The 144,179-nt window shown below is 38.4% G+C and overlaps 7 protein-coding genes across 16 annotated transcripts in view; 3 read left to right on the top strand and 4 right to left on the bottom strand.

Moving 5' to 3' along the window:
• Nucleotides 1–6,747: 6,747 nt before the first annotated feature.
• Nucleotides 6,748–7,128, top strand: LOC104595095 (auxin-induced protein 6B-like). Its single transcript, XM_010255680.2, has one exon. The coding sequence runs from the start codon at nucleotides 6,748–6,750 to the stop codon at nucleotides 7,126–7,128; it is 381 nt and encodes a 126-aa protein (XP_010253982.1).
• Nucleotides 7,129–10,479: 3,351 nt separating this feature from the next.
• On the bottom strand, nucleotides 10,480–14,621 carry LOC104595094 (thylakoid lumenal 15.0 kDa protein 2, chloroplastic-like). 2 transcript variants are annotated; one of them, XM_010255677.3, is made up of 6 exons: nucleotides 14,141–14,621; nucleotides 13,207–13,310; nucleotides 11,306–11,399; nucleotides 11,121–11,189; nucleotides 10,930–11,039; nucleotides 10,480–10,819 (listed from the first exon to the last, which is right to left on the bottom strand). In XM_010255677.3, the coding sequence occupies exons 1-6, from the start codon at nucleotides 14,346–14,348 to the stop codon at nucleotides 10,727–10,729; spliced, it is 678 nt and encodes a 225-aa protein (XP_010253979.1). In that variant the 5' UTR covers nucleotides 14,349–14,621; the 3' UTR covers nucleotides 10,480–10,726. The 2 variants fall into 2 exon arrangements, with proteins under 2 accessions (XP_010253979.1, XP_010253980.1); XM_010255678.3 differs by having other exon boundaries at nucleotides 11,306–11,396; nucleotides 14,141–14,615.
• Nucleotides 14,622–31,709: 17,088 nt separating this feature from the next.
• Nucleotides 31,710–32,546, bottom strand: LOC104595093 (protein SMALL AUXIN UP-REGULATED RNA 54-like). The gene has a single exon (XM_010255676.3). The coding sequence runs from the start codon at nucleotides 32,344–32,346 to the stop codon at nucleotides 31,912–31,914; it is 435 nt and encodes a 144-aa protein (XP_010253978.1). The 5' UTR covers nucleotides 32,347–32,546; the 3' UTR covers nucleotides 31,710–31,911.
• A 29,931-nt stretch (nucleotides 32,547–62,477) lies between these two features.
• LOC104595418 (auxin-responsive protein SAUR23-like) lies at nucleotides 62,478–62,807 on the bottom strand. The gene has a single exon (XM_010256150.1). The coding sequence runs from the start codon at nucleotides 62,805–62,807 to the stop codon at nucleotides 62,478–62,480; it is 330 nt and encodes a 109-aa protein (XP_010254452.1).
• A 5,034-nt stretch (nucleotides 62,808–67,841) lies between these two features.
• LOC104595092 (ras-related protein RABF1-like) lies at nucleotides 67,842–113,154 on the bottom strand. Of its 3 annotated transcripts, XM_010255674.3 has the most exons (8): nucleotides 112,749–113,154; nucleotides 112,354–112,433; nucleotides 100,775–100,858; nucleotides 100,327–100,421; nucleotides 99,642–99,747; nucleotides 69,014–69,103; nucleotides 68,777–68,863; nucleotides 67,842–68,131 (listed from the first exon to the last, which is right to left on the bottom strand). In XM_010255674.3, the coding sequence occupies exons 1-8, from the start codon at nucleotides 112,771–112,773 to the stop codon at nucleotides 68,093–68,095; spliced, it is 606 nt and encodes a 201-aa protein (XP_010253976.1). In that variant the 5' UTR covers nucleotides 112,774–113,154; the 3' UTR covers nucleotides 67,842–68,092. The 3 variants fall into 3 exon arrangements, with proteins under 3 accessions (XP_010253976.1, XP_088754455.1, XP_088754454.1); XM_088898329.1 differs by lacking the exon at nucleotides 69,014–69,103 and having other exon boundaries at nucleotides 112,749–113,125; XM_088898328.1 differs by lacking the exon at nucleotides 100,775–100,858 and having other exon boundaries at nucleotides 112,749–112,911.
• Nucleotides 113,155–118,840: 5,686 nt separating this feature from the next.
• On the top strand, nucleotides 118,841–140,571 carry LOC104595091 (phosphoglycerate kinase, cytosolic-like). 7 transcript variants are annotated; one of them, XM_010255673.3, is made up of 13 exons: nucleotides 120,345–120,762; nucleotides 120,866–120,906; nucleotides 121,430–121,700; nucleotides 122,026–122,363; nucleotides 123,468–123,753; nucleotides 124,273–124,340; nucleotides 125,675–125,926; nucleotides 127,070–127,145; nucleotides 131,458–131,534; nucleotides 131,607–131,656; nucleotides 138,375–138,459; nucleotides 139,547–139,645; nucleotides 140,013–140,365. In XM_010255673.3, exons 1-13 carry the CDS (start codon nucleotides 120,597–120,599, stop codon nucleotides 140,229–140,231), a joined length of 2,028 nt encoding a protein of 675 aa, XP_010253975.1. In that variant the 5' UTR covers nucleotides 120,345–120,596; the 3' UTR covers nucleotides 140,232–140,365. The 7 variants fall into 7 exon arrangements, with proteins under 7 accessions (XP_088755046.1, XP_010253975.1, XP_019052974.1 ...); XM_088898920.1 differs by lacking the exons at nucleotides 120,345–120,762; nucleotides 120,866–120,906 and adding an exon at nucleotides 118,841–119,425; XM_019197429.2 differs by lacking the exon at nucleotides 139,547–139,645 and having other exon boundaries at nucleotides 140,013–140,571.
• Nucleotides 140,572–143,254: 2,683 nt separating this feature from the next.
• LOC104595090 (TSL-kinase interacting protein 1-like) overlaps nucleotides 143,255–144,179 on the top strand; it is a 16,238-nt gene continuing 15,313 nt past the window's right edge. The window contains exon 1 of the mRNA XM_010255670.3: nucleotides 143,255–143,485. The gene's annotated coding sequence lies outside the window, so the exon portion shown is untranslated. The remainder of the gene's footprint in view (nucleotides 143,486–144,179) is intronic.

Raw genomic sequence — 144,179 nt, 5'->3', positions numbered from 1 at the left:
ATTAAGCCAATATCTGATCCATTGATATAAGATAAGAACATATGTGTCAATGGATCAAATTTGATTTGAAACCGATCTAAATCAAAATGAATTTGAACAGATTGAACAGTCCAGACATTGAATTGGACCAATCCAAATTGATCCAAAACATTCATTAGATTAGATTGGACCTGATCCATGTAAACACACTAATGTTTTAAACCAAACACACTGGATGCATGCAATGCTTTAATTTTACTTTCAAACACTGGTGTGTGTTTATCGAGGGGACGTCTCTGGATTATGCAATTAATGACCACGGTTGCACAGGAAATCTAATTGCAAACAGAAGGCACTAACTAGCCTATGAAAGAAAAGCTGGCCGGTCATGATGAGGAAATAACTTTTAATTGCTCTTTTAAAAACTAGGTACTTGGGTACACCTGCTCATTTTTGTTAAAACTTCTGAATGTTGCATTTTTAACCCCTATTTAGGAATAATTATTTATTCAAATAAGTACTTATTTTAAGTGGTGGAATGATACAATAAGTAGAAAATAAGTACTTATTTATATATAGTTTTAAAATAAGTTTTTATTTTTAAAATAATCACTTAAAAATTAATAAGCCAGAATTGGGTGACTTTTTTTAAGTGGGAAGACTGTACCCAATGTTTTGTTCATTTTCCAGGGATTACCCCATCAAAGAAGATTTCTATTCACTTCTTTCTTCTCTAGTGAAGACCCAAACTAGCAGCGACGATCGAGAATCCTTCCATAGAACCATTGCCACCGCCTTCTCTCTTCTTCTTCTTCTTCTTCTTCTTCCATCATAACTAAGTCTTTCCCAAACCATCACTACCTCTCTCTTTCTGTTGTTTATTTATTTATTTATTTCTCTCTCTCCTTTCTTTCTTTCTCTCATTCCCTCCTCTCTTCCACACTCCACTTCTGCAGTGAATATGGAAACAAACTCAATTATGGGATAAGTAGTTATTTATTTATAATTTGTCTTTGTGTTTATACAATATATGGATATGTTAAGTTAGGGCTAGAATTGTTATTTCTGCAAATATATGTACATATGAGATAGGTGATTCACCAAACGCTAGCTGCAACACAATTAACTATTAGTACATATTTGTGCTGTAGTGTTTGGTGAATTGTTTATCCTATAAGTATTTATCTTTATGAAACTGACAATTATACCTGTAACTTAACATAGGCATATATTTGATATTTATGAATATTATATTGACACACTGATAAAAACGGTTCAAAACTCAATATCATAATAGACATCACCAACTGACTAGGGTCAATTGCGTGTTGGATCTGAAAAACCAAAGCAAAATAGAGCATTAGAATCAAAAAATCAAGGGAAGATAGAAAGAGATTGGACAAATAATGAAAATGGAACAAACAAAATGAAAAAAAAATGGAGCTAAACAGTAGGGTTTCATGAACCTGATGATGAGATTCCACATTAATAGTTGCCACCACTGCAAGTTAATGTTGGATGGAGAGAAAACAATAGAGTTTTATCGGCTTTTTGAAGATGGGGGCAGTCCCTGAAAAATAAACAGAAATATAGGGGACAGTCTTGTCCCAAAATAAGTGTTTATTGGATAAACACTTAAATTAAACCAGCACCAAACTCTGACTTATTGTGAATTTATTTGCCAAATATGAATAAATATTTATTTTTCACTTATTAGGTGGTCTTAATACTTAAAATAAGTACTTATTTAAGTGTTCTCAAACAGGAACTTAACAGGCATCCACCTTAAAAAAGAGAAAATACCTAGTTTACAAGAGGATAAATAAGGAGCCAAGTAAATTGGGTGATGAAAGCCATGGATAGGGTTTGAGTAAACTTATAGGCAACTTTATCCTTGCGTCATTGGCTGGTTAGCTATTCAACCAAGACAGTGCCAGACAGACCAAACAAGCATATATCTTGCATTACGTCGGTGATGAGAGGGACCTCACTGATCATTCATGACCCATTTGCTGATCACTTATCAAGCGTACAAGTTTGGTTTCCAGTACGTACAAGTAGAAATAAGTACGTTTGCTTGGTAAATTTACCTAACCTGTAGCTTATAGAAGGAAATAAATGAAGAGGAGTTTAAATTAATGATCAGGTTGGTGTTTACCAAGATCATTTCAGGTAATCCACCAAGCTGCCAGTAACTAGTTGTAGTTTCATCCAGTGAGTGATGGGGCTTACTGTTTCTCTTTCTCACCCATGGTTCATGAATATTGCATATTGATGGTGAGAGCAGAGAGTTTGACATTAAAATCGATCAAGATGCCAAAAGTAGCAGATCTCTACATATGCTTAACAATCTTTTGATGGTTAAAACTTAAAAAGACAAGTATATCTATCAACGATGTAAACAAGTCAATAGCCCAGACAAGTTCTGCCCAACTCTTTGCAGGCTTGATTCATACTCATATATATAGCTAATTAAAAGGTGTATTTGGTTCGTAGTGGAAAATGGAATGGAAATCCTATAATCAGAATGGGAATGATCTATTCCTATAGTCTGTTTTTCAGATAAAAATGGGAATGGGAATTGGAATTAACAAGAATGGGTTTTCGTTCTCAATGGAGGGGCAAGGAAAGACCATTCCTTCAAATGGGGGAATGAGATTCCGATTCCAATCAACCAAAGTGGAATCAGAATAGCCCATTCTGATTCTGATTCCAGACCCCTATTCGCGTGAACCAAATGGGGCCTAATTTCTCAGACTTAACTCTTCTTCTGTACATAATATTTTGATATTAGGATCATTAATTGAAGTTCATATTTACAGGTCACTAAGGGCAGTTCAGTGCAAGATGTATGCAGCCTTGCTCTGCATATACAAAGAGGATGTTTCCAAGATTTGAACCCTAGTCACCTAGGTCACAATAAAACAGCCCCAGTATTACACCAAGGCTCATTCATCTAGAGGCCCAATAATTAATATGTATTCATTAGAAGTGGAGACGAACTGAACCTTTCACAAGCTATTGGAGTTTATGAGCTTTTGAATTGAGCCAAATTCAAGCTGAATTTTCTAGCTCGAATCGAATTCAAACCAAGTTTGAATAACTAAATATTTGGCTCAGCTCGAATTCACCTCTAATATTCATCCAGATAAGTAAAAACTTGAGAGAGAGAGAGACATTTCGCTTGGCTCGTATTAGCTGAGCAAGCTAGCTTTCTCATTTACAGTCATGCATCGTGCGGGAAGAAAGGCACAGATGTTGTCAATAGTCATGTTAGGTTAGGCATTTAATTTCTTTGTTTTTTTTATAAGTTAGTTCAGGTTAGGCAAACACCGTGTTTTGTAGACCCAGTCCACTCTAATACAAACAACAGAAATGACTCATCAAGAGATTACGGTAAAAGGCATAGATGTTGTACCACATATAGATATAGATATAGATATATCTGCATATAATGACCCCAAAAAGCATGGTTTTTAAAGATGAACCAGTGATCGAACCGATTAGGGGTCCGGTTATCAGTTCGAACGGTCCGATTGTTCAACTTGAACGATCGGCCCATTCTGACAAAAAATAAAAAATTAAAAAAATTAGAAAACAATTAAAACCGTTCGAACGATTTGAATGATTAACCGGCCGATTCAGTGGTTTGCTGACCAAAATCAACAGTTTTGAAGAAAAACAGAATTCCCAGTTTTTTCAGTCCAGTCCAACTCGATTTTGAAAACCATGCCAGGGCCACCCCACAAGCTACACTCATATATCTCTCTGGTCCCTATCCATGCTCCAATATATAACATGTCATCACCAAGAGCACCCTGATCAATCATTCAATTCTGAGCTTCAGAACAGCTCCAGAAATCAGTTTGAGATGGGCAAGATTAATATTCCTAGGGAGAAAAGGAAGCATGGCCATGATGCTAATTAGGCATCTCAAGGAAAAGCTACATAGAGGCCTCACACTTGCAGCTAGAAGCATGGGGAGCGATAACAACATGGAGTTCAATGAAGTAGAGAGAGTTTCCACAACTCTGGCATCGGATGTGAAGGAAGGACACTTGGCAGTTTTCGCGGTTAAGGGTGGCGAGCACGAGAGGTTCATCGTCGGTCGAACTGGGTCATCTCACTAATCCCGACTTGTTGTTGTTGTTGAGGGATGCTGAAGAATTCGGTTTAAAGCAACAAGGAACTCTTCTCATCCCCTGTCGACCCCAAGATCTTCAGAGGGTTCTAGGAGGCGGCACTAAGCACAGCAATATCACTGCTGCTTGCACCGATGATGTGTGGACTACTACTACTGCTTCCAAGATGCCCCTGATGATCGACTGCTTCTAATTATAACTCTAAAACCACAATTATACTGTAAGAATGTTCAATGCATCAAACATTGAGAAAGTGACAAGTCTATAAGCGATTGTAATTTATACATGTCTAACGCTTATAATTCTCTTTATCTATCTAATAGCATCTCTCCAATTGATTTCTCTTGGAGATAAGCTGTGTATAGAAGTTACATGTATGTGTGTAATTGAACAATACAAGAATGAACAAGGGAGAAAATTTCTAAGAAACTATACTCTGTTTGTTTCTTCCTGACCCCTCTACGTACCGGAAAGCTAAGCTCGACCCACATATTGCTTGGTTCTGAAGATCTCTACAAACAAATTATACACAAATACAAGCTTTAGTTGGTTGTAGCATGTTATGTGATGCCATCACTTTACATGTTTTAATTGATTGGCTTTCAAAAAAAAAATTGCAGAATTTGTGTTCCACTTGGAATGGCTCAATGCATCTTATTTATTGCAAATTACTGTTAATTAAATAATACTAATCTAGAAATATTATTTTCTTTTAAGTCATTTTTTATTTGAGACTTGAGAATGAATTAATGGGTTAATTTCTTTCCCCTTGTTAGTGCTAAGAAAAACATGAAAGGATGAACAATTCTGCCAGGTAATATTTAGGCTGACAACATGATTATTGATTAACATTAACCCTTCTTAAGTGGAAAGGCATTCTGCAGCTGGTTGTTTTCAAGACTTGTAAATTTCAAAGATTTATCAATAGATTGTCTCACTCCCACAGAGCTGGATTTGATATTTTATCTATGCTATCGGCACTGTTAGATCCATCGTGCAAGCCAACTACGTACCAGTATTAACTACACAAGTGCATATTGGTATCCCAATTTCAAAATGTGCTATTGCAATACCTTAATTACTGAAAACGATTCATTAATCACAAGGGCCATTAACAGTAGAAGAAACAAGAAAAAGAATATGGCAAAATTGTTCTCCGATTACTACCTCCAGCGACGGTCTTCTCTAGATATGAGAATGTAAAGAGATGAGCAGAAGCAACATCCATAGAGACTTTGTATAGGAGATAAGGAAAATAGTTAGGATAAAGTGACTTCAATATGGTTAATGGGTTGAAAATGGAATAAATTAGAAAATTAAATGACACCCAAAAGTCATTTTTCTCCTTTTACATGACTAAACTGATAAATTTTGGGAATTCAGTTATTATAATGGCACATTTTGAAATTTGGGTACTAAAATGAAACTAACGCCAAAGTATAAGATACTTATCTACAATTTATCCTTCTTGCATATTAAATTGAAAACACGCACAGAATAATCAGTTTTCCAGGCTTAATTTGGCCGCTGGGCTGTTAACATTTTATTGGGCCGTCCAAAGAAACCCAAATTTTAACTACAAGTCTACAAAACACAACCATGGTAAGGCTAGCTAATAGCTAAGCTGTTCAGTCTCCACAGATCTGAGGATTGATTATAGTATAGGAGCCAAACTTGCAGAAAGATTTGTACTATCGTCTGCCCATTTGTAATGCAACCGTATTGATCGAGAAGGACGTTACCTTATGTATGGCACACTAGCTCACTACATAACATTAATTAGTATGTTGGAGTTGGATTGCTCATCTCGCCTGCCAAACAAGAAAAATATCAGTCCGGATCTCTTACACATCAGTACTGCAATAACAATAAATTGATAAGGGATGGTTCCTCACTCATCACTGCATGAATGGATGATGAGAACTTCTCGACTTAACAATATCTGGAGAGAGAGAGAGAGAGATGGATAAGCAGGCTGACTGTGTGGCCCAGCCCATCTGAGACTTGACGGGGCTTCCAGAGGATTCAGTCCAGGCCCCGACATGACCGTCTGTTGCCACCCCATATATCTTTGGGCTTGTCATTGTCTTACTTCCCTCATGGATAGCATGCATTATACCCTGATTGCTGAGACAGATTACCTATAACCCACTGCAGGATAAGGGATGGACTTTCCAAAGTTAAGGACTTACAGTTTACCATGCATGAATGAGGGATCAGAAAGGGCGGAACAAATGGACCCTTTTATAGCCTTTAACTACGGCTCTACATCGATCCTAAGGTTTCTGGGTCATTTAGATCTCTTTTATGCCAAGGACATTTCACCACCACCCGGCTGCAATATGGATATGGATCCAGAGAAGAAAAGATGTGGAAGGATAGGCCGAACCTGAACCTTCATATATTGCAGAGCGCAATGACCCCACCACAAATTAAAGACCCAGAAAAATGACTAATCAAAGCCTGGCCTGATCAGTGCAGCACATGCAACGTTAACGACGACCCCACACGTATTGCTTTCTTATCACCTTCATATTAATTACTATATAAGAAGAATTCACACTTCTATTGATAATCAAAGAATGAAGCAATCATAAGCGTTATTAGAAATCACTTTTCTTCTGAGATGGGCAAGCACAGTAAGAGAGGGAGTGAGAAGAAAGGAGGGATGGAGATGGTCAAGCTTATGCTGCAAAAGCTGCAAAAGGGCTTCTCACCATCTGCTAGGAGATTCGAATGCAACAACTACAGATCAGAGTTTGATGAAGAAGAAGTCAGAGACACTACAATGCTGCCAGTGCCAGCAGATGTGAAGGAAGGTCATTTTGCAGTTTTTGCTGTCAAGGGTGCGGAGCAGAAAAGATTCATCATTGAATTGAGTTACCTGACTAACCCTGAATTCTTGAGCTTGTTAACTCTGGCAGAAGAAGAATTCGGGTTCAAACAACAGGGAGCCCTTGTTGTCCCTTGTCGGCCGGATGATCTCGACAGGATTCTAGGATTCTAGGAGGGAGGACAACGGAGAGAACTGCTACCAACGCTACTACTGTCTATTGATCTGTGGGGCTGCTTTTAAGACCCCATTGATCGAATGTAGCTAAGAGCAGTTACGTAGTATATGGATGTTTAAGGCATTGTTGATTCATGATTGAGAACTGCACCCAGGCCAGCATCTCCATTTCCATTGTCGCGGAACTAGTATAAGTTTATAATTCTTTGTTCTTTTACAAATTTATTTGTAAAGCAATAAATTACAATAAGAAACAAGATTCATCATCATCTTAAGTCTTGTCCGGCCCCAACTATATAGAATCGGCTACATATATGAATCCTGTTTCTTCATTTCATTGTGTTCTGTTCAATGCCTTATCCATCGTCAAATTATGAGCACTTAAATCCAATGGGCGATCATCTAGATAGTCCATGTGTTTAATCCCTCCTTTTCTCTTTTCTTTTTGGATGAAATGTATGATAATGTTCTATGAATTCAGTCCCCTTCCCTCGTCTGTTCAGGCCTATACCAGTACCACACTTTAATTCCCTAATCTAAAAACTGTAAGCATAAAAAAAATGATAATAAAAGTCTTATTTTGGACCGGGGGGAGTGTGACCCTTTGGAACCTAAAGTCTTATATTGCCTCGTGCAAAATTCCTGGGTATTTGGCCTTCTATTTTCCTTTTTTTTTTTCTCCTTTTGGGGGGGGGGGGGGGCGTCATTAAATTTTACATGTTACAAACATTACAAACAGGGTAGGCTGTAATCGGATTCATCTGCATCGTCATTCACATCTGATTATCATATCAGATTTCAGATGGGATTCGGGACTCGGATTTTAATCGAATCAAATAGGATTAAAACCACATCCATTATGATTAGTAATCGAATGCAAGTTCTAACATTCAAACATAGAATAATCGGATTTGGGGTCAGAATCGGATATCACACCTTCAGAGTTTATTAACAGCCTACTACAAGGCAGGGTGCACGTAACGTGAAGTTCAGTGAACTTTACCACAAAGAACCTAGAGTTACACAGGTTTGATCTCACTTCCATGTACAGAGGGACGTTAACTGACCATCTCATCGGGATGGTTATATAAAGCGTTTGTTGATGATAATAAGTGCACTCTAAGTAATTCCATTGGCAGTTTTCCATCCACTCAAAAGTTCTTATCTGTGTTTGACATCATAGGAAATACGATTTTTTATCTTTTTTATTTCCAGATAGAACAAAGAGAAGTGGCAGATTAAATTTATTTGGTAAACTTGGGAGTGTTCTTATCCATATAGGTAGGCAAATTTAAGGGCATATTCGCTTTTAAACAAGTGTGGATCCCACAGCATACCAACTTTTTCTAGGGTACATCTTCCAGGTGTGGGGGAAAATACTAAAACACCAATTGACAAAATTACTCCTTGTAAGAAAACAATATATGGGTAAAAATGATAAACTAATTTATTGGGTAAATTTCATGATTAAAAGAACACCGGTAAATGTATTTACCTTGGAATGTATTGCCTTAGAGATAATGAGCTTTTTCTTTTATGGTAATTTACAAGGAGATAGAGAGTTTTTACTGCCTTTTTTTGGTTCAAAATGCTCAAGTGCCAAATTGTTAACTGCTTAATGACAATTGGGGTGGAGAGAGAGAGAGAGAGAGAAAGAGCAATCAAGGGTATGAAAAGGGGTGTTTCATCAAAAACTGAAAAACCAAATTGAAAAATCCAATTAACCAACCTGATCAATTTGGTTTTTTTGAAAAACAGAAGCACCAATTTAGTTTTTGATTAACATAGAAAAAAAACAGTGGTTAACCAAACTGATATGTATTATATTGATAATTATCTATTTATAGTATATATATTATAAACAAACAAACAAGCAAACAAAAAAGGCTTGAAACATTGAGCCCAACTATATATTTTTCTATCTTCATTTCATTGTGGAAAAAAGCTCCAACCCCTTAATCTAAAAATAATGCCATCGATTAGTTCGTTTTTTCTTTCGCATGTTTTTTTCTTTTTTGATTTTTTTAGTACTAACTACCTTGTTAGGAGTAATAACATATTTCATATAGGCAGACTCTAGATATGACACAGATGGCTCCTTATAGCTATAGGGGCTTTGCAGTTTATTTATTTTTTTTTTTTTTTATTTACATACCCTGTTACCCCAAATTCAAAACATTGTCGGGAAGACAAATGATCACAAGCATGCAGTTTATTAAAAAAAGGAAAAAAATACAAGTATTAAATATCTTTAATCCTTCATCTCTTTTTAAGAAAAGCCAGTCAGATTTCTTTTCCCTTCCTTTTATTGACAATGAAATATTGCATCCAATAAGATACTCCATTACTGCTATTAGTCTTGTTGCAAATAGAAACTGTTTAAAAGAGAATAATGCAAAATATCTTGAGAACTATTTTGCACAGTAAAGTAGTTACAATTTGAAACAATACATGAAAACCGATGACAACCTACTTTGAGAATGAGCATACAAACAAATAGAATAATAGATTTGAAGTAAAAAAGCACCTTTTAATTACTTTGTTAACAGTAATACCTCTGAAATTTTAATTTATTGGTTATTATCGACAAAAAATAAGTTTTGCTGGTTGACATAATTTGTGGCAACCTAGAGGATATTGGTTTTCCAAAGATAATAGAAATGCTTTCTGAAATCTTATTATAACAGGTTATTTATTACCAGGAAATAAAATTAAAGGGGAGAGATAAGAGGGCTTGTCTCTCTCCCACTTTCTCTTGTACACTTTCTTTTAAATTCAATGAAGTTAACAGTTATTCATCAAAAAATAAATAAAATTAACATTTTTAAAATCCAGGGTGCATAAACTCTCTTGCAACAAAAAGGAGAGGTAATAGCAGAAGTCCTTGAATTCTCAAGGAAACAGAAAACCTTTTTGATAAAGGGGGAAAGAAGATAACTGCTCTGGAATCAAAAGTCCTTGAGCCATCTCAACTCTGTACCATGCTCATGAACCAATCGATTTAATTGTCAACCCAACTGGATGTTTACCCATCCAAGAAAGAAGTTCTAACTTTTAAATTATCTTTCACCATTTTAAGTTTCAAATCTCAATTGAGTGATTCAATCTTGATCAAACAATTGACCAGTCCAAAGGAACCAGCAAGTCAATCTAATCAGATTTTTATTAACCAGTCACAAGAAGAAAACTTACTGGACTCATGAACGCCTAGACTTTGAAACTATTATAATGTCTTCTACGAAACTGATTGGACAGAATTGATGATATAGACATTTCAATTAGTCCACATGCCTGTCAATCTTAAAGCATTGACAGGATAGTGAAATTCAGTAATCTCAACAGCCTAACTTTATGTCAAAAATACAATTTTCTTTTCTCAAACATACTAAGTTACATAACCTTACAGTTTCAGAAGGAAGAAAGTGAAATCATCATCAAATATAGAAAATATATCATCTCATTTTACAATCTATAATACATAATAATACAAGCCAAAAGAACCTCGCTATCATATAAAACTATTTTCAGAAAAAATGTACAAGATTGGTCACAGTAGCCATTCTGGAATAGAATTCATTTTACTACTGTGGTTCTACTACTTTACCTCTGAACAGTTACTTGGGCCCACAGGCTCTCTCAAGCAATTTGATATTGCCATGACAGCGGCTTCAATAGATGCATCTTCCCCCTGTTTCAATCTCTGGATAATGTGATGTTGCATCTTGATAAAAAAACGTAGAAGAAATCATTGGCCCTAATGACAAAAAATATTTCATAACAGCATGAGCAAAAGTTCACCTTCTCTTTCCAATAAAACATGTTCCCATATTTCCCTGCCAGACGGCTCCAGAAGCTACGTGGTATGTCTAAATCAACTGAAGCCCCAACATTGAAATTCAATATATTGCCTGATCACAAATACATTATATATGAACCATACATGGAATAAGGCTTAACCTAAAAATGGAAATGTATTTCAACTCATTTACCAAAGGTGGGGTCAGCAACAAAGACAATTGTTCTATCATCCACTTGCCAAAAATCTCTAATTGCTAACCCTGTAAAAGAATGAGAATCTCATGAAATATTCACATGTAGAAGAAACAGACCAGGCAAATGCATGCACAAATTATGTAAGATCATATCATATGATGCTTCAATCCTCAACTCTTACCTGGTGTGTCAGGGTAATTTTGTGCCAAAATTCTCAGCTTGAATCCTGTATCTCTTTCAAGATCAGCTATCTCCTGTGTAAGCCTTTTCTCCTGCTAGTGATCCAACCAGCATCAGCACATTTCCCTCATCCATTCCTATTACACTATAATAAAATCTTATTGCATTTACTGTTAGAACCAATATTTTAAGACACAACCCGGAGGCTGAACCATTTTTCCTCCAGGTGGATGGGTCATTGGTTCAACAGTTGTGGTCAACAGGTTAACCAGTCACGACAGTAAAAAGTTCCAAAATAAAATGAAATAACACATTCAAAATGGGTCTTTGACCAAGTCAAAAGTTTTTTATGATGTGGCATGCTAGATATTGACCTGTATGGAAGCTTGAAACTGTGGCAGGTCACCAGTAAAACACTGGTGAGAATAGATATATGTTCCTTTCAGATATTACATGACAATTGATGAGCATAAATTCTGAATCAAAAGTTATCACAGATCATACCCAACTGATCAAAGTGCATTCGCAGATGAAATTTTAAGGAACTGGGAACTTTGTGCAGAATGAGTTGTGGTCAAACATATGCAAGGTTTTAAGATTTTTTGGACAGTTTGAATAGAAGAATCAGAAATTTTTTGAAGGTCTAGAAGTCTTTGTACTGTAACAAGTAATTTCTTAAAGGTTTGGACTTTGGTGGTGGATGCTTTTAGTGATCGTTTTCTTTTTTTTTTTTTTTTTTTTTGATCAGCAGTGCTTTTAGTGATCTTAATAATAGAAACTATAGCAAACAGCATCAAGTCTTGGTTGTATAAGGTGCTAAACACATTTTTTCGTTAGAATTTAGAAAGAATGGCATCCTTGTTTTTTGGTAATAAAACGATTCATTAAGAACGAAGCAGAAGAAACACAACAAAACACAGAGACAACCAACAATGACACACCACAACACAGACCATAGGAAAGAAAAGACCCTATTAACCACGAAACAGAAGAAACACAACAAAACACAGAGACAACCAACAAGGACACACCATAACACAGACCAAAGGAAAGAAAAGACCCTATTAACCTACACCCAATGCACGATCCACAGAATATAAAACTGACCTCTACAAACAAGACAGAAAAACAAAGGCATCTGTGGCAGATATAAAATTGCCATATGAAACTTCTTTGCTTCAGATTGCCATGATCTTGAAGGATAAACACATATTAATCTGTAAAAGTAGACTGAGTTCAATAATTTCATTAAAACGTAACAGATTAGAAGGACAGTATGCTGAACCCAAATAGTTGCGACTTTTAGGTATCACAGTTTGCTAATATGAGGTTTATGGTATTGCAGTTTGATTGTGTAGAGACTGCCACAAAACCTGGAAAATAGTGGACTTTTATGTATATTTCCCCAATTTCTAGCAGAACATAGTTTCCATTTGGGGAGATGAGCTACTAAAATTATTTCTACTGATCTTGGGAAGTGTGGAAAACCAGTTTCCTTTCCACTCCCAAAATACTTTGATCACTTATTCAGTTTGAAATCAAAAGATTCTATCATATTCGGATATAAATTGATAACCAAACACCATTATTTTTCACTTTGTAAATAAACAGAAAAATAATCCTAATAGAGGCTATTTTTGCATTTTGACTTTATTTGTTTATGTGATGGTAAAATCATTTTAAGTTTTTTCTTATATAAAACATAGGACTTCCTTTTATAATATTTATACAAATCTTTGCATCACAATTCAAGTTTCTCTAGAAAAAAAAAAAAAGAGACTTCATGATACTCAAAGACTAATGCCTCAAGGCACCTCATGCATATGAAGAAGGTCTTAGTGTCTACTCCGCCTTTTAGGGCATTGCTTCCCTGTAATCCATTGCCATTGATGTCTACCATACCTGGCCAGCAGACAGGAATCCAGCCACATCTATAACAGGGCTAAACTCTTTAGGAAGCAATTCTGGCTTGTTAACCCCGACTTTCGCCTCCACACTTCCAACTCCTACAAAGTTTTGTTTGCTTTCTTTTAAATCTCCAGTCTGGATCAAGAAAAAAAGAAATCTCCAACATATCGAACAACTTGAAGGAAATTAAGTCCCAATAAAGAAAATGTTAATTCCTATTGGCAATTTGAAGGAATAACAGAATAGGCTTCAAAAAAAAAAAAAGAATAGAGTAAAATGTAAAATGTGACAAGAACCTACTCTTAACACTGAACATTCCGATGCTTGTGTGAAGAAAAGTCATGGAAGAATATGAAATAGCATCCCCTCAACAGCACAAGGGACAAAGAAAGGGAATATGATTTTAGAGTCTTTGAAAAACAGAGATCGAAATTCCCACCAATAAAAGAGATAGTCCATGGGTATTATTCCGACAAATGGTGCACACAGCAATTGAAGCAATCCTGACAAGCCAGTATGGTGACATAACAAACTTCCGTTAACAATGAAAGAAATGGTCACACATCTTCAACGAAATGTCCCATCAAAATCCAACACAAGATTAATATTATGAAAGAGGAAGGAGACCAAACCACAAGGTCCACAACCCCTTCATCAGTGAAATGCAAATTCCGGCATCGATTGAACTTATATTACATCAAGAAATGCACCGCATTAATTAAGTTCGGAAATTCATTTAAGTTCAATGAGAAGAAGGATAGCTGCAGATTCCAGAGCAATGACGCGCTTAAATGTTCGAGTTAAGAAAGACCCTCTTTCTAAAAAATAAAAAAGAAACCAGATAAACCCGATCAAAAGGGACGAAAACCAAACAAAACCGAAAGTGGTCAACCCTAAGTCCTAACCAATCTCTAACGGAAACACTTACCAGTGAGCGACAAGGCTAGTGCAAGAGCACCTGAGAGCGCGAAATTTAGAGATTTGGAATGAAAATCAGCAACCCATTTCTTTAAAGCAGGTGCATTTGTCGGCGAAGAGAGAGAAGACGAAATCGTCATCGGTCTTGCAACCAGAGCTAGCGAGGAGGCTCTAGTTTGAAGAAGAGGGAGGGATGAAGGAAAGAGGGCAAACGCCATCTCATCAACTTCCAGTTCCAGTACCGCGACACCCGATGGAGAATAGGAAATGCGGATTTACGCCTGCGGATGAATTTTTCGATTTTCTAAGGCTTGTTCGTATTCCATACGGTTCCACAGCAAAACAGTTAAAGATCAGTCATCGCAGCCACACATGAGATGTTTCGAATGCACGGAAGTAGTGTGTTGTGAGTAGATGTAGGTAGAATTCTTATGGACTGGAGATCCGTAGCGTGTGTGTTTAAAAACCGAACCGATGACCGATCTCGGCCTGGTTTTCTTTTCAGGTGGCGGCAGGTCACTAATTGGACCATTCCGTTAGTAAGACTAAGACCAAGACCCTTTACAATGGGGTCAATTATAATTACGGAATTACCCCCTCAGGTAGCCCAACCCCCAACAAGGCACCTGAACTTTCACTCTGCAATAAATACTCCTTTTATTAAAGTTTCGTCAATTATTCATTTTTTAAATTCTGAAATTACTCTTTTATTATTGATTTGAATTATTTATGCTTTGACTAATTTTTTTAAATATTATATTGAAGTTTTCTCGATTGCTCTAATGGATTTTTGTAGATTTTTGGATAAATTTAATATTCAAATGAAATGATAGAGGTTTTTTTATGATAGAAATAAAGACAACATGATGAAATAAAACAAAAATTTAAAGAAACTTGTATGTAAGTGAAATAATTCTTGTTATTTTAGCTGGTTTCATTTGGGAAAAATAGAGGTATATTTGAGTCAACTACGGTTTATGGGAAAAGGGCAAGAAAAAGAAAATTAAGGAATGTTTAGGTGGATATTTGGTAATTCAATGCATTCCGTCATCTAATTTAACAGTCAAGAAATATTTGTGATAAAAGGTAAAGTTCAAGGGGTCTTTGTCGTAAATGAAAGTTCAGGGGGCAATTGTCACTAACCCCATAGTAGAGGGTTCCTTGTCACAAATGAAATTTCAAGGGGTAATTTGTCATTGACCCCATAGTATAAAGGGGTCTTTGTAATTTACCTTTTTTTACCAAATCTATTGACAAACAAGGGTGTCCACTATATGGTCTAGACCACAAAACTACACCGAACTAACTCGTAATTGGCAGTTTGGTCTAATTTGGCCTTAAAATGGTTTGATTTGGTCTAAGAATTCCTCAAACTGTAATTTTTTTCTTTGGTTTGGTTTTTTAAATTTTAGAAACCAAACAAAATCGTAAACCGAATTAAACCAAATTATTAATAATATAATTAGTAATGTATATAATATATATAATACATATGTGTATTCATTTAACATTTCATACATTATTATTGTTTTGTTTCAATTTTTAACTTGCAATTTTATGCCCAAGGTGTTTATGTTTGAGAAAGTGCGATTGTAATTTATATAAAAGCAATATTGAAAATTCTTAACATTTCAATTCGATATCTGAATTATATTTGTTATTTATGTAGGTATGTATACATGTAATTTGGGCTTTCTAGTTGGGTTAAGCCCAATAAAATGTCCCAAAAAGTATTAGAAACCGGACCAAACTGTACTATTATGGTTTGATCTAATTTGGTTCCTATACTAAAATGGTTTGGTTTGGTTTGAGAATTTCTCAAATTCTAATTAGAGGTGTAAATTGGGTCGTGCCGTCCGCAGCCTGTCATGACTCGACCTGGCACGATGGTCCGATTCGTGCTGGGCCTGGGGTTCTAGGTCCACGGGCCGACATGGCATGGTGTCATACCGCCTATGGCCCATGTGCCGGCATGACCCAATGTACAGCACGGCTCGTGGACCTGTAGCTATATAGGGGGGGTTTTATAGAAATACCCCCCAACAACTATAAACAGCTATATAGGGGGTATTTATGTATTTTGGTTTTGGGAGGGGGGAGAAAGAATGACACAAATGCCCCCCAAGAACTATATAACAGATAGCTTGGGGGGCATTTTGGGTAAAGTGATAAGTAATTTACAATGACCAAAATACCCCTCCCAACAACTAGTTTTTAAGGTATTTTGGGCAATTGAATTATTTTCAATTCCTATAAATAGCCCTATCATCCACCATTCTCATCACACCAATTCAACAATTCCTATAAATAGCCCTATCCTCCACCATTTTCAATTCCTACAATGATCAAAGTCAAGAATAATAGGAGAAAATCATGAAGTCAATATTTTTTGTATACTCAATAGTTGTATAGCATTTTTTTTTCAAATTATTGTAAATTTTGTTTTAATTTATTTGATATTTTTTAAAAAACATAATTTTTTATTTTTAATTTGTAACTATATTGTAATTTTATGTTTTATTAATTTATTCCAATTTTCATATTTCATTCATCCAACAATTGCATGCTTTGTATCATTCAAATTTAAATGAAATAAAATTCTTATTTTGCTTCCAATTTGTTTTTCACTTTGAGTCTTTGTCTTTTTGACTTCTTATTTGGTTAAGTATTTTTTTTTCATTTCTTTGTTAGATTTCTTATTTTTTCAAATAGTCCCCAAAGGAAAGTTAAATATTTTAGTTTTACTTAGCAAAAAAATAAAAAAAAAATCAAAAATGTCAAAAAAACAGTTTGACCTGGTTCGGCCCATACCCAAGACCTGGCCTAGGCCCACACGGGCTTGGGTCGTGGATCATGCCGAGCTGACCCCCTAAATTATCCCTGGGAGAGGCGGCATGGCCCAAAACGACCCGATACAGTCTAGTAGGACCCATTTTACACCTCTAATTATAATTTAGTAGTTTGGTTTGAGATATTCTCCAAACCAAATTGTGAAGACCCCTATCAACAAATAGGTCAATCTTTGTCTCACGGTCATAGTACAAGGGGGTCTTTGTCGCAAAACAAAGTACAGGGGGGTCTTGGTCATAGACCCTATAATACGGGGGGGTCTTTGTAATTTACCCAAAAAAAGTTTAGAGACATAATTTTCACTGCCTTCAAAGTACATGATGGTTTTTATATTTTACCCTCTTTTTCTTATTTCTTTCACTTTATTTTCTTTTCTTAGATAAAGGCAAATTTGCATTATCTAACATTTATGTAAGATAATATGCACATGTCTGCAAATAAGTATTAACTATACATAATAATATAAGGGCATATCAAGGTTTTTAAAACCGATTCGGAGAACGAACTGGTCAGGGGTCTGGTTCCTGGGTTGAACGGTCCAACTATTCAAATCGAACAATTAGCCCGTTCTAAAAAAAATTAAAAAAATTAAAAATTTTAAAAAATGGTCAAAACTATTGAACGGTTCAAACGGTTCAACTGCCTGGGTTAGCAATTTGCTGACCAAATCAACGTTTTTTAGAAAAATCTGATTTTGGGGAAAAACGAAACCGATCACCTGACCGATTCCCAATTTTTTCGATCTAATCCGATCCGGTTTTAAAAAAAAAGTGGGGCATATACTATACACACATGCAAATAATCTAAAGCAAGACAAATATCCACTTTATATAATATAATATAAATGATCAGGGTTTAAACTATAAACCCACCTTACAAAGATCGTCCTCAAAGCTCTTTAGCCTTATAAGCTACCAAACCAGCGGCCATATTACCTTGTCTTTTAACGTGACATAAATCTAACATAACTAATTGAAGTAGCCCCGTGTTAACACTAAGATTCAGCTTAACCTTTTCTGACTATGATACACAATAAGGCTATCCACCATGGTTTTCGAAGTGTTATTAATCCGGATGGTTGGACTGTTTGATCCAAAAATTGTTCAGACAACTGATACCATTTTATCCTGAACCATTTTTTTGCCAAAAACAATAGACTTGGTCAGCAACCTGCTGACCCAGACGCTCAAACCATGGACCCATTCAACTTAGACAATGTTTTTTTGGCTGTTTTTAATTTTTTAAATTGTAACTGGTGAATGACCCCGTACTAAGTACGGGGAAGTTAATTTTATATATATATATATATAAATATTAATGATTTTTATTACCATTTTTTAGTATTGTTTATAAACTACCGTTTTTTAAGACACTCATACAGTCTACGAGTCTACATAAATTGACCCTTATATGTCAAACCCGTAAAATTATACGGGTCATTAAATTCAACTTGCACCATTTATTACTTTAATTTAACCATTATTATTATTATTAATTTATTTTAGTATTTAATTTAAATTTTTGTTATATAGTAATAATATTAAATAAATTTGTAATTATTTAAATATTTACTTAAAATAATTTTTCCAACTGACTATAATTATTATATAATAGATTTGTTAATTCATATTTTGCATTTAAGAATAAACATTAATGATTTGGCTTAACAATTTTAATGACGGTTAATAAATATTGATTCTTATTTAAGGTTTAATTATTGTATTTGGTAATTATTATGGGGCATGCTTTGAATAAACATTAATGATAATTGATGACTGTTATTTCATTTTTTATTATTTACTTAATTAAGTACTTGGTGTTTGTTATTATTATTAATTATTTCTACAAATAATTGATTGCTATTATTATTTACTTAACTCAGTAATTTTCAGCAAGTAATTATTTGATTTAATTTGAATTATTCCATTTTTTAAATATTTATAATAGACATTTAGGGTAGTCTATTTATTTGATTTAAGAGACTTACCATGTTTTATCCAGACAATGACCCCATACTAAGTAAGGGGAAATTACAGTACCATTTAATTTGAAATTTACTATTTAACAATAAAAAATCAATGTCCTATTGAGCAACCCACCTCCAAAAAAGTATCAATAACTTTGAAATCATTAATCTATTTATAAAATAGTAAAATTAGATGGATGTTTACAACAATGTCACCAATACGGCTTAATATTTAGGGACATATGAGTGGATAAAGAGCATTTAAATGATATCCAATCAAAGAGGCAAAGAATGAAGAAAATCATTCAATAAGCTGTTAAGAAAAACAATCCATGCCAAACAACATTTGCAGATGCATCCATACTCTCAAGTAAGAGATGAAAAATATATGACTACAATCAAATCATCATGTATGGATACAATCAACTGATAATATAATCAGGACTCCAAAGCCCATCCAACAAAGGAAACATGAAAGAAAGAAGAATAATGGGACCATCCTAAGTATGGAAGTCACCTCCAAGTTAGGTGACAGTGATTCTTTTGGTCGATCATGATTACGGATTTTAAGTCTAAGCTTCTCACAGTGCATGTAGACTGGCTAGAATTGGGAGATAGAAATAGGAAACGTAGGTTGAAATTATAATTTTGGGTATGTTGATGTGTCAAGTTCAAGTCAATTAGAATACTCATAGTCTTTTACTTTATTCATTTAGTAGCAATTTGAATATTTTTTTGTTCCATGTCTTTATTGCAAAATATAGATTAATAATATGTTATTATTACTATTATTTACTAATAATATATTCTTACTAAATCTGTATTGATTTTGAAATCAGTACTATTAAATTATTATTATTATGAAATAATTAATTTGTTATAATTATTATTTTTAGTTAATTCCTGAAATAATAATTGCTTTTATAATTCTTTTAGTTTAATAATAATGGATAATTGAAAGTTTATAATTTAACTTTAACCAAATAAATATTTATTGAAGAATAATAATAGTATTAATTGTAATTATTTATAATAATAATAATAATAATAATGTAAATAAGTAACACTAATTACATATTTATAACATAATTAATATGAATTGATATAAATATACAATGATTTTATCCTGATTAATAATTAACATTATTAAAATACTTATTAACTATCATTAATTAATTAGCATTCCGACGTAATAATTATCATTGTTATAATTAAGGAATTAATTATCAGTAAGTAATTATAATCAGTAATTAAATTTTATCAGAAATCATTATTATTAGTAATAATTAATTATAATTATTGATAATAATAATAATATATAATTATATTAATTAGTATAAGTATTAATTATAATTATTGATAATAATAATAATATAATTAATTATTTCATATAATTAATTGAATTATAATCTCTGATAGTAATTCTAATATAAATAATTTACATTAAATATTTATTTTTAAAATAATTAATATGAGTTAATATAAATATAAAATGATTATTTTCGAATTATTAATTACCATTATGAAAATATTTATTAATAGAAATATTATCAAAATAAATTATTAGTAATTAGTTAATATCAGTAATTAAGTATTAGCAGTAATTATTATAAGAAATTATTATCAGTAATTAATTATTATCAATGAGTTACTATTATTAGTAATTAATAGCTGAAAATTAATTAAATTTTGCTATTAACTTCTTTTAATAATAATCAGTATTATTAATAGATTAATAATATATTAATAATTATGAAATCAGGAATAATAATAAGTATATTATTATTATTATTATTTTTATTAACTAATAATATATTCTTATTATGTGTGTATTGATTTTAAAATCAGTAATATTAAAATATTATTATTATTATTACTACTACTACTATTATTATTATTATTATTATTTTATTTTTCTTCTTAAGTAATTAATTTGTTATAAATACAATTTTTAGTTAATTCATAAAATAGTATTTGCTTTTATAATTCTTTAAGTTTAACAATTTTGAATAATAGAAAGTTTTATAATTTAACTTTCACTAAATGAAGTATTCATTGGAGAATAATAATAGAATTAATTATAACAATAGTATTAATTATAATTACTTGTAATAATAATAATGTAAACAAGTAAAATTAATTATATATTTATAAAATATTTAATATGAATTAATATTAATATAAAATGATTATATCCCAATTAATAATTAACATTATTAAAATACATATTAATTAACATTCCAAAGTAATAATTATCATCATTAGTATTAGTAATAATTAATTATAATTATTGATAATAATAATATAATAATTATATTAACTAATATAATATTATTAATTATAATTACTTATAATAATATAATTAATTATTTCATATAAGTTTATGAATTATAATTTCTGATGATAATTATAATATAAATAAATAACATTAAATATTTATTTTCAAAATAATTAATATGAGTTAATATAAATATAAAATGATTGTTTCCAAATTATTAATTACCATTTGAAAATATTTATTAATTATCATTAATTAATCATCATTTCGAATTATTAATGATCAATATTGTGAGTAATAAATTATCAGTAATTAGGTATTAGCAGTAATTATTATAAGAAATAATTTTTAGTAATTAATTATTATTAGTAATTAATAGCTGGAGTTAATTAATTAAAAGTAGTTAACAGTAATTATTATTAGTAATTAATAGTTGTAGTTAATTAATTAGAAGTAGTTAACAGTAATTATTATTAGTAATCAATAACTCGAATTAATTAATTAGTTTAATAAGTAACATTAATTAATATCACAGTTTTATTTTTTTTTAGGAAAGGATTGAAAGTGGGAGCTTCCCACCTCTCACAACTCCGCATGGTGGTAGACTCCACTCTCCATGTTAGTGGGCTCTTTTCTTGAACTACCACTAATCAGAATTTGACACATGTCTACTGGGCTCTATTCTTGAACTACTACTAATCAGAATTTGACACGTGTCCATTTTATTTAAATGTTTGAAATGACAGGTGTTTGAATGTAAATGAATCACGTGTTTGACTATAGAAAGCTTTGACCTGAAATCATTACTTTGATATATATCAAACCACTAAGCCAGAAACCGATGGTCAAAACGATTCTCCAATTCTAATGGTTTCTAAAACATTGATATTCATTTATCCACCGCTATATCCACGATTCCTAGCCACAACTCACAGGTAATCCTTTTCAAATACTTTTATTAATCTCAGACTAAATTTCCGCCACCCCTTAATTTTCTTAGCAAAAAAGAACCACCTGCACCCATAAGAAAAACACCCAAATCAAACCTAAATATATAGCCATAAGAATCTCTCCCATATAAAAATATATTTCTAACAAAAGCTAATGGGCTTATAGTCCTTAATCCGGAAGCTTTGCAGTAATTTTATGCAAATAATTGAAAGGCTATTGAGCTTATAGTCCTTAATCCAAAGGATTATAGACTATTAGACTCAACCTTGTATTCCCAAGTAAAGAAACTTACAGTCCTCTAGTTTAATGATTTAACCCATTCAATCCGGACAATTGAACTGATGAGCAATCATCCGAATAAAAAAAAAAATGGTCAACCTCCAATTCAGGTTTTAAAACATTGCAAAAAATAAAAAATAAAAATTACAACCATGCTCGTTTGAAGCTGATCTTGGTTCCCATTTATCTCCATGGTTGGATCCATTAAAAAGTGGGTCCCGAGCTGCACGAGCAGTGGCCCTAGACGGATGGATTCAAGCTGTTGCAGATAACCATTCTTCACCATTGGATCTTGTAACGAAGACCATGCTGAGACTGAGATGGGATCTTGTTCGGGTTATGGTTGAGTTAGCTCTAGACGCTATGTGGTGCCTACATGGCCACCTCATCTTCTCGGCCACATAGTACGATGTCATATCTGTAGCCCACCTTATCTCCTCAGGCATGTCAACATCGCGTCATCTCCGTGGCCTTATTCTACCTTTCTAGCCACAACGACTCCACGTCATGTGGATAAGCACGACCAAGACAAGAGAGTGGATGGGGACAACTTTGTTGGGGATTAAGTCTTATCCTGAATACCTCGGCGGTTAACCTCATTTCGATAACCCCAGAAGCCTCATCCGATCAGGACACGGATCTTCGGCTATAAAAAGATACCTCCCACTCAAGGTAAAGTATTCAACTTCTAACTCTCATATTGTTACTCTGCTTGGACCAACACTACTCTCTGCTTGCTCGGCCTGATCACTTATTGCCTTCTACTGACTTGAGCATTGGAGTACCTACCTAGGGATAACTCCTTGGGCCTCTGAACTTTTCATGGTTTCAGATTTCATTGCGCGGCCATGTCCTTCCACTTCGGCTCCACCCAGTTGACGAAGACTATCTGAGTGTGACATCGGTTCTTGCACTACCTCAGATCGAGCAACATCATATCTATTGTGAATAACAACGTATGAACCAGGGTTAATTACATAGTCAATTTGGATTTAGATGTAGTGTGAAACTAGTATAGGAAACACTAGTATATTTAAATTCTCGATGAAATAGTGAAAGGATGGGGCTCATCAGGGTGTAGGGACAGGCTCATACCATATCAAGACCCAATAATTAAATGACTAAAATAATTTAGGATGTGTTTGATTGCAATGCAAATTTATTTGCATTAGTACAAATGTATGGAAGTGCAAATGTAAAAAATACAAATTCTTGTTTAATTTTGTTTTGGATTTTATTTTATTCTGTTTCATATCTTAATTTACAAACAAAACAAGCTAAAATTTGAAACAAAAATGGGTTACAATTTACACTCAAATCATTTGCACTGCTATGGCGTTATATCAGTACAAATTTATTTGCATTGCAACCAATCACAGCCTTATAATAGCGAAAGGGTTTGATGCTGATAAAAGATATTCTGATTTTAACTTTTATAGCCTGAAAGACATGAAGCCAAATGCAAGTATATATATATATTGACATATTGTACATTAATTAGGAGTACCTTGGAAAGGGTTTGATGCTGATTCTTGATCAGGTTAATAATCTTTAAAATGGGATCCACATCCACATCCAGTAAGAGCATGTTTGGCATCGTTGTCGTTACTCCACAAAATGGTGCCACATCAAAAAAAATTGTGCTCCAAATAACAGTCATTTGTTTGGAATGGTTTTTCTATAGAAAACAGTGTTTCAAGTCACATCTTTGAAATTGGAAAGGCATGGCTTAGAGTAACGTTAAATTTGGCGTTTCTTGGAATTGCAACTCGTTGCTGCCAACAGGGCAGTGATATAGCAGCTATGTGGCATAGATAATGAGTAGCAGTGCAGAAAACGTTTCCTCGAGCATTACACCAAACAGAAAAAATTATTATTACTCCAAGAAACATCTTACCTAACACCAACAACGATTCCAAACAAAAAAAATGCACTGTATTTCCGACCCACACATCTGCACCTACAGCATCGATCTCAAACATATACAATGGTGGGAGTCCTTTTCTAATTAATATAGCTAGGCAGATGGAAAGTACTGGTGGAATCCTCATACTATTTATGGGCCTAATTAAAGGGAAAGTAGCAAGAATCAGGACCTGATCACCAAATCTGTGCTTGTGGTTGGGCCGGGTATGAAGGTGGACTGTCCATTTAATCTTAATTAATTGTCTTATATATGTCATGCACCAATTTGGCATGCAGAGCTGCAAACGGATTAGATCGAATTAGGAATTAATAAATGAAACTAAAAATGATAAAAATATTATAGGTAGTGGGTTCTAGCTACCTAAGGTGGGCCCGCCCTATACAGACATCCTTTAAGCTATATTTGCTCAAATATGATGTGAATCAGTACTTTTTTGAACTGTATGCTTCATCCTTTTTAGATAGTTTTCTATATCACCTCAAAACATTTGAACCAGCCTAGCTTAAAGAATCTTTTATATATATATATATATATATATATATATATATATATATATATATATATATATATATATATATATATATTAATATTAATATGAAATGGGTGTTCTTTGCATCCAGGAAATAGAATTTACTTGTGCGAATAGATTTTACGTGAAAGCAATTCAGATCCATGACAGTATTTCCCTTTAATTACAGTCAATACCGATTATAAATAATTATTATTATTATAAATAACAGTAATTACAGATTATTACAGTAATTTAATAAATATATAATTAGTGATTATAATTAATAATTACTGTTATTATAAATATTGTTAATAATTAGATATTTACTTTAATTTTACTTTAAATTAAAATTAAAAATATTGTTATTAAAAAATACTGTTAATAAATTTAGTAACCCGGTTTTAATAATTATTGATTATTATAGTAATTTAATAAATATATAATTAGTGATTATAATTAATAATTACTTTTATTATAAATATTGTTAATAAATAGATATTTACTTTAATTTTACTTTAAACAAAAATTATAAATACTGTTAATAAGTTTAGTAATTATTGTTATGTTAAAAGAATTAAAAATGTTATTAAAAGTATTGTTATTGATTATTTAATAAAATATTATAATTACTGACTATTACTGATAAATACTGTTAATTTAATTTAATTTTCGTAATTATTAATTTAATGAATATTTTTAATAAATCCTATTCATAAATTTAATAATTATTGTTATATTAAAAATAACTAAATAATATTATTAAAACTATCATTAATGATTATTTAATTAAATAGCATAATTACTTACTATTATTGATAAATGTTGTTAATAACGTTTTGACAACAGACGGTTCGACCGTTTGGTTCGAACAGATGGCATGTTCTGACAACAAAAATTACGGAACCGTTCTGGCCACTGGTTTTCGGGTTGACTGCTCAATCATCCAGTTTGAACGGGTAGTCCGTTCTAACAACGAAATTTATAGGCAAAAAAGTTGAGTTTGTGTAAGTAGTATCATACCTGTTATGTCATTCGAACATGTGACTCGTACAACCCGAAAACGGAACCGTTCTGGCCACCAGTTTTTGGGTCGACAGTTCGGTCATTCGATTCGAGCAAACGACCCGTTCTGACAACAAAAAATTATAAGCAAAAATTTATGAAACTGTTCAGGCCACCGGTTTTCGGGTCGATGGTTCGACCGTCTAGTTCAAACAGACGACCCATTCTGACAACAAAAATTACAAGCAAAAAATTGAGTGTGTGAGGTCCATTGAGCAGTATCATACATGTTATGTCATTCGAACGTGTGACTCATACGACCCAAAAAGGGAACTGTTCTGGCCATTGGTTTTCGGGTCGACGGTTCGACCATCCGTTTCGAACGGATGGCCCATTTCGACAACAAAAGTTATAAAAATAAAAAATGACCAAAAACCATTGAACCGATCAATGGGTTGATGGTTCAACTGCTCGAATCAATGGGTCATCGACCGAATAAACGGTTTTTGGCCAGGGACCGAGATTGGGGAAAAACGAAACTAGTTGCAAGGACAGTTCCCAATAAAAGACAAAAAAATGGATGACCCATTTTGACAACAAAAAGCACAAGCAAAAAATTGAGTGTGTGAGGTCCATTAAGCAAAACCATACATGTTATGTCATTCGAGTGTGTTACTAATATGACCTGAAAATGGAATCGTTCTGGCCATCGATTTTCGGGTCAATAGCTCAACTGTTCGGTTCGAACGGATGGCCCATTCTGACAATAAAAATAAAAAAATAAAAAAATGACCAAAAACCATTGAACGGGTCAATGGTTCGACCGCTCGAGTCAATGGGTTGTTGACCGATTCAACGATTTTTTGCCAGGGACCAAGATGAGGATAAAATGGAACCGGTTGCCTGGATGCTTCCCAATTAAAAAAATAAAAAACGGTAAAAAACCATTGAACGAGTCAATGGATAGATGGTTCGACCGCTCGGGTCAATGGTCGTTGACCAATTCAACGGTTTTTGGCCAGGGACCGGGTCAACAGGTCGACGATTCCATTCCAGCCCCTGCAAAGCATGGGCCCCTCCACTAGTACAATTGTAAATGGATAGATTTTAGGTCATCTAAGCCATACTTGGATTAGATTCATTTTGAATTCAGACCAAATGGATACCACTTGTAGCCATGCCCAGATCGATTTTTATGTTGGCACTTCGGTGAAGGGGGATTTAAGAATGACAAAAGCGATAAAAGGAAGAGGAAGGGGTGGGAGAGGTCGGGCTTCGAGTTAGCTTATCAGTGGATTAGGGCTTTGAGTCTTCAATTTTAATTATTCTAAGGTTTTGTGTGGATCACATGTGGGTTTGATTCACGAGTTGGGTGATCCTTGTCTAAAGAGGTTGTGCAGTTGTTCTTCTAGATTTATGTGAGCCTGGATCTCCTACCCACAAGAACTCTATCATCTATCGACATCTACCCACATTTCATCGCAGCCACACATGGGGAACATCTCATCATCCTACATAGTATTATGCATGGGGAGATGTTCCCAATTCACGGAGGCAGTGTGTTATGGGTAGACGTGGGTAGAGTTCTTGTGGGCAGGAGATCCAAAGTCATTTTCTGCGTGGTGGTTTGGGGAGCGCTCGTTGCGAAACTCTCTTTCATGTCTTGGATGCTTTTCAATTCCCATTGGTTTTGGCTCTAAACTAGCTTTGCTTCCAATTTACGTATGTATCTTCCTTCTCTTTTTTCTCTTTCAATAAATCTTTCTATTTAATTATCAAAAAACATCAACCTTTCTCTCATCATCATCTAAGCCTAGTCCCAACTATATGGGATAGGATACATGAACCCTATCCCAAGTCCAGATCACCTACCAACAAAACACATTCCAACCCTCTACCAACCTGTTCTCACACCGTAAATCTCATATATGACGGGTCCTACTTTTAGATCTCACACCATACATCTAATACTGGAACCCACTTTTGTTGGAAAGGCTTAGAATCCATCATATGAATGGCTGAACTATGGTATATGGCTAGAAGATTGAATTTGAAAATTGAATTTTCCAAATCGGTCTTGCACTAAACCAGACCAAATTTGAAACCAAATCAATAGGAGAAATTATACTTGATACGGATACCACAAACGCAGATCCCAATGTAGAAGTTCACGCCCAAATCAGTCATAAAACCAGCCTCCACTGAAAATGACGCAGTGTGTAGGTGAAGTTGGTTCAGCAACACTATTTTCAATAAAACTGTGATCCAACTTGCTTGAATCGAATGAGGTAAGTGAGGCTGATTTCTTTTGAATTTTTCTTGCAAAAACAAAGAAGAAAACTAATTTAAATTAGTTCTTGAAAGCCTAGGTCGTGATCGAGTTTCTTGGAAGACAAAATAGAAGAATAGAGAACAAGAGAGAGTGGTGTTCTAGTCTTGTTTGCCCTCTTCTTCTTTTTATCTCCTTATGGAGCACTCTCCTAATCAAATTAGGAGATTATCCAAATCTAATTTGGATCTGTACTTTATTAAGAGATATGTCTTATCCTCTTAAGAGGATGGGTGCTTCATACCCGAGCCCAAGTCAAGCCCAATTTTCCCAAGCCGAGCCCAGCCCGCCCTATTATTTGATGCACTCGGGTTGGGCTCGGGCCCGGGCCAAACTTAGGTTGGTCAATGATCCCACTCTAAAAATTATACATATATAAATGTATTTATACAAATATATACATATATTTATGTATGTATATAAATATGTATGCAAAATATTTATATATATATTTGTATGTATGTATGTATGTATGTATGTATGTATGCAACATTTACATATATACACATATATATGTATAAATGCATATAATTGGGCTGGGCTCGGGCCAGGTTCCGACTACCTAAGGGCTAAGCCTAAGCCCAGCCCGAAAAATAAAAAAATCTGACTTCTTGAATCCAAGACGGACCGAAAATTCAAGCCCAACGCCTAGAAAATTCCAGGTTGGCCCGCCCAAATTGCACCCCTAATACATATTAAACCAGCCGGTCAACCAGTGAACTAGTGAAGGTCCCAGTTTTTTTTATGCTTTCAGGGGGTTAATATTAATTTAACCACCACAATTGTATCTGGCACATTCTAGTTCTACACTTGGTCTTGGTCTGAGTCTGACTAGAAACATTAATACTCCAGACCAGTCTGAATCAGGTATAGACACAAATTATGAGCACGCTAAGTTAGTAATTAAAACTTTTTTATACTTATCCAGTTTACACTTCAAAAACATTAAAATCAACTTTTGATACATGTGAAGAATATTTATTGTGTGTTCATTCGCTGTGCTTACAATGTTGTGCCTGATATCGGAGACTACACTCAGACTTCACCCATGTCTAGTGGACCGGAAAACCCATCAAATTGATTAATTATTTAATAAAATGTAACCAAGTGAAACTGAGAAAGCACTATACCGTAAATACACTCCAAAACAAATTAATAAGATTATGTATACATAAAGGAAAATCTTTCGCAAGAGTTGGGAATCATTTACTTGATCCAATTTGTGTCGTACTATAACTTGGTGAATTACAAACTTATAGCAAAACAATCTATTAAGTGATAGTGAAATACAATCAAATTAAGAGTTCAACTATGGTGTCTTTATTAATACAGGTTGTATGTTAAATTCGGATCTCAACCAATTATATTAAAGTCTGTTTAGGAGGTGTTTTACAACATGGTTGGTTTTGTTTATGAAAACAAGATCAATTACCACAGCAGCAAAAATTATATTATTTGGATGATGTAGCAGTTGTTTTTATTTTTAAAAACAAAACCTATCATGTTATACATCCCATTAGTTTTCATTGGCTCGCATTTCATAAAGTGTACTCATAAAGTATATCATTTTTACCCATAAAAGATGTACTTACTATCACAATCAATCACATCTTTTGTTGCACCATGTGGCAGATGCATCCTATATTTTACCTCAAATAGTCAAATTAATTCAATCCTTAAATCACATATATATATATATATATATATATATATATATATATACTAAGTGTATATACTAGCGTGGAACCGTGCGATGTACGAGCACTATGAAGCGAAAGTTAAATAATAGAAATACATAAGAGTATATAATTGTTTTATATTTTAACTTTTTAATAATCAACCCGATTGAACTCGACCCGAGTTGGTGGGTTTTCTAGTATTTTCAATCGGCTTTGGTTTAGCAATTTTTCAACTCAACCAAGTTAGGTCACTTTTAGTTTGACCATTTCTAAATTGATCAAAACTAAACCAACCCGACCATAGATATATATTAATATTTTATATTTTAAATATAATTTTTTAATACGGGAAAGTGGGAAAATTCTCATATTTCTTAGTCTAAAATATTTTATATCATATATTTATCTTTTAATAATACCACTGTAATTTATTAAATTTAAATTTAATTTTTTTGAACAAAAAAACCAAATTAAAAATAGACCCAAACCAATACAACCTGAGTTGGCGGATTTTCACTAATGGTCAATTGGTTTCGGGTGACAAACTCCTGACTTAACCAGGTTGATTTGGTGGCGAGACAACCTACAACCGAACTGAACCAATCCTTGAACACTCCTAATTTCAGCTAAATTAATACTCTAATCTATAATAAATAGCAATAGTTTAATCTCCAATAATTATTAAAAATTTATAGTAAAAATACACAATTATTGTAAATAAATTTATAATGAAAATACAATAGATATCTAATAAAAATACAATAAATACTAAAAATATATTAAATTAGTCAATAAAATAGTGTAATTTCAAATAATAGTTTAATTTCTAATAAATATTAATCAATAAATTATAAAAATACAGAATTACTAAAAATAAATTTATAACAAAAATATAATAAATACGATAAATTAAATTTTAAAAGTTAAATAATAGTTGTTTAATCTCTAAAAATTATTGACACTTTTTTGTTAAATAACAAAACAAAAATAGATTTATAAATAATTATTGAAAACATATTTATCAAAAAATACAATAAATAATTACTGAATATAAAATAAATATTAATTTTAATATATATAAATATATAAGGAATATACACTATTATTGTAAAACTATTACTAATAAATATTATTTTTTTTGAAAATTATTTTCTATAATTATTAATTGATATAAGTGAAATTAATTATTTATAATATTATTTAGTTATTTAAATATATATATATATATATATATATACTCGTCTAATGATGTAATTAATGAGAATTAAGGAGTGAAGGCCACGAAAGATGGTTAGGTACAAGCAGCATGCATGAGATGTCTGTCCGCTTGCTATTACGAAAAGTTTGGTTAGTACCAATTGCACCTGCTGTTGTGACTTGTCTCAAAAAATACTGTTCCTGTCTTGTCTTTTTATTCATTTCCTTCCGTCTGAAGGTCGGACTCTCTCCACAAAACATCAAACAGTTTGCCAAGAAAAACAATAACTGAGAGCCTGATTATTAATTTGTATATTCAAATCATGGATCCCACCAAAGTATGAGTGTTGAAACTTTGATGAACTACTGTATCCACAATAAATGATTTGGTAGAAGACAGTAGTGTGGATCCCTCAACACATGACCTTAGCAACGTATATTAATGCTCACTCAATATCATCGTCTATAAGTTTATTAATTGGTCGCACAAGATCAATGTCGACCATTTATAAATTAAGCTGGGTGGTCGTACAAGATCAATCTCTCTCACTGTGTGTGTGGGGGGGGGGGGGGGGTTTATAATATTAAGTGATGAGGAAAAGAATTAAGGTTTGATAGATTGAACAGAGATGGCAAGTAAAAAAGGTATTGACATAGACTAAAACAGATAGACTAACTATATGTTAATATATAATTCATGGAGAGGTAGCAGCTAGCACATACAAGAGTAAGAGTAACAACAGATAGATGATGGGATGGATCATTAATTAATTAAATTTCCAAACATACTCTCTCTCCCTCTCTCTCTCTAATTAGCAACCTTTCACCATGGCTTTACAGGACATCCAGTCAACACAAGCATTCACAACTCTCTCCAGCTCCCACTGTTCCTCCAATATTCTCTCGAGTTCACTCGATCTGCAAGGTATGGTGAGTGCACCCTCCTGATCAAAACCAAACTCCTCCTCTGCCTGCTCTAAAAGCCTGAGGAATGAAGGATTTGCCAGATAATCCAGTGCAACAATAAACCTCTTGGGCTCACCATCATCAGCTGCAATCACTGCAAAGTGGCCTTCCTTGACGTCTTTTGGCACTGATGTCGTAGATTCATCCATCTCTTCAGATTCATCCGACTCACAATCACCTCTCCTCGACAGGGAAAAGCTCTTCTGTAGTTTCTCTACCACAACTTTGAGCTTTACAATGCTCTTTCTCTTCTTCCCACTGCTGCTTCCATTCTTAGCCATGGCGACACAGCTGATGATATCTTCTCTCCTGCAGAGCACTTGGAGCTCTCAGGTCTCAATTGATTTATAGTGGCTAGACTCTCTACAGTGATATTAGACTAACGACCCAGCTGAAATGAAGTAAAAACAACAACAAAAAAAATCTGAAAATGGAGATAAAAAGTGAGCAACCACTGAAACGACGTATTCTGTTGGACCCAGATGAATACACAGAGAGACCAGAGCATGTGCTGGAATAACCCCCCCACCTTCGATACGTCCTTTTCTCCAAGCAGCGCCGGTCTCCACGTTATCAACATTGATTTAAGAGATCATTCTGAAAGCGGAATAAAGGTCGCTAGGTTTCGTATATATGACTTTTCACTTTCTTTTTTGTCATTGAGCTGAGAGGCCACAGAGACGTGAGAAACACAACCAAAGGATCGATAGTCGTCATATTAGAGAGCTTCTCCAGAAGGGTCGTCCAGTTGCAAGCTACCCTCCCCACTGACCTTTTGCCATCTAAATCTTTGACTCTAGTGCCCTAGCTAGTCACGAACGGCTCTACATTGTCTCCTCTGCTACACTACACACATAGATTCCCTATCAAATTTGTTTATTCATTCTTATAATTAAGCCCCGATGATCTTAAATATACTTTTTTTACTATTTCTTCAGTCCACATACTCACGTAAATTATATATATATCAAACTTATATGGTCGTGGTTTGTAGACAAGCGTGCACGGATGCACGTACGTACATGATGATGTGTACTGTGTGTATATACATCGATCATGTCGCGAAAAGATGTAGATATGTCCACCGAAGTGGTCGGTGCATGGTGTCTTGAATCATAGCACGGAGAAGGAAAACTATGGTTGCTAAGTTAAATTAAGGCCCTGTTTGGATGGGCTTTTATAAAGTATGAAAAGTATGATATAGCGCTTGTATTGTATATTTTATGTTTTTGTTTTCATATTTTTTTGAAAATATGAAAACTGATGAAGAAAGATTTGGCCCGACCTCGTAACCACTCAATACGCGGCAAAGGCAACAGCTCGGCACAACAGCTCGTCAAGGCGCGAGCTCCGAAAAGGAGGAACCAGCGGTCCGAACTCCCTGTAAGGAGCCAGAACTCCCAGTAAGGAGCCCGAGCTCTCCCTTAGGCCCCGAGCCTTACAAACACAAAGGGCAACAACCCGAACTGGCCTGCCCTATGGCAGTTCGGGCCACACCTCTGTCCGAACTCAAGACTTCACCTTGCACACCACTCCAGCACTTCGCCTCTAGGACACTGAACTGAACAAACCACACCGTACCTGACACCGAAGGAGTCCGTATCCAAGGGCGGCGCACCTGGCTGACTTGGGATCTGACGCTTGACAGCCGCACTCCAACGGCCACCTGCCACCGCCACCTGCCACCGCCATCTCCAGTTACAGAGACGGCTCCGACAAAGAGCAGTGGCGGTTCTGTCCCAGCAGAGGTGATGACACCCAAACTGGTAGAAGCACAGAAGTAATCATACCCGACCTGACAGAAGCCTACGAGTGAGTGCGCGAAGTGGTTATAAAAGGCTCTCTACCCCCCGAGGACAAGGTATGTGAACTTTGCACATCTGGTTTTATCTTGCCTTTAAGAGAATACTGACTTGAGCTTCGGAGCAATCTCACCGGATTCCTCCCCGGAGACCCCACTTTCTTCTCCGTTTCAGGCCCCCTGTTGCTCCAGTCGAAGGCAAGGTCGTTGACAAGTAGGACCGGTCGGATTGCGCACCATCAATTGGCGTCGTCTGCGGGAAACGCTTCTAAAAACCTCCCTCTAAAACTCTCATAACCTCTTTTTTCCAAAAACCCCAACACTCATGGCTTCTTCCAGCAATGCCGGACGTGTCACGAAGGTGAACACCACCAAGGAACAACTTCAAGTCCCCGTGGTGTGCATCGGACAGTTCACCATCCCCCTCCCGGTGGATGGGATCCCTAGCTTGAATGCGCCACAAACAGTGGCGCCCGTAAACCTTCATGCCATGAACATCCCCTTTCCTCTCCATGTCGAAACAACCTTTACTGAACCAACTGATGTCCCCCTGGCGACCAGCCAGAACCAGTTGGACAACCTGATGCAATGCATGCGAGCAATGCAAGCCCAAATGCAACAATTCCAGCAACATCAGCTCCAGCAGCACCAAGTACTGCACCACATCTCCCAGTATCACTATCAGCAGCAGTTCCCTCAACTGCCTCTGAACCAACCACTGCCTCCACCTCGGCACCCTACTCCAAAGCCGGTTAAGCCCTCCCCGCAAGGTGGACGCCGTCACCGAGGAGAGGCCTCCCAACCTCAGAACCCCCACAAGAGCCAGGACTCATCCCCGGGCCGAGGGGAAAGAAAAATCACCCCCGCCTCGCAGCTCGCCGGCGGGTTGGGCATCTCGCCCGCCAAGTCAGTATCTCAGCACTCCAAGCCTGAGCTCCCGCTGACAAAGAACCGATTCAGCGTCCTAGCAGTGGACTACCAACAGCCCAGGCCCATCGAGCTCGGCAACACAGAGGTCAGCAATGCCAACACCAGACCCACTCAGCAACGAAGGCGCTAGCGAAGTTGCCGAACTGCCACCCGTGTCCTTTCCGAGCTCAGAGGTAAAGAAGAGACAAGCTCAGAAGAGGTAAAATCTGCCTCGATTCTCTCGGTTCCTTCCCCCCTCGCATCGGAACTCTTGGCAGTCCCCATGCCCAAAGACTTCAAGCTCCCACCTTTGGACAAGTATGATGGGTCCTTTGACCCCAATGACCACGTCGATGCTTTCCAGTCCCAAATGCACCTCGCTAGGGCCAGTGAATCGTGCATGTGTGTGGCCTTCACCACCACCTTCAGGGGGGTAGCCCGCACTTGGTACAGGAACCTGGCCCCCGGGTCGATAAGATGCTGGACCCAGTTCGTGCAGGTCCTCACCACACACTTTGTCACCAGCAAGCGGTGCCCCAGAATCGAGGAAAGCATCTTTGAAGTAGTCCAGAGAAAAGGAGAATCCATCCGGGGCTACATCAAGTGGTTCAATGAAGCGTGCTTGCAGATACCGCGATTAAACCCTGCGGTGCAGCTCGCGGCGGCCAAGAGAGGAGTAACACACAAGGAGTTCAAATGGCACATGGTAGCTAATGAGCCCCCGACCGTGGCCAAATTCCTCAAGCTCGCGGATAAGTTCATGAGAACAGAGGAAGAGATCAACCAAAGGACCGAAAGCAGGATCGAGAAAAGGAAGAGGGAAGGTGAGCCCTCTAACCCAGTCGACAGAAAAAACCCGGCCCGAGAGACGAAGCCAAGCCAACCGTTCCGAGCTCCCTTAGTAGTTCGGATGGATTACACACCGTTAAACACGAGGTAGACCGAGATCTTGATGACGATCAAAGATGCCCCACAGGTAAAGTGGCCACCTCGCCTAAAGGGGAATCCAAACAAGAGAAATAAAAGTTTGTACTGTAGTTTCCATAGAGATCACGTTCATAGTACCAAACAGTGTAATAATCAAGGAGACGAGATAGAGGGACTCATCCGTAAGGCATGTCGGAAAGGGAAACACGGAAGGGATGCCCCCGAATCCAGCAGCAGACCAGCCGAACCGTTGCAGCGACAGCCTCTGGAAGAGAGGCCAGTTCGGGGAACCATCCATGTGATAGTGGGAGGTTCGGTGGTAGCAGGTTGTACTTCGGCAGCGGCCCGAACGACAGTTCGCGAAGCAGCCCGAGAAGACCAGAACCCTCCAAAGAGGCCGAAGACGGAAGAACCGATCTTCTTCACGGAAGACAATGCGTGAGGGGTCCACTACCCCCACAATGACGCACTGGTCATAAAACTAAGGATCAACGACTTCGAGGTCAGGCGCGTACTTGTGGATTCGGGCAGCTCGGCAGACATCCTCTTCAAGTCAGCATTTGACCAGCTACAGTTGCAGAGAAGCAAGCGGAAGCCCGCGAGCACTCCTCTGGTGGGCTTCAACGGAGAGGAAGTCAGGCCCCCCGGGAAAATAACAGTACCTGTGGAAGTCGACACATGGCCTTGTGCGGTTAGACTCAACCACGATTTCTTGGTGGTCGCGACCCCCTCCCCATACAATGCCATAATAGGACGGCCAATTACGCATATCCTGCGGGCAGTGGTCTCCACCTACTATTTGGCAATGAAGTTCCCTACAGACTTCGGTGTGGGGGTAGCGCGGGGCAACCAGCTTGAGTCCCGCAAGTGTTATGTTGCCGCCCTGAAGGGAAAAACCAAGGCAGCCGACGACCTTGAACTGGAACGGCCTATGGAGCAAGGCGAGGAACGAGTTTCGCCCATAGAGGAAACGGTCGCAATCCCGACTTCGGCTACAGACCCAGCTTGCACACTACAGATCGGTGCTTCCGTCAAGGAACCTCTACGAACCGAACTGGTGAGTATTTTACTTCAAAATTTAGATATTTTTGCATGGTCCGCAGCCGATATGCCCGGCATTGACCCCAGCCTTATAACTCACAAACTTAACACTGACCCTGTAGTCAGACCCATTAGACAGAAGAAACGCAACTTAGCCCCAGAGCGCTGGAGGGCGGTCGACGAGGAGGTCGAAAAGCTCCTCGCAGCAGACTTCATAAGGGAAGTTCATTACCTGAGCTGGGTAGCCAACCCAGTGTTGGTGAAAAAGGCAAACGGCAAGTGGCGCATGTGCGTCAACTACACTGACTTGAACCGAGCTTGCCCGAAAGATTACTTCCCCCTCCCCAAAATTGACCGCCTAGTGGACGCGACCTCGGGACATGAGTTGCTAAGCTTCTTGGACGCCTACTCGGGCTACAACCAAATCAGGATGAACCAGTCCGATGAGGAAAAAACCAGCTTCATAACCGAGTTCGGCCTGTACTGCTACAAGGTCATGCCCTTCGGATTGAAAAATGCCGGGGCGACCTTCCAAAGACTTGTAAATTGGCTGTTTTGGCCCTTGATCGGCATGAAAATAGAATGTTATGTAAACGACATGGTCGTCAAGGCGCAGTTTTCACAGGAATTAATACAAGACTTAGATTCTGTCTTCTAAATTCTGCGCTAATTTAGCATAAAACTGAACCCAAACAAGTGTGTCTTCGGTGTCTCCTCAGGTAAGTTCCTAGGGTACATTGTCAACCGGTGCGGTATTGAGGCCAACCCGGACAAGATAAAGGTCATCCTAGATATGAGACCACCCAGAAAAGTAAAAGAGGTTCAGAGGCTAAACGGCCGCATAGCCGCTCTGAGCCGCTTCATGTCCAAATCAGCAGACTGTTGCCTGCCTTTCTTCAAAGCAATCAAAGGCAAAGGGTTCGAATGGACCCAAGACTGCCAGCTCGCATTCGACGAGCTAAAAAACTACCTCGCTAGTGTGCCGATCTTAGCCCAGCCCGAAGAGGGCGTGGTCTTGGAACTGTACCTCTCGGCAAGCAACGAGGTGGTCAGTTCAGTACTAATAAAAGAAGTAGATCGGGTCCAACGACCCATCTATTATGTTAGTAAAATTTTGCAGGGAGCAGAGACAAGGTACCCGCAGATAGAAAAGCTAGCATACGCACTGCTAATAGCAGCTTGGAAACTCTGCCCATATTTTCAGGCTCACACTGTCGTCTTGACTGACAATCCTCTGAGGAAAGTCTTACTCAAGCCCGAGGTTTCCGGTCGGCTGACGAAATGGGCCATCAAACTCAGCAAGTATGACCTCCAATACAAGCCACGAACTGCTATTAAGGCCCAAGCCTTAGTAGATTTTATCGCCGAATGCACGTTCTACCTCGAAGTCCCCAGGCCGGTCGAGCCCGAGATCCCCAATTCGGGCGAGCACAGAGCTCCCAAGCCAATAGAGTCTGAACCCCGTGAAGTAGCAGCCAGTGTGGCATCTCTCCTGGTTAGGACAAACGCGAACTGGGATGAGGAGCCCTGGATCCTTCACGTAGATGGCTCCTCAAACCAACAGGGTAGTGGGGCTGGAATAGTACTACACGGCCCAAGTGGCACGAAACTAGAATACGCACAACGCTTTGAGTTCACGGCATCCAACAACGAGGCGGAGTATGAGGCACTGATAGCCGGACTGAACCTAGCGCAAAAAGTAAGGAAAAAACACATACTTATCTGCAGCGATTCCCAGCTTGTAGTCAACCAGGTTACGGGCGAATACGAAGCACACGAGCTGACTATGATCGCCTACTTGGCAAAAGTAAAGGAGGCTCTGCTCAACTTCCAGTCACACTTCATCAGGCAAATACCGAGGTCAGAGAATACTGAAGCCGACGCCTTGTCCCGGTTAGCCAGCACGAGTCACAACACCATGAGAACCGTGTGCATAGAGGACTTACCTCGGCCTAGCATTCTCGGTGGGGCAAAGGAGGTCGCTCCTGTCCTTGAAGCAGAGCTGAGCTGGATCGACCCATTCACGAGCTTCTTGCTAGATAGAACCCTCCCTGCGGACCGCAATACAGCCAAGAGGGTGTAGCGCCAGGCAGCCAAATACGTCATAATAGACGAACGGCTGTACCGGCGGTCCTACACGCTGCCCTACCTGCGCTGCTTGTGACCTACCGAAGCCGAGCTCGTACTCCGCGACACTCATGAAGGTCTGTGCGGCGAAAACTTGGGAGGCAGAGCCCTCGCTCAAAAGGCACTTCGACAAGGGTACTACTGGCCAACGATGAAGGCAGAGGCCATCGAGCTTGTCAGAAAATGCGACAAGTGTTAGAAGCATGCCAATATCCACCATCAGCCTGCTGCCGACCTCAAGTACCTCACCAGTCCATGGCCCTTTGCGCAATGGGGCATCAACCGCCTAGGGCCATTCCCGCCAGCAACAAGCGAAAGGAAGTTCCTAGTGGTGGCGGTAGATTACTTCACAAAGTGGATAGAAGTTGAACCTCTGGCAACAGTTACAACCCGAAACATATAGAACTTCTTTTGAAAGAACATAGTACGTCGCTTCGGGCTACCTCGGGTACTGATCTCCGACAACGGCAAACAATTCGAGGATATCAAGTTCCAAGAATAGTGCCAAGATATGAGAATTCGTCAGAACTTCACATCGGTCGCACACCCGCAGGCAAACGGTCAGACAAAAGTAATGAACAGAGCCATCCTCCGCGGACTGAAAGCACGACTAGACCGAGCTAAAGGGTTGTGGGTGGATGAGCTACCAAGTGTTCTATGGGCTCACCGAACTACGAAAAAAACTGCCACGGGAGAGACCCCCTTTAACCTCACTTACGGTACTGAAGCGGTAATCCCGGCTGAGATCGAAATACCTACACTGCGACTAGAAGCATATGACGATCAGACAAACGGAGACGAGTTACGTACCAACCTCGACCTACTGGACGAGGTAAGAGACCTCGTGCACATCCGGACAGCAGCCTACCAACAAAAAGTAGCTCGGTACTACAATGCCAGAGTAAAGAAGCGGAGCTTCCGCGTCAGCGACCTGGTTCTTCGTAAGACCATGGCACCCGAACCCGGCGTGGGCAAACTTGGACCAAATTGGGAAGGGCCCTACAGAGTAAAGAGAGCACTCGGGGGGGCATACGAGCTCGAAACCTTAGAGGGCAAACAAGTACCTCGAGCATGGAACATCGCCAACTTAAGGCGATACTACCTATAGACCACCAAGCGAAGTGGACAAAGTCGCTACCAGAGCCTAAGGGCTAGGATGCCGAGCTAACGAAGAAACCTCGACATAGGCAAGCAAAGGAAAAAAGTGCCAACCAAAGGCTCAGGCGAAGTGTTGACAACGAACTAATAGGGACATCGGCATCTCAGAGACTAAGTATTAACGCCAAAACAGGCCGCGCGAGTGCAGTAACCCGAGCAAAAAATAGATCGGACATATGGTCAGTTCGGGAGAAAGAACAACCAACACTTAACCAAAAGAGTCATTTCATTTCAAAATAAGGGAACGTACATTTAAAAAAAAATACATATTGAGCTCACAGGTCCGGAGGTACTTATTCTTCATCAGAAGGCACTTCAACAACACCCGAAGGTCCTGCCTTGCCCTCAGAATCCGGCTCACCATCAGCGGCGTCGGCCATCTCCTGAGTAATGCGCGAGGTGGATATCGCACTAATATCGAGCTTGGGGTATGTATTCCGAATAATCCACCGGCTTAGTTTAAAGCCCTTTCTGTACGAGTCCACCATCAGGTCATCAAAGCGCGGCGTGGTGATGTATTCATCGACAGCCTTCTTCTTGGCATCCTCAATGCCTTGAGAAAAGATCTATGTCCTCTCCCTGATATCCTCTTGAAGGTATTCAACCTGATGCTGCAAATCCAGCCTCAGGTCCGCCATATGTTTCACCACAACTCCCATGGCCTCGGCATCTCTCTGAGACCTCGCCTGCCTGGCCTGTGCAGCGAGAGCAGCCGCCTCAGCAGCTCGAGAAGCCGCCTCGGCAGCACGAAAAGCCTCTTCAGCAACTCGTGCCTGCCTCGAGCTCCTTTCCACTTGGGCCGCCAAGGCATGGATAGAAGAATTCACCTGCCAAAAGGGAAGAGCAAAATGATCAAAAGAACGACAGCAAGAAGGATAAAAGCAAAGAGCTCGACAAGAAGTCTGACTTACCACCATGGCATGAGTGGCAGCACGACAAGCTACCTGGTTCAAAGGAAGCTCGGACCATGCCGCGACCTCCTCAGGATAGATGGTCTTCCTACTCTTCTGAAGAGCATGGTTCGGTGACAACACGCTCCTGAACTTGCCTTGGGCCCCCGAGCCTGAGGGCCCAGCTCGCGTGTAAGCGAACTCAGAGTAAGCGGGAGCCCTCGTATAAGTAGCCTCGGCATAAGGGGCCCCTGCCGCTTCATGAACTGGAGGGGCCATCTCGGGCTCCCTGGGCGGATCCGCGGACGGGTAATCTGGTACCTCGAGCTCCGCATCCCGGGGCAGCTCGGCACGGGTTCGTTTGGCGACCCGCTTCCTCCTCTTCATGCCGTGAAATAGGTGCCCACCACGAGTCCTCTCCAAGTCCATCACACCTGCAAAATGAGCTCGGCATCAAGAAAAAACGAAAGAACAAAGCAAAACAAAAGACAAACCTGAGTAAGGAACCTACCCGAACTCAAACCGGCCTCAATGAACTTGGCCTCCGACAGATAATGATGGCATTTTAGCCCAAGTCGTGCCCATTGTTGGAGGCCCTTCGCCGTCTCTTTATCAAGCGTAACACCGGAGTCAGGGGCGACCATCCCCCACCCGGTTTGAAACGGCCACCCCAATACACTTCGCACCCCGAAGTAGTCCTGCTTCCACGCCGGGACCTTGTTGGGAAGTTCATGTAAAAGCTTAAAACCCGGGCGAGGAGATAGGTAATACGCCCGCCTACGCCCGGGAAGGGGACCCGCTTGCTTCTTAAGCATTAAAATGGAAGAGAAGATCTCCAAGTCTAAAGGAAAGCCCTATTCGCAAAATAGGAAGATTGTCCCCACCAAGTTACGAATGGAGGTCGGGTGAAGCTGGCCGACAGTAACGCCGAAGTGGTTCATGACCTCGACAAGGAGGGGGTGGAAAGGCAGGCGCAACCCCGCAGCGAGCTACTCCCGGAATATCACGATCTCATCAGGACCATGTTCCCAAGGGAAACTGCCCGAAGGTATGAAGTAGGCGTACTCCCCAAGCAAGTTGTAATGGGTAATAAGGGATTGAAGTCCCTCAGGCGTCATGGTCGAGGGCCCAAACTTGTCTAACGTCCGACCTCGACGAGAGGTGGACGCCAAACTACCCGAGGCGACTCAGCCTACAGGTTCGAACTCTTCCTCGAGCTCTACCTCCGGTTCGCTAGGACCATCGGGGGATGCAACTCGGTTCGTAGAACCTGCATCTGACCCCCTTGAAGAACTGTTTGAGCTATCCGAGCTAGACATCAAGAGGAGAAGATGGATTCCAGGAAAGTACTCACCCGGAAAAAAGCTTGAACGGACTACGGGAACTTGAACACGAGCTAAAAACCTTGAATGCGAACTAAAGGCTTGGACGCGAGCTCAATAAGCAAAACACAGAAGTGACAAAGCGACTGGGGTCCCCCACTATTAATACCCACAGTAACCAAGAATCAATGGCTCAAATCAAAGCCAATCCGACGGCTCGCTGTCGCGTCTCCCAGCGGCGCGCTTTCTGAATTTTGAAATAAGGCGCACGCTGTCACGTCTATCAGCATTTGTAGGCAGATCGGCGCGTTTCCCGTCTTTTTGGTGCTCGAGAAACCCAAAAGAACCCTGACGATGCACCTCGCGCTATCAGTCAACCAATTCGAAGTACGGGACAAATCCACCCGCCACCTTGCGAACTCCCCGTGCCAGGGCAAGACCCTTAGCACGAGGAGTGGGGGGCAATTGATGAAGGAAGATTTGGCCCGACCTCGTAACCACTCAACACGTGGCAAAGGCAACAACTCGGCCCAACAGCTCGCTAAGGCGCGAGCTCCGAAAAGGTTGAACCAGCGGTCCGAACTCCCTGCAAGGAGCCCGAACTCCCAGTAAGGAACCCGAGCTCTCCCTTAGGCCTTGAGCCTTACAAACACAAAGGGCAACAACCCGAACTGGCCTGCCCCATGGCAGTTCGGGCCACACCTCTATCCGAACTCAAGACTTCACCTCGCACACCACTCCAGCACTTCGCCTCCAGGACACCGAACTGAACAAACCACACCGTACATGACACCGAAGGAGTCCGTATCCAGGGGCGGCGTACCTGACTGACTTGGGATCTGACGCTTGACAGCCGCACTCCAACGGCCACCTGCCATCGCCATCTCCCATTACAGAGATGACTCCGACAAAGAGCAATGGCGGTTCTGTCCCAGCAAAGGTGATGACACCCAAACTGGCAGAAGCACAGAAGTAATCATACCCGACCTGACAGAAGCCTAGGAGTGAGTGCGCGAAGTGGTTATAAAAGGCTCTCTACCCCCCGAGGACAAGGTATGTGAACTTTGCGCCATCTGGTTTTATCTTGCCTTTGAGAGAATACTGACTTGAGCTTCGGAGCAATCTCACCGGGTTCCTCCCCGGAGACTCCCCACTTTCTTCTCCGTTTCAGGCCCCCTGTTGCTCCAGTCGAAGGCAAGGTCGTTGACAGGTAGGACCGGCCGGATTGCGCACCATCAAAAACTGTTATAGTTGTGCCATTTTTTTTTGTTAGGACCTACTTTATGAATCCATTCCGAATTAAATTAAGAAAAACCCGATGGCAATATTTTCAAAATGGTTTGTAGTGGATTCTGGGCTTGGGCTTCTAGTGGATGCAGGGGTGGAGTTCCTGCCGCAATATGGACCCGATTCTACCCATATATATTCAGCTTATTGGTCTGAATAGAATACAAAGGGTTATGTATTTTAAATGTTTTCCCTCTTTGACATTTAGGCTTATGAGAAAAGAGGGAAACTTTGGGTGTATTTGGTGTTTAGTTTTTTTTTTTTTAACTTTTTTGAGTGACGTTATGAGTGCACAGATCTATATTCCTCTCTATTACAAATTACATAGCGGTAAGTGGGTTTCTATTCCTTCACCCATGGATGTAGGCTATAAGCCGAACCACGTAAATTTGTGTGTCTTATTTGCTTGCTTCTCGTTATCTCTGTTTCTTCTTTTATTTTTGGGTGTTATTTGGATCTGTATTTTAAGGTCTTGTGCAACAAAAACCCCTAAAGCATGAAGTTGGCTTTCCATATTTCGTGCTTTTAGCGAAATAGTGTTTCTGTTTTTGTGTGAATGAGTGGTCACGTGTGATCACCCTCGGTTAAAACTCTCGACCCTACCTCTGCTCATCGTTGCCGGAGTTGAATCGTTGTCATCACTCTCAGACTGCCAAACCACTAAAAACCATCATAAATGGACGTGTTTTTGCCAAACAAAAAATAGTACTTCTATTTTTGGAAAGCATAATTTTCAAAATTTTTTACCTAAATGGCTTTCAAAGCAAAAATGCCAAAGTAAAAATATTTTATGTACTTTATAGTTTGATATTTTTAAAAGTACAAAAATAAAAGTCTATCCAAACAATGCCTAAGTTTAATTACATAGCATATTAGTTTGTAAAATGCATGGTCTAATTGAGACTTAGGTGGCGTTTGATAAATCTGAAAATTCAGACCTGAAAAGTTAAAACGATATTAAAAGTGTCTGAAATCTAAAAAAAAAAACATAGTTACTTTTCTACTTTTTAAAGGATCTGAATCCATAAGTTTGTTTGTGTTGGATCAACCTTTTACCATCTGAAATTTACTGATTTTACTATTTTACCCCTAAAACATACTATTTGGAAATGTTGAATTCAATTTGCATTATCTCATAAAAAATAATTTTCAACCTTAAAATAATATTGAAACAATACAAATAAAAAATAATAATAATTACTAATTAATAAATGAAATGATTAAAATTAAAAAATAATTAATGACTATAAAAGTATTAAAATAAATAATAATTTACAGAAATAAAAAATAAAATAATTTTTAAAAATTAATGAAATAATTAAAATTTACTAGTTAATAAAAATAATTAATAAATAATAAATAACACAAGTAAATTTAATAAAAATAATTAGTGTTTAATAAAAATATTAAAATAATTTATAATTTAATTAATAAAAATATTATTATTATTCACCGAACCATTGCTACTATGTGTTGCAGTGATGGTGCCCGTGGTGGAAGAACAGGGGAGAGAGAGAGAGAGAGAGAGAGAGGTAGAATGTTTAGGTTTTTTGGGTTTGGGGTTATCAGAGGTAACTTGTGTCATTTCCAAAATATTGTAATGATATTTTGGACTATGCACCAGCTCTAAAACGTGTTAAGAACCGATTTAAGGTCTGCTGAAAATAAGATTTAAACCAATTTTAAGAGATAAAACCAAATAAGGGGTGAGATCTAAAATATAGCATTTTCGAATTCAGACCTTTAAAAAATGCAATCAAACGACCCCTTAGAGTCTATTGCCAATAAGGCAATAATCCAGACAGACCGGTAGTACTGTTAACAAACTCAGTTGCCAAAAGGTAAGGGGTGTGAGAGGAACCACTGCCACTGAGATATGCTGTGGAGAGGTGGACATGTTTGTTGTAAAAATTAATCAAGAGATTGTGCATTTAGGTGTGGTACGCTTTGATAAGATGGTTCAGCCATGCTCAACTCCTGTCCTATCAACGTCATTGTACTCTACTAGATGCCTCTAAGAAGACCTACAACAATCTTCACGACCTCTCAGTTTGTGAATTGTGATGTCCCTCTGCACCAACAGTGCAATTTATGTACTCAGCTGGGTTCATCATTCATCATTCATCATACAGCAGAAAACTACGCTTGATTTTTGAAGTGGGTCCAATGTACATCGGATTCCCTTACTGCTAGTACTACCTAGTAATACTACAAGATTCGCATTTCATTGAGCCGGAGGTAATTAATTACTAATTAGTTCTAGCTTCAGCTGAACCACCGACCCAAGTTCTTGGTTAATTGGCATTAACTGCACAATCCATGCTTGAATTTGATGAGTTTAATTTCTACCGGAGCCCGGAGGTGATTAATTCTTCTTTTAACTTTTCACCTGTCTATATATTCCCAACTTCTGATTAGGATCCTGGACCTGCTGGCTGTAGTGCTCTTCAGCTAGGATCTCCATCAATCTAAACATGAAATATCATTTTCATCCCCATCCTCATCTAAGCCTTATACCAATTATATGAGTCCATTACATGATCCATGAATTCCGTTTTTCTGTTTCATTCATTCTGTTTAATCTTTTATCCACCGTTAAAATCATGAAGCTCAAATCTTCGACCCATGTTATGCCATAAATAATTTCGAAAAGTATGGACAGGCTTAATGTATATTTTTTACTTATACTCCCACTGTAGAACTATAAATATTCAAAATGTCAATAATTCACACTCTATGCATCAATTTCCACCCATAAATTAGCATCAATTCCGAGCTGGCACCTACCCCAACAGTACTTTGGGTCTATAAATTCGAAATGGTCATTCTCCCTTAATAATTTCCATTAAAATGAGAATCTTCTGTTTCACCTTATGTAAGGGCCACAATTTTTGGAATGTAGGGTCAATTTAGAAAGAGTACAAATACAAATTTGTAAAGTACAAGCCCTGTACAAATATGTACAGCACTGTGCATATTTGTATTAATATACTCTTCCCAAACTGAGACGTATGTTCAAAAGGCCCAATCAAAAAACTTTTTGTTTGAGTGAATCAGCCTTTTGTCCACACCTTGGGAACGTGTCACTAGAATCCTACTAATTAATGGGGTTAAGCTGGCCAATACAGGGTCACTTATATTCCAGTGCTTAGCATTATCACAAGAATCCCGATCTCCTATCCATAACAATCCTACCCACACCTATCCAGAGGACACTACAGTTGTATATTGGAAAAGAATATTTCCCCGTGAATGGTAACATGTAAACAGGAAGATCGAATTTGAAGCAAGCCTTGAGCTCTTGGTTGACAAGAGTCTAGGAATGGTAATAGGGTGGGTCCAAGGGGGGGAGGCACAGAATAGCCTAGGGGATGATTTCCTTTTGGGCGAGAGGGAATTAACAGGGTGGAGCTAACGGCCGACCCATTAGCTCCGCACGAGTTTCTTTAATCTGCGTGTAGGCGGACATGTGGCGTGCCTACAATGCGTGGGATGTATTTGGTGGACAAATCTGTGGCCCCATGGCCCCCCCTATGCCTTCAAAATCCCTATAATACCCATTTTAACTTTACCTATATTTTGGTCCTCTTACCTATATTTACCAACTTTTGCCCCCCCCCCCTATCCATGCTTATTACATTTTGGCTCCCCTCGAAAAGAAAATCGCTATCTATATTTACTAATTTTTGCCCTCCCTATCAATGTTTATTACATTTTGGCCCCCCTCAAAAGAAAATCCTATCTCCGCCCTTGTCTGTGGGGGGCGGATGCGAACCCCATACTAAGCCCCAAGTTTGAAGCAAATCCCCATTCCTAACCTGATCCCCACTGGAGATAAAAGTCGCCCTCCATCTCATCCAAGCATCCTTGACCCTGATCCTTAATTTTCTCTTTGGGATAAAAGTCACCCTCCATTCCCAATCTCCAATGGAGACGGATTCCCCGCAAGGACATGAACCCCCAATTAAAACATAAAAGGCTTTCTATTGATTATCAATAACCTCTCATTACCACTACTCTTTTCTAACTTATCTACTTTGAAAGCTATCCTTTGGGGTGAGTAAGAAAAACTAAAAAACCAACCAAAACCAAACAAAAAATCTGATTAATCAAATCAGTCGATTTGGTTTCAATTCGGTATTTTTAAACCTAAGGTACTGATTCGATTTCAATTAACCAATATAAAAAACCGACAATTAATCAAACCGACCAGTATACATATATTTCTATATATTTTATATATATTATACATTTTTTATATATTTATATTTTTTATATATTATAAATTAATAAATATGTATTATATAAATATATATTTATGATATATAATATATTGTTTATTATTTAAAATATAATATTATATATTATAAATATAAAAAAACCAAAAAATTGACAAACAAAACCAACAATTAATCTAACCGTGAACACCCCTAGTAGCTAGCCATGTGACGGCCTGATAGTAGCCCTTACAAAAGCACGAAAAAAAAAAAAAAAAAAAAAACAGAACTCAATGCCCCATAACCCTTATTCATAAAAGTAACCCAAACCAATTTTGAGTTTTCACACGCCACAATTTTTTTTTCTTTAATTGACATAATTAATAGCAGTTTTTCCCCACTTCCGTCCAAATGCTCATGCCTCTTAACTGTACGAGTAACATAGACATAAAAAGAAACTTCGGCCACAAATTGTTTGTCCAATTTTGGTTTGGAATCCAGTACTGCAATTAAAATGATCTCAATATAACACCTTTTTTACCCAAGAAAAAAAAAATTGTATATACTTGTATATATCAAAGTTGTAAGACTCGACCAGACTATACAGTATATAGAAATGCTCAACCGGGTCATGGTTAGTCGGGTCGGGTGATTAGTCCATTCAATTTGTGAATCCTGTCACTATTTACTCATCTCATGTTAATACACGTATTAGTCGGGTCATGGTCATCCTCATCTCATATATGGGGCCCATCCCATGTTAATACACGTACGTGGAATCCTGTCACTATTTACTCACTTTGGTAATTATCCCTGGCCGTTGATGTACTCACAGTGACATTTTTTAATAATTTTTTGTTTGAAATAGTGACATTTATATAGCTGTGTATGATGTAGACATTTCAAGGTTGCTGCATGAGTGAAATTAATGAAACCAAATATTAATTTGGAAGCTTGCTCAGTCCTGAATCGTACACCCTTTTCTCAGGATTCTTTTCATCCAGTGGATTCTTTTATGAAGTTATGAGTTAATTCTGAGTTCATGTGGCTGAATTTTCATTACCAGCATTCATCAACGCCTTCTTCTTCTTCTTCCTCTAAAGCCTCTGACTATTTCTTCTATCGATCGTTTGCCTTCTTCTTCAGTAGCCTCTGATGATTTCTTCTGTATTTATAGTTAATGGGTTTGATCAAATCCAACCCCTTATTCCGCCTTTTTGAGTAGCTTCACGAGTGCTTAGCTTGTCGTAATAAGCACAGCAAAATGTCTGCAACTTCTTCACTATGTGTTTAAGCATCACAATGGTTTTGGTTCTATGCAGTATGTACATCTCCCTCATTCCGAGGTGATTAATTTGCAGAGGAAGAAGAAAAAAGAAAAAAAAAAAACTTCTTCTTCTTCCTCCTCCTCCTCCTCCTCCTCCTCCTCCTTTAATTTCTTCAGTAGGGCATACTGTCTCTTAGGTCTCTCACCATCTCTCCGGTCTACAAAGAGAGGCAAAGGAGAAAGTAAATAGTGAACAGAAAGAAGACTTGCACAGCCAAAGATGGTGCAAGTGGTGGTGCTCCATCAATCCTTTCTTCCGCAGTACTTGACGTCGTTCGATCTATATACATATCAACAGTCTGTCAGGTTTGATACGTCCCCCAGTTTGGTCCTTGAAGTTCATTATTTTGTAATGTTAAATCGTCATTTTTTGCTCAATGATCTCCAATTTTCAGAGCCAGCAGATCTTAACAATGGTACCAATATTAATTGTTTGTTGTTCTGTGCAAAGCACAGTTCGATCGATTTATCTGACACCCTTTTTTTCATGAAAATAGTTAAATTCTATGAAAATATTATTGGGAATAAAAGGAATCAGACCTCCGTGGGAATGAACTTGAATGAACAAGTTCAGCTTCGGATTTGGCTTTGCTAAATCTCCCACTGACCATGACCAACCACTTCCCAGCTCCAGTTTTTCACTTAGACATATATGCATGCCTTTACATAAAACGGTTTTCTTTGCCTTGCTTATTCAAATTCTTACTCATGCTAGCTAATCCAAAGCTACTGCTTATTTAAATTTCTCCAGTACTATTTTCTTCTTTGTGCTTGAAAGATCCTTATAAAGGAGATTAGACACAAGAAGAAGAGAAATGGAGAAAGAAAGAGAGGCTAGCTATTTGTATGGAGGAAACTTTGGCTATCCACATTTGACAGCCTAGGCTTTTCATAAGGTTCTCCCGGCCTGCATGCATGTTAGTTCACCTAGCAATGCATCCATCATGCAGGGAGGGCTAGCCCTGTTGACAGCCCAAGCTGTTGAACTTGAACAGTCAAATTTAGCTCATTTGTATGTGTGTGTGTGAGAGAAAGAGGAGTCCCACTGTGGTTGTAGCAGTACCTAACAAATTGGCAACCGATGAAATGGTGTTTACTCAAGTTTACATGGGATTCTGATTGGCTGAAGCCTTTTAGTTACTATATATACATTTTCAGTATCATAGAAATTGTCTTTTTTTTTATGTTCTAAGACCTGCCCATTCAGGAACCTGGACTAAATGCTCTGTTCGATAATGGTTGAAGTAGTGGCTGAACTAAATGTCTTGTTCCTTTGTCTTTTAATGGATAAAATAATTAAATAATAAAATATCCATTAATCCTTATTTACTTATTCACTAAAAAGACAAAACATAAGCCATTCGGTTCAGAAAATTCAGCTGATCAAAGACCCTTAGGTCAAGAGTCAAATGATGGGACTGTTGAATCAATATGCTTATTCTACTCAAGATTATGAGTTGGATTGAGTCAAGTGGTTTAATTTCACTATGTTACGTTCTTCTTTTCATTTAGCATTATAGTACTTCACAAACAAGTGAACTCAGAGGAAAACCTACAATAAGAGCATTGAGACTATTGCGGGGTCTGTTGAAGCAATATTGAAGTTCAATGTTGGAGTACTGTTGAAAAGAAGCAATATATATAGCTCAATGTTGGAGTACTATTGATAAGAAGCCAAAGCTTAAAGTGATAATCAAGGAAGTACTTAGAGACTTAGGTTAGGTTTGGTTTGAAGGAAAAAAGTACGCAAGGAAAGGAAGGGAAACTAGGGAAACCTTTACAACGTTTGTGTGTATTTTGCAAACCACATGTGGGATGCTTGCTTTAGTAGCCCGATACAGAAGTTATTCAGGCTCGGTTTCTTTCAAAAAAAATAGAAATGGTTATAAGACTTTCTCAAATCTGGAGGAACTTGCTTTCAAGTCCTCCTAAGACCAATTTTGAGGTAATATTATCGAGTCTTAGGTATTGATTCCCCTAAGACCCTCACCTCTATGCCTCTACTCTCAGTCAAGAAGAAATTAAAAACGATGATTTTCCAATATTTCAGAACCTCAAGCAACCTACAAAAAACTAAAGAAGACTTACCTTCCGTATGTTCCTTGACAGAATTTTTTCTGCAGCTAGGGATGCAACAAAACGAAGTTTAGATGAATTCTTGAGCTAGGGAGTGTTTCTGGTTGTAGCAACTTCCACTTGAAGGTGGAGGAGACGAGTTTAGAATCTAATGTTCAGAGCACCTCCAAATTTTGGGTGAACAAGAGGCAACATATGGTCTGGGAAAAAGCTCTCTTCTCTCTCTCTTTCCCTCTAGGAGCCTCTCTTGGGTTTCCTTCCTTTCTCTTTCTCTTTTTTCCCCCTCGTCCCCCCCCCCCCCCTTGAACTCATATTAGATCAATATTTATAGAGAAAGGGAGGGGGTCAGATCTAAATTCGTTCAGCTACAGTGCCTGGGTTTTAATAGAGGTTTTACACACAAATAGGCAAAGATTCTTCAAAGAAAATGATGCCCAAACAATCTTTCCTGTTTGGTGAAACTCTTTCTTTGATTTGGGAGTGTTTCTCAAGGGTTTTGTGTGTCCAATGGGAGCTTGGGCGTGTCAGATGTTGTAATCTCGTATTTGGAACTAACAATGGCAGAAAATGTAAATTTGATGAACTTTTAAAAGCCATTTTGTTTTTTCTTGGTTTTAAGTAGGGGTCTGTTTGGTATTTTAAGCTTTTTGGGTCTATTAGGCTCTGCTTGATTAGTCCATGTGTTATAATGGGTCTAGCATCAGCCATCACGCTTTAAGGCTTCAGATTGGGCCAAATGATGTGGCAATTTAATTTGGTGCATCGAAATGGCATTTTTCTAGTTTAACGGTCAAACGAATGAATCTAGTCATGAAATCTGGAGTGATGGGTCTTTTGGGTCTCTGAACTCAGTAGTGAGGTTTGATTGGACAAATGAGGTCGGGATGATTGAGATCTATGGATGACAAGTTCGGATCAACGAGATTTGTTGAAACAGAATCTTTATTTGATGAAGTGTTAAACGGGGGAAGTTTGGGATGATATTTGGTGGGTTGAAACTTTTGATCATCCTGAATCTAATGGAAGTGATGGATCTTTTATCAAAGGTGTGGATTGGTTGTTTTCGTTCAGACCATGGTCTTAGCTTATGGTTTCCAATCAACGAAAGGGTTCGGAATGGAATCTTACGTTTTCAACGATCAAACGGAGGTGTTTAGTCGTGCGATTTGACATGATAGGGTTTTTTGGGTCTCCAAACACAGTGGTAAGGTCTGATTTGTCATGTGAAGTTGGGATGATAAATGGTAAACTCTTATTAATGAGATTTGTTAGGCTTGATGGGGGGTTAAATAAGGGAATTTTGAGCTACAATTTGGTAGGTAGGCATGGATTAGGGTGAGGAGTCAAGTGGATAGTTCTTATATGAGAAAAATATGGTTGATCTTGGTAATCATTCAGGGCCAGCTGAATGGGACCTTGATGTTTTTGCGGTTGGTTATAAATTCATGGTGGAATTCGCTAGTTGATTATTTCCTAGTGATCTTGGGGTGATGGATATGTTATATTTGATTTTGGGGAGTTGGAGTTTGAATATCGCATGGATCGAGGCCGTTAAAAAGGAAGTTGGCATCATGAACAATGGATCTTTACAGTTTAATCATGAAAAGTGATGTGTAACTAAGTTATAGTTTTCCAAATCTAGGGATGATGTCTGATCAAAGATCTTTTTTGTCCTGTGGATTGCATAAAAAAAAGGGGTACTTTGGGTTTTAGAGAGTGTTAAGTCAATCTGGTTTTGTTTCTAAGTTTTCAGGGTCTAAGAGAGGGTACAAAGAGGTAGGGTGAAGGGACCGAGCAACATCAAGAACTCCGGATTAGTGAGATAACCCAATTCAACAATGAACCTCTTCTGCTCGCCACCCTTAATCGCAAAAACTGCAAAATGTGTTAGGTTTTAATCTTTGTTAAATGGGCTTACATATTCAGTGAAACAATTGCATTGATGGGCTATCTTGTAAGTGGGCTAAATCAAGTGATTCATTTAGGCAAAGCCCGTATACTTCAACAAAAGGGTATGGGGCTTAATGAGTGGATACCACATTTTGGCCCATATAGGCTTAATGGGATCCTATTAGGTCCAAATATAAAGGCTCTTAGGTTATGGTTCCCAATATGTTAAATCATCTAGCCGCCCTCTTGCTCTACCCCATTAGAGTCAAGAGCTGAACCTAAGGAAGAAGGAAGATTTAATTGAGGAAAACGACAGTCAACCTACCATTGATTCATCACTCATTCCGCAAAGGTTTCTACTACTGCGATGGATACAGGTATGCACGTTTAAACCTCCTTGATAACTGCAGCATGATATTCTTTGGGGTGCAACATGTCTTCTTGTTCTTCGTACATGAATGATATTGGTATGATTCTACAAGACTAAGGATTGATTTGCTCCCCTTTATTTATTCTTACAAGTGGTATCAGAGCCTTATATCATGTTTGGTTATTAGGATTATCGTTTTTCTTTTTATCGATTTATTTGTAGTTGCCTCTCGATCGATGGATACAGTCGTTCGGCTGTGTCGAACAGCCATGAAGCAAGGTTGTGTCAACCAAAAAAAAAGAAAAAAGAAAAAACAAAGACGCATTAATGATTCAATGTGGTTTTGGTCATTGATGATTCGGTTTCAGTTTCGGTTTTGACCTTGTCATTATGATTTCAGTCGACCAAAAACAAAAAAAAAGGAAGACGCATTGATGATTCAATGCGGTTTTGGTTTCAGCCGAAGGGAGAGACGCATTGATTATTCGGTTTCGCTTTCAGTCGACCAAAAAAAAAAACAAAGACGCATCGTTATGATAATTCAATGCTGTTGCGATGCGTCTCTGGAAGCAAAAAAAAAAAAAACAGAAGAAGCATCGGTGTTGCGTCTTTGCTTGCGATGCCTCTCTGGAATCGGTGTTGCGTGTTTGGAACCCAAAAAAAAAAAAAAAAAACAACGACGCATCAGTGTTGTGATGCGCCTCCTGGAACTCAAGAATGAATTTGCATCAGTGATTCGATGCGCCTCTGGAACTCAAGAATGAATTTGCATCAGTGTTGCGATGCATCGTGATTTGCATGCGCGTAAGCAATTTGCATGTGTCAGTTCTTCTCTCCTTTTGCATGGAAGTAACCTTGAACCTTTTTTTTAACTTTGTGATGCATGCGATGAATACAGTTTTGGATGAATACTTTTTTTTTCTTTTCAAATTAAATTGATTGAAGCAGCATGTTACCAAAGTAGCCTCTGCAGTGTAAAATTAATTTGATTTGAAATATAAAGATTTTGTGTGTTCATTGTCCATGCGGACATTGATCGGCCCAAAGGAAGGTTGATGTTCGGCCGGGCAGTGAACACACATGCGATGATGAATATTGATATTGTAAAACTATTATCCATGTGAATAGTAGTCGGTCCAAAGAAAAGCTATTGTTTGACAGGATTTATTATCAATGTTTGATTGTTGCGTTGAGAGTACCATTTACAATTGATATTTCTGTGCAAACACTAAATGTCAAGTTGTGCTGGGTATCTTGCCTTTGCAATTTATATTATTATTGATTATATGTTATTTTAGTTCTCTGTTCAGTTTTAGCAACTGCAAATAATGTTTCTGCTCAAATCAGTGTCATTCCCATGCTGAATGGTACGAACTTCAAGATCTGGAAAGAGAATGTGGAAATCGTTCTCGGCTACATGGATTTAGACCTTGCGTTAAGGACGGAGCGACCCATCCCGGCTGAGGACAATTCCAATGAGGCCAAAGTTGAGAAATGGGATCGCTCTAATCGCACGAGTCTGATGATTATGAAACGTTCCATACCGTAAGCGTTTCAGGGCTCTATTTCTGAGAGCAATAATGCTAAGGAATCCCTTGTGGCGATACAACAGTATTTCGCTAAGAATGAGAAAGCGGAGACTAGCAACCTTTTACCTACTCTAATTTCTATGAGGTATAAGGGAAAAAGAAATATAAGGGAGTACATACTGGAAATGTCGAATCTTGTCGGTAAACTAAAGGCACTAAAGTTAGAGATAAATGATGATTTGCTCATGCATTTAGTTCTCATTTCTCTTCCTGCACAATTCAGTCAATTTAAGGTGAGTTATAATACTCAAAAGGAGAAATGGACTCTTAATGAGCTTATTTCTCAATGTGTGCAAGAAGAAGAAAGAATCCAGAGAGAAAAGACGGAAAGTGCTCACTTAGCATCAACCTCTCAGAATAATAAAAAGAAGAGGACTAAGGATACTACAAAAGGAACACCCACGCAGAAAAAGGCGAAGAAGCAAGGTGATGGATTTACCTGTTTTTTCTGCAAGAAAAGAGGACACATGAAGAAAAAGTGTCCCAAATGCGCCGCCTGGCGCATAAAGAAGGGTATGTTTCTCACTTTAGTTTGTTCTGAGGTTAATTTAGCTTCTATACCTATAGACACTTGGTGGATAGATTCTGATGCTACTACTCACATAAGTGTGTCTATGCAGGGTTGCATCTAGAGCCGACCGCCAACTGATGCTGAAAGATTCATCTATGTAGGCGATGGCAATAAAATTCTTGTGGAAACTGTAGGACATTTTAGATTGATTTTAAAAACTGGTTGTTATTTGAATTTAGTTGAGACATTTGTAGTTCCGTCATTTAAACGGAACTTAATTTCTATTTCCTATTTAGACAAATCTGGTTACTTTTGTGGTTTTAGAAACAATAAAGTTAGTATTTCTCTAAATTCAAATATTATTGGTATCGGTATTTTAATTGATCGTCTTTATATGTTAGAAACTATTGCTTCCCACAATGCAATCATGCATGCAAGTACTAAAGGTGCAAAACGTAAATTAACCGAGAATTCTGCTTCCTTATGGCATAAGCGCTTAGGCCACATCTCTAAACAGAGAATTCAGAGGCTTGTGTCGTACGGAATTCTTGATTCCCTTGATTTAACAGACTTCCAAGTCTGTATTGAGTGAATTAAGGGAAAATTGACGAACACAAAGAAAATAGGTGTCAATAGATGTACGGAAGTCTTAGAACTGATACATATGGACATCTGTGGGCCATTCCCTACGCATGCATGGAGTGGCCAGCAGTACTTCATCACGTTCATAGACGACTATTCACGGTATGGGTACCTATACTTAATAAATGAGAAGTCTTAATCCCTGGACGTTTTCAAGTCTTATAAAGTTGAAGTTGAACTTCAACTTGGTAAGAAAATTAAATCCGTCAAATCTGACCGTGGCGGGGAATACTATGGCAGATATGATGGATCAGGAGAGCAACGTCCAGGACCCTTTGCTAACTTCCTAAAGGAATGTGGTATCGTCTCACAGTACACCATGCCGGGTACACCCAACATGAATGGTGTTGCTGAAAGACGAAACAGGACACTTAAGGACATGGTGAGGAGCATGATTAGTCATTCTTCTTTACCTGAACCACTTTGGGGAGAAGCATTAAAAACTGCAGTGTATATCCTTAACAGAGTACCCAGCAAAGCAGTAACTAAAACCCCGTATGAGTTGTGGACTGGGAAAAAGCCCAGCATAAGGCACTTACACATTTGGGAATGTCTAGCTGAAGCGAGGCCTTATAGGCCCAACGAAAGGAAATTGGACTCTGGGACAGTTAGCTGTTACTTTGTTGGATACGCGGAACGTTCTCGAGGGTTCAAGTTCTATGATCCCACTACCCGCTCCTTCTTTGAGACGGGAAATGCGAGATTTCTTGAAGATGTTGAGTTTGGAGGGGAAGAATTAAGGAACGTCTCTTTTGACGAAACAGTTGTCTTACAAGAAGAGAACTTCATTTCTCTTCTTGATATTATTATCGCCAGTGATCAGACAACAATTCCTGACACTGTTCATGAAGCGATTCCGGTTCAAGACAACAATGAAGTTCCTTCCATAGAGCAACCTCAAGAACCTCAAGAAGTGCCATTGAGGAGATTCAACAGACAAAGGAGAAGTGCGATTCCAGATGATTATATCGTGTTCCTCCTAGAACAAGAAGATTCGGTAGGCTTAGCGAAAGATGATCCAATCACCCTTCGCGAAGCCCTTCAAAGTTCTAATTCTCAACATTGGATCAATGCCATGCAAGAAGAGATGAAATCCATGAAAGACAATGACGTTTGGGATCTTGTCGAGTTGCCTGAAGGCTCGAAACCCATTGGTTGCAAATGGATATTTAAAACCAAAAGGGATTCAAAAGGCAATGTCGAGATCGCAAATGGATACTACGAGATCGCTCTTGACGCATTCTTGGATTGTCACAAAGGGCTATATCAAAAAGGTGCTAAGCAGATTCGGCATGAAAAGTTGTTCGCCAGGTGATACGCCTGTGGCTAAAGGAGACAAGTTCAGTCTCAGTCAGTGCCCCAAAACAGACCTTGAAATAAAGGAGATGCAAAAGATTCCCTATGCCTCGGCTATAGGAAGTCTGATGTATGCTCAAGTTTGTACCCGTCCCGATATAGCATTTATAGTGGGACTGTTGGGCAGATATTTGAGTAACCCAGGACTGGATCATTGGAAAGCAGCCAAACGGGTCATGCGGTATTTATAGAGAACAAAGGACTTCATGTTAATCTACAGGAAATCAGACAGTTTGGAGATCATTGGGTATTCTGATTCTGATTTTGCGGGATGCCAAGACAGCAAACGATCCACTTCGGGCTATGTTTTCATGTTAGCTGGAGGAGCTATATCTTGGAAAAGTGCCAAACAACGCTCATAGCCCCTTCAACTATGGCAGCAGAGTTCACAGCTTGCTTTGAGGCATCCAATCATGGGATATGGCTGCGTAACTTTGTCACGGGGCTGCGAGTGGTTAATGGCATTGAAAGGCCATTAAAGTTATTGTGTGACAATAAATCTACAGTTCTATATTCCAACAACAACAGAAGTTCTCTGAAGTCGAAACATATTGATATCAAGCTTCTATCTGTTAAGGAAAGAGTTCAGAGTGGTCAGATTTGCATAGAGCATATAGGAACAAACTCCATGATAGCGGATCCGTTGACCAAGGGATTGCTACCTAAGGTGTTTCATGAGCACACTGCTCGTATGGGTATAGGCATGTTTTATGATACCTTGATTTAGTGGGAGTTTTCTTTTCTTTTTCTCTTGGATGTACTATGGATTAAGGCATGTTTGCATGTCTATATTTACACATAATAAAGTTTATGACTCTTTCCATCATCTACATCTCTGAATATGTTTGTGACTTTGATTGATCTCTCTAAAGAATAAAATTGAACCAGTTGGAAATAGGCGTGTTTTGAGATCACATTGCATGTAATTTCCATGCCACTCATCCATACTTTATCTATGTCATTGAATGCATTGATATGGTGAGCATGAAAGGTTTAGTCACGCATATATGTGGCGAATGCCGTCATGGTCTCATATTAGTACAGGAGATGGACCAGATTGAAGCTAAGGAGAAGTCTAAAGAAATTAGCATAAGAAGTGTACACATAAGGAATTCTTTCAATATAATTGTTTCAATTCTCATATGTAGCCCAAGTGAGAGATTGTTAGGTTTTAATCTCTGTTAAATGGGCTTACGTATTCAGTGAAACAATTGCATTGATGGGCTATCTTGTAAGTGGGCTAAATCAAGTGATTCATTTAAGCAAAGCCCGTAGACTTCAACAAAAGGGTATGGGGCTTAATGAGTGGATACCACATTTTGGCCCATATAGGCTTAATGGGATCCTATTAGGTCAAAATATAAAGGCTCTTAGGTTATGGTTCCCAATATGTTAAATCATCTAGCCGCCCTCTTGCTCTACCCCATTAGAGTCAAGAGCTAAGAAAACCTAAGGAAGAAGGAAGATTTAATTGAGGAAAACCACGGTCGACCTACCATTGATTCATCACTCATTCCGCAAAGGTTTCTACTACTGTGATGGATACAGGTATGCACGTTTAAACCTCCTTGATAACTGCAACATGATATTCTTTGGAGTGCAACATGTCTTCTTGTTCTTCGTACATGAATGATATTAGTATGATTCTGCAAGACTAAGGATTGATTTGCTCCCCTTTATTTTTTTTCTTACATGAATACCAACATTGTCGTATAATTCCTTTGACAGGACATTGAAAGGGCATTGAATATCCAAGCAACCACCATTGAGTTGCACTTTATCCAGGCACTTTCCTCTGGTACCGATTCAGGTGGCTTTGATAACGATCCATCCACAAATACAAATTTGTTTTGGGCATAGAGAGAATTTTTCATTGCCCAATGCCACATAGGGAAGTTGTTTCCAACGAGAGGTGTAGAAACGAGATCTCCATCTTTGTCCCGGTTTACGTTTCCGCCTCCATCTCTGTCGTCTCCATCTACCAACTACACCAATCTCTCATATGCAAAAGCCAAGGGCAGGATATGTTTATTATCTTTGTGAAATTTAGATTTTATTTTGAAAATTTGAATAATAAAAAAGGATAAATTTAATATTTTGTTTTTTTCTATTAGTACTTAACGATGATGACAATTGTTAGAAAGGGTAAAAATGATGCAGGACAATAATTAAATAATAAAGATATAATCAATCAATTAATTAAACAGTAAGGATAATTCAAAAAATTTGCCCCCATGATGAAATAATTCAATAAGGATAATTTAAAAAATTTGCCCCATGATGAAACAATTCTTCTAGCAGCTAGCTTTATAGGTCGACATGCTTGTTAAAAATATATATGCAAAGGGTGTACCTTTAGGGGAATTCGTAAATTGACCAAGAAATCTTCAATCTGACAAATTAGTTTAGAACTCAAAAAGGGTCTCAGCTGGATTTCTCATCTTCTAGAAAAAAAGAAAAAAAAAATCAGTCCAGATGCCATGCTGTGCAAAATAAAAGCAACTTTTCTAGGAGTTTGAAACTCATTCAACCCTAACCCTCAGTCATTGGCTTGTCCTGTAACTACGTACTTGAGCTTGGAGTTTGATGTTAGGCTTGCCTAATTGACAATACACGTTTATTGTTATTATACTATTTTATATATCCTAATGTAATCAAACTGAACCATGCATTTACTCCCTGTATTTAATTTATAGGTAACTCTTACATGATTGTATGATTTGTGATTGGTGGTTATTGATGATTCCTGCAACCTTGGTTACAGAAGTAAGTTTCTCGTTAAAAAAAAAAAAAAAAAGTTAGAAACTTTGAATGGTTAATATTGATTTGTGAAAGCTACCAATAATACAAGGTGGGGCAAATGGATGACATGAACTAGGGGATTGAACATTATGGCCAATCTTGTACCAGTCCTATATACGAAGAACAGTCTAGATCAAACACAAGACCAACCCACACGCATGGCAGAAGTATAGAAGATAAATCAATTCAAAATTACATATAATAATAAATTATCAAAAAAAGTGTTAATTCAACTATGGCCTTCTAAGTATAGACAATCGTACATTTGTAAGTGGGTTGCATTTGTAAATAGTAAGTAACAGAAAAAACCGGTCAGTTTTTTAAAAATTGAAACTGAAATACTATTAGAATCACTCTTTTCTTCTTTGCTGTTAAAAAATATATTTTTTTATCTCAAATTTTAATTTTTAATATAAAAAGTGAAACTAAAGTAAAAATACATATATTATATATAATTAATAATATATATATATATGTGTGTGTGTGTGTGAGAGAGAGAGAGAGAGTGGGTCTTGGTGCAATAGTTATATTGCTCCATTGCCACCTGGGTGAACAGGCTTCAAATCGGATGTAATAGACACATTAGGTTAACATAATGAATGAGCACATAATAGTTATATGACACATGTACCAGTTAATGTGACTTTCATCCAAACATTTTTGTTTTGTTAGACAGAAATTATTCATTATTTTATTATTTTTGTCAAAATAATTAAAAATTAAAACAATGAAAAAGGAAAACCTAGTTGAATGATGAAATGATGAATAATTTTCATTGTTTTTTTTTTAAATATTTTAACAAAGATAATAAAATGATGAATAATTTCTAACAGAAAAAAAACATTTGGATTAAAGGCACATTAATCCCACAGCTATGCTCACTCATTGTACTTACCTAAGGGTGCCTACTACATCCGGGCCCGACCTCCTGAGGCATTATATATATTGGACAAAACATCTCCTTGAGAAGTCCATTTCATGGCAGATAGAGATAGGACCAATCATCGTTGATTGCAGACATCTTTTTGGCGAACAAATGATATTTTTCAGATTGTTTGGCTTAATTAGACCGCCTGTATAAGGTGGTTCATGCATTAATGGCCCCAATTGGGTTTTCTTTACTTCCACCTTCCGGAGTTCATTCGAAATCTGACTGGAGGAAATCTGTAATATTTGATGAGTTATCCCATTAAACAGGGATCGATTATATTTTTTGTTTCATTTTGGTTTGATGTACAAAATAAGAAAGAAATAGAAAGTTGAGAGAAGGTTTTCTTAAGGAATTTCACAAAAATGCATGTTATGATGTGTTTGGTAATTTGAAAGAAAATGAGATTAATATTATGATGATAATCAGACTTGGGTTGCCCATGATTCTTCTTCTGCTGCTGCTGTTTTTAGATGGTTCAATTCCTATAACCAATACACCCAGTCCTATATAATATATATATTGAACATGGGACATTGATGCCGGCGCCATAGCAATTAATATGCCATGCATCTATACTTTCACAATTACCCAATTGAAAACATTCTCCATTAATTAGCTACCGAGCTAGCCAAGATTCTGGGCTGTTTGGTCTGCTCTTAGCTTATTGATATTTGATAAGATATAGCCTCCGGATTATGATAGCAGTGGAGAATTGGAAATATTACCCGGTGCAATATTTAGCCACTTGTTTGGACGTTGCTACAGCAATGGCAGATTGGAAAACAATCTGCATTAATTTTAGGAAAATTAGTAAATTAGTAATGCATTAATTAGTCGATAAGTTCTTTTTTTTTTTTGGTTATTAGGAAAGAAAAGAGAAGAAACAAGTACAGGATTTAGTGAAGTTCATGCAGCCACAGCTAGCCCAGATGTGCAAATTCAATGGGATTATATTAGCACTTAGCAGTAATAGAAATCCTTCCAGCAAATAAACTTTCTGGGTTCATAAAAAAAAGAAAGAAAGAAAGAAAGAAATGTTCTCCTTTAATTCTTAATTACATCTGATATATATCAAAATAAACCAAGTAAATTAATTAAGTAAAGGTTATATATCCCTATAGATATATTTGCTAAAGGCTATGATCGATGCAATGGTTACTCATCGGTGATTTCTTATTACATCGATCTTAGCAAGAAAAACAGAATTATATATCAATAATTAGGGTGGTCTAATTAAAATCATGCATCACGAAAACGTCTCATCGACAAGATCCTGAGGAGCTCACTTGGTTGACAAGGTACAGTGAGAACACCCTGCTGATCAAACCCAAACTCCCGTTCGGCTTCTTCAAGCAGCTTCACAAACTCAGGATTAGCAAGAAAACTCAATGCAACAAAGAACTTCCTTGGCTCCCCATCGCCTGTTGTGAGCACTGCAAAATGACCCTCCTTCACATCTCCAATCCTGCTGTCTCCTCTTGATAGCAGGGATGAGAGGACACCTCTCTGCAGCTTCCTTACTGCGTGCTTCAGCCTAAGAATGCTGGGTTTGGTCTCTCTAGCCCTCATTCTATTCCTTAGTACTGCGTGCTTCAGCCTAAGCAGATAAGAATTAATAATATGCTAGTTCGCTCAATATTCAATATTGGGCCTGTGTACCATGCATGAAGAAAACAATTGTGAAGGACTACTACTTAAATAGATGCACGGAGAGGAAGAAGAGTTGATCAGCTAGCTAATGCAAGTGGTGACTGGTGATAGTCCTTCTCCTGTGAGGCTGTGACTGACCCCCTCCCCCCCCCCTTCTACTTACGTACTATGCGTTGCCAGTTTGTCATAACGTGATATGTCCCTTTTCACTTTTCAGAGAGCCAACTCCCATTCTAGCTACATCCCAGCTCCCTCTATATTAATAAGCATGCATGAACAGAAATATATAAGAATTCAAATGGATGAAATTTTGATACTTGCAGTAAATTAATTTCCTATATCTGCGCCTTATTTAATTGCTTTGAATAACTGCATCTATGTCTGATCACTCACAAAACAAGAAATAAATGATGAAATTGGAAATTTTAATTTCCTGAATAATCAAGGCTAGCAGAGATAAGCAGTACTGCAAGAGATCAATGTATATAGTTTGAATTAAACCGGTGGGATTGAAAATTATTAGAATTAACTGAGTAAAAATAAAAACATAAAATGGTTGTTAATTTTGATCTGGTTTAGTACTGATTTGTCAAGCAATATGGACCAGAAATGTTGTTGTTTCTTTTTCTCAGGAAAAAAATAATAATAGTAATAATAATAAAGAATAATCTCCGAGTGTAACTCAAAAAAGTCTTATCCCAACTATCTGGGGTATAGAGGGTTCACGTACGAATCCTCAAATGATCTCTAGCTTGGTACTACGACGACCCATTTTCTTTTTCTGAAACCAACATGTTCTTAAATTAATAAATTGTCTGTTAATTAATTGTTGCAGTAGACAATTAATAACTGAGGTAATACATTAATCAGAAAGATAGGTCAAAATTGAAAACACCATCCCTGGTTTTTGTAATGAGCTCACAGAAAACCAAGGATGGTAATGCTTTCCTTAAGAGTTGGAAAAGGACCACTGATGGCGGGGGGGTCTCAGTGTTGGGTAAAGGAAATTTCATATATATATATACCTTCTGGTCAATGGGATAAGAAGCTGAAGATATCTATCTATAATTCTATATAAATGAACCCTTGGACTTGGAGAGGTGCATGCATTCGTCGTCAAATCCTTTTTAGGTATAGCTGTGGTCATACGGATACCAGCAATATTCAAACAAGGATACGGATTTGATCCATAGTTTCACATCTTCGTCTTCTCTTTAATTTGGTAGACATTGATTTCTTTGCTGTATAATTAAGCAATATGGTGAGCCCAATTCCATGCTTTTGCTGCACCAAAAAAAAATATATATATCTTAAAAGATGGGAAGATTTTGGTATTAATAATTTATGGAGACATACATCTGTAGTTTGAAAGACTTTTGTGATGCTCTATGAATGAAGGACAGACATCCCTACGGTTGGAGATTGGGAGATATGTTGGTTGGTTCTAATTTCTAACACAAATCCACGTAAGATGCGTTAGTTCTTAATTCATCTCAAAATTGGCTTTTTGTCCATGAGATGTCATGTAGAAAACAATATATATAATACCCTCTTGGGGTTCATTGACCGATTAGATGGTTTGATGCAACTAAGACATATATAGAGTGTTGGTGAGTAGTATTGGTCTGTATCAGCCTCTATCTATGGGCTAGCTTGTGGCTATACTCAAACGAGATTTCCCCCACTGTCTTGCTTTATTGATGCATCATGCATCATTTAACGAGTTTATTTTATTTGTTTGTACCAAAAAAAAAAACACTGGATTTTGTGTAAATTATCCTTATCCTTATAAATAAAGCATGCAGCTGCAACTTGTTACAATTTGACAGGGAAGGAGCAGGAGGCCAGGGGTCCATTCCACCACCCCCACCTAATAATACGTTTGGTTTGCGAGAAAGTGACGAGAAGGGAAGCATCTTCACCGAATATTGTTTGTTTTGAAAGAAACGTTAAGATTGGAAACAAAAGAAATGGGATAAGCTAGGACCCCAAAAGCGAGTATACGGGGTCACACCAAAACAGTGAGACCCCGCCGAGAAAAGAAAACCGAGTGTAGTTTGTGAGAAAATTTTATCGAGGCTTTTAGAGAACACCACTCCTACTTACACCCCATCCAACGGTCAGTTCTCCGGCGATTTCTTGCGATGGTAAGCATAGATCTAGCATTCTCTCATGATTTCTATTCGTTTTTGCACCATTTTTGTATTCTTTCATTGATTTGTTCTCCCTTCAAATCCCACTATCTTGCCCCTCCATCCCTAGTCGTCCAAATCATTTTTCCGTCGTCGGCAAGTGGCTGATCTAGTGTTCAACGCATCATTGTTCTATATCGATAGACATATGCTTTCAATTTAGCGTCAGTACTCCAGATCTGTAATTTTTGTTAGCATCAACCGTTAAATTTGGCTTCCATCAGTTAAACTTGATTTTAGCCCCTTTTTTTCTGCCAATTTTTACCGACTAAAATTGGATTTTACCGAGCTTGTGATAACAAGTTTCTAATTAAATTTTCTCAGAAAACAAACACAGGATGACGAATTTTGAGTATACTCTTTCTTGAAAAACAAACACTGGATGCAAAACTGAGAAAAAAATATATATATATTCGTTTTTCATCCACCCCTTTCTCAGCAACCAAACGGAAAAGAAAACATTGATGCTCTCTCTCTCTCTCTCCATGGAGATGGAGATGGAGATGGAGATGGAGAAAGAAGAAGCTCTAAGCTCTTTTCATGATACAAACAAGAGATATGAGCTATACTTCATGGCCATGTATCTATGGATACATTGTAAAAAGCGCATGCATGGAAAATGAAAAGGACTTGTGATAGGGTAGGAGAAGGTGACATTCCTATTAGTCCAGATCCCTGTAGTGCTTTGTTTTCTTTTCTTTTCTGTTTGTTATAAACCCCCATCAAATGCTCTAAACCACAAGTGTATAATTAAAACTTAAAAGATTAGGGCAATAAATTTATTGATTTTGCTCCTTTCTTGTATTTATCATTTTTATCTTAATATAATTGGTGGGTCCCACCCAGGACTCTGAATGAACTCCGAAACTCCTTCTGATTGTTTGTATGAATGATATAGCAACTCATTAGGGGATGAAATTTCTTACATCTTACGATGTTCATTGTCACACTACCACTGCTCTCAAATTAAATGATTTGAAGATCCAAGGATTGGCATTGCAAGGTGAAGTGTCTACTGTCTAGTGGGAGATTGGGAAAACGGAACAATTGAAGTGGCTAATCCAAAGTATATCCTGTCTTACAGACACTATGCTCTTGAGCAAATTATCCTTCCATATATAAGTGTTCGATCCAGGCCATCCATTTTTCAGGGTTCATCTAGATAGTCAAATTCAAAGGACTCAAACCCTAAATTTGAAAGCATCAAAAGTGACCACTACATAAACATCTAAAATTTTAAATGTAGACAGACCGAGTCGAGCATTGGGGTAAATGCTAGCTTGCTCATTTCAATGAATTAATTTAGACCCGGGAGGAAGAGAGAAAATACAGTACCTGCAACTTCTTCTTCTTCATCCTTCTCTGAGCTATCTTCTTGTTGCCACCGATTAATGCATTTCATCCTTGTTTTAGAGAAAGTAAAATGCTATATAAGAGTGTCAATGTGCAAGGATATCGACAAATGGGTTGCTTAAAGATTTGCCTACTGACCCTCCACTCTGAGCAAAATTATAAAGAGACTGTCCAAAGTGACTCACAGTTATTGTACCGTATTATGTTTTATCTGTTTCTCTATGAATCAACTCCCAAGCTCATGACTCAAATTCACCATTAATTCACAGATTTCTGTTGCAAGTTATCACACAAAACTGCAACTTATTGCGTATATATAACAAGTTAAGAGAGCAATCCTCATACAGCATGATGAGTCATACTCATAGTCTCATACAAAGCAAGTAAAACTTAGCTTTTGTATGCTCTGATTAAGAAATGGTTGCATTTATGCAAAGTGATAATCCAAGGAATTTGCTTTCATTGGTTACAACCCTGACCCTACCTGTTTTATCTTTCCCTGAATTAAAACAAAGAGCGTAGGAGTCTTTTTGTCTGGAAGTTGGGAGAAAATTACTGACAAAAAAATAAAAAAAGTAGAGAACCCATGAGATTAATGGCACAGGTGGCATTTTTCAGTTTGATGATGTAACATGTCTGTACAATCGTACAGTACTATTTAGTATTTACAGTTTTACTTCACGTAACCTCAGTCGTGTCGGTTCGGTGGTGCAACTCATTATTCATTACAGTGCCAACCTATCAACTCACTCACTAGTCACTAATATAAATCAGAATTCTCGAACCACGGTTGACCCAGATGATAGAACCATTTGGTTTGCAACTGATTCTGTTTCGCCAAAAATCGTTGAATGGTTTTGGCCATTCAACCCAGTGAATCATTCAACAATTGACCCGAACAGTCAAACCATCGATACAGTTAATCCATTCAATGGGTTTTGGTCATTTTTTATTTTAATTATTTTTATTTTTTTAATTAAAATAGGCCATCCATTCGAACCAGACGGTCCAAACATCATTTCCAGTCGGTTTCTAAAACTTTGATATAAATAAAAAATATTTTTTATGAAAAACAGAGGTGGAAACGGAACCTTTTTTTTGGATCATCCATTGATGAAAAACAGAGGTGATGCGGCTTTGGCCCCATAGGGGCGCGGGATTAGTGAATGTGGATCGGTAGTGGCAGGGATGTATGCATGTACCCCCACCGGCATTCACAAATCAGTGAAATCATAATGCAGAGAGCCCCGTCCTTCGGCGCACCTTTCAAACGGAGGGATAAGAAATAAGTGACCAACTGAACTACTGGGTCATCGCCAATATTCACTGAACCATATTGGGCAAGACTTACATTGCCCCAAAATCATTGCTCAATGACAAGAAAATTGGGGAACTTTGCAAGGACTGGTTTCTTTTTCTCTGTATTCTGCATTAGACATCACAAATAACCTATGCTTACATACAGTCCCTTGTTTAGTATAATGCACATCTAACATCTTTATCTAATGGTCAAATCCAACAGAAAACCCCCAGCATAATATAGAACAAAGATCACAGGGTGATAAACACTATAAACAAATTCTATATTACAATTAAGTTGTAGGACATATAAGTTCTGTACTCTGTACTTCTGTAGTACAATTGATATTCCATCTGCAATCATGAAGAGGAAACTTGGGGCAAACGTTTAGCAATTTCCTGCCAAGGAAGAAAACATCAAATTCCACATTGCACGTGAAATGAAAATTTTCATATGAAAGGCAACTAGCAAGGAGAATTCACAATAAAGATATTAATCATGCCAAATTTGTAACCACTGCTGTATCCACACAAAAAAAGGGCTTTAGAAAATGACAAATTACAACAAAAGGAGGTCATTTCTGTTAAGAGAAAATTGAAAATTGAAGCTAAACATTTACTGGAGCATGGTAGATGTAAATCCTATTTATGGTATAATCATTGAATTTTTCTACACCAACTGCCACATCCAAAAGAAACAGAACCGTCATGGCTCTGAGAGTTGGCAACTCTGGATATGTTGCTTAAAGTATTTACAAATGTTTAGAAAATTGAATCATTAAAACCAGAGATCAGCAGTGTCACCAGTCAATGGTTTTGGGATGGATTAATATTCAGACTGATTCAACCATGAAATGCCATTTGGCTGGCCTTCTCATTTGACCTCCGTCCAGTTTTCAAAGCATTGGTATTTACATATGAAGAGGCAGTTGAGTTTAGATTTCCATATGAAAGTTGTCATTTTCACTTGTGTCAAATTTAAGAATTCAAAGAATTCAAGCCTTAATTGCTGTTACAATAAGAAAAGAAAGACCAGGCACATACCTCAAACAGCTCATTAATATTATCTGCTGTCTTTGCAGATGTCTCAATAAAGAACATCCCATTCTTCTCTGCATAGTCCACACCATCCTTCACAAACAAAATATAAACAATTGAATTATACCACTCTCTTTAATAGAAGCTCATGAAATATAGCAAATTAAATTTGATTTAATAATTCACATTTCATGAAAAATATAGAAAAAAGCTGGTGCATAAATCTGACACAAACAAACATACTTGAACGGGTACTTTACGGTTCTCATGAAGATCAGCTTTGTTGCCTACCAAAGCCATGACAATATCAGGGTTCCCATGCTTTTGTAATTCCTATAAGATTTTGGAATTAATAAGTCGCTTGAAAAAAGAAAAGTTGAAAAGAGAGTATCATTGAAAGCAACTACTTCTCCAACTCAACATTTCTGACTTGTCAAATGCACAAGCAACTAAAAGTAATACTTTTTTTTGAGAAAAGTAAGGTAAAATTTTATTCATGGAGCACCAGATTACAACCAAAGCCCCCAAGACGAGCCAAACACACTAAACCACCTACAATACATCATAACTACAATTAAAAGTAATACTTGCCATATGCATATATAATATATATGTGTCTTTAAATGCATTGGTAAAAGCAACTATTTGTCAAATACACATGCAGCGCCTCAAAAGGCATGCCATAGCTTATAATGAGACTAATTCTGTGAAGTGTGCATCACTTGAATCCAGGTGCACCTTGTTGCTATGCTTTGATGAGCTAACATTAAATTGTAGTACAAACTAAGTTTTCACTATAAAAAGGGCAGAAATAATAGTTGACATAATTCAGACTAGAAAATTTTATATCCACTTACACAGAAACAAATGCAGCCTAAAGGAAAAATTACAATACAAACTTATCAGGAGAATCAAGCATTATACTAAATGAACTATTTTCTTATAAGGCGACAATATGGAGAATCAACAATCTCACAACAAAATTAGATTGTCCTTGAGGAATCAGGGCACGATTAATTGCCACTTTGATAGGCCCCATGCCCAGGCCCAGGCCCAGGCCCAGGCCCAGACTCAAACTCAAATCAAGAACCCAGTTCCAAGTCAACAGCAGCCTAAGACTCAAGACAAAGGAGCAGCTCATGTTAGCAAAGGCCCAAGCCCACCAATCAAATATATTTACATTAGGAAATCACATAAAATGAAGTAGAAGCCCAGCAATATGTAAAACATGATAACATTATGAATGTAAATAAGTATAAATAGTGGAAGCCACTGAGAGGTAAGGCAGTTAGTCCCTTACCCATTTTTCTCTCTTCTCTCCCTCTCTCTGTTCTTTGTTTTAGGAGGTTGGGTTGCCTTGAATAGCCCATACGATAGGTAGTATCCTACCAAATTAGTATCTTAGCTGCAATTGGAGAATGACAGTAACCAGATCGGCTACCATGGAGGAAAAAGTAGACAAAATAGAGGTGGAGATGCACAAGTTGGTTGGTGATCTCAAAGATATTAAGGAGACCTTATCAGCATTACTGTCACAATGTGAGAAGTTCTCTACATCAGGAAATTGCTGCAGTAAGAATGAAGGATCTTCTTCCAGCGGCTTCTGATCGCAGGGACTTGCAGTTTCCAATCAGTTAAGTTGGATTTCCCAACATTTTCAGGTGATGACCCAATCTCGTGGATTTTCAGAGCAGAAAGATATTTTGAATACAGCATACCTGGCCATCAATCTGGAAGAAGGCAATATTCTGGTACCAATGGTACCACAGATCTCATCCACACCTTACTTGGCCAGATTTCACCAAAGCCTTGTGCTTCACATTTGAGTGCCATTCCTACCCTCTCTACTACCATGAAAGGGCCAAAGAAGCAAGGTGAAACTTTTCTACCAGGCTCATCTTGCAACTGTAGACTGACAATAGGGCTGAAGCTTTACATAAACATAACCCCTGACTTGATACTCAACGTCACGATGACTCTTATCATATTGAGCCTTCAAAATCTGTTGTGCTCTCAGCAGCTGATTCTTGAGTGATTGTATGATGTCATGTCATCCCTCTCAGTGAGCTCCTCCACTTCAGCCACTATAGTTGAGCCTTTCTCATATGGGGAATCACACCCATAGAGCTGAGTGCCTTAAAGGATGTCACACCCCATGGAAGCATCTTAGGTACATCTCCAAACACCTATTTATTACCTCAATCTGGCTGTCAGTCCAAGGATGGTAGCTGGTGGAATGAAGGAGTTGACATTTTTGTATAAAGTAACAAAACAAAAATGATTGCTTGGTGCAATGGAAAAATCTAGAGCTGTCAAGTGTTAAAGTACAGTTCAAGTCTGAGACTGACCACTTTTTTTTATAGTAAATAAAAAATAAAACTTATCAATACTGAAAACATGGTTCTCTTGCATCTCTGGTCCTTCTTCTTCCTTATCCGATTCATTCTTTTCCAAATCTTCTTTCCCATGATCTGACAAAATGTCCACTGCTTGTATTTCAGAAGAATCAACCACCCCCATCACCAAAAGACCTTGAGCCTCCTTGGTAAAACTCATCCATAAACCTTTGTCACATGTACCTGCTGTTCAGTGTATGAAACTTTTCATTTTTTGTGTACAAAGAAAGTTTATTTTTGGCTTTATCTTATTCAGTAGTCCACCTCTGCTCACTTCAGGTCTTTGTCCACCCAAAATCTTTGCCCAACTTCCCTTCGACTATTTCAATAAACTCTCCTGAAGCAACAGAAACCCCACCCTCAACTATATGCTTATTTTTCTCAAAATTCTTTTCCCTAGTTACATTTTCACTCTCAACGAAAACTCTTTCACTTCAATTGTTGTTGAGTTTACTGCTTCATTTGCAGTTTTGCACTTACAAACCTTGTCTCATGCTTGGAAATGCCTTCTCTGAATTCAAATCTGCTTCCTCTTCAGCCAATCTCATGCGCTGATCCCAAGTTTCCTTACAATTTCCGAATCCAATGCCAAGGCCCTAACCTACTCAAAGTCTGAGGCTGACCACTTTGTGCTAAACAATGCTGATGGTTAGGCTCATATCCAGTCTACCTGTCCCAAGACCCTAGATACCAGGGACCAGCATTAGGTAATGACCTTTTTATACACATAGCGGTGCTCAATTTCTCATAGATGCTCTGAATATTAAAACAGAGATCATAGACTCGGAAACCGGTATATTTAGTAGCTTTCAGATTTGATACTCCTACTACACTTCTGTCCCAATTTGTCACCCTCTCCTGATCCATAGTTTAGTTATTCCCATGATACTAGCAAACTGTATAACCCTCAACTAGGTTAATTGCACTTAGCTTCTTTTTATGAAAGCATACTTACTAAAACCACTAAAAGTATGTAACAACACTATTAAGAATTTGAATCAAGAAATTTTGACCGTAAAAACATAAAGGATGTTGCTATAAGCAAACTGAAGAAGTTATTTGCTTACTAGTCTACTTCCAACATTCCCCACCAATTAGGAAATGGAAGGAAGAAAGAACCACCTTTCTAAGGCCTTTTGTGGCTTGAAAGAATCTTTCACCAGACAATTTATGATGACACAGATGGGTGACAAAGTACATAAACTAAGGCATCATTGCTACCATTGTGCAGGAAAAAAAAAATCTCTTTATAGTGTAACCCAAGAATCCTTTTTTTTTTTTTTGAGAAAAGGTAATGTAAAAGCTTACTAAAAGAACTACAAATTACAACAGCAGCCCCAAAGTCAAGGAGCCGAACACACTAGGGAACACTGCAATACATCATAACTCAAACAGATTCCTAGATCTCAATTGAGAGCTAAAAACTGAGTTCTGAAGACCCTTGGCTGCTGCAACCCAGGAGATGACTCGGCCAAAAGCAAAGGAGATCAGGCAATCCAAATCATTAGCTTTGTTTTGGAAGATCCTCCTATTCCTTTCAGACAAGATTGTGTAGAAAATGGTTCCAGGAATGACTTTCCAGGTACACCTAGCCAGCTTGGATAAACCCTGAACTTCCCAGCTTCACAGCTGCTCTAATACCAGTGTTTTCAAAGCGCAAGGCGCAAAAAAAGCGCAAGGGCCAATTTGCGCCTGAGGCACAAGGCGAGGCACGCGCCTTTTTAAGAAAGGCACAAAACTACAAAAAAGAAAGCTAAAAAATCAAAAAAAAAGTCAGAAAATTCCAAAAAATATTAAACATAATGTTAATAAAAATATAAACTTAAATTTTAAAATAAATGATTTAAAAAACCTATTATCCAAAATTAAAATACATAAACATAACATGTAAAGTGTATTCAAATGAAAATTTAAAAATAAAAGCAAAAATATAAAGCATTTTCAAGCATGTAAAACCCACAATCTCTTTTTTTCCTTAATTGCATTGCTTCAAGTAGTTAATGTGATGTATAACATATTGCGTTCTTGATTCTATGAGTCACCTTTGTAGCACGCCCCTCGAGGCAAGCCCGAACAAGTCTATGTTAGGGTCTGAAATTCTTATTTCTCACATAAAAAATAATGATTTCACAACTTTCATTGCCTTTTAAGAAGATGTTTTATTGCAATGAATGAATGAATGAACCCAGCCGTTAGACTCAAAAAACAGCAAAAAGCGCAAAATTTTAAAAAGGCACACACCTGGGCTGAGGCGCAAGGCGCATCAGGCACGCGCCTTTTGAAAGAGGTGCGCCTAGGACCAGGGCAAGGCGCATACCCCAAAATGCGCCTCACCTGTGCGCCTAGGCGCGCCTTTCAAATCACTGTCTAATACAGAGATTGGCATACACCAATGGAGCTCCAGGCCTGACAGGAAATGTCTCCAGATAGCAGAACCCACTGAGCAGTGAATCAACAAATGATTGCAATCTTCATCCATAATTTATAGCGCCATATACCTTTTCTAAATCAAGCTTGCAAAGACTCCTTATCTTCCTATTTCTCCCAGATGGTCAACATATCCATAACTAATTAGCTACCAAAAAATTTTGTCAATTCTTGCAAAGCCTCCCCGGGAAGGGTTAAAAAACACTCAAATTTCTGCAAGTATATTTGGGTGTGCTCCAGCAATAATTTAGTATGGACTCCTAAGCCTAAAATCCCTATAGTTTTGATATCTTATGAATAAGAGAGAAAGAGTAGCAATTATGTCTTTTTATTAGAGACATTTTTACCCTTGCAACTTTCTCTCTCAAAAGAAACCTTAAGAAAGAAACAACTGATATGTGTGCCAGAGGGGAAGAAAGGGCAGGGATGGGCATCTTTTGCTAATAGGTTGCATTCCTTTCACAGTAATGGTGAGAGGAAGGTAAGAGAGGAACAAGGAGCAACTCTTATACAAAAAACAAGAACTCGTATGGCTGAATTCAGGAACCTGGTATCACGTATGGCTGGCTTCAGGAGATGAAGTGTCACTTTGCGGAAGTCTTCCTGAGGTTGAAGACAATGGTGACATGGCAGGTTGGAGCACACGTGGTGTCGGGGGAATGGAAGAGAGGGGAGGCATGCAGATTAGTATTACGAAGGAATTGGGACAGTCGCAGGCCAAAAACCAAAAAACAAGTAATCCCATTAAGGGAATTAATTCAAATTTTTTTTGAATTAAGCTGCTGCATGGCCGAGCCTCTTATGCTGAGGCGGCGAGCAAAAGAGGGAGCCTGATTAAGACCTGCCAAGCCGCTTGGTCCGAACCAGCAGGGAAGAGCGTTGGAGGCTCAGGTTGACTAGAAAAGAATCAAACCAACCCATGTGACAACTTAATTGGTCACATGGATCGGGGCAACAAAAAGAAGATTGTAGACAGGATTTCCCGTCTATCATCATCCAAAAAGGTTCAAGCCGAAGCTTCTGGGGTGCAGCAGCAAACCTCAGCCAGAGAAAGCCAAGGAAGCTCGCTACAATGGACTGTTCGAAAAGATTCCAGAGAGAACAGTGAGAAGCGATAGTCTCCAGATCATCCAAACCCACAGTATGTGAGGGGTCGATTGGAGGACAGGGAGGAAGAAGATGATGGCTGGATTGATTGCAGAGTGGAGGATGCGAGGGATGAGGAAAGTTCAGATAAAGCTTCGAGCTTAGGAAGTGAGGAAGGTGTGCAGGTACCAATATGGGGGAAAACAAAGGGACAGGTGTACAGGCCAACACAAGAAGGCAGAGCACGCAAGTTTGAAGGAGTAGCGCATCATCAAATTGTCAGGTAGAAAAGCCAACCCCCAAGAACAGGAAAGGCCCAACCAAATATCCTTGTTGTGCAATACACTGATAGGTAAGTAAACAAGTCTCCTCAAAAGCAAACCGGGGACGAACCACAGAGGGCTAAACAACTGGGTAAGGGAAGAGATCATTTTGTTGCCAATGCGACAGAATTGATTTCCCACCAACCCAAGGAGACAGATTGCATACATATACCAAAACAGGGAAAGACAACTGAAGTCCATCCTTCCACCCTTTCTCCTACTCCTCGACAGCCCCCAGGTAACTCTGTTTTTTTTGGTTTTACTACTAATGAGTGCTCTGCGTCCATTGTCCCAGATTCCCTTCCCATCCAGGAGTCGGAGGCCCATGACAATGCAGCCACTGTAAACGAATGCACATGGAATTTGCAGGGGGAGGTAGGAGGGAGGAGTTAGAGGGGGAGAGGGATAGAGGGATAGAGGACGATGGGGAAACAAAAGGGAGTGATGAGGAGATAGAGGGAAAAAAATGAAGGTGAGAACAGGAGGGGAGAGCAAGATCATTCTAGCTTAGATGACTCGGTAACAGAATTTGTGGGGAAGCTGGGATGCAAATTGAAGAATCCAAATGATTTAAAAGTTTTTCTATGAAAACGGAAGGAGGAAAGTAAGACAAAGAAAAAGAAGTTAAGTGAAGTTGAAAGGCTGAAGAGAGATGTAGAGGGAGACATGAGTTTTCTTACGAAAGGGGAAAGAAGAAAAGGGGCCAAGTAGAATCTAGGTGAAGGAAAGGATCAGATAAAGAGGTTAAAATGAAATTGTTAAGTTGGAATTTCAGGGGTCTGGGCAGTGCAAGGAAAGGAGCAACACTTAAACAAGTGATAAGAAAGGCTGATCCAGATGTGGTACTAATTCGGGAGTCCAAACAGATGGATTTTAACAGAAAATGGGCAAGAAGTGTTTGGAGAGCTAGGGGGATAAAGTGGGCAGATGCTCCTCCTTAGGGAGCTTTCGAAGGAATAGTAACATTGTGGAAAAAAGATGTGTTGGAGGGGATTGAGGAACTGATAGGTAACTTTTCAGTCCCTTTGAAATTCAGGTAGGTGGAGGGTGGTTTTGAATGGGTGTTAACTAATGTATATGGCCCCAATGGTTATAGGGAAACAAAGAAAATGTGAAAAGAGCTAGGAGACATCAGAGGCTTATGGGAAGGACCATGGTGTGTCAGAGGGGATTTTAACACAATAAGGTTTTCAGAAGAGACCAATAACCCTAGGCAAAGGGTGACCACAAGTATGAGGAAATTTAACCAATTTGTGGAAACCTTTGAGCTTAAGGAGATCCCTTTCTTGCACAACACTTTTACAAGGTCCAATCTTCAGTCGAACTCAATATGCTCCAAGTTGGATAGGTTCCTCTTTTCAACTGATTGGGAAGAACATTGGGGGAATATCAACTCTAGAACACTCCCTAGACTTACCTCCCATCATTCACACATGGTGATTTGTAAGGAAAATTTAAGGAGTGATGGGCCTACCCCCTTTAGATTTGAGAACATGTGGCTAATCCATTCGAGCTTTATCAAGAAGGTCAAAGATTAGTGGGAGCAATGTGTTGAGACCCAAACACCCCCTCCAGAACCCACTAGGGGAGTGGAGCAGGCCGCCACCTATCAGCCATTCACAAGAAGACAGAGGAGCCAGGCGGCAGAGCCCCAGAATTAGTTACACTCAGAGTTGGTTACTCTGCCACCTGAAGATTTTCCACCCATGTTATCTGCCAAAGTTAGTTATTCAGAAATCAGAGAATATTCCCTATGATATTACACCTGTAGGCCAGCTATACAAGGCCATCATCACATAATGAAAGCAATGAATGATTCTCCCTTAATTTTCCTCTCCCTGATTCCAGTTTCTTCCTTCCCTCCCTTCTCTCTTTTCTCTCCATCTTCTGTTTCAGGAGGTCAAGCCTCCCTCGAAGAGGTTTCCGAGGTGAGTGGAAACTCACCAAGTTGGTATCAGAGCAAGGTTGCAAACCAGCTATGCCGCAGACAAGATCCTCTACCATGGAAGACAGAGTCGACCAACTTGAGATTGGGTTCCATCAGGTACTGAACGAACTCAGGGATCTCAAGGTGGTCATCTCTAACCTCGCCTCCCAACAACAATCCGGTGAGACCAGTCATCCAACAGGGGCCGATGCCTCTGTTTCCGGTAGCCAGGGAACTGGGGGTTACCCCGCCGGAAAGGTTACTAAAATCAATTTTCCCAACTATTCTGGTGGAGATTCCATTCCTTGGATTTTCAGAGCAGAGAGATTCTTCGAGTATCATGAAACCCCTGCACACCAGCGCGTCGCCATCGCTTCCATCCACCTAGAAGAGATGCTATTCTCTAGCTTCAGTGGTATCGACAAACCCATCCTCAGGTAACTTGGGCAGAGTTCACAGAAGCCCTGTGCATCCGTTTTGGGCCGACGGCGTTCGTGGATTACGACGAACTCCTCACTTGACTAAAACAGATCGGGACAGTAGCAGACTACCAACTCGAGTTCGAAAGAATGGTGACCAGGGTACATGGATGGCCGGAGAAGGCTCTGGTAGGGTGTTTCGTGGGAGGTCTCAGAGAAGACATCCACCTGGAAATGAGAGCTCTTCGACCAGCGACAATCATGGTGGCGGTGGGAATGGCTCGCCTGTAAGAAGAGAAGATGGATAGCATGCGCAGAACCAGCAAGCCTTCCTACCCGAATGTGAGGGCTCCCCAGCGGACCGAACAGCAACCCATGAAACAAATTGGGGATTCTCAGAAGTCCATTCTGTCCAGGCCCACTGTGCCCTTCAAGCGCCTCTCATGGGCTGAGATGCAGACCCGACGCGAGAAGGGCCTCTGCTACAATTGTGATGACAAGTTTGGACCGGGCCATAAGTGTCGAGTCCAGCAAGTGTTTCTCCTTCAGACAGAGGAAGAACCGGAAGAAAACGTAGAAGACTGTGAACTGATCTCAGTTGAACCAGAACCGGGGGGAGCCGAGATCTCCTTACACGCCCTCATGGGCCTCAACCCTCTTCAGTCCATGCGAGTAGAAGGAAGGTTGGTGGGCCGATCTGTGATGATCTTGATTGACAGTGGCTCAACCCTGAATTTCATCACTTGCCGATTAGCAAGGCAACTAGGTATGTCTATACAACCCACTCCACTCTTTTCAATCTATGTGGCTAATGGAAGTCAGTTGACATGTGATGGTGTGTGCAAGAAGGAAAGGATCCTTATACAAGGCCACTATTTTGTGGTGGATCTCCACCCATTGGATTTCTCAGGGGCTGATATTATTCTGGGAATTCATTGGTTACGTGGCCTAGGGCCGGCACTATGTGATTGGGCCAAAATGACAATGGACTTTTATCAAGATGGTCAAGCTTGCCATTTCCAAGGGGTGCGACCTCTGAGTCCCCAAGGTGATACTGTAACTTCCATATTACGGACCTCCAAGGATACTAGACAGCCCTTATTTATGCACTTAGGCATGCAGCCCACAGCTCCAACTTTAAACAATCAAGGCTGTGACCAACCCACGGAAGCCCAACACGAGGCACTACGATCGATACTCGATCAGTTTGTTGATGTGTTCTAGGAACCAAGCCAATTACCTCCACCCCGGGCCCATGACCATCAGATACCCCTCTTACCAAATTCTAAACCGGCCAATGTGAGGCCATATAGATACCCCTATTTCCAGAAGCTAGAAATTGAGAAGGTGGTAAGAGAGCTAATGAACAAAGGGCATATACAAACCAGCACCAGCCCATTTTCATCCCCTGTACTCCTAGTAAAAAAGAAGGATGGTAGTTAACGGTTTTGTGTAGATTACCGGGCCCTGAATCAGATTACAGTGAAGGACAAGTTCCCGATACCCCTCATTGATGAACTGCTGGATGAGTTAGGAGAAGCACAGGTGTTCTCCAAACTGGATCTGCGATCCGGGTTCACCAGGCCGACATCCACAAGACCGCTTTCCAAACCCATGATGGCCATTATGAGTTCCTGGTTATGCCGTTTGGGCTCACCAACGCCCCCTCCACCTTCCAGGCCCTTATGAATGACATTTTCAGGCCTTTCTTAAGGCAATTTGTTTTAGTATTCTTCGATGACATTCTGGTTTACAGCAGGGACTGGGGCACCCATATGGAACATCTGAGACTTGCTCTCACCACTCTAAAGGAACATCAATTACATGCCAAAATGACCAAGTGTTCTTTTGGACAAAAACAGATACAATACTTAGGCCATGTGGTTGCAGCAGGGCGGGTCATGGCAAACCCAAAAAAGATAGAGGCCATCCAAAAATGGCCCAAGCCCACTACTGTTAAGGCTCTCAGGGGTTTCCTTGGGCTTACAGGGTATTATAGGCGTTTCATTAAGGGGTATGGGCTCATGGCCGCCCCTCTAACGCGCCTGTTGAAGAAGGATTCTTTCAAATGGGCTGATGAAGCCCAACGGGCCTTTGAAGACTTGAAGACAGCAGTTTCGAGCCCTCCAGTCCTTATTCTTCCAGATTTCACTCAGCCCTTTGAGATTGAGTGTGATGCCTCAGGTGCAGAGGTGGGGGCCATCCTGATGCAGAAGGGACAGCCCATTGCTTACTTCAGCAAGGCCTTATCAGCCGCCCACCAGAACCAGTCCACTTACGTCAAGGAGATGATGATAGTGGTAATGGCAGTCCATAAATGGTGTACCTATCTATTGGGACGCCAATTTATCATAAGGTCAGACCAACGAAGTTTGAAATATATAGCAAAACAAAGAGTGCACACTCCAGAGCAGCAAAAGTGGCTGAGTAAACTGATGGGCTTCGACTACCGAATAGAGTATAAACCTGGGCCTGCTAACAGGGTAGCCGATGCCTTATCACGGGTAGAAGAGCTGGCCCAACTAACCTACTCTCAGCCCAGTTTTCCCTTGTTTGAAACCATAAGGCAAGAAGCAAGGACTGATCCGCAGCTGCAGGACATTAGGGAAAAATTAAGGCAGAACCCTTCCCAGTTTGCAGGGTACCAAATTGTGGGACCAGACCTCTTCTTCAAGGGACGGTTCGTGATTGCTCCAAATTCCAGCCACAAAACTGAACTATTGAAGTTGTTTCATGATTCCTCCTTGGGAGGAAATTCAGGAGTGCTAAGGACTCTAAAGAGGCTCAGCAACCACTACCATTGGGTAGGTATGCGCAAGGATGTGTTACACTATGTATCTGAATGCCAGACCTGTCAACGGCAGAAATATTCCTCACAGTCTCCCGCGGGCCTCCTACAGCCCCTCAAGATTCCAGAGCAAGTATGGGAAGACCTCTTCATGGACTTCATCACCGGACTTCCCCGTTCATTAGGGAAGGAAGTTATCATGGTAGTAGTTGACCGTCTCACCAAGTATAGCCATTTCTCTGCCCTGCCTCACCCTTACACCGCAGCAACGGTGGCTGACATCTTCATACGGGACGTCGCCAAATTGCATGGGACACCAAGATCCATTGTATCGGACCGTGACCCTGCCTTCCTAAGTTCATTCTGGAAGGAATACTTCCGAATGCAAGGAACCCAACTGCACCCATCCACATGTTACCACCCCCAGACGGATGGACAGACTGAAGTTCTTAATCGGTGCTTAGAAGCCTACCTGAGGTGCTTCATAGGGGAGAAGCCCAAACAGTGGGCTCACTGGCTTCCGTGGGCAGAACACTAGTACAACACAACTTATCAGTCAGTAGCAGGAATGACACCCTTCAAGGCTCTATATGGCAGAGAACCTCCTCCCATATTACCTTATGAATTTGGGTCGGCTAAGATGGCAGAAGTAGAGACTCGCCTACTGGCTAGAGATGAGATCCTTAGACTGCTCAAGGCCAACTTGACTAAAGCCTAGCAAAAGATGAAGGCCTACTATGACTCTCACCACCGCCCACTAGAGTTTCAGGTAGGTGATTTTGTCTACCTTAATCTCCAACCTTACCGCCAGGTCTCAGTGATGAGACGGGCTTGGCACAAGCTAGCTCCCAGATATTATGGGCCCTATAAGGTGCTGGAGAGAGTGAGCCTTGTTGCTTACAGATTGGACCTCCCTGCTACCTCGAAGCTACACCCGGTGTTTTACATTTCACTTCTCAGGAAAGTTGTGGGGAATCATACCCCTATCTCACCGAACTTACCCCAATTTACAGATGAAGGGGACATTTACACGGAGCCTGTCAAGATTGTGGATTTCCGATGGGTTCGGCGAGGAGGGCAGGTGGTGCCAGAAGCCAAGGTTGAATGGGCCGATCTGCCTCCAGAAGAGGCCACATGGGAACCTTATCTAAGGCTGAATGAGAGGTTTCCCAACCTAGACCTTGAGGGCAAGGTCAGTGCTAAGGGGGGAAGAACTGTTGAGACCCAAAAACCCCCTCCAGAACCCACTAGGGGAGTGGAGCAGGCCGCCACCTATCAGCCATTCACAAGAAGACAGAGGAGCCAGGTGGCAGAGCCCCAGAATTTGTTACACTCAGAGTTGGTTACTCTGCCACCTGAAGATTTTCCACCCATGTTATCTGCCAGAGTTAGTTATTCAGAAATCAGAGAATATTCCCTATGATATTACACCTGTAGGCCAGCTATATAAGGCCATCATCACATAATGAAAGCAATGAATGATTCTCCCTTAATTTTCCTCTCCCTGATTCCAGTTTCTTCCTTCCCTCCCTTCTCTCTTTTCTCTCCATCTTCTGTTTCAGGAGGTCAAGCCTCCCTCGAAGAGGTTTCTGAGGTGAGCGGAAACTCACCACAATGTAACCCCTCGGTGGAATGGGAAGGAATGAAATTTCATAAGAAACTCCAATACCTGAAACTTAGGATCAAAGAATGGAATTTACTGGAGTTTGGAAAATTGGAAGAAAGAAAACAAGTTTTAGTTGAGAAGATTGAGGAGCTGGATCGTAAGAAAGAAGGGGGTCTTTTTGGGGAGGGGGACAAGGACCAAAGGTGGATCTTGAAGAAACAATTGGAGGATCACTTGCTAAAAGGAAGAAATTAGCTGGAGACAAAAAATCTCAATGTAAATGGTTAAAAGAGGGGGGATGGCAATACTAAATTCTTCCACACTTTAGCAAATGCAGAAAAAGAAAGAATTTTATATCCAAATTGGAAATTGAGGGGGCAACCATTTCACATTCGATAGAGATAGCAGGGGCCTTTGTAGACCATTTCAAATCTATTTTCAGAAGACCTTTAAATGAGAGGGTTTGGTTAGAGGGTCTGAAGTGGCCAAATTTAGGGCCAGATCACAGTGAATGGTTAGAAAGGAAATTTGAAATTAAAGAAATAAAGGAGGCAGTGTTTTCAATGGATAGAACAAAGGCATCGAGTCTAGATGGGTTCACAATGGCTTTCTATCAAGATTGTTGGGAAATATTGGAGAAAGACCTAGTGTTAGTGTTTGATGAGTTCCATAGTAGGGGGTAATTAACCTGGGTCTGAATTCCACTTTTATTGCTTTGGTTCCTAAAAAGAGAGATGCCACACAACTGAAAGACTTTAGACTAATTAGCTTGTTAAACAATCTATATAAAATAATTGCAAAAGTGTTGTCTCTCAGGATCAAGCAAGTTCTCCCTACTATTGTTGAACCTAACCAAGGAGCCTTTGTGAACGGAAGACAAATATCTGACCAAATTTTAATAGCAAATGAGAGTGTGGAGGCCTTCAAGAAAGCTAAGAAGAAAGGAGTGGTGTGCAAGCTGGACCTGGAAGAAAAACTATCTTTCTCTGGGGAGGAGGATTACACTTATCAGGTCAACCCTAACCAATGTACCTGTTTATTTCCTGTCAGTTTTCAAGATCCCCTCACAAGTTTCTAATAAGTTGGAAAAGTTGATGAGGGACTTTCTATGGGAGCCAAGTGAGGAAAAGAGGGACCATAGGGTGGGATGGAAAGTGGTATCTAGAAGCAGGAGGCAAGGAGGGTTGGGGATTAGGAATATTAAGAAAAGGAATATGGCACTGTTGGGGAAGTGGTTATGGAGATTTCCCTTAGAAAGGGACGAACTGTGGGCAAAGATGGTGGCTATCATTCATGGGCTGGAGGACAATGGGTGGGATCTTAGAATCTTGGCAAGGACTACAACTACTTCTCCTTAGAAAGCCATCCATAACCTTCTTCCAGTCTTCTCCCAATGAACCGGGTATGAATTGAATTCAACTTATCAAATTCTGGGAACAAACTTGGGTGGGGAATTCACCTTAGATGAGCCAATTCCCTCTTTGTATGCCCTCTCTGACCGAAAGAATGAGCCCATTTCTTCCTTTCTTGTCCCTTCAGATGCAACCTCTAGGTTTGGGTGGAATTTGAGTTTGAGAAGGGCTGTTAGGGATACTGACCTAGGAAATACTTTGTCCCTCATAGCACACTCCTTGAAAATGTGTTTTTGGACCCTCTAAAGGAAGACTGTAGAATCTAGACCCCTTCCCCTCGGGTTCTTTCTCTTGCGCCTCTTTCTTCCAATCCCTAACTCAGCAACCTACTCCCCATGGGATGCCTTTCCCTGTTAAAGAGATATGGTGCAAGCCTATTCCTCCTCGGGTTGGGAGTTTTTGTTGGGAAGCTTTTCTGGAAAGAATCAACACTTGCAATCTAATTCAAAGAAAAAGACCCAAATCTTGTTTATCCCCGCATAGGTGTGTTCTTTCATCTTTGCCAAGCTGATGGAGAGACTGGGTACCACCTATTAGTGTCTTGCCACTATGCCAGAGTTGTTTGGGTTTGGGCTTTATCCCTTTTTGGGTGTAGCTGGACCCCCCCCCCCCCCGGTGTACAGAGTCTGTTTTCTCCATCCTTTTTCAACTGGCCAGTGAAAAGGGGTAGGATCATGTGGAGTGTCAGGGCTGCTGTTTGTTGGTCTTTGTGGGAAGAAAGAAACTCCAGGATTTTTTTGGAAAGGGAGAGGGATGTTGAGAACTTGATAGAGTTAATCCACTTAAGGGTAGTACACTAGTTGAAATCCATGGATCTGTTTACAGACTTTTTTGTGGATGTTTTGTTGAGAAATTGGAAAGAAACAGCAAATTCAGCCCAGGTTAAGAGGATCATAAGTCCTTCCTGGACCCCTCCCCACCCCCCCCCCCCCCTATCGGTTATATAAAGTTGAACTTTGGTGGCAGTAGCATTGGGAATCCAGGGCAATCGGGTATTTGGGGATTTTCAGAAATGAGGAAGGAAATGCTATAGCCCTTTTCTCCAACCCAATTGGAGAGGGTGACTCTCTTAGGGCCGAAATTTCAGCAGCACTGGAAGGGCTCCAAAGAGCAAGAGACCTAGACATTAAGAGGCTGATTTTTTAAGGAGATTCGGAGGTGGCAGTAAACTGGTTAAAGGAAGATAAGCATGGATTGTGGAAATACAGCAATGAGAGGAAAAAATTAATTGGTTGGCAAAGGATATTGAAGTAAAATACAGTTGGGTTAAAAGAACTGCAAATTCCTTTGCTGGCGGGCTAGCTAAGCAAGGGGTGAATAGGGATTCTATGTTTTGGGCTTATGTCTTTTTTTTTTTTTTTGAGAAGTATCAATTCATTAAGAGGAAAAGTACAACCAGAGGTTGTACAATGGAGGTACAAAGACAGCACTCAAACTACAAATCCAATGGGAGATACAAACAGACTTTCAAAGTCAAAAAGAGAACTGTAAAAAGAACTGACAACTTTAAGCTGAGTCGAAGACCAGGAAAACAGCTTCCCTACAATCTTCTGCCACACTTCCTCTTCTTGACAGCTTTTGTTTTGAAATATCCTTGAGTTTCTTTCTTGCCATATCGACCATAACACAGCACCTGGAATCAGATGCCGTAGAACTTTCCCTTTCTTTCTTAGACCTTGTACCCTCCAGTTGTTGACGAAATCAGCCATTGATTCCGGGCAGCAACTTCTGATTGCAAAAATTCTGAGAATCCTCACCCATATTTTGTGAGTGAAGCTACAATGCAGTAACAAGTGGTCAACAGTCTCATCATCACTGTTGCACAAGACATCTTTTAGAGTCAATAACCACACCCCCTCCTCAGTGATTTAAAAGGCGCGCCTAGGCGCACAGGCAAGGCGCATTTCAGGGTAATGTTGTTCATTACCCTCAATTTGGTAATGTTGTTCATTCATTCATCCTAATAAAATATCTTCTTAAAAAGCAATTAAAGCTATAAAATCATTGTTTTTTGTGTGAAAACTAAGAATTTAAGACCTAATGTGGACTTGTTTGGGCTTGCCTCGAGGGGCGTGGCACAAAGGCGGCTCGTAGAATCAGGAATGTAATATGTTTTACATTACATTAGCTATGTGAAGTACTGCAATTGAGTGAAAAAAGATATTAGAGGTTTTACATGCTTGAAAATGTTTTATATGTTTGATTTTATTTTTAAATTCTCATTTGAATATGCTTGACATCTTATGTTTATGTATTTTAATTTTAGACAATAGGTTTTTTAAAACATTATTTTAAAATTTAGCTTTATATTTTTTTAGTAATATTGTTGGAAGATTTCGGTAATTATGTATTACATTATGTGTTATTTTAGGTAGTTGAAAGATTTGTGAGTAGTACAAATATTTTTAGAAATCAGTTTTTTTTTTCCTTTATTTAGGGAGACTTGTTACCTAGTTTGTATCCTAGAGAGAGCTATAAATTTTGATGTACAGAAGCATAAAAAATCATCCCATTCTTATTATCTTTCTGTCTCTTCTTTATGGTATCAGAGTAGAAAAGACCTAGGGTTTGTTTCTGCATTTCTGTCCCTAAAAAATGTCCGAAGTCACGTCCAGTTCTCAGCCTCCTCAGCCTGAGCCCCAGATTGTCCGGAATCTGCCTGAAAATCACCCTATTCAGATCACTACAATCCGACTAAATGGTGACAACTTTCTCCGGTGGTCACAATCTATTTGCATGTATCTCAAAGGGAGAGGAAAAATTGGCTATATCACAGGAGACACGAAGAAGCCTGATGTGAAGGATCCAGCCTATGCTGTTTGGGATGCTGAAAATTCCATGGTGATGATGCGGTTGGTTAACTCCATGACTGAAGAGATAGGGCAAATTATCTCTGCTATTCTACAGCCAAGGAATTATGGGCAATGTCTCACAGATGTACTCTGATTTAGGGAATCAATCCCAAGTGTACGAGTTAACTCTACAACTCGGAGATATTCGCCAAGGTGAGAACTCTGTGACTAAGTATTTTAATTCTCTTAAGAGAATTTGGCAGGACCTGGACTTATTCAACGATTACGAGTGGAAGTCACCCGATGACTGCAATTATTACAAGAAGATGGTGAATGTTGGTCGAGTCTTCAAGTTTCTTGCAGGTTTAAACGTTGAATTCGATGAGGTTCGTGGCCGAATTATTGGAAGAAACCCTCTACCCCCAATCGGTGAGGTATTTGCAGAAGTACATAGAGAAGAAAGCCGGAGACAAGTGATGCTTGGAAAGAAGGCTGCAGGTACAACCGGACCTGTGAAAGGGTCAGCCCTGATTATTTCCGAGGCCCAAGTCAGTCGAAGGTCATCCCAAAATCAGCAGTTGGAGACAAGAAGAACCTGCGCTGTGATTACTGTGGGAAACCTCGCCATACCCGAGAGAATTGCTACAAACTGCACGGGAGACCATCCAATGGCAGGGCGAACAAACCTGGTGAACAGAATATACCTACAACAAACGAGGTTGAATCATCTCCATTCAGTAAAGAGCAAATAGATCACCTTCTTAAACTACTAAAATCCTATTCGTCACCTAATACTCCCGTCGTGTCTATGGCACAAACAGGTAGCAATTCTTTGGCACTCTCAATTCTAGGAAAATCCGGTCCTTGGATCATACATTCAGGGGCCTCCGATCATATGACAAGCTGCTCTAATTTATTTAGTTCCTATTATCCTTGTTCTAGTATTGAAAAAGTGAGAATAGCTGATGGTAGTCTTTCATCTATTGCAGGCAAAGGAAACATTAAAATTTCAGAAAAAAATTACTCTGAAATATGTTTTACATGTTCCAAAACTTGCCTACAATCTTCTTTCTGTCAGGAGATTGTCTAAAGATACTAACTGCTCCATTCTTTTTCTTCCTTCCACTTGTGTTTTTCAGGACCAGAACTCGGGGAAGACGATTGGAACTGCTAGAGAGATAAATGGACTCTACTACTTTAATGAAACCACTATTGGTAATAAAAAAGTTCTTGGTTTAAGTAGTACGAGTTCAATCTCTGTCTGTGATCAAGTTATATTATGGCATAGAAGATTAGGGCATCCTAGTTTTCCATATCTCAAACATTTGTTTCCTAAATTATTTAAAGGAATTGATTGGTCAAAACTTCATTGTGAGGCTTGTCATTTGGCTAAAGATCATCGTGTTTTATTTCCAATAAAACCTTATTTTGCTTCAAAACCATTTTATTTGTTACATAGTGATGTTTGGGGCCCATCTAAGGTTAACACACTTTCTGGAAAAAAATGGTTTGTGACTTTTATTGATGACCATACAAGGGTATGTTGGGTTTACTTGTTGGAAAGGAAATCAGAGGTTGAACAAAGATTTAAAGAATTTTTCCTAATGATTGAAAATCAATTTCAAACCAAAATTGGCATTCTAAGATCAGATAATGGGATTGAATACTTTAACAAATACTTGGGAGCATTTCTGACCGAAAAAGGTATTATCCATCAATCAACTTGTCGTGACACACCACAACAGAATGGGATTGCTGAAAGAAAAAATAGGCACCTTCTTGAGGTAGCTAGAGCCATCATGTTTTCTATTAATGTACCCAAATATCTCTGGGGAAATGCTCTCCTAACTGCATGTTACCTGATAAATAGAATGCCATCTCGAGTTTTAAAATATGAAACTCCTTTACAGAATCTGAAAAATTGTTTTCCCACATCTCGAATAACCATGGATCTTCCTTTAAAAGTGTTTGGTTGTGTCTGCTATGTGCATATGCCAAATGTTTTTCGATCAAAACTGGATCCAAAAGCTGAAAAATGTGTGTTTCTTGGTTATGCATCTAATAAAAAAGGGTACAAATGCTTTAATCCAGTTACAAAGAAATTTTTTTAGAGTATGGATGTACACTTTGTTGAGGACCAACCTTTCTTTCAAAAAAATTCTCTTCAGGAGGAGAACATAAGTAAGGAAGATAATTTTTGGGAAACTTTACCTATTCTAGAAGAATTTATACCTTTGATTAATTCTGATAAGCAAGTTTCGGAAACAATTGTTGAAAGAATGGAACCTAGTGATAGTACTCTTAATCTAAATTTGCCAAATACTACGTTACCAGAGACAGGGGGAGAAGTACTTCAAACGGATCACAATCCTCATCCTGAGCTTCAGTTTTATACCAGGAAGAGGTTTCACAAAAGTACTACTAGTCCAGTTGTTCCTACAACAGAAGTCCAATCCAATTTACCGAGTGAAGGTCCTACAACTCAGAGTAATCCTTCTTCTACTCCTATTCCGTCTTTGCCTAATCTGTCCTCTTCAGATCTTGACATTCCAATTGCATTAAGAAAAGGTACCTGAGCTTGCACCAAACATCCTATTGCAAAATACTTGTCATATGAGAAATTATCACATATTCATAAAGCATTTGTGTCTAGGATTTCTAATATGTATGTGCCAAGAACTGTTCAGGAAGCATTAGATGATCCGAAGTGGAGGTTAGCTGTGATGGAAGAGATGAATGCTCATAGGAAAAGTAATACGTGGAGTATTACTGATCTACCCCATGACAAGAAGACAGTCAGGTGCAAATGGGTGTTTACAGTGAAGTGCAAGGCTGATGGAAGTGTGGAGAGATACAAAGCAAGACTCGTAGCAAAAGGATTTACCCAAACTCATGGTATAGACTACCAAGAGACTTTTGCTCCCGTTAGTAAACTCTATCAGAATACTTCTTTCTCTTGCAGTTAATTTTAACTAGCCACTTTGTCAGTTCGATGTCAAGAATGCCTTCTTGAATGAAGACCTAAAGGAAGAAGTATACATGGACCTACCACCAGGATTTGAAGAAAGTCTTGGAAGAGGCAAAGTTTGTAGGTTAAAAAAATCCCTATATGGGCTAAAGCAATCACCAAGAGCTTGGTTTGAACGATTTGAGGATGTAGTAAGGCGGCATGGCTTCTCACAAAGTCAAGCTGATCATACTTTATTTTTCAAGCACTCCACTGAAGGTAAAATAGCTATTTTGATAGTGTATGTAGACGATATTATAATGATTGGAGATGATTTATTTGAAATCAACAAGTTGAAGAATAAGCTTGAGGCTGAATTTGACATTAAAGACCTGGGAAAACTTAAATATTTTCTCAGAATGGAGTTTGCAAGGTCCAAGGAGGGAATCTTTATCAACCAACACAAATACATTCTTGATTTGCTCAAGGAGACAGGGATGACAGGTTGTAAAGCCACAGAAACTCCAATGGACCCAAATATGAAGTTAAAAGCAGCAACAGCAAATGAGGTGGTTGATCGAGAACGTTATCAAAGATTAGTTGGAAGACTAATCTATTTGTCGCACACAAGACCTGACATAGCCTTTGCAGTAAGTGTAGTAAGTCAGTTTATGCATTCACCTGGACCTACTCACTTTGAAGTTGTGTTCAGGATTTTGAGATACCTGAAAGGAACTCCGGGGAAAGGACTCTTGTTCAAAAATAGGGGTCATCTCCAAGTCGAAGCCTACACAGATGCAGATTTGGCAGGTAATATAAATGATAGAAGATTTACTTCAGGTTACTGCACTTTGATAGGAGGGAATTTGGTCACCTGGAGGAGCAAAAAACAAAGTGTTGTAGCAAGGAGTAGTGCAGAGGCAGAATTTCGCTCTGTTGCACATGGCTTTTGTGAAGTGTTATGGATCAAAAGGCTCCTAGAAGAGTTGAAGGTTCCTACACCAACACCTATTAAAGTCTATTGTGATAACAAGGCAGCTATTTCCATAGCTCAAAATCCAGTTCTAAATGACAAAACAAAGCATGTAGAAGTGGATAAATATTTCATCAAGGAGAAGATAGACAGTGGTGTGATATGCATGTCCTACATACCCACCACGAGCCAAGTAGCAGACATTCTCACCAAAGGGCTTCCTAGGGCGCAGTAATGAGAACTTAGTTAGCAAGCTTGCCATGAGTGATATATTCATGCCAGCTTGAGGGGGAGTGTTGGAAGATTTCGGTAATTATGTATTATATTATGTGCTATTTTAGGTAGTTGAGAGATTTGTGAGTTGTACAAATATTTTTAGAAATCAGTTTTTTTCCTTTATTTAGGGAGATTTGTTACCTAGTTTGTATCCTAGAGAGAGCTATAAATTTTGATGTACAGAAGCATAAAAAATCATCCCATTCTTATTATCTTTTTGTCTCTTCTTTAAATATTATGTTTAATATTTTTATTTTTTTATTTTTTTGGCATTTTTTTAATTTTCTGACATTTTTTTATTTTTTAGCATTTTTTTGTATTTTTGTGCCTTGCTTCAGAAAGGCGTGCGCCTCGCCTTGCACCTTGCGCTTTTAAAACACTGCCCCTCCTAACCAAGTTGTCTCTTGTAGGAATCTTATTCAGGTAAGCAGCCCAAATAAAAAAAGAGACCTTTGATGGAATGTGTTTGCACCATATTACATGCACAGGAAATTCCAGATCTTCTTCCCCTTGGGCCAGTTTACCATAGAAAGATTTCACCGAGAACTGGCCTCTGCTATCTGCAAACCCAAAACCTTTTGTCTGCCGCATTGGTGTCGATTTGAGTGTTGTATTGAAGAAGCCTACTAAATGGTTCGATCTCCCAATCATTCAAAGCCCTTCTGAAAAGAGGATTCCAGACAAGCATCCCATCTGAAAAGAGGATTCCAAATAAGTATCACATTTTGAGACTGGACATATTCAGCTACTTTTGCCTCCTTGTTTGTTGCAATTGCAAATAATTCTGGGAAGTCATCCTTTAGCGTATTGTTACCATACCAATGGTCCAACCAGAAATCAACTCTAGTACCCCTTCCCACTACAAATTTGATTTCCTTGATGAATTCCTTTCCAAACTGAACAACCATACGACTGATTTGCATCTCCAGGGACCCAACGTACACTTCTTGTACCATATTTTGCTTCAATTACTCTCCTAGTCTCCTCCACAAACAATTCCTTTGGTTACCAAACCTCCAAAACCACTTGCCAAGTAAGGCTAAATTCATTTCCTGAATTCTTCTTAATTCCCATCCCTCCATTCTTTTTTTTGTTTACAACCTTTCCCCAATTAACTAAATGAATTTTCTTGCTCTCCTTCCACCCCATCCACAAAAAACTCTCCTCTCAACCTGGTTTGCAACTCCAGATGGAATTGGATATAAGGAAAGCAAGAAACCCCCCTCTGTTTGTAATCCTTTCTTAATTGGACTCAATGAATTTTTGTTATTGATCAAAAAAAAAAAGAAACCTTAAGAGAAATAACCTCCCAAAGTTTTTGGTAGAAACCAAGGGGTGGGGAGTATCTGGGCCTAGGGACTTATCTGTGCTAATATATCAATCTAATTTAACCCATCTATGTCTCAACTTAAGTCTTTCAACTAATCTAGATTCATTTTAAGTCGTCTTATCTACTCATCTTCTTTCCTCCCAAAGTCCCTGTACCTTCCATTATTTTAGTCAGACCATCACCACTGCAGGAAGATCAGCAGTGTAAGACAAATCCTGATGATCCTCAGTAGCCACAGAAAAAGATTCTTCAAGGTTACCTAAAATGAAAGAAAATTAATGATGACTCATGCAAGAGTTTTCATGTAAGCACCAAACTAAATAAATCTACCATTTAATGTTATTCCACACAGAATACTTACATTATCCATATCACTAGTATTCATAAAAAATACAAAACAGGGAATACTAGCCTAAACACTAAAAACAAACCATTGCTGTCAATACGTGAGAGCCTTACCTCAGATTCCATCAGTGTCCTCATTACTGACCTTTCAGCCAGTATTTAAGGCCTGAGCCCTGAATCATAAAACCTTGAATCACATTTATTCCTTGTCAAGGAAAGGGCTAAGGAACTAAAATCCAACAAGTTTCCATCTCATGTAAACTAATAACCAATCATAATCCCTTCTATCCTCAATTCTCCAAGAACAAAAGCCCTTATCACATGACATATAGACTCACTTTTGATTTTCATTTTTGGAAATTAACTGAATAACCATATTTAGGTCCATAAAAAAAGTGTATACATGAAAAAATGTTCAACAGTGTAGAAAAAATACAAATTACAGATACTGTAGACAACACTGATGTGGACCCCACTGCTGTGGTCCCTACTGTTTTCGTATGGCAGCACAGCATATATTTTTTGTTTGTTATGTCAGTGTTAGTTGGTAGTTATTTCAGTTTGTTGTTACAGCTTGTTATTTCAGCTTTATTATTAGTTTATTTTCCATGTAAGCAATAAGGGCAATTCAGCCCTTTTACAATTAGTCAACATATAAATATTAAGAGTGGGTCGGAAGATCTGAATTATTCAACCCTCTCTCTCTTTTCTAAAAAACCCTTCGTGTGTTTCTGCTTTCCTCCCTCTCTTCTTCTTCTTCTCTTCTTCTGAAATTATTTTCTTTTACTTTCGAATTCAAGACTGATTGTAGTCTTGATCGACTACTGATACTATTCTTTGCCCAAAAAAAATCTAAGTGGGCATAGAGCTTCCATTATACAAAAGTTCAATAAACACCTATTCTAGCTAAGGCGTCTCTTATTGAGTTAACCTATCCAAGGATCCGCTTACTTTTACGAAGAAAGATAGTAGGATTTCTTTGCAAAGGTAGCTAGCAAGTCTCCGAGGGCTCTGGCTAGTTCTTTCGCTCTATTTAATCATATTTCCATAATCCTATTCAATCACCGAGGTAGATGAGACAAGACGACTTAATAGAGGTGCAACTTGAGCAGGCTCAGTTTAGGATTTTGTCAAAATTTGAAAGGGCCCAGTCCGAAGGCCTGAGCCTGAAGCAATGTAAAATGCTAACTTAGGTCAACCCGGGTTGCACACCCCTACGACAGCAATTCAGGCCACAGTACAAGAGTAGCCACCTTGACCTTGCTTGGATTTTATCACATTATGAAGGTACACTATCACAAATCTTATGTATTAACTGAGACTTATTGTGGTGCTTAAATAACATGCTTATAATTTCCTAAGCCTTCCTAGGTCTCCATGTGCATAGAGGAGCGGCAAATGGGTGGATTGAGTTGGGTTGGGTGTGGGTCGAAGATCAACCCATCCACCATCCATATCCATTAATGATCCTAATAACCTTACACGTATATGGATGGTAACTTGTAAGTTTCTTTCATAACATCCCATATCTCCTTAGATGTTTTTGCCCACAAATAATTCCGGCTAATATGAGGCTGCATAGAATTACACAGCCATGTCATAACCAAGTAGTTTTCTTGCATCCACTTGATATATGTCGGGTCTCCCTTGGAAGGTTCTTTCATATCTCCCAGGAGGTACCCTAATTTACCTCTTCCACCAATAGCCATCATGGCTGATTGGGCCCATTCCAAATAGTTTGATCCATCAAACTTTACGGTTGTAATCTGACCACCCATCTCAGAAATACCACCATAACTGATGTTCCCAAGACTGCCTTCTGCCTGAATTTTAGACTCCATTTCTGTCAAGTCTCAAAACAGTACTTGAATCACCAATCACAATCAAAACAGTATAGGCCTGATCTGTATTCTCAGTGTATGTGCACAAAACCGAAGTAATTCTGATTTGAAACCAACTAGCCAACACAGCAGTAGCTGTCCGTAGATCTCTAACCCCCTTAGAACTCTGAGAACAGCTTTAAAACAAAACTGATATGCTAGGGAAAGTTAGGGTTTTAATCAGTCCTGAAAGAAAGCAATTCAGTCGCACAGTCCAAACTATATAGATGAGCTTTCAGTAGGGTTTTAATCAGTCCTGAAAGGAAGCAATTCAGTCGCACAGTCCAAACTGTATAGATGAGCTTGCAGTAGGGTTAATAAGAAACCCTAGAATCTGATTGGATCTACCAATCAACTTAAGAGTAGCTCTAGGTAGATCACAGAATTCAGTCAACCACTAGGGCTTGCCGCAGATCACTTTCAAACCCTAGGAAATCGAAGAGAGAAAGAGCTAGAATGGTTCGGCCTTCCCCTCCAGATAGGTCCAACCTATCTTCTCTGAAAGAACTTCTATTAAAAAGTAACAACTTACAAGGAAAAAATAGTTCGCTGCCTTCTAGGGTTACCTGAACCCTAGTCTTCTCTGATCCTTCCTGACCACCAACACTCTGCAACCCTAGCAAGTTTCCAACAGCTGCTAGTACCTCTGGCGATCTCCAAGAATCAGTCTGCGAACTCCTCCTTTTCAGCTTTCAGTCCTAGGAGATTCTCATGTGGTCGGCTGGTATTAGACTCACATGAAAAACCTTAACTTGGCTCTAATACCATGTAGTTTTTCAAGAATGCTATTCAGTCTTGATCACTAAGAGATTTTAGGTTCGATGAGAAGAGAAAGTGAAGAAGATGTAGAAGAAAGAGTGATGGAAGAGCAATAGAACACAGATTTTGAGGAGAAGAACAGAATGTCAATCTTCTGCCGCCGCCACTTTAAGTTAATATATATAGGTTATGCTAGTTACATGAAAGGACATATTTGCCCTTGGTGTTTACATCATAAATGCTAACAAATAACAACCAATATAAAACTGAAACTAGAAATAACAGAACAACAAAATAACCACAGCTGTGACTAGATACATTCTACCCTATGGACAGAGTGGTACCACAGCTGTGGGGCCCACATCAATGTTTTGCATGTGCCTAAGCTTGATACTAACCTTCTTTCAGTCAGTAGTATTACCAAGCATATGAACTACTCAGTAACCTTCTTCCCTGACCGATGTGTTTTTAAGGACTTGGAGACGCAGAAGGTGATTGGGACTGGCCGTGAGACAAATGGGATCTATCTGCTCGGGGAGCGGTTTCGTCAGGGAGAGTCAGTAGAGAAGTTGTCTTTTGTTTCTAAGAGTGTGAGTCTGGTTATGCTTTGGCATAACCGATTAGGTCATTTGTCTTTTTGATCTTTACAGAGTTTGTTTCCTACTTTATTTGAGTCTATTGAATTCTCTCAGCTACAGTGTGAAAGTTGTGAGTTTGCTAAGCATTGTAGAAAGCCTTATTTATTGAGTAATAAAAGGAGTGATAATTCTTTTGATATTGTGCATACTGACGTTTGGGGGCCTTATCATATCCCTTCCATGGGTGGGTACAGATATTTTTTGTTATTTGTTGATGACCATACCCGCTTTTCTTGGGTTTATCTCATGCGTTCACGAGATGAGGTACCTTCCCTGACCCAAAATTTTCACCAAATGATCCTAACCCAGTTTGATGCCAAGATCAAAGTTCTCCGATCTGATAACGCAAAGGAATACTTTGCTAAACCATTGACATCTTATCTTCTTCATCATGGGGTTATCCACCAGAGCTCTTGCCCTCATACACCTCAGCAGAATGGAGTTGTCGAGAAGAAGAATAGGCACATTTTGGAAGTGGCTAGAAGCCTCATGTTTACTTCCAATGTCCCTATTCGCTTCTGGGGGGACGCTATCCTCACGGTGGTATACCTTATTAATCGGGTCCCTTCCAGGGTTCTTGATATGCGATCTCCTTTTTCGCTTCTACACCCACGTGAGGACTTGTTTTCTATTCCCCTTAAGACATTCGGTTGCACTTGCTTTGTTCAGCTTCTTGGACCCCATCCCTCCAAGTTCGAACCCAAAGCCTCCAAATGCATCTTCCTTGGTTATGCACAAACTCAAAAGGGTTATTGCTGTTATGATCCTGTCTCCGGGAGGAAGTTTGTCTCCATGGATGTCACTTTCTTTGAGGGGACACCCTATTATCCTCGGGTTGCCCCTCAGGGGGAGAGTAGTGAGAGTGGGGGTTTGAGTTCTTGTCTTCAGGGGGAGAGCAGTGAGAGTGGGGCAGTTCCTTTACCTATTCCATTGGGTGATGAGAACTGCAATGGTGAGGGTGGTCAGAGGGATCAGGAGTTGAGGGAAAGCTGCAATGGTGAGGGTGGTCAGAGGGATCAGGAGTTGAGGGTTTATCACAGGCGGTGCAGGCAGGTTGATCCTGATCATCAGCAGTCCAGACCAGCTCCAATCTCATCTGCAACTCCAGGTCCAGATACTTCAGTCCCAGAGCCCACAGAGACTTCCCCTACAGATGATCTTGACCTTCCAATTGCAGTCCGTAAAGGGAAACGACATTGTACCACATCCACAGCCCACTGTATTTCCCATTTTTTATCCTATGATCGCCTATCTCCTACCTACAAGTCCTACCTTAGCTCCATTTCCAATGTCCCTATTCCAAGAACAGTGCAAGAAGCCCTATCACTCCCTGAATGGAAAGATGCAATGCAAGTTGAGATGGATGCTCTATTGAAGAACAACACCTGGGAGGTAGTTGATTTGCCAAAAGGAAAGAAACCAGTTGGGTGCAGATGGGTATTTACGATGAAGCATAATGCAGATGGATCTATTGAGAGGTATAAAGCTCGGTTAGTTGCAAGAGGGTTTACACAGACTTATGGCATAGATTACTTGGAGACATTTGCACCGGTAGCCAAGATGACTACTATTCGAGTTCTCTTGTCCCTTGCAGCAAGTCACACTTGGCCTTTATACCAAATGGACGTGAAAAATGCCTTTCTGAATGGAGATCTGCAGGAAGAAGTTTACATGCGTTTGCCTCTTGGCTTCTGTGATGCAGAAGTAGGTAAGAAGGTCTGCCGGCTCAACAAGGCTTTGTATGGTTTGAAACAGTCACCTAGGGCTTGGTTCGATAGATTCAGACTAGCACTTGTGAAGTTTGGATATGTACAGGCCCAGTCAGATCATACCCTATTCATCAAGAGGGTGGAGTCCTCTTTGACACTATTGGCAGTATATGTTGATGATATTGTGGTCACAGGGAATGATAGCCATGAGATTGAATCTCTTAAACAGCTTCTTCACCAAGAATTTGAGGTGAAGGACCTTGGTGTACTCCGGTATTTTTTGGGTATTGAGGTTGCTAGATCCAAACAGGGGATTTTTATATCTCAGAGGAAATATGTCCTAGACCTGTTGGCAGAAACTGGAAAGTTAGGTGTCAAGCCTGCAGATACACCAATTGAACAGAATCACAGGATTAGTGCCGAGAGTGGGGAGCTTCTTGAAGACAAAGTTATGTTCCAGCAACTGGTAGGAAAGCTCCTATATCTCTGCCTCACTCGGCCAGATATTACTTATGTTGTTAGTGTTGTCAGCCAGTACATGCATTCTCCTAAAACCACACATCTTGCGGCAGAAAGAATCTTAGCCTACTTGAAGAGATGCCCAGGTAGGGGTATACTTTTCAAGAACAACAATCACATGAAGGTGGAGGTTTATACTGATGCAGATTGGGCTGGGAGTGTTGATGACAGAAGGTCTACCTCGGGATATTGTGCCCTTGTGGGAGGAAACCTTGTCTCCTGGAGAAGTAAGAAACAAAGTGTGGTCTCCCGGTCAAGTGCTGAAGCAGAATACAGGTCCATGGCCAATGGAGTGGCTGAAATCCTATGGCTAAGATCTCTACTTGAGGAGTTGGGTATTGAGTATGAGAAGCCCCTGATGCTGTATTGTGATAATCAAGCCGCCATTAATATAGCACATAATCCAATACAGCATGACAGAACCAAACACATTGAAGTTGACCGCCATTTTGTGCGAGAGAGGGTCTCATCTCAAGAAGTATGCCTCCCTTACATCACATCCAGTATGCAACTAGCCGACATTCTTACTCAAGCCGTATCAAGAAAGAAGCTAGAGGCGGATCTATCCAAGTTGGGAATGATGAACATATACTCCCAACTTGAGGGGGAGTGTAGAGAACATTGATGTGGGCCCCACAGCTGTGGTACCACTCTGTCCGTAGGGTAGAATGTATCTAGTCACAGCTGTGGTTATTTTGTTGTTCTGTTATTTCTAGTTTCAGTTTTATATTGGTTGTTATTTGTTAGCAGTTATGATGTAAACACCAAGGGCAGATATGTCCTTTCATATAACTAGCATAACCTATATATATTAACTTAAAGTGGCGGCAGCAGAAGATTGACATTCTGTTCTTCTCCTCAAAATCTGTGTTCTATTGCTCTTCCATCACTCTTTCTTCTACATCTTCTTCACTTTCTCTTCTCATCGAACCTAAAATCTCTTAGTGATCAAGACTGAATAGCAGTCTTGAAAAACTACATAACTCAACCTAACCCTCAGTCCCTCACCCAGACTAATCTACCCATACTCAACCTCTTCAACTGGACATTGACAGTTAAAGCAGTTCAATACTCTTCTATAGGGCCCTCCTGTTTAGTTGATTTGATATGATACTCAATGGAACACATTCAAGTTATGGCCAATAACCTTGACCACAGTAGGCTCCAACCTTGTACTGCCTAATATCTTCCATCATGGTTCGCTGTTTTAACTACAGTTCCAAAATGTGTCATTGAGATGCTCCAAATAATTTGGTATTCTAATGAGATCCAAACAACAACAAATTTCAGGTTTTATTTACTATTTCTGGCTTAAACTGTTAAAACCTGATATCCATCCAAAAAAAATGCTAAACCAGGTTAATGCTGATTCTCTCAGATTATAAGTCAGGTTTAATCTTGTATATTCAAAATTCCAGAAAGGCCATAGAGATGACCCCAATACTTTTGTATTCCCATGAGATTCGAAGTATGTGAAATTTTAGATTTTGTTTATTATTTCTGACTTCAACTAGTAAACCAGGTTAACCCTGATTCTCTCAGATTATAACCTGGGGTTCAATCTTGAATACTTGGGGTTTCAATTGGATATGAAATTGTGACCACACGTAGGATGATAATTATTCTAACTGATACATCTATGTATCACTACAGTCACGCATGGAAGTCAGTCTAAACAATCACAATGCAACGGACTCACTGCCAGGCATGCTTGCAAGCCACATCACCAAATCTGTCATTTAAGTGAAATCCATAACTTTTCTCCTAAAAAATGACAAATACAGTTGTTATCCTAAGCTGTTACAACTCACAACTATAAATAAATATTGAGTCATCCAATGGATAAACATGACACAACCTAATCCATCCACTCAAGTTTGACCCAAATGGGTTGCCAACCCATATTAACCTGCAAGGAAGATGAATGGGTTTACATGGGTTACAAGTAGAAGGGTTGAGTGGGTTGGGTCAGAAATTGCCACCCCTATGCATAATAGACAAAAAAATGGTAAATCATAACTTCTAACTTCTATCCTTTTATTGTCCATTTCCTTCAAGGAACAAGAACTAAATTCCATGCTTTATTTATTTGGAAAAGCTGTGTAATGATACACTATCATGGAGGTTGCATGTTGCCATATTGGTACATATAAGCTATCTGCATTACCTCTGAACCCAGTAAACACCCAACTGAGCACTTAGCAGATAGAGATAACAGGAGTTTTTGGCCATTCAAAGAACAATCAAATACTTAATATATCAAAGAGGGATAATCAAGAAACTCAATAAAATATAAACTAAATCACCACAAAAAGATACCTTAACCCAGTACTGAGCTTTGTCGAATGACTCAGGACTTGTTATATCATATACAACAACTGCAACAGCAGCTCCTCGATAGTAAAGGGGTGCCAAAGCAGCATATCTGAGAAAACAGTTTATCAACATAAAAGGCAGTTGATACTTGAAAGTTGATGAACTGAATTTAATTGTGGTGGAAGAGCAAACCATGGTTCAAAATATCAATGTGCCCCTGTGTATCGGCAGGGGCGTATCGGTACTTAAATTGACGCCCTTTTATATTTTTTTTAGTTTTTTTCAAATTTTGGTTTTTGGGAATATTTTTAACCATATTTTTTATTAAAAAAAGGGTGGTTCCCGAAACACCTTGAAATAGGCGTATCAAGCCACCAATACGATACGATACGCCCCATATCGGCGTATCGTAATCAAAATTTTGAACCTTGGAGCAAACAATTAGGGAAGGGAAGAGTCTAGGGCTGTCAATTGTCCAGGTCAACCCAACAGACCCTATTATGTAGGGTCTCATCTATATTTTGAGTCCCAGTTATAATAGGGTCAGGATTGGGTTTACCTGTTCCAAACCGTTTGTGCATATGTATATCTATATCTTTATCTATCTAAATGTGTGTGTGTCAAAGGACTGATATATTCATTCCATTCAAAATTATGGATTCAGGCCATTGAAATTATCATGACACACCTTTCCTGGCCTGCAGTGTCCCAAATTTCAAATTTTACAGTTGTAGAATCATGCAAAGCTATTGTCTGTGACAAAAATGAAGCTCCAACAGTCACCTGAAAACATTGTAAATCAACAAGATAAGCAACTCTACATAACTAAATGCCATGAGTAAATATGTTGGAGAATACTATATTGTAAGCAATAGTAAAAGTAACTCAATCAAGCACTATAGGAAATTTTTTATGCATTGATAAATGCACCAGTGAGGGAGTTATTTGGATATTGGTGCAACCTAAAGGTTCTTAAACATAAGGACATAAAAAAGAACATGGATGCAGGTGCTGAAGGAAAAAGTGAAAGCTCAGTTATTTAACAGAAAGGATGGCCCTACAAAGAGCAGAGTAGAGAACAGGACACCTGCAGCCAACCCACTTGGATGGGATAACATAGACCATCTGATTCTTACCTTGGAATTTGGATCAAACTGTCCACGGACAAAGCGAAGAACAATACAGCTTTTACCAACACCAGAGTCCCCCAGCAGCACCAGCTACATGCAATGTTGAAATATCAGATCAGTTCCATTTAATTATTTTTATTTTTTCAATTGTGAACAAGGAAGACAGTTGGAAATGAGAGTGAGTCATTTGAGCAGTTTCCTTATTCCTAATACTTGCCTACCCACACAACTTGCATGCATTTCATCTAACACCAGCTGATGACAAAGAGCATCTGACAATTCAGAAATGTCGTCCTAATGGCATTTCCTTGCCTCATTTACATTTATTATTTCCTAATATATTTCAATATGCAATTAAAGCACCATGCCAATCAACTTTTCCTCTAGGATAGAATTGAACTATATATTCTTTTCCCATTGAATTTTGCTAGGCTGATCCTGTATCCCATCACTGATCCCAAGAACAAGAAAAAGAGGGGGTTGCATCATGCTAACAACAGGCATAAAAAAATGACAAACCTTTATGAACATGGGTCCAGAATGATTGAGTCATTTTTTCCCCATGATCAGAAATAGAGTATTATAAAAGAGAAAGAGAGAACAGATGCAGAAAATGTCCTGGCTCCAAAAAAGGAAAACAACAAGGTATCCTCAAAAAGAAGTCTCTATTATAATGTCTATCATTCATTTATTTGCTCATGGATTCTTATACAAAAGATGAACCAGCACGGCTCTTTGTGTAAATGAGTTATGTCTTTCATGATTAGATCCCTATGTTCAAACTATACTCTTTGTCACAAGTTGGTAATCCATTTCAAATGTGACTAGGTAGTTGGGAATAAATTCCTTTTTATCAAGAGTTCGCATTAGTAAACCACACTGGCACATTCAATTTCAATAGGATGGTGTTGGAAAGTAGAAGATTGACTCTCTGATTGATTCTCCATAATTTAAGGTCCATCAGTTTAGGAAACTTAATTTCCTAGAATCATGGGATATTAATTGGAGAATCCCACTGATATAGAAATTAGTTTTTTAGGAAAAGTTAGTTTCCTATTTTATCACCCTGTAAATTAGCTCTGTAATTCTATATAAAGTTGTGTATATGCTCCTTCCAAGACAATACAATCAATTCATTTTTTCTCTCAAATTTTCACATGGTACCAGAGCTGGTCACGACTTAATCCACACATAGTATCTCTTTGGTCATCTCTGCTGCTGGTTCAAGAACTCTCTAACAGTATTTGGGAGGTTCTTGAGTGTCCTTGATTCTTCTTCGAGATCGACTACAGATCTGAACTCTACATTTTTGCTTCTTCTGGACTGCTGCGCCATCGGATTCATCCTGTTTTCTTGGATCTCTTTGTAGAGACATCAGATCAGTCTGAAATCTTAGATCTAGTGTTGCCCAAAGCAAATTTACTGAATCCCTTTGGTTTGGATCAGTTTTGATTTTGAGTAGTTTCGATCCACTCTTCAGTTTGGTGGAGCATTACAGTTACCTTTTTTTTTACATTGGCTGAAAGATTCTTTAGGCCTTCATCGCCAACCCTTACTAAGTTTTTCAGACCTTCATTGTCTGTTTTTTCTCTCTTTCTTGAAGCCCGCCCAATATGTCAGAAGCCACTGTATCAAATACCACTGCACAATCGGAAGAAGTTTCCTCACATCAAGCATCTGGCGACCTACAAAACATTCAGGCAGCATATAGGTTGAACGGGAAAAATTATTTGAAGTGGTCTCAGTTTGTTCAAACATATTTAAAGGGAAAAGGAAAGCTTAGCCATCTCTTAGGGACGGGACCGAAGGAAGGAGATCCAAGATTTGATGCATGGGACGAAGCTGACTCCATGATCATGTCATGGTTATGGAATTCAATGAACCCTGAAATCAGCGACACGTGTATGTTTTTATCCACGGCTAAAGAGATTTGGGATGCCGTCCAACAAACATATTCAAAAGCACGTGATGCAGCACAAGTGTACGAAATCAAAGTCAAGACTGGAGCAACTAAACAAGGCAACAAGACAGTTACCGAGTATGCAAATTTACTACAGAACCTGTGGCAAGAACTCAATCATTATCGGTGCATTGAGACTAAATGTGCAACGGATGCAGCAATCCTAAAGAGTTTTATCGAAAAAGATCGCGTATATGACTTTCTTGCAGGACTCAACGCAGAATTTGATCAAGTTAGGGTCCAGATTCTCGGCAAAGAAGAGGTACCATCTCTAAATGAGACTATTTCTCTAATTCGTGCTGAAGAAAGCCGTAGGGGGGTTATGCTTGAACCCTATAGAGAAACTGATGTGGGCCCCACAGCTGTGGGGCCACTCTGTCCGTAGGGTAGAATATACCTAGTCTATCTGTTATGTTATTCTGTTATTCTAGTTCTGTTATTTACTTTTCAGTTTTTTATATTGTTAAGTGTTATGATGTAAACACCAAGGGCAAATATGTCCTTTCATGTAACTAGCATAACATATAAATATTAAATTGAAGTGGCGGCGGCAGATTATTTTGAATCTGTCCTTCCTTTCAAACCTGTGTTCTACTGCTCTCTCACTAATCTTTCTCCTCTTTCTTCTTCACTTTCTCTTCTGTTCGAACCTGAAATTCCTTAGTGTCCAAGACTGATAGCAGTCTTGATCATCTTCATGGTATCAGAGCCAAGTTAGGGTTTCTTATGTGAGTCTAATACCAGCCGACCACATGAGAATCTCCTAGGACTAGAAGCTGAAAAGGTGGAGTTCGCAGACTGATTCTTGGAGATCGCCAAAAGTGCTAGCAGCTGTTGGAAATTTTGTTATGGTTGCAAAGTATTGGTGGTCAGGAAGGACCAGAGAAGACTAGGGTTCGGGTAACCCTAGAAGGCAGCGAACAATTCTTTTCTTGTAAGTCATCTACTTTTCTAAGAAAAGATAGGTTGGACCTATCTGGAGAGGAAGGCTGAACCGTTCTAGGTTTTCATCTCTTCGATTCACTAGGGTTTTACAACAAACCCTACTGTTCTGCTGTGATTAAAACCCTACTGTTTTATACTTCGATTCACTAGGGTTTTACAGCAAACCCTACTGTTCTGCTGTGATTAAAACCCTACTATTTTACACCGAACTGTCTAAGCCTTGTTTCTTTCTGCACTAGAAGTTTGAAAGTGATCTTGCGGCAAGCCCTAGTGCTGGACTGAATCTTGTGATCTATCTAGAGCTGTCCTCAAGTTTATTGTTAGCATTGATCAGATTCTAGGGTTTCATATTAACCCTACTGCAAGTCTATCTATACAGTACTGATTAGATTGTGCAACTGAATTGATCAATTTAAGGACTGATTAAAACCCTAATTCTGCAAAGGCAAATCAGACCTCCTTCTAAGCTGTTTTTTAGAGTTTTTTGGGGTTTTCAAACTCTCTTAAAGGGGTTAGAGCTCTACGGACAGCCACTGTTGTGTTTGTTAGTTGATTTCAGATCAGAGTTATCCCAGTTTTGTGCACATACACTGTGAATACAGATCAGGCCTATACTGTTTTTTATTGTGATTGGTAGTCCAAGTGCTGTTTTAAGAGTTGACCGAGATGGAGTTTAAAAATCAGGCAGAAGGCAGCTTTGGGAGCATCAGTTATGGCAGTGTTTCTGAGATGGGTCAGATTACAACCGTAAATTCAGTTACTCTAGCTTCAGCCTACCATGCCTCAGCTCCAGGTACTACTGAACCTTGTTGGGTAATAGATTCAGGTGCATCCGACCACATGACTAGCTTGCCTTCACTGTTTACCTCTTACCATTTGTCATCTGGTAGGGATAAAGTATCTATTGTTGATGGCTCCCTGGTTCCTATTTCTGGGAAGGGGGACATTAAGTTATCAGATATGATCTCCTTGTCTTCTGTCTTACATGTTCCTAAGCTTGATACTAACCTCCTTTCAGTCAGTAGTATTACCAAACACATGAACTGCTCAGTAACTTTCTTCCCTGACCGGTGTGTTTTTCAGGACCCGGAGACGAAGAAGGTGATTGGGACTGGTCGTGAGACAAATGGGATCTATCTGCTCGGGGAGAGTTCTCGTCGGGAAGAGTCAGTGGGTAAGAGGTCACTTGTTTCCCAGAGTGTGAGTTCGGTTATGCTTTGGCATAACCGATTGGGTCATTTGTCTTTTCGGTCCTTAAAGACTTTGTTTCCTACTTTGTTTGAGTCTGTTGAGTTGTCCCAGTTGCAATGTGAAAATTGTGAGTTTGCTAAACATTGTAGAAACTCTTATTCATTGAGTAATAAAAGGAGTAATCGTCCTTTTGATCTTGTGCATACGGATGTTTGGGGGCCATATCACATTCCTTCTATGGGTGGGTACAGATATTTTTTGTTATTTGTTGATGACCATACCCGGTTTTCTTGGGTTTATCTTATGCGTTCACGGGATGAGGTTCCCGCCCTGACCCAAAACTTTCACCAAATGATCCTAACCCAGTTTGATGTCAAGATTAAAGTTCTTAGATCTGATAATGCAAAGGAATACTTTGCCAAGTCATTGGCATCTTACCTTCTTACTCATGGGGTTATCCATCCTCTTGCCCTCATACACCTCAGCAGAATGGGGTTGCAGAAAGAAGAATAGGCACATCTTGGAGGTGGCTAGAAGTCTTATGTTTACCTCCAATGTCCGTATTCGCTTCTGGAGTGATGTTATCCTCACGGCGGTATATCTTATTAATCGGATTCCTTCCCGGGTTCTTGATTTGCGATCTCCTTTTTCCCTTCTATACCCACATGAGGAGTTGTTTTCTATTCCCCTTAAAACATTCGGTTGTACCTGCTTTGTTCAGCTTCTCGGACCCCATCACTCCAAGTTTGAACCCAAGGCCTCCAAATGCATTTTCCTTGGTTATGCACAAACTCAAAAGGGGTATTGCTGCTATGATCCTGTCACAGGGCGGAAGTTCGTCTCCATGAATGTCACTTTCTTTGAGGAGACACCCTATTATCCTTGGGTTTCTCCTCAGGGGGAGAGCAGTGAGAGTAGGGGTTTAAGTCCTTGTCTTCAGGGGGAGAGCAGTGAGAGTGGGGTAGTTCCTTTACCTATTCCATTGAGTGATGGGAGCTGCAATGGTGAGGGTGGCCAGAGGGATCAGGAGTTGAGGGGGAGTTGCAAGGGTGAGGGTGGTCAGAGGGATCAGGAGTTGAGGGTCTATCACAGGCGGTGCAGGCAGGTTGATCACGATCATCAGCAGTCCAGGCCAGCTCCAATCTCATCTACGGCTCCAGGTCCAGACATTACAGTCCCAGGACCCACAGAGACTTCTTCTATCATTGCCATTTCACCTCCTACAGATGACCTTGATCTTCCGATTGCAGTCCGTAAAGGGAAACGACATTGTACCACATCTACAGCCCACTGTATTTCCCATTTTTTATCCTATGATCGCCTATCTCCTACCTACAGGTCCTACCTTAGTTCCATTTCCAATGTCCCTATTCCAAGAACAGTACAAGAGGCCCTATCAGTCCCGGAGTGGAGAGGTGCAATGCAAGTTGAAATGGATGCCCTGTTGAAAAATAATACCTGGGAGCTAGTTGACTTGCCCAAAGGAAAGAAACCAATTGGATGCAGATGGGTATTTACTGTGAAGCACAATGCGGATGGATCCATTGAGAGGTACAAAGCTCGGCTAGTTGCAAAAGGGTTCACTCAGACTTATGGTATAGATTACTTGGAGACATTTGCCGGTAGCCAAGATGACCACCATTCGGGTTCTATTATCTCTTGCAGCAAGCCACACTTGGCCTTTGTACCAAATGGATGTTAAAAATGCCTTCCTGAATAGGGACTTGCAGGAAGAGGTTTACATGCAGTTGTCTCCTGGATACTATGATACAGAGACAGGTAAGAAGGTCTGCCGGCTCAATAAGGCATTGTATGGTTTGAAACAGTCACCTAGAGCTTGGTTCGACAGATTCAGACTAGCTCTTGGAAAGTTCGGTTATGTACAGGCCCAGTCAGATCATACACTGTTCATCAAGAGGGTGGAGTCTTCACTGACACTACTTGCAGTATATGTTGATGATATTGTGGTGACAAGAAAAGACAGCCATGAGATTGAGTCCCTCAAACAGCTCCTTCATCAAGAGTTTGAGGTGAAAGATCTGGGTACACTACGGTATTTTTTGGGCATTGAGGTTGCTAGATCTAAACAGGGGATCTTTGTCTCTCAGAGGAAATATGTTTTAGATCTATTGGCTGAAACTGGAAAGCTGGGTGTTAAACCTGCAGATACACCCATTGAACAGAACCACAGGATTAGTGCAGAGAGTGGGGAGCTGCTTGAAGACAAAGTTATGTTCTAGCGGTTGGTAGGAAAGCTCCTATATCTCTGCCTCACTCGACCGGATATTACTTATGCTGTTAGTGTTGTCAGCCAGTACATGCATTCTCCTAGAACCACACATCTTCTTGCGGCAGAAAGAATTTTATCCTACTTGAAGAGATGCCCGGGTAGGGGTATACTGTTCAAGAACAATAACCACATGAAGGTGGAGGTCTATACAGATGCCGATTGGGCTGGGAGTGTTGATGACAGACGATCTACCTCAGGATATTATGCCCTTGTGGGAGGAAACATTGTCTCCTGGAGAAGTAAGAAATAAAGTGTTGTCTCCCGGTCTAGTGCTGAAGCAGAATACAGGTCCATGGCCAACGGAGTGGCTGAAATCCTATGGCTAAGATCTCTACTTGAGGAGTTGGGTATTGAGTATGAGAAGCCTTTGATGCTGTATTGTGATAATCAAGCAGCCATTAATATAGCACATAATCCAGTGCAGCATGACAGAACCAAACACATTGAAGTTGACCGACATTTTGTACGAGAGAGGGTCTCATCTCAAGAAATATGCCTCCCTTACATCACATCCAATATGCAACTAGCAGATATCCTCACTAAAGCTGTATCAAGAAAGAAGCTAGAAGCGGATCTATCCAAGTTGGGAATGATAAACATTTACTCCCAACTTGAGGGGGAGTGTAGAGAAACTGATGTGGGCCCCACAGCCGTAGGGTAGAATATACCTAGTCTATCTGCTATGTTATTCTGTTATTCTAGTTTTGTTATTTACTTTTCAGTTTTTTATATTGTTAAGTGTTATGATGTAAACACCAAGGGCAAATATATCATTTCATGTAACTAGCATAACATATAAATATTAAATTGAAGTGGCGGCGGCAGATTATTCTGAATTTGTCCTTCCTTTCAAACCTGTGTTCTACTGCTCTCTCACTAATCTTTCTCCTCTTTCTTCTTCACTTTCTCTTCTGTTCGAACCTGAAATTCCTTAGTGTCCAAGACTGATAGCAGTCTTGATCATCTTCAAACCTCAAGTACTAGAAGGTTCAGCCATGACTACAAGGATGGAACAACCGAAAATACTGGAAGGAATGAAGACAGATTTGTCCTCTGCACGGGACAACAAGGAGTCTCATTGGTGTACCTATTGCAAGAAACCAAGGCACACCAAAGAGAAGTGTTGGAAGCTGAATGGTAAACCATCAAATAGGGAATGAGGCTACCGAGGAGGACAACAGAAGAGTCAAAGTCAAGCTAACTTCACCACAAATCAGCCAAGCCAAGAAAAGCCTCCAGACAAGACCGAGTTCAATAAGGAGGAGATCGAAAAGTTAAGGGGGCTTCTGGGATCGTTGGAGAAACCTAGTGGTACAGGCTCTCTTGCAATCTCAGGTAAGTTTTCTATTCCTCACGGACTAAATGTTTCAGATGAACCTATTAGGGATTTATGGGTTACTGACTCAGGAGCCACAGATCACATGACTCACTCCTCACTACATTTTAGCACTTATACCCCCTGCCCAAGCAATCGAAAAATAGCCATTGCAGACGGTTCCCTTACTACCGTAGTTGGCCTTGGGGATATCCATATTAATCCATCACTTACACTAAAAAGTGTCATTCATGTTCCAAAATTGTCCACTAACCTGATATTCATCCAAAAACTCACCCATGACATGAACTGTAATGTGCTTTTCTATCCTTTTTACTGTATATTTCAGGACCAGGACTCGGGGAAGAGGATTGGGCTTGCTAAGGAGAAGAATGGACTCTACTATCTTGAAGAATCATGCAAATCAAATATTGTCCAGGATAAGTTATCTCTGTCATTCCTTTCATCATCCAACAAAGACACCATTTGGCTTCATCACTTTAGACTAGGACATCCATCTTTTGGAATTCTGAAAACTATGTTTCCCTCATTGTTTAAAGGATTGAGTGTTGAATATTTTCATTGTGATGTGTGTGAATTTGCAAAACACAAGCGTGTGCCCTTTCCAATCAGTAACAAGAGAAGTTCAGTCCCATTCTTTTTGATCCATAGTGATATATGGGGACCCTCCACAGTTCCAAATGTGTCTGGCTCACGATGGTTCGTCTCTTTTATTGATGATTGCACTAGGGTCTCTTGGATCTTTCTTCTTAAATCTAAATCAGATGTAAGTAGTGTACTCCCAAATTTCCATAACATGATCCAAAATCAGTTTGGGGTCAAAATCAAAAGATTTAGATCGGATAATGCACGGGATTATTTCAACCAAACTTTATCCCCATATTTTCAAAAAGAAGGGATTATCCATGAATCCTCCTGCATTAATACTCCACAACAAAACGGAGTAGCAGAAAGGAAGAATGGTCATCTACTAGTTGCAACCCGAACCTTACTTTTCCACCAGCATGTTCCAAAAACCTATTGGGGGGAAGCTGTGCTTACAGCCGCATACATTATAAATCGATTACCTTCGAGGGTGTTGGGATTTAAAACACCAATGGAAACACTTTCTCAATTTTATCCCGATCTACGTACAACAAATAATCTCACCCCAAGAATCTTTGGATGCACTGCTTTTGTCCATGTTCATACCCATAATAGAGGGAAGTTAGATCCAAGAGCCGTCAAGTGTATTTTTGTGGGTTATTCGTCCACCCAAAAGGGTTATAAGTGTTACCACCCACCTACTAAAAAATTCTTTGTCTCTATTGATGTCACTTTTGAAGAAAAAACACCATATTTTACTCAACCTTATCTTCAGGGGGAGTCCTTGTCATTCATTGAAGATAAGGACAGAAATTTGTTCCCGCTTGATCTACCTACAATTTCTCAACACCCAAACTCAGCATCTATACAAGTTCAATCCGTATCTGCACCTATCGAACCACCTCAAACCAAACCAACTTCTTCACCCATTCATACCAGACCCATGACAGAGAATGATGAACTTTGTGACTCTATGAGATTGCAGGTATATTCAAGAAGAAGAAACCAGGATCCTAATCTTGTGCAGGTTCAAGATTCAACTCCTAATCCTGAGAATGAGGTAAATACAGTTCCAAAAATTTCTTCTGAATTAGCATCTGACCAAGATCTTCCTATTGCTCTTAGGAAAGGCATAAGAGAATGCACTAAACATCCGTTATATCCCTTAGCAAATTTTGTGTCCTTTAAAAAATTCTCACCATCACATGGGGTTTCCTAGTTAGTCTAAACACCATCATATTCCTAATACTTTATCTGAGGCATTATCTGATGAGAAATGGAAAGATGCTATGAGAGAAGAGATGCAGGCTCTAGATAAGAATCAAACATGGGAAATTGTTGACCTACCACCAGGAAAGAAACCCGTAGGTTGCAAGTGGGTTTTCACAGTAAAGTACAAGTCAGACGGCTCTCTAGAAAGATACAAGGCAAGACTCGTGGCAAAAGGATATACACAAACCTATGGTGTTGACTATCAGGAGACATTCGCTCCAGTGGCTAAGATGAATACGGTAAGAATTTTGTTGTCACTAGCAGCTAACTTCGACTGGTACTTGGAGCAATTTGATGTAAAGAATGCTTTTCTTCACGGTAATTTAGAGGAGAAGATATACATGGATATTCCTCCGGGCTTCAAAGGAAATCTAAAAGGAAATAAAGTTTGCAGGTTGAAGAAAGCACTATATGGTCTCAAGCAATCACCTAGGGCGTGGTTTGGAAGATTTACTAAAGTTGTGCTTGCCATCAGATACAAACAAAGTCAGGGAGATCATACACTCTTTATAAAGCATTCGGATGCAGGGGGAGTCACGGCTCTTCTGGTATATGTCGATGACATAATTGTGACAGGAAATGATAAAAAGGAGAAGGAAGCCTTGAGAAGATGCCTAGTCAGAGAATTCGAAATAAAAAAACTTGGGAGATTGAAGTATTTTCTAGGGATTGAAGTAGCTCATTCCAGAGAAGGCATCTTTATCTCACAACAGAAATATGTAACAGATCTTTTAAGAGAGACAGGAAAGTTAGCATGCAAACCATCCTCCACGCCGATTGAGCCAAATCACAAATTGGGAGAAGCAAATGAAGATCCAGCCGTGAATAGGGAAATGTACCAAAGATTAGTAGGAAAATTTATATATCTTGCCCACACAAGGCCAGACATAGCATATGCCGTGAGCGTGGCTAGCCAGTTTATGCACAACCCGAAAGAGGTTCACCTACAGGCGGTCTATAGGATACTACATTACCTAAAGGCTAATCCTGGCAAAGGAATCTTGTTTAAAAGAAACACTAGATTAACCCTAGAGGCATACACCGATGCAGATTATGCAGGCTCTCCCATGGATAGGCGGTCCACTACAGGTTACTGTACGTTCCTTGGAGGAAATCTTGTGACATGGAGGAGTAAGAAGCAGAATGTGGTAGCTAGATCAAGTGTGGAGGCAGAATTCAGGGCAATGGCTCAGGGAGTATGTGAATTACTATGGCTCAAGATAATTTTGGAAGACCTAAAGATCAGATGGGAAGGTCCAATGAGATTATTCTGTGACAACAAGTCAGCTATTAACATTGCTCACAATCCCGTCCAACATGACAGGACAAAGCACATTGAGATAGATAAGCATTTCATAAAGGAAAAGCTGGATAGCGGATTAATTTAAACTCCATACGTCTCAACGAATGGTCAACTGGCAGATGTGCAAACAAAAGGGCTTTGCAGTGTGGCATTCCAAGGACTTATCTCCAAGCTGGGAATGAAAGATGCATATTCACCAGCTTGAGGGGGAGTGTTGGAAAGTAGAAGATTGACTCCCTGATTGATTCTCCATAATTTTAGGTCCATCAGTTTAGGAAACTTAATTTCCTAGAATCATGGGATATTAATTGGAGAATCCCACTGATATAGAAATTAGTTTTTTAGGAAAAGTTAGTTTCCTATTTTATCACCCTGTAAATTAGCTCTATAATTCTATATAAAGTTGTGTATATGCTCCTTCCAAGACAATACAATCAATTCATTTTTTTCTCTCAAATTTTCACAGATGGCACAAACATAATAAATGTTGAAACTTTATGAAAATGCATCACCTCCCCCATGGTTTTACCCTTTTCTTCCCTACTTCCTCATCCCTAACTCCACCAACCAAAGCTCCAATTAAACACCCTCAAAGTCCTAGCTAAGATCCACTAATTGTCCCAGGTATCAAAAGTCAACCAGCATCCACCATAGACCATGAGGAAAAGGAGGTCAGAGTTTCCATACCAAGGGACCAGCGTACCTTCACTCTCGCATTTTTTGACTCGGTTGCTCCGACAACCTGAGAATTCAAACTATCCAACCGTCCAGAAGTCGTCCTATCTACAAACACCACACAACCAGAATTAATTAAAGCTCTAGACCCATCATCGATTAAGCAAATATATCCAATGCAAGACAAAGCAAAACTATAAGTCTCTGCAGACTTCAAAAGTAGCGGGTGATTATCCACCGTAATACGAGCAATCAACTTCCACACACCATAAATAAAAGAATACAATAGAAACTAGAAACTAAAGATATGCAAAGGGAATAAGAATTAAGAGGTGAAGGAAGATCCAACTCAGTGATTTGCTATGATGAAAACCGAAATTTAGTAAAAAAAATTCCAATCGAATTCGAAGGAAGTTGTTTTACCCGGAAGAGAAGAGGAGCAACCCATGTCGCCGTGAGAGCGTCTGATTATCTAGGGTTCTATTGGAAGAGAGAAACCGATGCTTCGATCTAATGGCGCGTGTACTCTGTTGTTGGTTTATTTATGCGCACGTCTAGAATATGGAGAATTCGCAGAAGTCTAGAATATGGAGGGGGTGGGTCCTCAGTCCACTAGAGAAGTAGGAAATAAGCCGTTTTCTTCTGTCCTTTTTAACAGCTACTAGGAAAAAGGTTTAGGAAACGGATAAAAGGAAAGGCTTCCATTCAACTGCCATCAGGTTTGTTTGGTTTGGACTATTGGAGTCTTGCCGCCATGATCTTCTGGTCTTCCATCACCATCCATCAGCTGGAGAGCGAAGGGCCAGGTCGAGTTCACCAACGCGCGTCTATTACGATTCAGAATTTCGGGGTTTTTTTTTTTTTCCCCTCCGTTCCTCGAATGTGTACTTGTTAGCACGTGGCAATGTTAAACCATCATAAAATGTCTATAATTATTAGTTATTATACTTGAGATGAATGATGATCATAGTAATAATGTATTTTTTAATCATTTATATTTTTATATATATAAATAATTGGGGTGAGCAACAAAAACCGAAAAACTGAATCTAACTAAAAAACTTATTAAAACCAGATTGAAAATTCGATTAACCAAACCGATTGGTTTGGTATTTAAAAAAAAACGAAGGTATCAATTCACTTTTGGTTAACCAATATAGAAAACCAGAAATTAACCGAAGAGATCGGTACACATATAATTCTATATATTTTAGGTATATTATGTATATTATATATTTTTTAATGTATATTTTATATTTTTTATATATTATAAATTAATAAATATGCATTATATATAAATATATATTTATAATATATATAATATATTATTTATTATTTAAAATATAATATTTTATATATATTTCTGATTTTTTATTATATCTTTATATATTTTTTTATAATATATATTATAAATATAAAAACTGACAAATCAACAAATTGAACCGGCCAATCAATTAACCGATCGGCTTTGGTTCGGTTTTGGTTGCCTATTTTCAAAAAACCAGTGATACCAATTTGGTTCCAAAAATAAGCCCACGGTTCAGCTAGCCTTAACCTAACCCAACCCAAAGTTACATTGAATTCATATTTTTCAACCCTAACCCTAGCCCAAACTTCAACCCAACCCTACCTTTTCGGGTTGGGTTCAAGCTAACCTGGCCCAAGTTGCAACCCTAGTTTCTCTTAATGTTTTAAGAATCATAATATTTCAATACAAAAAGGGCCAATCAAGTTCTTAATTTCTCTTTGGTAAATCAAGTGAGATTATTTTCTTATTATTTTAAATATTACATTCCAGGTTTATTATTTTTCTCATTCATTTTCTTGTTGTCATTTTTTTTTGCATATATCAAATTAAATAAATTGTTTATTGGATGACCATAAATCTAATATCAACTATATTGATGATTCTTTGTATGTTTCCTTTCTTCTGAATCGGTCACTTGAATAATTTGAGAACTTTACATTTTGAAACATGAAATGTAAAATATTTATAATTATTAGTTGATTAATTATTATTTTATTTAATGATTAAAAGCTGAAACTAATTACTTATAAATTTATATTATTTTATGAATATTTTTACCTTCTACCGTACTAATTTTGATATATTATATGTTATTTTTAGCAATTTATAAAATTTATTTAATTTGTTCATGGACTTTGAGGCTTATGCCTCTCTCAACGCCTTATGGCTTATATCTCCTCTGTTTGGAGTATTATGCCTCCACTACGACTTTACCTTTTAAAACCTCGGCCGTACCTCTCACCACCGAAGCTTTTTTTTTTTTTTTTCCTTTTGGTACTAGGCTTTGAATATCTTCAATTTTCCACACTTCCATTAAATTTGTTATACACATGTAAGAGAGCATTTATGACAATCTAAATGGAAGTGCGGAAAAGGCAGAGGAAAAAAAAAACGTGTATGATAAATCGGAGGACAAATTTTTTATACTATCTGTATGGTTTAGCTAATTGATTAACTATACCCTTATTATTTTATTGTTGTCTAATGCTATCCCTGTTGATGCGAAAAATACCTCTATGTTAAATATTGATAGATGGGCTGAAATATCAGTTTTACCCTTTATCTCCACTTCCTTGGCATACAGTTTTACCCTTTATCACTGATGGAAACCAGCCAAGATCTTAGCACGTGTCCTCCCAACTGACAATCCCAAAAACCTTTAACAAATTGCTGACGATTCCTCAGAGCACAAATATTTCCTGATGGAGATTGGGTGATTGACGAGGGTTTATCCTACGCAGTGTATGTTTTGCAGCACCACTAGAATGTGTTGATGAAAGTGTGACCCATACTGCACGAGGGGTGGTGGACACGAAAAAAGCTATTCGTGAAGGCGAGTGGTGAGCTGACGTACTCATACTGCGGAAACAAGTCAGAGATGAACCAACTAATGTAGAAGGCGATAGTGGAGGGCTACAATGGGTTCAAAGGGGTGAAGTGCCTAGTGGATGTGAGCGGAAGTGACAGGGATCACCTGTCGATGAAACTATACAAGCATCCCCGTGTTTGAGAAGGAATCAATTTTGATATGCCAATGGTGACAAAAGCCCCAAATATTCTTGGCGTGACGCACGTCGGTGGAGATATGTTCGAGTCTACTCCAGCCAACAAGAAGAAGGTGGATGCATCCCGCAGCACCCAACGACATTTTCTCTCTCTCCTATTCCTCTTTCACTTGCTTTGTTTGGTACTTCTCTATCCGCCACCTCTCTTTCCCTATCGTCTCCCTATCTCTCATTCTCTTCCCGCTATTCTTTCTCCCCTCCTCTTTCAATTCATCTATAACCACCACCGCTGCTGCAACTTCAGCAACGGATTTGGTACTTTTCTCTCTGCCACATCTCTTTCCCTCTCGTATCCTTATCTCTCATTCTTTCTTCCCGCTCTTTCTTTCTCGCCTATCTCCCCCTCCTTTTTCACTTCCTCTATTCCGCCACTGTCGATGATGGGAAGCATTGGATGGAAGCAAAATGGAGGAGTCTTGATCATATAAATCAAAACTCCTGAATCCGATTCCACTTGCTTGAAACCTTGAGAAACCGCAAGACACTATTTCTACTAAACCTGCTCTCAGAGCCACAACTTCCACTTCCAAATCCGAGGAACACGGGAAGGAATAACCTACTGCAAGGAAGCCGACTCAAATCTGAAAATACATCCAAAAGCTGCATCATCGAGACAACAAGGAGTTTGTTTCCTAGGTCCATGTAAAAGAAGGCTAGAGAAAAAGTGGGCTATTTTGATCCCAACAGAGATAGGGCAGACACACGGTTTTCAGATGCAATACCAAGGTCACCTTGTGGTTGCAAGTGTGGAGTCCGGAGACGAGAGTTCCAAGATTTGATTCCCTTCGAGTGTTTTATGATATCTAGTTTAATAACATTTCAGATCAGTGCCTTGTTTTAGAAAGAGAAAAGGAGAAAACGAAGAAAGGGAAAGAGAGAGGGAAGAGAGAGAGAGGTTGGAGGATGAAGGGCGGCCAAGTGGGAGACGGGATCTGCTCCTCATATTTGGGCGCCTCACATGTGCATTCACTGTACATTGAGAACATCTTCCGTGAATAATAACTTAAAAGTGGGAAATGTTCCCAATGCATAATAGGATGTGCGTGTGAGGCGCCCTTTGTGAGGAGAAGATCCGGATCGAAAAGACGGATCGAAAAGAGGGGGACGAGTGTAACATTGGGTTTTAAAAAAAATTAAAACCTCACATGGTGTCACGTGTGTACAGGTTTTGGTGAAATATTAATGGATGCTAATGATAAGGGTAGAGTTGGTCAATTGTCAAAAACAGGGTAGGGCTAGACAATATTGAAATAGTAAGAGCATACTTAATCAATTAGCTAAACCATAAGGGTAATTTAAGAAATTTACCCTAAATCGGATTAACTGGATGCTATAAGTTATAACTATTCAACGAGCTATGGGACCAATGATGATATTCTACAAGTGAGAGTCCTATTTATTTTTTTACCGATGGGCGTGGAATAATCATTGGCTTAGATTTTGGGGACATGCTACCCCAGTATCCCCTCTATTATTATTCCATTTTATCAAAAAAAAAAAAGTGGAACCAATGATAACCCCATGCCATCATAAGTGTGGAGCATGGTACCATTGGTTTCACATCCTGCTGAACAGCTATCCAAGAGAAACTGGAAGCAAAGTAGTCGTTTGGGGAGACCAAATCTGCTCCCCACATCTGATGCCTTACGGGCGCCTCACACACACGTCCTATCATGCATTGGGAACATCTCCCGTACTTATTAGTTATTATTCATGGGAGATGTTCCCAATGCATAGCGAATGTGCCTGAAAGGCATCCATTTGTGAGGAGCATATCTCGTCACCTATTTGGGAGGGCTGAAGCGCAATGGCTTTTGACTCTCCCCACACGACAACCAAGAATTGCCTTTCCGAAGAGAGCCCAATCCGCTTTGGGCTGTTTTGGGACCCTTTGTCATGATACCTTATTTTGAGTGCGGATTTAATGGACCCTTAGGTTCACAAGGCGCATGAACCCTTCAATAGGAGGTGTGCACGTCAACCCCCTTAACATAATGGGTGTTTAATGTTAATTTTTATCCGTCCTGTTGAACCAAATGCTTAAAGACAAAAAATGGAAAATCATCTATGCGTTAATGTGCCATATTTGACGTTTTAGCTTATCGCCGATAAACTGATTTTGGTACAATAGGCTGATGATAGAGATGGTTCAAATACGCTTTAGAAACGCATGGATACAGACGAAAAACATAAAAACACATGGATACACTAGGAAAATGATTATTAATTCTTTAAATATATTACTAACAATAGATTTAATGTCAAAATAGCTACAAATAATGTATACATATATAAGAATTGTATATTTTGACGAAATATATTACAATTAATATAACTAAATGTGTAGATATCATATAATTTTATTGATATGCATTAATCAATATTTCAAAAAACAAATTATATAGATTTTTACAAATTCATACATGCACAAAGCCATTATTATCTTATTTTATGTTCAAGTCCAAGGCACAAAACGTACACAACTATTGTATTTCAATTATTATATCAGTTTTTCTATTTTACTACTTATAACTTTTAACATTAACAAAAATGTTAACTAAAAATTAATTCTCAAAATTTTGGTAAACAATATTTTCATTTTTGTAAACAATAGATATGTTATTATAAAATGCAAATCAAAATTAACTGATAATTTATAAAAATATATAATCCTAACTTAAAATATATCAAATCTATTTAAATTTCAAAGATATATATTATATGAAAATTAACAAGTTTTAGTTACTACAATAATTATTTCATTATTAATATTTTTATTTTTATAAATTTCTAAAATAAAAAATAAAATTTTAATATAAATATAGATTAGTGGATTTGATAGATTCAATTTATATTACATTTTTAAATATTTTATAAATAATATTTTTATTTTTGTAAATAATAAATACATGGTTATTTAATGCAAATTAAAATATTAATTAATAATTTATAAAAAAATTTGAGATATATATCATTTGTAAATTAGTAAATTTTAAGTATTAAAATAATTATTCTATTATTAACATTTTAAAATTTATTTAAGTTAAAAATCAACTTTTGATATAAATATGGATTTGGTAGATTATTTATTCTATTGGTTTATAAAATATTAATTTAAAATAATATTCTTTTTAATTTGTAATTGGAATTGTTGAGATTTTATATAAATATTAATAACAGAAGTTAATTTATTCCGATTATTGACATGAAGAAATAATGTCTCAGTGGCTAAAGATGGATCCCTAATCGGCGCTAAGATGTGGTATTGGGTTTTAGTCGTGCCAGTCGTAAACTTTTTTATATTGAAGTTGTCAAGCCGAGGTTCGATACGCTTCTGTATCGATGAGTTTTGGATCGGTCGATTTTATACGATACAGATCACTATAGTGGCATATCAGACCGATAAGCACGACTGAAATGATACATTTCCAGAGGGAAAAGGGAAAAAAGGAAGGAGGGTTGAGAGACGAATGATTTTTTCTCCTTCCTGATTTCCTCGTGCGGCAAGTGAAGGAGCCGTAACCGCCATGGACGAAACTAGAATCTCAAGGCATCCAGGGCACTTGGATTGTCTGGTTGCTCAACCTCAATTCTTCTCTAATGCATCCCTCTCGAACTCAATACCCGAATAAGACGACGGGTATTACCGGGGTGAATGCTACCTGGAATAACGATCCAAGATCAAATTATGGAGCGGAAGCAGCTGTAGCTGTTTCCATGGGTTCGTTGTCTCTAAATGCTGTTGGAAATGGGATTGAAGGAGAGGGAGACTGCAATGGGTCATCGGGGAGGAGCGCTAGGAAGAGCAGCAGCAATAAAATTAACTACATCAACAAAAGTAGCAATAATTCTGCGACAGCAACGAAGCAACCGAAGAATCGGCCATGGAAGGGCGGACAGAAGAACTCGGATGCTCATTTCATGATCAATGAGAACGTGATTGTGGACTCGGATTGCAGAGATACCAGAAACACTGTGATGATTAAGAACATACCCAACAAGTACAGGTGCTTTGCTCCCAAGTGCTCTATGATCTTTCCTTGTGATTACTATTTTAATTCGATTACAATTATTTTTGTTTTGTTTTTCCATCTGGGTTATGTTTTTCTTTTTCGGGGCTTGGGATTTGGGATGTGGTGCAGTCAGGCGTTGCTTTTGAACATGCTAGACAACCATTGCATACACTGCAACGAGCAGATTGGCGACGGCGATTTGTGCTCTGTCTTTGTTAACCATTTAATTTTCATTTCTGTTATAATTTTGTGTGCCATCCGTTGTCTTTGCTGGTATCAGTAATGTTGGATATGGGTTCGTGAACCTAATGTTTCCCCAGGCAAGATGGAGGCTCATGGCATTTGTGCTCTGTTTTTGGAACTTCTTTCTTTTGATAGGTTGAGGTTGAGGTACCGCCAGCTTCGATAGGTTTGAGTTTCGAGTTCAAGGTACCGCTGGGTTCAGAAGCATTCAAAAAAAAAAAAAAACCAAAGAATACTTACCACCGGTTGGTTTCTTTTGGCAATCGCCGATGGTCTTCTCACTGGACAGGGTTAGGCTCGGAAATGGGAGAATGGGAGGGAAAGTTCAAAATGAGATTTTTTATTTTTTTGTCTTTTAGCGTCCGATTGAACCAGACGGATAGAAATTAACGTTAGTTCAAAGTAATCGACGTGCACGCCTCCTATTGGAGGGTTCACGCGCCCCGTGAACCTAAGGGTCCACTAAATCCAAACTCCCTTATTTCTCGCTGTCAAAGGTGCGGGCCCATGTACAGCCTGCTAAACGAAAGCGTTCAGCTAAACCTTGGATTGGGTTTTTCCGCCTATCCGGAGCGCAGCTGAACCAGCCTAGCTATTCACCAAACATAGCTTATAGGCCTAACTTGTCTTTTTTGTTTTGGTCATAAGTTGTCAGTTGTCTAGTTGAGGAGGGGACCTTGAGGTGAGGTTCCGAAGTTCTCAGTGCATCTCTTATCCTGCGATCCACTGTTGCTTCCAAAGTGCCTTTTAATTCCATTCCCGCTGTCATCCTCCAGTGCTTCAAATTTGTATATTAATGGAGAAGTTCCAAAGTGCCAGAATATAGTCTTCTATAACAGACTGAAAGGGGATAATTCTTTCGATTGAATTTGAATAAGGGGAATGTTAGCAGGCAGCTCATCTGTAACAGAGAGAGAAAGAGATGAGTCAGCTATTGGTTCCTCTTCGGGGAGCTCTCTTTCTTCATAATTCAATCTTTTATGATCGTTCTGTCGAGCCACTGACATTGCTTCGACATGGGTCTCGCTTGTATAACGGAAATTATGCTGGGTGGAATGGACGTCATGGTCTTCGGTCGTTCTCTCAAGGTTTCCATTTTTGACCATTGCAATAGTAACAGCCATAGATACATTTTTCTTTTTATATCAACAAGTTCCTTTTACTTAGTTGTCGGGTTTTCTGCTTTCGCAGGGACTCGGGAACTGATAGAGAAGTTCTCAGTTCGGTCCGAGGTACTGTCGTCTCACACTGGTTTTTGTTGTCTTGACTCTAGGAGTATTCTCGTTTTGGTTAATGCTAGTTGTGACTTGTGAATAGTGGGTTGTGTTTTGATCCTACGCTTCATGAAACATTTGAGCCGGGCTTCTGTTCCCTGATGGATAATTAATACTGGCTCATCATTCAAACTTTTCCCTTATTCTTCATACGAAAAATATTTCAAAATTGTTTTAGATAAAATGACTACTACAGTCATGCTTTGGCAGATGGCATGAGTGCATGACCCTTAGACCGGGGGGGGGGGTGTTACAACAGAGTAGGATTTCTATAGCCAACTAGAGATAGTTGTGAGAACTTGGTTTCCTCAGATGGTTAGATGTTTATTTCTGTTGTGAAATTTACTCGTTGTATTGCTTATGGATTTTTGGCTACCAAAGTCGTATTAAATTGGCAATCCAGATACCCCTTAATTTCATTTATTGTTTTCTTATAGGATTATGACATCCTTTATTTTTTCTATGCCATGATTGACTCTAGGAAAACATATGTGATGGAGGACAACTTGATACCATTCCACATGTCCTAACTCTTAGGGAGTATCCCAAAGAAAAGCTTTCTGGAAAGGTTGTATTAGTCCGCTTTGATTCTACCCTTCTTCTTGGGGAACCACTGGACCTTAAGATATCATCAGTCAACGAAGCCCTTTTTACTATCAAGTACTTATATGATGCCGGTGCGAAAGTTTTACTAGTCAGTAACTGGAACAGTCCAAATAATCCAATGTTTCTCTCAGCAAAGTCTGTTGCAGGTATTTACTCTATGGTATTCTATTTAAATCAATCTTGCTGAATTATCCATCTAAATATTTGATGATGAGCTTGGCTTCAATCCTGGTATTTGATTTAAAAGCCATTTGTGACTGGAGGATCCTACTGCCAAAATTTACTTATTTATGGGTAGATTTGTGTTGTTTATTGGATCCAATTGGCTAAATATTATGTTAAAGGAAAAGTTTAAATGTTATTTTATCAATAGGGAAAATGGGAATATGTGTGTGTGTGTTCCACTTGAACTTCAACTCATTTTATGGATTGGACATTTCTGCTCATTTCTTAATGTGCTTTTGTTTTCAGACTATTTGTCATCACTTCTCCAACTCAAAGTGGTACCAACAAATTGCATTTCTGGTTACATGCAGTCTAGAGTCCAAGATGAGGCAGATATTCTTCTTTTTGAGAATCTCTCCAAGTTCAGAGAAGAACTTGCCAATTGTTTTGTGTTTGCTGAAAAACTATCATCAGGAGTTGATATCTTTGTCAATGATGCTTTCTCACAATCTCATAAGATCCTTGCCTCAAATGTTGGTGTTACTCGCTTTTGCGCTGCTTCTGTTGCTGGTTTCCAATTTGAAAAGGATCTATTTCGACTAATAGAGGCCACAATGTCCAAAGAAACACCAAATGTTGCGATAGTATGCACTTACAGCCATTTCACTTGTTACCTTTTTATTTCATTTAAGCTATGAAGATTTTGGACACTTTAATTGACATAAAAGCCCATTTTTTCTTAATAAACATAAGCAACACAAGTGTTTTTTCTTTTAATTCTTATTAACACACTATAATCTGTCTTTTGAATTGTTGCCTTTAGGCTTTTAGGTTTCTCTATGAACTTTTGGGTTACTTAAGTTTACACCTTGCAACAATCCTCTTGTCACTATTCCTTTTCTTTTTTTCCTTCTTTGGCTTCCCTATGAGAAAAGGTTTGACAGCAATCAAAGTGTTTCTGAACTTCATCTCTTAGTTGCATAGTAAGGTATGAATTCTTATATTTCCTCAACTAATATCTGTTTGAAGCTCAGATATAGCAGTTGATGCCCCATGGCCTGAAATCATGTAAATTGTGTAATCCCAATTTGATTGATCTACATCTTGACATTTTGTGTTCAGCAATAGTTTAGAAAGGTCTAGTGCTAGTCTTATATAGTCATGGAAGCCAAAGGGGGCTTAAACCAAAAGAACCAAGGAGATAATGCCTTATTGTTGTGAAGAACCAGACCCAATGGTCATTACAAACTAGAATTAATCAGCTTGTGAAGTGTTTTAATTCTTCCTTAAAATGTTTCAATTACTAGCTGCTGGGTGATATCATGCCCAGAAAATAGAGAAACCAGCAGGAAAACAGCAGAGAATAAAGAGCACTAAGAAAAGAAGAAGAAGAAGAAGAAGAGAAAGGAGAGAAAGAACAAAAGGCCTATTGGGATCAATTAGCTTCTCCTGTCCCAGTCAGCTGATATTTATAGATTACTTAAAAATTAATTACGATGACCATTATGCCCCTGATTAAGTATGGGGCACTTAACTAAGGACAGGACAAAAAGGACTAATTACACAACATAAAAAAACATAAAGTAAATACCAAAATACTGCCAATAAGTCAACTGCTAACACTGGGTGAGCAGCTTCACCTTTATTTTGTCATATGGGAGCTATATATTTTTTGCACATGTTCTGTACTATGCTGAAAAGGTTACTAATTCCTGGATCTGACAAAAGTTATTGCAAACTTTATACAGATTGGAGGTGGAAATATCCTTGACAAAGCACCTGCGTTGCATTTTTTAGCTTCAATATGTGATGGCTTGGTTTTTGTTGGTTTGATGGCTTTCCAAATAATGCATGCATTAGGACAGCCTGTTCCTTTGAATTTGGTTGAAAGAAGTACAACTAAAGATTCCTTGAAGATAATTCAGCTTGCACAAACTAGGAATATACCAGTTTTAGTACCAAAAGATTTTTGGTGCAGCAGTGGTAGTTTTCCAAAGCATTTGGACCTATTTCCTGCCCATGGGATCCCTGAAGGTAAGTGCTAATCTGTCCTGCTTGCTGCATGATTTCTTGAGGTTCTTCATGTTGGTGTTACATATCTGCAATTGATGGTCAGATAGTATAATCGTTCAAGAAACACATGATTCTTTTACAAAGCAGGTAATCAATATGAGGAAATTTATTACTTTATCTCAGACCAAATCTCCAAATTTCACACATTATCTCATTGTTAGATAAATATCGGCCTTCTAAACATTGATAATGTAACTTTATTTTTGTATAGTTAAAACTTATTTAATTTAATTCTTATAACTATGAATGACTAATCTTTTACTGAAGATGGTGTTAGTAGTGAACCTATCTCATTATGTTCTTAACTTGTTTCTTTTTCCTTGAAATAAGTAAATTCATGGTTGATATGTGTAGGTGGATCCTGACATGATTATTACTCTCATCTAATATGTATATATGGGGCTTTATGTTTCTCATTGTATTGTTGAAACAAGATTATTTTCTAATTGTGCTTGTTTTTTTTATTGTTCATTCTTTTAGGTTGGTCACCTGTTGGTCTAGGGCCAGTTTCACTGGATGAAATTGCCTGTTTACTTTCAAAGTGCAAGGTGTGGTAAGATTATCCATTAACATTTAAATAGGGACTGTTACAATTACTATTAATTGAAACTAGTTCTTCATTCTTCATTTGATTTTGTTTTTCTACGTAGTCAATGTTTCTTAATGGATTAATTGAAGCATATGTTCAGTTTGTTGAATATTTAATTGATTAGTATTGGTTATATTAACTTTTTGTTGTAAAATGGTGGTTATAATATGTTGTTTTGTATATAATTTTGAGTTTGTACTTTGTAGTTCAATGTTACTACATTGTCAATGTGCAACCTATTTGTTTGTGTCAAATCAGTTATGCTGGTGGTTTTCAATTGGTTTCTCATTTTCATTTAGCAAACTCGTGTTAAGTCCTCTTCATGATGTTCTGTATATTACATGTAATACCTATGCATATGGTAGAACACTCTACATGCTAGAATGCTTCATGGAAGAAATCTGTTGTGGCTTGACATCATTTTGCTGCAATGTTAGGTGGTTGGCTAGGGTAACTGGTGCATGTACAATTTGAATAGACTTCCATTGATAAAACAAATGAACAAATTAGTAGAAGTTATTGAGTTAAGCAGAATATAGTATGATAAAAACTAGAAGCTTAGATTCTATAAGTATCTGCACAAAATATGCTGTCTGTGTCAATGTCATATGGTGTAGATATGGATGGGCTGAGCATAAGTTTGGGTATTGGGGTGTCATAACTTCTATTTCTATGTTTTATCAAAGAGAAGGATGAATAATATTAACCTGCTCTATTTGACTGTAAAGGATAAATACCCTATCAGTTATGTCACCAGCACTGGTTCTTTCTCTATAACCTGGCTTAGTATTAATAGGAGTTGAAAATATTCCTGAAATTCTGGCTAAATGTGCTGATGCGTATTAAGAGAAATTAAGGCATACCTTTCTTGTAAATGCTATTGGCTAGAACCGTTGTCATGTTTTACTCACCAAGTCACTTTTAAAGTTTTGTATGCCATAGCTTAATCAATTATGGTGGTTTTCTATTCAACCTGTAATCTACAGATGAGTATAATCCACATATAGGAGATAACCTACAGCATTCTATTTTCTGCTTTGCATAGCTATCATTGCATTTGGGTTTATGTTTTTCTAACAAGTTAGCTGCCTATATTGTGTCTGCTATGTATAATATGAACTTAGTGGGCTTGGATCAAGAGATTAACTATGAATAATTGAGAATTTATTATTAACTTCTGTTGTTACTGTCTTTATAATTTTTATAATGACTTTTCTTTCTAAGGGCTTCCTTTGGAACATTCATTGCCATGCTTAGACCTGACAATAGTACCTGCACTTGATGTGCTTTCAGAAAATTTTGTGGATTGGTCCAGTAAAATTCCAGACCTCAGAAGAGGATACACATGGAGCTTCTAAGTTGGCAATGATGCTTACAGAACTTGGTAAAGATGTCTGCAGTGTGTCTGTTGTTGGGAATGCAGCATGCAACATAATTATGAAAACATCAAGATGTCCTTCACTTTACAATATTATTGAAAATGCTTCAGTTGTATGGGAATTTCTTAAGGGAAGAAAGCTTCCTGGAGTCACAGCTTTAGATAGGGTATGTTTATTAATTTATTATACTATGAGGTTCTGCATATAAGAAAGAATTGCTCTAAAAAAAGCCTGCTTTTGAATTACAGTGGATTTGTATCTGGTAGTGGAATTGAAATTGTTAATTCTGTGAATCTCCAAATTCTGTGTTTTGGTACATCTTTTGGCATCACATAATTTGCCGACAATGGAAATGGGATTTGTTTGCCTCTGAAATCGTAGCCAAATCAGAACCATAGAACTGGAGTTAACAATCCTCATGATTCCTGATGCACATAGTGTGCAGCCAAAGGAATTCTGACCCATAATCAATGGATCTTAGCACATGGTTATCTCAGAGAAAACCTGATCAAACTGATCATAATCCTCCAATCACTCTGAACAAACTTGATCTTTAAAATAGTGGTAAAATTTTGAATCAGATGGTCCCAAGACAGGTTGACTTCCAGATCTCTTGGGGAAAACCTGGTCGAAGTGATCATAATCCTTTGATCTCTCTGAACAAGCTTGATCTGTAAACAGTGGTAAAACTTTGGATCAGATGGTCCAAAGACGGGTTGGCTTCCAGATCTCTTTGGAAATCCAGCATGTAAAACAGCAGGAAGTAGGGAATAGTCTAGATCATTATTTATTTTCACAATGCACTTTATTTTTATTTATTCATAACTATTACATAAATGCTCTTTCTAGATGTCTAGATCTATTTTTGGAAGTACTATAGTAAAAAAAGCATCTTTTAAATTGTGAATAATTCAAGAACATTCAAGTTTCTACTGCAATGGAATGAATATTTCTAACATCTAAATTTAATTTCTTTCATATTGTTATGTTAGAGATAATCATCCATTTGAAGCAGGGGGCGGGGGGACCTGGGGGAGAGCCATGCCCATCCCCCACCCCATGCCTCAAAATCTCCACATATATGATTTCTTCACTCAATGTATATTTCTCCCTCTCCCATGGGTTGGTCCCATCCATGTATATTTGCACCCCCTCCCAATGTATGTTAGGTTTTGCCCCCCACCCCACCCCCCCCAAAAAAAAAAAAAAAGAAAAAAGGGAAAAAATCCTGGTTCCGCCCCTGATTTGAAGTTCTTTGATTTGGTTGATAATCCATAACTTCACAGTTTTTCTTTATTTTTTTTTGCAGGCATACCCTTTTGATATTGACTGGGATACTATCCTCTATGATCCAACTCAACCTTTGATAGTTGATATTGGAAGTGGTTTGTCCCCCCCTATTGTTGGTTGCCACCTTGAATTCAATGGTTTCTATTTTTATATAGTAGTAAATTTCAGTATGAAACAAGCAGTACTAAATTGACAGATAGGATGAAAACAAATGCCATGGATACATCATTTCATAGCTCAGACATAGATGGACTAGTAGTTTCTAATTCTGAAAGTTTATGCATCTATTTTAATAAACAAAAATATACTGTGGTGTATAGATTTCATTTTCTATATGTTGTTAAATGTACAGTAAAATTTGAGCATACATTCAATTATTCCATGAAACAAGAAAAATAAAAGGTTTTATACTTACAGATTTTTGAACTTGTATTAAATACGTATTACAACACACACACACACACACCATCATCATAATCATAATCAACAATAATATGATTCATGATGGAAAATGGAGAACCCTTGGATGACAAATCAGGAACTTAATCTTGCACTTGTTATTCCAAGGCTAGAAATATACCATGTTGTATTGGTCAATGGTCTCTTGAAACTATGTAAGGTTTCTTATAAACTGCACTGCTTGTTATTGCCGATGAGTTCTGATGCATTCACCACTACACTAAGGTGAATCTGTGGAAGCTGGATGAAAAACCATGGGTTTTAGTGTATGCATCTGCATTTTGTTATGCATGGGCATGCTAGTACCTGCATTTTTCTGTGTTGAGGTACATCTTTTCAACAAAAGAATGTGCTTGAAGGCAATGAATGCATATTGAAGACCCTAATTCTTACAAGCTGCACTGCCATTGTATGTTGCTTCAATTCTTTTTTCTGTTGCTGACGAGTGCTGATGGGTTTATGATTGTGATAAGTTTCATCTGAGCAAGCTAGATGAAAATTTGTTGGTTGTAGTGTCATCATATGGTTATCATCATGCATGGGTGTGCTAATGTGCTTACATTTTCTGTCCTGGGTGCATCCATATTGACCAAGGAATGTGCCTAAAGGCAGTGATTGCACATTGAAGAATCTATCATCTTCTTTCTTTATTTTCTTATTCAATGACATTTGCAAACACTGAAGTATGTCTTGGGGTCACTCTATGCTGACCTCATGTATTGTGCACCCAAGTTCTAGTGTACGAAAAAGAGCTAAATTTATTAGGACTAGTAAAAAACAACTGGCCACTGGCGGAAGAAAATTTAAGATGATGACTGTTTTAGTCTTACAAGTGAGACTCTTTGTGGGGTGCAGCTTGCCTGAACCCAGGTGTGCCTCACCTGGCTTGTTGCTATATTTTTGGTGAATTAACCTTGAATTTGATTCTAAGTTGTACAATGCAAGAGCTAAAGAGTGAAGATTGGACTTTTCTGAATTTTTTATATTTTTATATTGTTACTTTGTTAGATAGCATTGGTGTTTTGGTTGTTTTACAATGTTGTGTGGGGTCTAGCCTATTAGTATGATTTATCTAGTAATGATTTAGTTGTGTTTAAGATTAAAGTCGTTATTTAGGTAGTTGAGAAATCATTTAGTTTTTTAATTGGAGTATGAGTGTCAGAATCATCATTTTGAATCTCTTAGTTTGAGAGTTTGGCTGACTAGAGAGTCTATATGTGTGTATGTATGTGCGAAGTTACACAAACCTGGCAAATGAATTTTGGAGCTTCACAAACTAAACGAATTTTGGAGTTTTTTTTTTGCTTGTATGACTTTTTTTAAAGTGATTCCCAAAGCCTAAAGCGATTCTAGGAACCCCATGAGTGATTCCTAAGTTTTTCTTCTTTCACTCATTGTCTTATTTTTCAAGTTTTTTTAGTAGTTCAACCGCCTTAGTCATTGATGACTTGAGAAAAAGAAGTCAACAGCCATCATTCAACATTTTTTTTTGATGAATGAAAATAATTTATTAAATCAGAATATAAGGCAATACAGGAAATCCATGAAGAGGCACGAGCTGTTACCTCTTCTAACAAAGTATTACATCAATTAAGAACCGGATAAGCAGAAATAAAATTACATAGCAGCCCAAAACAAATGATCCCTTGAAACCCCTTGCTTAGCTAGTCCATCCACTAAGGAATTTGCTGATCTTTCTACCCAAAGAGAGGTAACTGTCATATTTCTTGTGAGCTAATTGACTTTCCTCAATAAATCTCTATATCACCACATAGCTGAAGCTGGCTTTGTCAACCATCCCACAACAATTTTAGAGTCTCCTTCAACTATCAAGTGTTGAACTCCTAACTGTTCAGCAATCTGGATGCCTTGTACAGCCGCTAAGATCTCTGTTCTATTTGAGTCTCCTATTCCCACAGGGCCTGAAAACAAAGCTAGGATGTTGCTCTCTCTATCTCTCAGCACCCCTCCTATCCCCGAAGGGCCTGGGTTTCCTTGGCTACTAGCCATCATTCAACATTAGATAAAGGACTAAATTGATCTTGTAAGCTTTCTTTCAATACTCTTCAATTCTCTACATTCACGCACATTCTCTAGAGGGAGAATATTTTCTCTAAATCATCCTTATCAAAACCTCGGTGAAAATCAGGTTTAGTAAGTGACTCCTGATATTCTAGGTTCCTGTTCATCCCATTAAACCAGTTTTCAAAAATTGCCACAAAAACCCTAGTTTTCAAAAAGTTTCTATTTTCAGGAACTGTAATCTTTTTGTGGCAAGCCATCTAAGAACCCCTCCAAACGCTCATTTGAAACATTTTAAATAAATTTCATTTCAATCTTTAAGATATTGAATTTTTATTTTCTCCATGTAGAAATTTCCGCTTAGTACTAAATTAGTTTTCCAATCAAGCATATTACCCTAGAAAATCCCTCATCTGCCTTCTGTAAACCAGCCATTAGCCCTACAAAAACCAAACATTGAACTAAAACTCTCAAAATTATCATTTTTTTTTTCAGTTTTCCCTCTGATTTCTCACCAGTCCAGCCTTGGAACATATCAGCACTACCCTGTATACATACGATATTTAGAGTTTAAACAGTTCAATCTAGGTACCACTTGAGTGTAAAAGGAGATAACCATTTTAAATAACAAGATATCTAACCAATTAAGCTAATAGGCTTTTTGAAACACTTAATTTCTTTTAGAATTTATATTTGCATATTCTTGTATTTATTTATTTATTTAGGACTTTGGAATTAATTGCCATTACTGGTTCTTGATAACATATTCCCTATATGTTCATTAATATTTAATTGTATAGCAGTGTTTTTTTTTTTTACAGAAATGAAACACTGTTTTGAAAATAATTTCTTTACATTCATTTAATCGGGATTAGATGTGATGAATGCTTGACAGGAAACAATAGAGAGGAAAAAGATAATATTTTTTTAATTGAAGTTGATCTATCCTGGCGGTCAAGGACTGCGACAATAATGAGAGTAGATTCAATAGGCACACCATTGTGAGCACATTCAATAAGCACTCAATAAATATTCTGACATGTCTTAGAATTTTATTTAAATCATTTCAAGGGTGGGCTGAGGGTATTTTATGGGACAGGTGTCACAAAATTTCCCAAGTGCTTATTCAGTGTGCTCATCTTGTGTGCCTACCTGATCCAAACTTGACAATAATCTCACCTCATAATCTATGACCGCCAGCATAGGTTAAATTTAGATTGCATTTAACAATTTTACTGGCATTCAAGTCTATTTATGCCAGTGGTCACGACTGTCGGTGAGATTTGGAAACCAACAACTTTACTGGCAGTCATGTCCACTGGCATAGTTATGTGCTGGCAGTCTAGTAGGCTATGCCAGCGGTCATTGTCCACTGGAAAAAGAAACCTGTTTTCTGTAGTGGAATGGGATTCTCATTCCCGGGGGGGAGGGTGGAAATGGCCATTCCCTCAAATCGGGGAATGCCATTCCGCCAGGAATGAGAATCAGATTCTGATTCTTCCCAACCAAACGGCTGGAATCAGAATGAGCCATTCTGATTCCAATTCCAGACCCCTATTCCCATGAACCAAATGGACCCTTAATCATTTTTTGTTTCAACTTATAATACTTAAGGTTCAACTAGTTTTACAATTCATCCATAACCGTAATGCCCAAGTCTTTGCATTGAAAAAGGCTTTTGTTACTTACAGCTCTTTGGATGGTCAATGTCTAAGGAAGACCCAAGCTCAGTTGAATTAATTATATTGGATTTTCTTCCTTGAGTCTTTCTACATGACTGAGCATTTCAGTATTTTTTCTGGGTACCTTCTCAGCAACTATTAGAAGGATTTGGTTTCAGTTTTACATGTGTATATCTTATTTTCATGCCTCCCCTTCTTAGAATGCAATTACTTATTAAATTCTAACAAATTGTAATTAATACAGGAAATGGTCTATTTATCTTGGGCATGGCTAGAAAACAGAAACAATTCAATTATCTTGGTCTGGAAATCAATGATAAGGTATGCTTTCTTCTTTTGCTCTTAGTTCCTGGTTTATATCACTCAATTATGTTTGCTTTCAACATTGTGCAGCTTGTAAGGCGTTGTCTCAACTCTGTTCGTACATATGGCCTGAAGAACGTGTGAGTGCCATTGCCCATAAAATCCCGATTATCAATTTTACTTGATAACCTTGGTCCTTCGAAAAACTCAATATACTAGTAAGAGGAATTATTTAATTTGTTGCCTATACAATAATATGTTGATCATGCTGATGTCTATATGCTTTTCCAAAGCCAAAAGACCACTTTAGTATCTATTATTCTTAATCCATTTATTTGTAGGCAGTCTTGTGATGCAGAACCTTTGGAGGAAATAAGGGTACTAATGATGACAAGGTTTCAGGAATTAGTGTCAAAGGTTGAAATTTTCTAGGAATTAGGGTTTGGAAATTTATAGGCTGAGAGTAGGGCTAGGGTATCTTAAAGGACTACTGGTTCAGGTTAGGACTTACAGGGTAGTAGGAGAGGCTAAGATAAAGGACAAGTTCTGTAGTCTAGGGAGATTAGGGTTGCAGAAGAAGAAAGCCTCACACTAGGGATTCAATTCTAGAAGAGAAAAGCTTCATATGTTCAAAAAATTGGATACATCCTCATTCTTTCCAAAAAACTGCTTTAATTTTTTATTTGAAGATCTTCTATAGGTGCTGGTCATGTACCCTTAATTGAAACTTCTAAAATACCCTAACTACATAAACAAAGGCAAGAGAAGATAATAGAGATTAACCCTGAAATCTCCCTTACTTAAATACAAACCTTAAACAAAAGAGAAACTAGCACTGGTTGTCCATTTAATCCATTCACACCCCATCAAGGCTCCATTGGAAGCACCCATGTTGGCCATGCTTCATCATCACACCACCAAATCAAGGCTTGTGAGCTTTTATTTTGATTCTTGTTCTGCCACTTGAATATTTTGAAAGCTTGTGAATGACCTCTATCATCTAGTCTTAGCCTTTTATATACTTCATGTTCATTACCATTTGTTTCTTGCATAAATTGGTCATGATAATCATTTTCACTCACTATTTACCATCTTATGTTTTTCTCTTTTTCTCCACTGAATTCTATTGACAATCCCACAGAGGTTTCCTCTTTGGAAAACTCCACATTTTAAGAAGATAGTTATCAATGTGTGTTTTCATTTGTTCATACTAGTATTTGTATACGTGCTTTGCACACGACAAATTTTGTGATGGTGATAGTTATTTTGATCATAATTCACAAAAAAAGAACTTGAGTAGAATTAGGGTTTCCCTATTCAGGGTGTATAAGTATACACTATGTCTGCTAAAACCCCTTAATTGTATTCCTCAGAGGAAATACCCTTTGATTTTGATTTTGTGTGAAAGAGCTACTTTGTAAGGGTTAAACCCAATAGCAGGTATAAGCAGTCCCATCAGCTTGGATTCTTAGTGGGTTATACCCATGAGCGAGCCCCACAATTGGTAGTTAGGCCATAAGACCCATACACCATTGGGTATTAATGCATTTTAAACTTACACATCTTAACAGTGAGTCCCGTTAATTGGTAAGAAGTGGGACCCACTATACTGATTTGGTAGTGGGCATGGCCCACTTTAATATTTTAATAGTAGGCCCTACAAATAAATGGGACCCACTATACTAATCTGATAGTGGATGTGACCTAATTTGATATTTTACATTTAAATATTTTAACAGTGAGCCCCACTATGATGACTTGCTAATGGGTGTAGCCCACCTTAATGTTTTAAACTTGAATATTTTAATAGTGGGCCCCGCTGATATGTGGGGCCACTATGATGACTTAATAGTGATAGCCCACTTTGACATTTTATGCTCAAATGTTTTAACAGTGGGTTCTGTTGACAGGTGGGACCTACTAGGTTGATTTGATAGTGGGTGTGACCCACTTTAATGTTTTAAATTGAAATATTTTAACAGCGTGCCTCGCTAACAGGTGGGACCCACTAGGTTGATTTGATAGTGGGTGTGGCCCACTTTAATGTTTTAAACTTAAATATTTTAGCAATGGGCCCCACTGATAGGTGGGACCCACTAAGTTGATTTGATAGTGGGTGTGGCCCACTTTAATGTTTTAAACTTAAATATTTTAATAGTGGGCCCCGCTGACAAGTGGGACCCACTAGGTTGATTTGATAGTGGGCGTGGCCCACTTTAATGTTTTAAACTTAAATATTTTGACAGTGGGCCCCACCGACAAGTGGGACCCACTATATTGATTTGATAGTGGAACCCACTAACTCATGATAATTCACAACTGTCAATAGTGGGGGTCAGATTATATTTTATTTATCTATTTATATTATATATATATTTATTTATTTATAACTAATGTGGATAGGATCCACGTGTTGAGTCTTAACCATTTTAGTTTTTATTTAGGTGGTAAAGGTGGATAAAATCCACATCATATGACAATGGGTCCCTTTGTAACAGTTGGCAGCAAACTGAAAACAGTGGGTCCCAAAAATTTGTCAATAACAAGTGGCAACATGTGTTGCTACAGGTAGCAAACCAACACATTTGTCCCCTTTTTATTTTAAGTGGATAAGATCCACTACAGTGGGACCCAAAGATTTGTCAAGCAACCCTTCTTGGCATTTTAGGGGTTTGCCATTTACAAGTGACAATATAAGCTGCCACAACAATACATTTGTCCCCTTTTTAAGTGGATAAGATCCATTGACAGTGGGACCCAAAGATTTATCAAGCAACCCTTCTTGGCATTTTAGGGGTTTGCCATTTACAGGTGGCAATATAAGCTGCCACAACAATACATTTGTCCCCTTTTTAAGTGGATAAGATCCACTGACAATGAGACCTAAAGATTTATCAATTGATTTTTTTTTTATCTATTATAATATTGGATTAATCCATTGAAAGTTCTTTTGAGCTGGATAGGTCCACCAAACATAACAATGGTTAGTTCCTAAGTATTAGTCTCTTTTCTGTTTTACCACATTTTTTGTGGTGGATAGAATCCACCAGATATATATAGATTGAAATAAGATTTTGAGTTTTATATATATATATATAGAGAGAGAGAGAGAGAGAGAGAGAGAGAGAAGATAAGGATTGAAATAGATAAAATTTAAAGGGATAGAAGAAAAAGATAGGATCTATACCTATGTGCACTTATCCTTAATCACCTCAATCAATAGGACTACAAGTTCCCTCCTCTATTTCTTCTCTTCCTCTCTCTTCTCTCCTCTTTTTTTTTTTTTCTTTCTCTTCTCCCTTCTCCTTATCTGCCACCCATTTTTGCTATCCTCTCTCTCTTATATAGAGGAGGTAGTTATGGGTAGGGAGGTTAGAGCAACCTCCCCACTCTTCATACGTGGGGTGGTTGCTTAACTCCCCCCATAACTAGAACAAATTAAAATTTGAATTTATGTGGAGTAGGCCAGCTGTCAAATCTGGCCCCTTAAGCCTTATATTATTATTTTTTTACATCATATATATTATATATTTTTAATCCTAAAAAATAGTATATAATATATTTCCAATTTCTTTCTGCAATTTTTTATATTTCTACATCTATAAAAATTATTCTTATTTATCACATTTATTATGGTTTATTAATATAAAGATATGTCCAAATAAAATTCTTGCAAAGGTAACGAGAATTAATAAATTCTTATTATTCTTATTTATTATGGTTCATTAATAAAATTAATAATTTTTATCAGTTACCTTCATTAGATTTTCATTTGAATTCTCATTACCTTTGCAAGAATTAACTTCTATATGATAAATCCAACTTCAACACCATTGCTAAAAATATCACTTACTCTTGCAGATATCTTGCCATCCAACAATGTGAGCTTTAAGGTAATGGAAATGAAAAATCAACCCACCATATGGTTGGAATAAAGAAGAGAAAACCATCTGCTACCTTAATAATAAAGCACTCCATTGCTAAAAATATCACTTACTCTTGCAGATATCTTGCCATCCAACAATGTGAGCTTTAAGGTAATGGAAATGAAAAATCAACCCACCATATGGTTGGAATAAAGAAGAGAAAACCATCTGCTACCTTAATAATAAAGCACTCCATTGCTAAAAATATCACTTACTCTTGTAGATATCTTGCCATCCAACAATGTGAGCTTTAAGGTAATGGAAATGAAAAATCAACCCACCATATGGTTGGAATAAAGAAGAGAAAACCATCTGCTACCTTAATAATAAAGCACTGAACCAATGAAAATAGGTTAAAAATATTTAAAAAAAACAAGAAAATAGTTAAAGAATAAATTACTCATCCATTTGCAAGTTGGAAATCTCTTCATGGTGGTTAATGTGGCCCAACATTGTCTATTGAGAACATAAGATGTACTTTCAGTTTATTTCTTTTTTAAATTTAAATAAATGAAAGGGTAAATTGCTAAAACCTCTCGTAAAATTTTTGATCATTGCTGAACCCCCCTAAAGTTTGGTAAATGCAACCACCTCCCATGAACTTTTTGACACAGTTACAAGTAGACTCTCTGTTAGAATCTTCTAACAAAAAGCACAAAAAGTGTCCAAAATACCAATGTAGTTACTTTTGAACAAAATGTTTATTTTCCAAATTTTTTCTTCATATCAATCACTACCCCAATTCCTCCTAATCTCTTTCTCGGAATTGATGTATTTTTCAAATTTGCCCTTCATATCAATTGCTTAAAGGTAAAATTGCAACTTTAAACTCTCTTTTTTTTTGTTCATAACATTTATATTTGTTAAAAGGCTGCTTGGCTGTTTGTCTTTTGTTTTATTTTTATTTTGTATCACATGGGTACTCTTGTAATTCCCCCTCTTTTATATTATGTTATGGTCGCCCTAATATAGATACCAAAAAAGCTGGCACCGCCAACACTGAGTTTTGCTCACAGATCTCTCTTTTCTCCTCTTTTGTCTATTCCTCTCCGTGTGTTTGGTTGTCGTTGTTTTGTTCAAAACTTGTCACCCACTCGTGGGAAATTGGATCCTCATGCTATTCCTTGCATCTTCTTGGGGTACCCTTTCACTCAGAAGGGGTACCGGTGCTTTGATCTCGTCTCTCGAAAATATTATGTTTCTATGGATGTCTCCTTTTTTGAGAGTGAACATTTCTTTCCTGTTTCTCCTTAGGGGGAGTGTAGGCATGAGGAAAAATAGGTTCAGCTTCCTCCTCTGCCTCAAATTCAGCTCCATCCTCTTCCTGATCCTCCTCTCATGTTTTTTGTCGCTGTCACAAAGGCCAACCAAGTTCAAGAGCTGTGGAGCATCTAGAAGCTGTACCACCAATGCCATCAAATTCTTCGGGGATGGATCCTACTCAGCCAGGTACCTTAGTTCCCATTGATATTTCTAACCCTACTGCTATTGATACCTCCAATGCTGATGATCTTGACCTTCCTATTGCTCACCGGAAGGGTGTTAGGTCTTGCACCACTAAGCACCCCATTTCCCATTTTGTTTCCTATGAAAACATTTCACCTTCCTTTTGGGCATTCCTCTCTTCCATTAACAGTGTTCCTATTCCTACTCCTAATGTGGTGGCTAGGTCTAGTGCTGGAGCTGAATATAGAGCAATGTCTCATGGAGTGGTTGAAATAATGTGGTTAAAAAATTTGTTGAGTGAGATGGGATTTACAATTGATGGACCTATGACTTTATATTCTGATAACAAGGCAGCCATAAACATTGCTGCTAACCCAGTATTGCATGATAAAACCAAGCACATTGAGGTAGACAAGCATTTTATTAGAGAAAAGGTTGTCAAAGGGAAGGTGTGCACCCCCTATGTCAGGTCTAAAGATCAACTTGAGGACATCTTCACAAAAGGGATACATCACTTGCGGCATAATGATCTATGTGACAAGTTGGGCATGATTGGCATCTATGTCCCAACTTGAGGGGGAGTGCTAAAAGGCTGTTTGTCTTTTGTTTTATTTCTGTTCAGTATCACAGGGGTACTATTGTAATTCCCCCTCTTTTATATTATGTTATGGTCGCCCTAATATAAATACCAAAAAAGCTGGCGCCGCCAACATTGAGTTTTTGCTCACAAATGTCTCTTTTCTCCTCTTCCTTCTCCCTTCTTTCTTCTCTTCACTTTCTCTTCTGGATAATAATATTGTTTTCTATGTACCAACCAGCCTCAATAATAATTACATGGGTATTTTGGACATTTTCATGTGCCTTGTTAGAGAATTTTACAAAGGGGGTCTACTTGCAATTGTGTCAAGAAGTTTAGGAGAGGTGATTTCAATTACCAAACTTCAAGGGAGGTTTCAGCAATTACCATGGTTTGTTTTCCAATTATTGAACAAAAAGAGGGATTTTTGTGTATTTTCCCTAACAAGCATTAAATGGGAATGTTACATAACATTCTTGCCATTGACTTGTTTTACAATTATGAACAAAAAGAATGGAGTTTTGTGTCTTTTTTGTAATAAATATTAAATGAGAAAGAAGTCATTTCCTTATAAGCATTAAATGAGAAAACAAAATTACATATTTACCATTGCTCCTTCTCTTATTCAAACCTTAGAGATGGGGTATTTTAGTCTAGTGAAAATTTCAGAAGCCAACCACATCTATTCGTACTTTTATAGATAGTATAGAAAGATTTATTTGTTTCCAGTGTGCTCCCATAATTTTTGTGCTGCAGTGTAGGAAAACTTCATAATTTGACGTGGTTAATTACGACATTTAGTTCTGTGCTGGACAAACATTACGGAACAAAGAAAAACCAAAAAGAGGAAGTATTTGTTGGATGGAGTAATTATGACAGCTTATCTGATTTGGCTTTTATTTATTGTAGATATTTTATTGCAACAAATGCAACATCCACATTTCGCTCCATTGTTTCAAGCTACCCTGGGAAATTGATTCTTGCTTCAGTACAGGTATAGAAACATATCTGTGTCTATTTTTTCTTTTCGTTTTCTTTTTTCTCCTTATATCAGCTGCAGACTGTTCACTGTAACTTGCAAATATGGTCTTACAAATTCATTGATCATCACTGTCGTTATCTAGCTTTGTCCTAACTATATTGGGCCAGCTACATGAATTGTGTTCTGCCATTCTATTCTGTTCAGTGCCATATCAATTGATAAATTATGGGCTCTTAAATCATTTCCTACTACTTCAGCCTATGTCCTTGTTGGTCTGCACCTAGCTCTTCTAGCCCCCTTAACTTGTCATAGGTTACTTATTAATTCTTATTGGTGTTGTAGATGGTTTTCTCTGCACATGACCAAACTATCTTAATCTAGACAATTGCATATTTATGCTAATTGGATAGGTTTTATTACTTTGTCTGTCTGGTGTCATATATGATGTAGCCATACTGTCCATTAAAAGTATATAAAGAGGAAATATTTATTCACTCCATAATCACACGTCTATGCTAACTAGCTAGTTTTTTTTTTTCCGTCTTGGTAAGGCATAACTTCCATCTTCAAATACACTTTCTGAATCAAATGGAAACTATGTTGAAATACTATTGCATGCCAATGCTGTGATTTCTTGTAAATCTTTGCACTTGTTTTGAGTGTTTTCTATGCTTGTTTGAAGAAAAGGTTTGGAGTTTTCAGTTGTTACCTGAATAACTGGTTCATGGTCTTTAATTCTTGGTCTCAATTCTAATTCCATTCTTTTAAATTATGAGGTTACTTCCTGAATTCAAACTTGCAGTTTTTCTTATGCTATCTATCCATTCTAGTAAAACCTTTGTTTAATGACCAATTAGCTCACCCTAGCATCACTTCTAAGTTCTAACCTTTTTCCTATATTCCTCCATGAGCCTGACAAGGGTGATTTTCTTTTTCTGAACTTTTCACATCTTTCTAAACCATCATATGTAGAGACACTCGTCTTACAATGTTTTTGTTGGCAGGCAGTTATATTGTTTTTCCCATAGAAAATTTATGTGTTATGTTTTGTTCAGTAGCTGGTATGATTATTTGACCGAAATTAAAGTTCTGCATTTAGTGCCCAAACCCTGATTTCAACAAACCAGAACACAGATGGAGAATGTTACAGAGGTCACTTATTGAAGCAATAGCAGATCTACTTGTGTCTAACGGAAAGGTACTTTCCTCCAAGTGCAAGCATGCTTTTAATCTCCTCTTGCATTAACTCTTTCCCAAGTCTTGATACAGGAGTCTTGGTCACTGTATTGGTGAACTTGAGGTGATCATAATAGCACAGAATGTCTACTCTGTTCTCCATTTACCTTTCTGTTATGTTTGAAATGTTGCAATTATCATATGACTTGGGTCAAAAGAGTAGTGCCATTTGGTAGTAACTCCAAGATGGGGGCTATTTCCCTAATCCAATCAGTGGATCTAAGGGAGCGTGTAAATTCTACAGTACTCATGTTATATCCTACTTTGTATTTTACACAAGCATAGCATGGCTTCTTGGAGGTATCAAATAATTATGCTGGAATCTGTAGGTGTTTTTGCAATCGGACATAGAAGCAGTTGCATTGAGAATGAAAGAACAGTTTCTGATTTATGGCAAGGGTAAACTTGCCATTGTAGAAGATGATATGAAGGTTGGTCAAGGAGGATGGTTAGAGGAGAACCCCTTTGGTGTTTGGTCAGATTGGGAACGACATGTCATCGACCGCGGAGATCCCATGTACAGATTAATGATTTCAAAAGTTGATTGATGCTGCGCTATTTTAGTTGGCAGATCCAGATGTTAATACTGGAGGTGATCATGGTATCTTACAGTGGTTCTAACAAGGATGTGCTTCATACATCTCAAGATCAATATGGAGAGCCATTTAATTATGCTAAACAATTGCAGGATGTACATACTTCTCCAAGCCAGCTGGTATGAACATCCAAATTGTATTACACAATGGATATTACATTAAACAGAATGGAATGGCAAAAACAGGATTCATGTAGTCAACCCCATATACTTGGGATAAGGCGATGATGATGATGATCTGTGGTAACACTGAAAAGAAATTTTACATGTTCACAATTTTACCTTTGATCACATAGTGACAGTGAGAGCCTCTGAAGTTTCTAAAGTTGCTTTTTCAAAATGCTTTTCAAGTTTGAATCTTGGTTTTAACATGCTAATTGGCATCTGGGGTTTCTCTATGGGATATCCATAATGGTAATGTAGTGTTTAAATGTCTCTGCACATCTACAATGCATATCTCACAGCAATAAACATAACATAAAATGTGAAGAAAAATGCACTGCCAAACACATATTTGAAACCTGGTACTAGGGGTGTTCATAAAAAACCGAATAACCGAACCAAACTGAGAAAACCGAACTGGAAAATGTGGTTAACTGGACTGATCGGTTCAGTATTTTTGAAAAACCGAAGGACCAGTTCGATTTTTGGTTAACCTAGAAAAAAACCGGTAGTTAACCAAACTGACTGATATATATTTTTAATATATGTCACATATTTTCTATATATTATATATAAATACATATGCATTATATACATATATAATATTATAATAATTTATTTATGAATATATTATTTATTTTTATAATATATATAATATATTATATATCATTTATTATTTATAATATAATATTATACATATATTTATATAATATATATTATAAATATAAAAATTGAAAAACCGAATCGGTTAAAAACCAAAACCAATCAACCGGTGGTACCGATTTGGTTTTGGGTTTGGAAAAATAAAAAAACCGGTAGGACCAGTTCGATTATTTTGGTTATGGTTCGGTTAAATGAACTGTGGACACCCCGGCCGGTACGTCCCTCAACGTACTTAAATAATCAATAGCTAATCTTTCAAAATAATCAATAGCTAACAATTCGGAAGCACTGCAGGATATTGTGCAGTAATTTGTGGGCTTATAGGGTCCAGCCAGAAACAATGGACCTTAGGGTCGGCCCAGCCTAGAAAGATTAATGGACCTTTTTCAAATCCATATATTGAGCTAGTTTTATTCATTGCAGATCCAACATAGCAGGAAAATCCCAAAGCAAAGGGTAGCTTACAGTACAAGCTGTTGCTATTGGGAACGGAAAATCTCATTTTCCGATTCCTTGGGCCCGGGGCCCATTAATTGACAAATGCACTCTCGTTGGTGTTCCTGTTGCTGTTGCTTGCGGATTCCTAATGGAGTGTGGAGGGAATTCTCTAATGGGCCCAAAAGTAGTCATTTGAAAGTGGCCCACGTGGGGAGGTATCAGCTGGTGTCTAAACTCTAAACTTCGAGACGAGACCTCTTCAACAACAAAAAAAAAAGTTTCAGTTCAAAGTAGTTACCGCGTAATTTTTGAACGGTCAAAAGAGTTAAATTCAAACAGGGAATTTGAAATTTGAACGTTACGTTGCTTGGACTGGAGTACATCCATGATCGATCCACATCCAGTCAGTACACTCAGCACTTCAATTAAAATAGGAGGGAGCGTCTCGGGGTTGGGTCGTTGGGGTTGTTGGTCCGTAATTAGTTTGAGCCCATATTCGCCAAGCGTCCGACGTTAGTAGAATGGGCCCCAATGAATAGATAACAGTAGCACTGTCAACGTATGACTCTCGCTCTCTCAGTCTCTCTGCTTTAAACCGGACTGTTTTTGGCCAATCAGGTTTGACCTTTGGATTTGACTCATCGAACCGGTCAAGTTGTCTAACAAAGAATAGTGACATTTGATAAAACCTTGGGTTTTGGACCACAGAATGTTTACATTTCTGGATTTAAAACCTTGGGTTTTGGACCACAGAATCGGTCTGCCTTTCCATTAGATCATAGGGACTTTCTATTAAATTAGTCCGGCTGCAGAGGTCTCAGTCATACCAACCGGACCAGGCCGGTTCAAGCACCAAGGTGTTGTGACTAGGAGATTATCTGTCTTGACTCTTGAGTCTTGAGTCCAGCTCGTCCACCGGTGGTGGTCTGGTGGATTTAAACCTCTTAGTCCTGGCTCAGCCTGGTTCATCTTCTGGTCTGGTCTTATTTTTTTTTTCTTCAAAATATTGGTCCAGATGGAAGGATTAAAAGGACATAATTGGGATAACTGGGCAAGCCAATTTTCAGCTTTGTCTGAATCACTAATTTCAAACAATGTCTTGAAAACTGGACGGACATTGAACCGGAAAAGGGGCTTGTTCATGGTTTTCTTGGTTTAAAGCGGTCGGTTTGACCTCATAAGTCATAGCAACTACTTCTGTCAATTTTCATTGAACAGGACTGGCTCTAGTTCCCATAATTTATAGTCATACAGTTAAATTATTCATAATTCTAATTCTAACAATAATTTTCCTCTTCCAAAACAAATTTGATTTTGTATCATACGGGTCCTTCAACTTGATTTTTGTTTGATAAAAGCCCGTACATCGGTCCTCACTAATAGTAAAAGACAAAATATAAAAATGAAAAAAAATAAAATGAACATCATTTAATTTTAGGATAAAATAAAAATAAATTAAATGTCTATATCATGATAATATGAAAAAAGTAGCCCCTTAAATAACCGTTGGATTACAATCCGATGGTGGTATGACTTTGTCAAGGAATTTGGGGCCATTTGGTCAAATGAGCTGCATAACCGTTGGATTGTCTTTAAAAATTTTGCCTTTATTCATTAATAATGGGTTGTTACTTGTTAGGTATTAATTAAATTAAATTATTTCCAAGTAAGAATATTGCAATGAAAATGAAAGTATTTTTCATTTTTGAGTTTGCGTAATAATAATCCCAATTTATCCTCGAAATACGAAATTAACTAAAAACGGCCGTCCCCGACTCCCTTCTCGAAGTAAAATTTCGCTGTAGCTTCTCCCTCTCTTCTTTCTCTGTGGACATCTGTCCGATAATTCTCGCCGGTACTGTGCTTATTCGCCAGTCTCGCACGTTCATCTGAAGCTCAGGCCGGAGATCTTAGGGTTCGTGTGGTTCTTTCAAACGCATGCAGGTATTAAAAGTTTCAAAACTTAGATAAAAAATTTCCCTTTTTGCGTATCTATTTCTTTTTCCATTTCTTGTGCTTGGGATCTCATATAGAAGCAGTACGGTCAAAGCCCTAATTTCTTTCAGTTGTTATTTGATTCTTTATCGTGGTAATGTCATGATCTATGATAGCACGATATTTGTTGCCTCAGCCTTCTCTTTTTTCTTTCATTTTTTTTTTATTTTCTCGTAAATTTAGGTTTTATGAACAGAGCTCCACGCTCTAATGTTTCTTTCAACACTTTAATTGGGGGATATCTGTTATATATTGGGTGGAGTATAAGTTTATTCGAACAAATCTTCATGTTAGCGGAATTCGAGGAGAAATTCATGCTTTTGGGCTTATTGAACTTACCATAGTTTGGTCTTTCTTTTGTTATTAGGTAATGATATGAAATTTCAGATATTTTTATGTTGTATATGCCATTAGTACTTTCATGTTTCATGCAACCCTTGCATTTCATTTTATTTCCCAAAATATTATGCATCATCATCATATTATTATTATTATTATTATTATTATTATTATTATTAACTTATAGGATGCCAGATGCAGTGATTTTGGTAGCAGAAGCCAAATACTGCTATGACTGGTGCTGGGCTTATTTTCCAATTTTGGTGCCTATAAAGAAGGTCCTGAGGTAGCATAATTAGCAGTA

The sequence above is a fragment of the Nelumbo nucifera genome, chromosome 2, assembly GCF_055504915.1.
Source record: "Nelumbo nucifera cultivar China Antique chromosome 2, China Antique-T2T, whole genome shotgun sequence".
Lineage (NCBI taxonomy): Eukaryota > Viridiplantae > Streptophyta > Magnoliopsida > Proteales > Nelumbonaceae > Nelumbo > Nelumbo nucifera.
Note: the sequence above shows the minus strand (reverse complement) of the source record. Positions and strands in the feature narration are given on the sequence as shown.

Coding starts and splice junctions, on each gene's coding strand:
- LOC104595095 (XM_010255680.2), top strand. CDS start 6,748: ATGGGCAAGCACAGTAAGAGAGGGAGTGAGAAGAAAGGAGGGATGGAG.
- LOC104595094 (XM_010255677.3), bottom strand. CDS start 14,348: ATGGCGTTTGCCCTCTTTCCTTCATCCCTCCCTCTTCTTCAAACTAGA. Junction 13,311..14,140: donor ACTAGCCTTGTCGCTCACTG/GTAAGTGTTTCC, acceptor AAAACTTTGTAG/GAGTTGGAAGTGTGGAGGCG. Junction 11,040..11,120: donor TGTTGCTGACCCCACCTTTG/GTAAATGAGTTG, acceptor ATTTGTGATCAG/GCAATATATTGAATTTCAAT.
- LOC104595093 (XM_010255676.3), bottom strand. CDS start 32,346: ATGGCTAAGAATGGAAGCAGCAGTGGGAAGAAGAGAAAGAGCATTGTA.
- LOC104595418 (XM_010256150.1), bottom strand. CDS start 62,807: ATGAGGGCTAGAGAGACCAAACCCAGCATTCTTAGGCTGAAGCACGCA.
- LOC104595092 (XM_010255674.3), bottom strand. CDS start 112,773: ATGGGTTGCTCCTCTTCTCTTCCGG. Junction 112,434..112,748: donor TTGCTCCTCTTCTCTTCCGG/GTAAAACAACTT, acceptor TGGTGTTTGTAG/ATAGGACGACTTCTGGACGG. Junction 100,422..100,774: donor AGTTTGATCCAAATTCCAAG/GTAAGAATCAGA, acceptor CAATGTTTTCAG/GTGACTGTTGGAGCTTCATT.
- LOC104595091 (XM_010255673.3), top strand. CDS start 120,597: ATGAGTCAGCTATTGGTTCCTCTTCGGGGAGCTCTCTTTCTTCATAAT. Junction 120,763..120,865: donor TCTTCGGTCGTTCTCTCAAG/GTTTCCATTTTT, acceptor CTGCTTTCGCAG/GGACTCGGGAACTGATAGAG. Junction 139,646..140,012: donor TACTTGTGTCTAACGGAAAG/GTACTTTCCTCC, acceptor TGGAATCTGTAG/GTGTTTTTGCAATCGGACAT.